Raw genomic sequence first — 124,734 nt, forward strand, 5'->3', positions numbered from 1 at the left:
CTCTTTGTATTTTTGTTCTAAGTATTCTGGCCAGGTATCGGCGTGAGGGACTGAATCAGGCTACCTTCTAGTTTTTGTTTGATTTCATAATTAACTTCCAGAACTCCGTTGTATCATTCACGCTAAATTTCTCCCGTATTTTTTGGCTCTCTTCCTCTTCAACACGTCTCTTCTTCAACTTAAGTAGCCTTTTATATCCCCTTCGCTTGTCCCTATAAACCCGCAAATTTTTTTCCAGATCAAATGTACTACTAGCCTTAAGCAATCTAAAAGCTACTAAAACCTCCATCTTCTTTCGCTCACAATCCTTATAAAAAAAAACTCATCAAACAAGTACTCCTACCATTTTTTTCTCTTATGTGCCATCTTAGTTCCTATTTCATACAAAACCCCCGACAAAAAAATCAACAGAACCTGGTATATCCCCTTCCCTTGCCAGATCCTCACTTTTCTGAATAAATGAATGCAGCCCTCTATCTTCAACTAGTACCTTTTTCAACTTCTCCTCACTATCATTATCAAACCTTAAATCCTCCCTCCATTCAAGCTCATTACCCATCTTTCCCTTAACCCCAAATTTTTTTCCAGCTCTCAGCCCATCCTCCCCCTCCTAATTCAACCCTAATAGGCGCGTGATCCGACCCAGCCAGCGCCATCACCTCAAAATCCACACAACAAGAAAGAAGCCCCAGAGTAACAACCCCATAATCTATAACACTTGGAGATTTACCCGAAAACATGTAAAATACCCCACTCATTTATCCTTCCCTTTCCTGCCATTCAAAATAACCCAATTCTGCTTACCAGAAAAATCCAATAATTTGTTACCCCAATTATGCTTTCTCCTATGACCATCTTAACTCGTCCAACTCACAACCGGCGGCTGAATCATATAAGATCCATTAATTTTTTCTAGTTAGAGATCCACCTCCTCCTTACGACCTCCTTCGTCCTCTCTTGTACATCCGTTAAAATCCCCTAGAAAAATAAAGTAATCGGACGGAAACTGCTCTGAAAAACGATCCATATCATTTTCTAATATCTCCCAGGTATCTTCATCACTAAAAGTGCTAGTTTCCGGCAGTAAATACACTGAACAAAAGATATACGAGTTACTACCTAGGGATACTCGCACCCATACTAGATTATATGAAAGTTCTACCTAGTTCTACCATTCTGTGATCGCTTTCTTTGTGATCCAAAATAAGAAAAACCTTCTATCCTCTCCTCTTTTCCCAGCCACGTTTCTACTAATGATACAACTGAAAAATCACGACATTTAAGAAGACCCTCTACTTTAAGATACAAAAAACCCTTAACATCCCAATGCGCTAAATGACACTCGTAATTTGCGCCATGGCCATGCTTATCCTATCCAGTATCTGAGCTAATGGGTTGTGACGGGTTAAATATTCGCCTAGGCTCCATGCTTTTAGGGTCGTCAGCTCTAACCGACTTGCTCTTCTGTATTAGGTGGTCATCTGGGCTAATAATTTGTTGGCTGTTACGTTTGGGAACCCCCACAGGCCCGACAAAAGTTGATGTGGAGTCTTTTTGAATAGCCGAAGTTTTACTGCTCACCCCATTTATTTTGTTATCACTACTTAGCTTCTCCACTACACTAAAGAAAGGTTTATGAGGATGAAGATCCTGAACGCGATTTTGAATTGCAAGGCTCTTCCAGGTTAAACCGATTATTTTCAGAAACCAAACTCTTTACTAAACTTTTTTTGTGGCACTGATAAAGACCCAGGTTCACGGTGAAACTTTTGTCCAAAATTTTCCTTAAAATGGGTCATGGTACTCGCTGATGACTCTATATTAGGGGCATTCGTAACCTCAACTACAGACTGCTTATCAAAGCTAGACGTAGAACACTGTTGACCAATATATGACTTTGTCCCTCTAAGTCTTGCTTCTCTATTTTCTCCTCTAGCCCGTTCAAGAAAAGTCTTTAGGCGGTTATGGATAGACAGTTCACGCTCTGTATAATTGGGACTAACACCAAGACTCGCCCTTTTCAGGAGCACACTTGAACGCAATATAGTATCACGAATGTAACCGCTTGTAAACTTAACCAACACCGGTCGCGTGCCTTGTTTAGCGTTTAGCCGAAAAATGTATCTGATGTCCATCATTTTCAGCCCTAAATTTGGCACATGTAAGTTTAGTGCTTTCATTACATCTTCTCGTAACGAAGAACCTTTGTTTGTAGGATCGAAATTATACAGGACCAAATTACACTTTTTAGACCCATTTTCTAGTCTTTGCAATTTTAGGTTAGTAGCCGACATTTCAGCTTGCAAACTTAGGTAATCTTTCTTCGACTGTGGCGTATCCTCCGAGAACTTCTCTACTGTCGAATCAATTCGTGAAGAAATAGCAGATAGGTCGCTTCTAAGTTCTTGAACCTGCGACGAAACTATTTCTATTCCGTTCAATTTTCGATTAATTTCTTGTAGTTTCAAATAAATTAACAGAAGTCATAATTAATCCGGAAATATGGTTATTACAATTAGAAAGATTGGTTTTCTTTATATGAGGGCCGAGACTCACAAATGCATCTGAGGGACTATTCCAGTGACTATAATTATTCTCAAAAAATTTCCGCTTAACATAGCAAGTCTTATAAAGTAAGATTTCCGCTTAACATGACAATTCTTGTCAAAAGGAACTGGTTTTTCAAGTTATTTCACTGCCTGTGTATTTAGATGTTAGCGGAATGAATGCTGATGAATAATCTTTTTATTCATCATTATATATCAAACATTCAGTTTGATTTTATTTGTACTTTTCAAGACGGTTCAAGACATATATAGTTTTCAGTAAAGCGCCAATGACGTAGCTGGGTTTAGACTTTTACAGTGAGAGAAGCAGGCAAAAACTAAACTCTTCTTTGTAGAGATTCTGGTTCGTTTTAGGCTTGATTTGCATACTCAACTTATGCTTTACTCGTTTCGAGATTTATTTATTCATTTATATTAGTACCTATTGTATGTTTTTTTTTGCTGTGATTGTTTATTTAATTTCTGTTCGTTTGGGTTTCATTTATTCTTTAATAATAATTTCTGGTTGTTTTCAGTTTGAGTTACCGTAGGTTTCTATTTCTTCTGATCTTAAGTTTAATACGGCCTTTACTTTTCTTTAGAAAACTCCTTTTTCGTAAAGGTTTTTTTTTAATTAATAAAAGAAAAAGGGTCATGTGTGTTAAGAGTGATTGATAGTACTAGTGTACGCTCCCCCATCAACAACAACAACGAGCAAGGTACAGTTTCATTGTGACTTCCATCTCCTTCCCATGCTTCTTCTTTTTTTTCCCAATAGTTTTAAATTTGGATGAGGAGTTATATGAGCCAGGATTACAAATCATAAGGAACATAACCCCCGTTTTTAGTAGAAATATTTTCAACTTCTTCCATAGAAGAACATCAATTCTCACATCTTCCAACAACGTTCAAATTAAGATTTCGTGTTCTTTCTCTTAAGGAATAGGATGATTTTGTCGAACTAAAGTAAATTATGACTTGGCTCATTCTACACTTTTTTCATGAAAGTTCATAAGCCTTTTTTATAAGACCTTGTAGCTTTATTTTTTGCTCTTCTCGGATTAAGCTACGGAAATCAGCTATATTTAACTGAAATGTATTTTTCACTTACAGCCGTTATTTCACGTTATAGGGAGAAAATGATCAATCAAACGGAATGAGTCGAACTTTCCGATTTATATCCCCTTTTGCAAAAAGAATCAAAATAGATGAGGCAGTGTTTTTGTTAAGCGCTTTTAAAAGCTAAGTGGTTATTAGTTTGCTAAGTATATTGCGGGGCTCCCACAGCGTCAATAAAGTTTTTCATAAAATTCCACTCCACAAAGTTTATCCCGGTCACACAAAAATTTCACCTTTTTGACTTGACAGCAATTTTTCATAGCTAATAATCAAATTAATCAGACGTGGACCTGAGAAAATCATCTTCTTAAGCATTTTTTTTCCTTTTAATAAGTAAGGCTTAGATGAAAATATTGTTTTTGTCAAACCCTTATTCTTTTATCAAGCCAAATATTTAAACAAGTATACACCATTATATATGTAGACACTTATTTGTGTGTTCTTTTTTGGAAATTTTCCACAAATCTTCTGCTATTGGCTGAACTTTGCGGACTTACCTAGGCGTTGAAAATTATATGCGTTATAAATTTTCAAACAAAATGCAAAAACAAAAGTCTGAATGCAGTTTTTATTTCTCAACAATTTCAAAACTTCATACGACTGGTATAAACACTCGAGCTTCCACACTCGTTCACAATAATAAAAAAGATGGAGTATGACCACAGAAAAAAAAACGGAATAGAAAAGTTATATAGACTACAGTTTAGCCAGCACCTTCAAAAACAAAAATAAATTTTTAAATTGAGTTTCAAATAACCCAGGAGTTCTGAGGCATTTTACTAATTAAGACTAGAATACTTACTCTAAAATAACATTTCATTAAGAGATGATTGGATTTGTAGGAGCACGCCACACTTGCATGGCAATAAAAGTAACAAATTAAGAATAAGCAATTCTAAATTCATTATCAATCAGCTGATGAACGAACTAACGCACAACTTTCTGGATATTAAAACCTAAAGTATATATTTTTTTTTATTTGATCAGAATCGTATATACCTGATTCAGGAAAAAAAAATGAAGACCAAACACTTTTACTACATAAAGGGTATAAGATACTGGCCAAAAGCGATCACTGTGGAATCAAGAGCTAAAAATATCCATGGCAGTAATTAAATACTAAGAACAGAGAGAGAAATTTAGTCAATTTATTTTCTTTCAAAGCTAGCGACAAATTAACCCACTCCAAAAAAGTTAACAACTTTAGTTTTACGTTTGTACAAGTTACAATTCAGGTTTTTTAAGCCGCCAGCTAATGTAATAATCGCCTAAAATCCAGTATAATCAAATGTTAAGTTTTCGTTTCCGGGGACGCTGCTGATACTTTCGGCGTTGCCAGAATTTGAATTTCATGTGCAACGTCATCTATAGACTGACAAAGAGTGGATGCTGAAGCTTTAAGATCACTGACTTCGGTATTAATCTTACCTATAACCCATTCCATTGCAAGGCGACCCTGAAAAAAGTAAAATCATTAATTTTTCGAGTATAGCAACAGCTATATTTTTCAAAAATAATTTTTTTTACGAAGAGTAAGAAAAATTCAGACAATACTTCGGCAACAAGTCATTTTTTGAAGCTGTTCAGAGACAATTCGTTGGCTGAACAAAAGAGGAAAGTCATTAGATAACAGAGGCATGTATCTGACCATAACTGAATTATTATTCTTTTATTTTAAGGGTTGTACAAAAAGACATGTGATTACCGCTTTCAATGATGCAGGGGAGGGAGAGGGGGGGATTGGGTACTTTTGGAAGAATATTTGAGCCTTTTCATCTTTCTTGGCAAATTGAGGTGGTAACAATAAGATCCACTATGAAGAACAATAAATTTAAAACGTAGACAAAGCAAGCATCACAGAGAGTGGGGGCTGGATTAAAAAAGAGAGCCAAGTAAAAAACAAAACAAGGGGGGGGGGGCAGTCCCAATCTTATTCATTGTAATATATTTTTAATTATTATTTTTTTGTGCAATCTTACTGTTCATTATAGTTTCTTCTTTTTAAGTTTTAAATTAGTTAGTCTGAGCGTCTTTAGAATTAAAATATTTCGTTGCTAATACTAGAGTTTTGTCACAAACCGAGGGCACAGGGTAAGAGACATGTTTTCTAGGAGCTACATTAGAAAGAGTTTATATACAATTATCTAATATAGTATATATCGTAACGCCCAAACAAAACAGCGTTTTAACTTAAAGATAAAAAATGAACAGAAAACAAGCTAGAAAGTGAGAAAGTCTCCATATTGGAACAAAAGTATTTTAGTAGGAATGGCTTCAAAGCTACCAAAACACTTTTATGCACTACATGCCCAAGTGAAGCCACATTATTCAGCTGAACACTGCAATTCCAACAGACTAGTTTTGTGCAATGGTTTCACACTTAAATCCTCGAGCAAACACCATTAGCATGGAACTGTTAAGAGCCATCTGATCACTTTACCGTAAAATTATAAAATTTGAAATAAACCCATTTATTTTGAGTCCAACAATAAATAAAATATTAATTCGGCAATACCTTATTAGTTAATTCAAATGTAATTCAAGATAATATTACGGGATTCAAAGGACGTGAGCCATGAAAGGGTTCAGAAGCCTTCATTTACATCAATAAAAAGGATAGGGGAAAAGATCCTCCAGAGCTATTGCTGGCACATATGGCATCCAGTAGACGTTTCAGTTGCTGGGTGTTTTACAGGGACAAGTAGCAAGCATGTCCCCCAGCCTTGCTACGGCAAGGATCGAACACTGGGCCTCGTATTGCCAAGCAGAGCATCAATCTACTATGCTACCACAGGTTACCTACATCAATACTACTAAAATTAGTCAGCTGTTCTGTTTCTACTTATCCCAAACTGTATCTTGTTTTTTGGAACAGTAGTATTTGATACAATCAAGTGCTGCCACCTCTTTTGCGTTTTATTCATGTTCAAACAAGATGCAGTATATCTAGTTTTAAATTAGAAAACAAAATTTCCAACAAAATTGAGATATGTCTTGAAACGAGAAATGTCTTGCAAAAGCTGAAAATTTGGAAAAATGCTGTTCAGAAAGCGTCAGGCCCCTCTTGGCAGTTTTACTATTAAGTTCAGCCCTCTCACATTTTTTTCATAAATTAAGCTAAAAAAAGATTTAAAAAAGAGAAGTAAAGAGCAACAATAAAGCCTAAAACAAGTAGATTTAGAGTTTATAATAATTCAAGCTTAAAACAAGCAGGGATTACTGTAAATGAATAATTAAAACTCTTGAATATCCAACGCTTCATTACGTGCTCAGAATCTGCAGATTAAAATATATAAGAAATAATATAAATACAGCAAATTCTGCAGAAAGGAGAAACTACCTTCAGAAAATATTCAGAAAAAAAGAGCAAAAACCTAACCCTTGTAAGCAGATTCAATCACGTTGATTTAAAGCTTCAAATTTTTTTCCACCAACCTACATTGAGGGTAGACACCTACTTCAGATAAAAATTCTGAAACTTGTAGCTCCAAGTTATAGTTCCACGGTTCATTTTTAAGTACTTTTTTTTCTAGATGCTACATCTTTTACATGCAGAAAAATTTTGAAAACAATAATTGTTAACTCAAGTGAGATTCCTCTTTTTGTTAACAAGTTTCATGGGACCATAATTTGATGGCATTCTACTATTTTTTCAAAAAAAAATTTCTACAATATGGCTGCAGCTTCTTTTTGGTGAATTTTTAATCTCAATAATTCGACCAAAGTACGGAAGAAGCAATTTTAGAAAAATAACTATGTAACATACAACAAGGCAGAAATTTTTGTAATGAATTTATTTAAACTTTGATTTCTCAGTATATTTTTCAATAAAAAAGCCTCAGAACCTTGCTATTAACAATTCATAAATACAAGAGCATATCCAGGATTTTGTTAGGGGGGGGGGGACTCTAATAAACGCACCAAAAACTTTTTAATGTGCATTTTTTTACGTTTTTACGAGTCAGACAAAAAGGCCATATCCCCCTGGATACGGAATATATATTTATTATTTTTTTTACAATAAAATTGACCTTTTTTAATGAATAAAATGAGATTTATAATAAAATAAGCTCACTTTTCGGGCATTGCTTGAAATAGTATTAGCCAGGAATGATTCCATGTATGAGGAGAGGGGAACACCCCGAACAGCTATTACAGCCTCTTGCTTCATATGTGTCTTCGTTGAGTTGGTTGGGTCAACACTATATGACAGTCGCTCATCTACTGAGAGAATGTTGCAAAAGGTCAACTAAAATAAAATGAAAAAAAAAGGTTATAACAAAGAAAGCAATAAGATTTGACAGACTAATCTTTCATTATTAAAATAAAACAAACCATTCATTCTAATAATAATTTACTTTTATTGTTAATTTTTCTATTATTAGGAGCAGTTTAGGGGACATATCAATGAACTCGATGTTTTAATACAGTGATTAGTTCTTCTTCTTCTATGGATTATTATGGAGACACTTTCACATAATTTCATCACTAGAATCAAATTCTGGATAACCATCAGTATTAATGTCCCTTCTGAAATCTGTTTTTTAAAGCATATAAAACAGATTTACCACAGCATATTTATTTGTAAGTATTATTAACAGATAATGATTTTATTTTACAGGATTTTAGTGCCTTTTGAGTTCACTGAGGAACAGTCATTTCGTTGACCTAAGATATGGGATTGTTTTTAATTAACCCTTGGTTTTTGAACATACAAATGACCTTGGTTTTTCACTAGCATGTGAAATTTTGTAAGTAAAAGAATACTCTGTTTTTGTCTCAAAAGCCAATCATAATTTTGTATATTAAGAAAGATAAGGAGAAAACTTATATGGCAACCTGTTAACAAAGAATAAATTTATTTATATCATACTTATTTCAAAACACTACAAGTTCAAATGCAAACATTCAAATAGTAGTTTATTTTAGCAAACGGTAAACATACATATCAAGGTGAATATTTTCGTTTCTAGCTATTCCTGGAGTATTTCATCAATGGACCTTCTTGCGTGATGCTCCAACAATAGTCAGCCATCCTTAGTGCGTTTAACCAAACCCAGATTACTTATCCGACACACCCGATTACATGTCCATAGGGTTTCACGAGAGGTAAATGATATCACAAGCTAGGAAGATTGCTACTTGAAAAAATCGGGATCAGTTATATCTGCTAACTCCAAAAAATGCAGAATAAGCAAGGATGAGTGACATTATGTGTAAATAAATAATTCAACCATTTAAAAATGGCAAAAAAGGCAGAAAAAGAAAAGGGGTAACAGTGGAAAGTGGCCAACTTTTAAGGGATATGTAAATAAGCTATATTTGCATTGGATACACGTGATTATTGTTGGTATTGGCCTAGTTGTAGTCAGGGGCGTCCCGAGACTCATTTCATTGGAGGGGCGATCTTCGTAAATTTTACCGAATTGCTACCTGATTTATGCCGAATTTTCTGCAGAAATCAAGAATGGAACTATATCTTTGAATAATGCCCTACACCCTTATAGTAGGGCAATAAACAGGAGTCCATGATTTACCTTCATCACCAATTTTAACTTTAAAAAATAAATAAAATAAGCCAGCCTGACAAACAATGATGTTTTTCCTATGACTATGAACCTGTAAAACTGCCAAATGCATAAGAAAAAGAATTAGGGCTATTTAAGCACTTACTACCCTACTTAGCAGACAGGTATAAGGGAATTTTCAGGTCATATTTATCATATTTAAGTAATAATTAAACAATGCCAATCTCAAGACCTAATGTTCCAAATCTTTTTTCTTCTAAAAAACAAACATCTCTTTTGTTATCCAGTTTTTGCACACTTATGAAAATATTATTAAAATAACAGTTTTTAAAGAATATTTTGTTCTGAATGGAAAAAAAATGTTTACACAGTAAAATACTTCATTTCTTCTATTGGTCCACGCACATTCCAATTGTGATATTATTTTGTTATGGTTAGTCTCATCACTTTTTAAGACAATATTAGAACTGAAATCACTATTTAACAGTTGATGTATGTCCATTATCTTAACAAAAACAACAAATAATTCAGTAAAGATAACTTACATTTGTTGTATACATTGTAATTTCCTTCTTTGTTGGATCTACAGTAGAGTGTTCCCTAGCATAGCAGAAGTCTGCAGCACCTACAATCCGTTTTGCCCAATCTGGCAGATGCCAGTTTGAACTAATCAATCGGTCAGATTGAAGAGTGCCATCTTCTTTTACTGTCCTATCTAAGACATCAATTGCCACAACTGCTTGATTGTGGGGATTTGGATATTTTCTCCACATTGCTTGGGCAACAGTTTCCCATGGATGGCTAAAACATAGAAAATAATCAAGAATTCTGCATCTAATTCTAAATATGCTGCAAGAATGTCTTAACGAAATCTCAAATTGTCTTTTTTTACAAACTCAAAATCAAATAACCTCTCACACCGATTCTGATGGCAATTAATTTGTCAAATGTATAGCTTCATAGAAGCAAAATGAGAAATATTGGGGTTTCAAAATTCTATGATAAAAAAAACAACTTCAGGGGATTTACTGTTTATTATAAATCATTTACTAGGCTTGGCTATAATGGTTTCTTGGAAAAATTGTAGCATCAATGAACCTTTTTAAGTACATTCTCAAGTTTCCTCCAATGGGCCTCAAAAGTCTTGGATATGTGTATACATAAGATGCATCAGTTTGGGGGAATTCTAGATATTTTTTTTTCTAGAGAGCTTAACATACCATAATCTATATCATAATATAAACACAAGAACTCAGAAAATTGTAACAATCCTTCAGTAATTTCCAAAAAACAACTTTCATTCTTTGCCCAGAATTGTAGATCTTTGTACATTTCTATGTTCTTTTTAGAAACATGTATCAGCTAAGGGACATGAAAAAGCATAGAGATCAATGATACCAAACAGCACACAAAGGGCCATAGGTTGAGCCAGAGTGCCTTGAAAAAACTTGTTTTTAAGCAGCTACCCCCCCCCCCCCAAGAGCCGGACCCGTTTCCACATTTGAGTGAAATCATAAGCATGTGCAGGAACACAACCCTTAGGGAAGGGGGGGGGGGAGGGGAACATTTTCAGGCACAGCTGTTCAGGAAGGAGTGTAACAGAAAAATTTAGTTCTTATCCACAACAAACAAAGGGTCAGCTATTTACCCACACTGGGCATATGCAATCATCTAGTGAATTGGCTTTGGTGTTTTCAGTTTGTCTTAACAAACTGTAAATAAAGACCAAAATGCACCAACACAATTCCAAATATGTAAAATTCATTAGATTTCAGGAAACCCTTCAAGGCCATTATCACATGTAAATTTGCATGATTCTGGAAAAAGAATTGCCCCTCCAAAAGTGCTAGAGTTTCAATAAAAATTGCACATTCAACTTCTGGATGCCAAAGAACCCTCTCATAGGATTTTCAAGTTCTTAACTAAAAAAAAACACAGAATCTCACATTTTTTGTGTCATAATATTTTGATCAGGAATTTCAGTTGTTTCAAAGAAAAAGAGGGGGAACAACTCCAAATTATGTAAATGGCTACTTTCAATGAAAAAGTTTATCAGTGAATTGAATTAGAAAAGTAAAAATATTATATCTTGTTAGAATTTCGATCACAGAGAAATTTATCTAAATGAACTTTAAGATCCCATAGCCCTTCCCTTTTCATGGAAGGTCTATGTAAATACCACATTGCAGACCCAAGTGCTAATTGCTAACCTTCAAAAGAAATATAAGTATATTGCAACATTTTGAATATAGCACTGAGAGCAAAAGTAGCCCTTCATGGTTGACAAACTGCATGCCTTCCTGCTCCCAGTATCTCCCCTAGTCAATGTTGCAGCCTAAACTAATGAGAGACCATTGTACCTACCATGTATCTTCTTCTTTGGGCCCCCATTATGAAGGGAGATTAGTACCAATTTGGAAGGGGTTGATTTGATCAGAAAATGAAAGTTCTAGCATCTTTTTAAAAGCTAGAATGTATTGAAGGGCAATACCCCCCCCTCCCCCTCTTTTATGTTTTGGCTTGGGTACCCCATGGGGTTCAACAAATCTCGTACACAGCCTCAAGGTCAAAGGCCACATGGCCCATTCTAAGAAATTACCTCATTTTAGTAGAGAACGTAGTCTACCATTAAAGGATTTGGCCTTGTACCATTAGGGCTTGCGCCACTTGTAGTGTTAAGTATTTTTCGCCAATAATGGCTTCATACAGAAAATTGTTGCATATTATAAAATTTTTCGGAAAAATCCTATTATCCCTTTTTACATCTAGGCGAATTGAACCTTTTGCATCAAAATTTATGCCCTGTTATGCTAGTTAAATTGGGATTATTAAAATACTTCTGTTACCTAATATGCGGAGGCAACTAATTAAATACACAGGATTTTATGATATTAACTGTTGCACCAGAGTCAACTAATGCCTTAGAGTAAACATTTGCCACACAAAAATCATTAAATATAGGTAACATATTATTACTATCACTACAAGATGGTACTACTATTGGGTTGGACCTATAAAATATTCTGGATCCCTTCTGGGTCCAATTTATTCTTCTGAGGGGCCTGACATGTTTCTCTGTGGATTTACTTCGTACTTTGGTGTCTGCAATAGAGATTCGGATATGTGAGATTCCATAAGCATATCTAATTAATTTACATTTGTCTGCCTACGCCATGTATTATTACAGTAGTTAGGGTTTCTTGCGACAGTTTGCTGTCAGCTTGAAAAATTTGCACTTCCCATCAGCAAATTTTCGTGATTTCTATATACCATTCTTGCATTATGTTGGCTTTGGCGAGTATTTGGGTTTTCAAATCGATTTTGTCTATTGGGGGGAGGGTTATACAAATTCTGTTGGTACGTATTGTAAGGTACTGGTGGGTGCAGTCTTCCTTGGCTATAGCCTTGTGCACCACCAACGCTAAGATTTGTTCTCCTGAACAAATGGTTGCCATAATATTGTGTATTACCAACACAGTTAATATAATTATCCAGTATGATCATTCCCTATCTCACTCATTATAAAAACCCAGCCCTGGGTGCAAGTGCTCCGGAGAGCGTTTTTGCAGATAGAAACATAAGTGGCATCAGATCTTTTCACGGGTAGACAAGTCAGTTGCGAAACAAGTGGAAACCCGCTATTACGAATAATGCACTTTGTAACCATTTCTCATTGATAGACACAAACACACTGATCCATAAGTGAAGAAAGAAGTGGGAGGAGCTTTTTGTTTGCACCGAGAATGAAGACCAGAAATGATCTGCAATAAGCTTTCTGGATAATTATATAAACTGTGATTACCGACAGCATTTCTTGGTGCCATTATGTTTCTATTCCTAAAGTGGCACTCTTTTGCGATATGCCCAACACGATTACAAATATAGCATCTTATTATTGTAGGGTTATTTTCAAAACTAATTGGTTTGACAGGCTGAAAACATACTGTTTTCTGCCTAGCGGGTTCTTGCATTTTATTTCTTTGTGGCACTGGGGAATAATCCCTTGAAAAGGAATTTGGAGAAGTCTGATTACCCTTGAAGGTCAGGCTTGCGTTTGATTTACCTAGGCTATTTATTTTTGTTTTACTGTGATTTGCCATGATCATGTCAACTTCAATCAGTCACCCTACTTCCTCAACCGTACGTTCCAATGTTTGGATGTTTTCGGATATTACCATTCAATATAATTTTGGGGGAAGCCCTTGCAAAAAGGTACGTAGTATGAGTTTGTCATACAAGTCTCCAGAAATTTTGCCGAATTTCGCTTCTACTGATATTCTTACGTTGTGTAGATATTCTTGTATATTCTGTGTATGGTCAAAGCATACTATTCCGTGTTTTAATTTGTTTGTTGAACTAGTTTTGATAAATCTATCTTTGAATGCTGTTATCAATTTCTGTGTACAGTAAGTAGTTAGCATACTTTAGGTCCCCCATGGTTCAGGGGAGGTCATACTGACTCAGGATACATATTTATCAGACATGGTCATGTTAGCATCAAAATACCTATTTATTTCTTTTGTTTACACAAAAAAAAACCTCAAAAAATGCATACAAAATTTGTTTATATTCATTTATATTATGTTTTTACAAGTCAAAAAAACATTTTGGGGGGAGGTTCAAACCCCTACCCCCTCCCCTCTGGGTACAGCCTTGGATACAATTGTCAAAAATTGCATTTTATTTTGGTTACTATGGCTATTCTTTACTATAAATGACAGCATCACAAATTACCAAATTAAAATTGGTAAGGCATTATGACTTGACACCCTTTCATATTGCCGACTAATATCATTACAACAAATGTCATCACAGTTTTTACATTTGATGCCATTTAAAATGAATACTTCTGACATTGTTCATCATCTTGTATAGGAAAATGTTTTTTTTTTAATTTTTGTTTTTAATGTTGTGTTTTGTTAACTAGCAAACAAAGCAGATAACCAATTTCCTTTAAAATGAGCCATTAAATAGCTCTCTATGATGTTCTAGAGCCCTGCTACCAGCAAATAAAATAAAGAGGACACATCAGTGCTTCCCATATTTTGATTTTTCTTGTTGTTCAAGCCAATGAACTGTAATTTATAAGGTTTACAGCAAAGGCAATCTTGGTAGTGTATTTTTATATTGATCCAATGCCATTTTATAGGGTTTCAAATCACTTTTTTGGTTACTATGAGCCATGGTAACTACATTGCTACTACAACCATGATGGTCTTATTCACAGCCAAAGGGAAACTCAGAAATAGGGGGGCAAACTTTCTCCTGAACATTATAACACAAAAACAAACATACCACTGGATTCTTATTTTTTATGCTCTTTTTAAATATCAAGGTACTTTTTCTTACAATGTACCCCACCCATCCCTCTGATGGTGCCAGAAATAGCCATAGGATATTTACAAAACTAAAAGAAAACACTGTTATTTCAGTGATAAAATTTTGTCAAGATCCTGGTGGGACAGGGACAAAGTTGGAGACAATTTTCCCAATTCAAACAAAAATGGCAATTGAAACTGAAAAATGAGCCATATAGTACCATAGAGGCAAAAATATACAAAAGAAAACTTACCCATTTCTGTGGATGATTGAATTATTAAGGCTTTTCATGGTTTTGACAAGATTTTTTAAGAAATTAAGTTTCAGCTGGGAGGGGGGGGGCAAACTGGAGTTGAGGGCAGTTTTTATGGATGGCTCTATAGACTAAAGTATGTCAATGAAGGTATTTTGCAGTATCTATCTCTACTCCTATCCCCTCTAGAGGGCACAGACCTTTGATGAACTTTAAAAATCTTTGTTTTATAAAAGTGAAATCTTGCAAAATAGATCTTCTTAAATAAAGTACAAAAAAAGGTAAAATTCTACTTTAGCTACTTTTAGCTATCTTGGAAAGGGGTTAGGTTAGGAAAATAAAACTTTCAGGGCTGGATCTACAGGCTAAAGTATGCCCTGGGAAGGTATTTTCAAGTACCTACCTCCACTTGTTCTCTCTCTAGAGGGTCCTGAAATTTGCCTACCTATTGAAAATTTCATAAAGCAACATTTTACCCTAATTTTCAGTTATCAGTTTCTTTTTCTCTGACTTTAGTTCTGAAAATACAATTCCTGATATTTTAGTAGAATTTTAGGTAAAATTCTGCTTTAGCTTCTTTTGGCTATCTTGGAAAGGGGTTAGGAAAATGAAACTTTCAGGGATGGGTCTATAGGCTTAAGTATGTCCAGGGAAGATATTTTGAAGTAACTATCTTACACTGCTTCTCTCTCAAGAGGATCCTAACCTATGATGACCTTCAAAATCTGTGTGTTATAAAAGTGAAAGCTTGTAAAAATTTACCACTTGGGTAAATTTTTACCAATTCATATTATCAACTTACAAATAAAGTGAATATACCACTTGATGCCTTTTTTATGCTCTTTCCAAATATAATGATCATTTTTGTCAGAAATGAATTTTACCTCACCCCTATTTATACCAATTCAGATCTTCTTAAATGGAATTGTTTTCAGCTTCACAACTTTGCTCAATCTCAAGTTAGAAGGTTTCAAAGACAGCCTAGGTCTATGTAAATACATTTCTTCAATTTTGAAAAAGAAAACATTGATATTGATATGGTTTAATGGAATGTGTTTTTAAACTGTTGGTTAGGCTACTATTGAACATTGGTAAAGTTCTACAAAATCATATTATTGAGTTAGGACTAAAGTGAATACACCATTTGATGCCTTTTTATATGCTGATTACAAATATAATATGCATTTCTATCTGAAATGAATGTCAGCCCCCCCCCCCCCTCCCCTATATATGCCAATTCAAGGTTAGGTTATGTATAGCCTATATAGGGGGGGGGGCTGAAATTCATTTACAATAGAAATGCTTATTATATTTGTAATCAGCATAAAAAAGGCATCAAATGGTGTATTCACTATAGTCCTAACTCAATAATATGATTTTGTAGAACTTTACTGGAACATCTTAGCTTTTGGGACCACCCCCCCCCCCCCCTGAGGGCCAAAACTATAATTTCCCCTCTGAAAATATTACTAAATTACAAAAGAGCAAAAAGGCATCAACTGACACATTCACTTTCCCCCTAGCTAATTTATGCTGTTAACTACAAATCTGCTCAGATAATAGCCTAGCTTGACAACATATTCCTTAGGCTGATTTTAGGTCCTGGCTTCAATAACTAATTTCCAAGGTAGCAAGTTCCTCAACTAAATCTTTGCAAAGGGTGTTACCATTTACTCAAAATCACTAAGCAATTCTTAAGAAATCAGTAGCCCAACCCTCGAAAAATAGATTACTAGCCTAGTGAGGCCTGAACCAAATCCTTTCGTGATTCCACGCTAGAATGACGGTTATCAAAAAGAAAAGTGCAGTTACTTGAAAGTGTGTTCTGAAGTCCATATTTTCATTTTTGTTGAGCTTTCAGGACAGAGTTCAACCAATCAAGAAAAATGTTATGTAAAGTTTTATAGCCGTTTTCGTTGTTAAAGTCTGATATAATTCAGAATTACTGCCATCTTTTTTTTAGCTTAAATATGTGCTCCTAACTATGACTACTGATGAAAAATGTATGATATAGATGACTCGCTGATCAATTATTTGGTAACTAATAAATTTTCCTTGTGTTTGTTTGCCTTCTTTTCCTTCCAAAAATCATTTCAAACTCCTTCTTCATTCCATACCTGTTAAAAGCTAGCATATTCCGAATATTTAATCTTAGAGAAATATTCAGGAAAATTACAAATAACGTGTGAACTAATCATAAATTATCTAGAGAAAGAAAAGAGAAAGAAGGGTTTTAATAAAAGAAATAAAAAACATTAACAACAAAACCCGAAGCTTATAAAACTTGTATGGGTAGACATCAACCTTTACAAAAACCTACATACACAATTTCTACCAGCCATCCTTAGCACCCCCCCCCCCACAAAAATGACAAAACTATAGATAATATATAAATAAATAAAAAATAAACGAAATAAATTAATTTTTAATAAATTTCACGACCTAACTGGATACCGAAGACCCGAAATTAAAAATTATTCTTCTATTCTATCTCCTCGTCGCCCTCCTAAAAAAAATTATGTCACAGTCACTCGAAAGAAAATTCGCTCAGCAGGGATTAAAGTTCATATGTAGACAAACACTGTCCTTTTAGTTTACTTCGAAATTCATTTAGATCACCAATTGTCGAAATAGCCTGAGGTAATGGTTCCAAGACCCGAGGACCAACATGTCTTTTAGAAAAAACGGATCGATTAGTAATAACCTGAGGTCGCCGATTAAGTGGCAATGCTCTAGTCTAGTAATTATGGAAATTAACACCACTTGTAAACATTTCCCTAAAACACTGAGGTAATAACGTGCTTGTACATTCAGACATAAAAGCTTGCACCTACTTACCACTCTTAATCTTATGATTTTTTAATAGAAATTGTTAACATAAACATGAATTTGCAATTTTGATAAATTAATCATTTAATAAACATTGCAACATTATTGTTCAACATACGGCACTATCATCAAAAAAATCTTCAAGACAAGCTTAACACCTGGACCCTCCTTTTAAAAATTAAGTTCTGATACTGACGTTTTATGACCACATTGGCCATGCATGCCGTTTGATAAATACGTATATAAGCCTGCCACGTACCATGTATTTTTTTTTCGAAAACTGCTCGATAATTTTACTGAAATTTGGCACACTAGCCTTTTTTGGCCAGAAAGAAAAAACGATCTAGATTGGTTACGACTTTTTTTGGGGGATTGACTATTCAAACTGAAGGTTTAAGGTAGATATTTATAAAATTAGAAGAGATGGAAGCCATGGGCGCCCATAAGGAGGGGGGCAAGGGGGCCCCGGCCCCCCCCCCCCTGGCTGAATGATGGTGTCATATATTTGTATTAATTTAAAAAGAAACTTGCCACAGAATAACCGCAGTTTAACACAATTCTCAAAGAAAAGTAAAGAGCTCTATTAATCCAAAAATGGGAAGAAATAAAGTCAAATAGCCTAATCTTCTAAGCGTAAAACTACCACAAATCAGTATCAACAATTAAATGAAACTCAAAACAAGAATTATAATAAATAGCCGAGTAAAACTCAAAACGAGCAAAAATTAACATTACTAGGGCTGACAACACTAATGCCTTCTCAAGACCAGAACATAACTTTTACTGAAAAAAAAAAATGACCGTGGATTGTCAGTTTAATATACATACCTATACTGATTATTATTCCTTAAAATAAAAATGGGCAAAAAAGTGAGTAAAAAAAGTTTTTTACTTATTTAAGTAAAAAATGAAAATATTTAAACATATTTTGTTTTCAGTAAAGCACAAATTATGTTTTGGTCTTGAGAAGGCATGGGGGTTATCAGCCCTACTAATGTTTATTTTTGCTTGTCTCAAGTTTGACTCGGCTGTTTATTCTAATTTCTGTTCATTTTGAGCTTCATTTATTTATTGATTAATTAAAAAAAACTTTCCGAAAAAGAAGTTTTTCAATGAAAAGTAAAGGCCATTTTAAACTTAAAATCAGGAGATAAAAATACCTGTTAAATTTCAAAATAAAAACGACCATAAACTACTATTAAATAATAAATGAAACCCAAAACGAACAGAAATTAAATAATCATTCGTAGCAAAAAACAATCAACATGTAATAATATAAATAAATAAATAGATCTTAAAGCGAGTAATGCTTCGATTGAATATGAAAATCAAGCTTAAAACGAAAACAAATGTTTTGCTATTAAAGTATAAATGAAACTTAAAACGAACAGAAATTAAATAAACAATCAATGCGAACAAACATACAATATATATTAATGTAAATGAATAAATAAATTTTAAAACGAGTGAAACTTAAAAAGAATATGCAAATCAAGTTTGAATCGAATAAAAATAACTACAAACAAGAGTTTGGGTATCGCCTCAATGCAGAAGCCTAAAACCTACTGCGTCATTCATTTACTCATTTATTTATTCATTTACATTAATATGTATTGTATGTTTGTTCGTATTGATTGTTTATTTAATTTCTGTTCGTTTTATGTTTCATTTATACTTTAATAGCAAAATATTTGTTTTCGTTTTAAGCTTGATTTTCATATTCAATCTAAGCATTATTCGCTTTAAGATCTATTTATTCATTTATATTATTACTTGTATGTTTTTTTATATGATTGTTTATTTAATTTCTGTTCGTTTTGGGTTTCATTTATTCTTTCATAGTAATTTCTAGTCGTTTTGATCTTGAACTTAAAAAGGTATTTTTAGCTCCTGAGCTTAATTTTAGAATGAACTGAACTTTTCTTTGAAAAACTTTTTTGTAGGAAAGTTTTTTTTAATTAATTTTTGTTCGTTTTTAATTACAAAAATATTCAAGTTTTTATGGCAGGGGGGGGGGCGTGTACTTACTGTCCGATTATTCTTGACTTCAAAAAACAGATCTAGAACTTTCAATTTAAATCGAATGAGGATTTTTTTTAAAGTATATACGATTACCTCTTTGATAAAAACCTTATATATGAAAAATAGACAGCTTGCATAACTTGTGGACAACTGTGGCAGGGCGTAAGATCCAGATCTATGGACAACGGCCTCTGCAAAGGGCTGCCTTGACCTTTTCGGGGTACCTGCAAGACTGGGGACCTTGCGGTCAACTCTATTCCCACTTGAGGAGTGGCGCCGCTCGAGGAAATTATAGCCTAGTAAACGACACAGCATTCGCACGGGATTCTGACTAATGGACAATTCTTCTGGGATTGGTATGTTTTGATGGGCGTATTTGGGCGGAAAAACATCTTCCTAGCTAATTTATCTATTACGGGTTGCCTCCCCATAGTAGCATAATATTTGTAGGCATGAATATATAATGAGTCGGAGGTAATAGGCTTGAGATTGTCTGTGCAGGATTTCGACTCCTGTTGATGGAAGAGCATCATCAAGTGTTGAAAACCATGTTGTGACCAAGATGGACCCAGGATTGCACAAAGCCTCCATTCATGGAGGTTCCAGGGACTTCTTGCTGTCCGGTTCTAAGCTGACTTAAGCACTTCGTTGTAGACTTGAGAAGATATGTGATTCCCGTCCTGCACTGGTATCCGGGATCATTGCTTTTCCTGAGGCGAAAAAAATTTCAATGATTTAAAGAACATGAAAATTGGAACTTGGAATGTTACGACATTAAAAAATGACTATCGTATCGACATTTTGACTGACGAATTCAGACGATTCGATATGGATATATTAGGAGTTTCAGAAACTCATGTCCCAGGGGTAGGAAGCATGAAATTAGGTGATATAGAATTTGTTTTCTCAGACAGGAAGGATGGGGTACATAGACAGGGAGTAGGGCTCATGATGAATAAGGGAGCTGCTATAGAAAGTTCAGGGTATCAGTTATAGTAGTATAAGCCCCTGTAGAACCGACCGACGGAGATACTAGTGACTCAGATGAATTTTACTTGCAGTTACAGGAGCAAATAGACAAGGTCCCAGGTAGAAATATGATATTATTACTGGGAGATTTTACCGCCCAGGTTGGTAGAAATAAGGATATATGGTATCCCAGCTTGGGTAAATTTGGTGTAGGAAAAGAAAACAGTAATGGATACAGACTTTTGCAATTTTGTAGGTATAACAATCTAGTTATAACCAATACGGTGTTAGGTCATAAAATGGCTCTTAAGTTAACATGATATACACGTGATGGTAAGACAGCAAACCTTATTGATTATGCTATATTAAAGCGAAGACTGGCAGAATCCATACAGGATACTAGGGTATATAGGATTGGTGTTATTCATGTTAAAAGTAAAGATCACCATCTAGTAGCGTCAAGGGTTAATCTAAAGCTGAAAAATCGGAAGGGTAATTACCTCCCGGGAATTTATGATGTTAGTAGACTCCAGGATGAGAATTTGAGAGAAACTTTCCAGGAACAGTTGAATGCTAAACTTGAGTTTAAAATTTGATAATGTGTAAGATAGTTGGAATAATTTTCGAAAAATAATTTGTGAAGTTGCTGAAGGTGTATTAGGGAAGAAAGCTAGAACTAGAGCTAAGAATATTAGTGAAAAAGCTTTATGTTTAATAGAAAGGAGAAAGGACTTGTACAAGAATTATCTGAGTGATAGATTGCATGAAAACAAAAGAAATGTAAAGAAAGTGGAGAAAGCATTGAAATATGAACTAAGGAGATGTGAAGTGGAGGCCATGGCTAAAATTGCCGAGGATTTAGAAGATGCAGCTAGACGGCATAATAGTAAAATATTGTACTGGCACGTTAACAAATTGAGAGGTAGTAGTCAATCCGGACTTGTCCCAGTTAAAGATAGGAATGCGGTGGCAATTAGCGATAAGGAAAAAGCTAAAGCGAGATAGGCCGAACATTTTGAGAACTTGCTTAACCGAGATAGAGTTGCAGGAAAAAATATAGAGGAAAACGAAAAAGTTTGTGATACCTTGGATGTGAAGGAAGATTTGTTTTGTGACGAGGAATTAGCAACAGTACTAAAAGGATTAAAGAATAACAAGGCTCCAGGTGCTGATAGGGTAGTAAATGAGTTTCTTAAATATGATGGCTCTGAGGTTAGAAATAATTTATTGAAGATTATGAATATGGTTTTTGAAAAGGGGGAAGTACCTAACGATTTTAGGAAAACATTAATTAAGCCACTTGATAAGAGAGGTAATAAAAGTGAGTGTGGTAATTATTGAGGCATTAGTCTGGTGTCTGTAGGTAGTAAATTGCTTAGTAATGTGATACGTTTTAGTCTGAGAGATGCCGTAGACAAAGTTTTAAGAGAAGAGCAGTGCGGTTTTAGAAAAGGTAGAGGATGTGTTGACCAAATTTTCACTCTTAGGTTAATAATTGAAAAGTGCCTAAGTTTTCAAACACCTTTGGTCCTTAGTTTTATATATTATGAGCAAGCGTTCAATTCTGTTGATAGAAGAGCTTTAGTAAAGGTTTTATCCTTGTATGGTATACCAGACAAATACATTAAAGTGATTAGTGATATGTACGAGAATAACACAACTGCGGTTAAGGTAGGAAATGAGGTTACTAGCTGGTTTTGTATTAATTCAAGAGTTAAGCAGGGTTGTGTTCTATCCCCCTTTAAACGGATTATTTTGATGGGCTTTGTCTTAAGGAGCACAGGAAAGGCAATGGGAGGCCACGGAATCAAATGGGAGGAATAACTCTCCTGGACTTAGATTATGCTGATGATTTAAGCATCCTAGATGAAAGTTTGAGCAAAATGAATGGACTTTTAGAGGTTTTTCAAGTTCAGGGTGCTTGAATTGGTTTGAAAATTAATGTTAAGAAGACTAAGTCATTAGGGCTAGGAATAAGTGAAGATGAAATGGTGACGTTGGGCAATGAAAAGATTGATCAGGTGGGCAGCTTCACTTACGTTGGGAGTATTATTAGTAAAGATAGTGGGAGCAGTGAAGATGTTAAAAGTAGAATAGCCAAGGCTCAGGGTGTGTTTTCACAGTTAAAAAAAAGTCTGGAAGAATAGGAAAATAAGTCTGCAAACCAAGATTAGAATCTTAGAAGCTACAGTGATGACAGTGGTAAAATATGGCTCTGAAGCATGGACGCTCCGAAAAGCGGATGAAGATTTGCTAGACGTTTTCCAGAGAAACTGCTTAAGGATTGTTCTGGGTATCCGGCTGACTGACCGTATTTCAAACAATAGGCTATACGAAAAATGTTGTTCAATACCGCTTTCTAGGTCTATAATGAAAGAAAGGTTGAGGTGGTTAGGGCATGTTGTGCGGATGAAGGATGACAGATTGCCGAAGATTGTTCTTTTCGGCCAACCATCTAGGGCTAAACGGAAAGCAGGTCGTCCCCGTCTGAGGTGGGAGGACGTCATAAAGAAAGATTAAAAGGAAATGGGAACTACGTGGGCGGGTGTAAATAGGGAGGCTTTGAATAGATTGGGGTGGAGGAGGAGCGTGCGTAGCTGTGTTGGCCTCAGGCGGCTTGGTGCTGCGATGAGTTGTTAGCAGTAGTAGTAGTAGTACTATCCCTTTGAATTTCTAATCGAATGAGCCTTTTTTGAAGTTTATACGACAACGCCTTCTATAAAAACCTTATAAGCCCCCAGGGCATAACTTAAAACCTTTGCCCTGAGGGTTTTGGGGGGTTGTCCTCCTCAAAAACATATTTTCTATCTGGAAATCAACTGCGCTGAACAAAATGGCTATCTCAATATTTTGATTTGATGTGTTTGGGGGAATGAAGGGCGTGGGGGGGGGGCTAGTCACCCTCCTATCATTTTCGACTATTAAAAAGGGCACTATCCCTTTGAATTTCCAATCGAATAAGCCTTTTTTGAGGTTTCTATGACAACGCCTTCTATAAAAACCTTATATGCCCCCAGGGCATAACTTAAAACCCTAGCCCTGAGGGTTGTGGGGGATTGTCCTCCTCAAAAACATGTTTTCTATGTGAAAATCAACTACGCTGAACAAAATGGCTTTCACAAAATTTTGATTGGATGTGTTTGGGGGAATGAGGGGCGTAAGGGGGGGGCTAGTTCCCCTCCATTCACTTTCGACTATTAGAAAGAGCACTATCCCTTTGAATTTCCAATCGAATGAGCATGTTTTGAAGTTTCTACGACAACGCCTTCTATAAAAACCTTATAAGCCCCTAAGGCATCTCTTAAAACCCTTGCCCTGAAGGTTCTGGGGGAGTGTCATCCTCAAAAACATATTTTCTATTTTGATTGGATGTGTTTGGGGAAATTATGGGCGTGGGGGGGCTTGTTGCACTCCAATCACTTTCGACTATTAAAAAGGGCACTAGCCCTTTAATTTCCAATCGATTGAGCCTGTTTTGAAGTTTCTACGACAACGCCTTCTATAAAAACCTTATATGCCGCCAGGGGATAACTTAAAACCCTTGCTCTGAGGGTTTTGGGGGAGTATCCTCCTCGAAAATATATTTTCTATCTGGAAATTAACTACGCTGAACAAAATGGCTATCTCAAAATTTTTATTGGATGTGTTTGGGGAAATAATGGGCGTGGGGGGCGGGGGGGATAGTTGCCCTCCAGTCACTTTCGACTATTAAAAAGGGCACTAGCTTTTTGAATTTCCAATCGAATGAGCCTTTTTTTAAGTTTCTACGACAGCGCCTTCTATAAAAACCTTATATGCCCCTAGGGTATAACTTAAAACCCTTGCCCTGAGGGTTGTGGGGGAGTATCCTCCTCAAAATATATTTTTATCTGGAAATCAACTACGCTGAACAAAGTGGCTATCTCAAAAATTTTGATTGGATGTGCTTGGGGAAATGATGGGCATGGGGGAAGGGGGGCTAGTTACACTCCAATCACTTTCGATTATTAAAAAGGGCACTAGCCCTTTAATTTCCAATCGATTGAGCCTGATTTGAAGTTTATACGACAACGCCTTCTATAAAAACCTTATGTGCCCCTAGGGCATAACTTAAATTCCTTGCCCTGAGGGCTGTGGGGAAGTGACCTCCTCAAAAATATATTTTCTATCTGGAAATCAACTATGCTGAACAAAATGGCTATTACGAAATTTTTATTGGAGGTGTGGTGGAAACGTAGGGGCGTAGGGGGGGGGCTAGCTGCCCTCCAATCATTTTCGAATATTAAAAAAGTCACTAGAACTCTCAATTTCCAATCGAATGAGCCCCCTTTGAAGTTTCTAAAACGACCCCTTCCATATGAAGTGCCTCTTGGGAAAAAAATAATAATAAATAATAAAACATTGGTGCCGTATGGCCTTTACTATAGGCAACGCTAGAGCGTTGCCTCTGATAGCGATTTGTGGTAGTTCTATGCTTGCATGCTTACTTAACTTCATTTCTGCCCATTTTTTGCTTAATGGAGCTCTTTACTTTTCTTTGAAAAGCTAGTTTTGTGGAAAGTTTTTTTAGATGAATTTCTGTTCGTTTTTTATTGACAAAGTCATTTTATTGAAAAAAAAATTATTTTATATCTTTTCGTTTTAAGATTTATAAGAATCCATAGTTTGGCATAATTGTGGGGGCTTGACATGCCCAACTAATATCCCTAAAGACATAGTTGCTGGACCGTTCTACTATGTGGGACAAAATAGTTGTCTAAAAATTTTGACTAGATGTGCTTGGGAAATAAATCGGCCTGAGAGACGGGCTTATTCCCCTACAATCTCTTTTTACTCTTAGAAAGGACCCCAGAACTTTTAATTTTGTACCAAATTAGCTTTTTAAATGTTTCAATGATATTTCTAGCTATAATAGAGAGGTGCTGCCTAGGATATTATATGTATTTTTGAAAACCTACATGTATAGGCCTACAGTTTTTTTGTTTAATTGGAACGCCCCCTAAACATCTCCTATAAGTTTCACCTTAATACTCTTAGCGTCATTAGTGTAACTGTAGTGTAGTACTAAAAGTATACACATAGTACCTTCTGGCTAATTCTGAATCCCCCACAACTTACCCTTAAAGATCTGACTTAATAATATAATTTGTTCTTGAGATATTGCTTTTCACTTTTTTGAAAGTCCATATGGTCATAGTTTGTTTTGATTTAGTTCAACATCCGTCTAAATATTTATTATATTTGATGGCCGTCTTATAATTTCTATCAGATGCGTTTCGGGAAAATACGACGTGTGTGTATGTGTGTGGGGGGGGGGGGGTTATTTGCCTTCTGATCAATTTGACTCTTAAAAAGAGCACTATAACTTCTGATTACCAATCCAATGAGCCCTCTTTGAAGTTTATACGACCACCATTTCTATAAAAAATCTTATTACGCCCCCAGGGCGTAAGTTATAACCTGAGGGCTATATGGAGGAGTGGGAGTTATCCTCAAAGACATAATTTCTGGACCTTTCAACTACACGGAACAAAATGGCTATCTAAAAAATTATGACTGAATGTGTTTGGAGAAATGATTGGTGTATGGGGGGGGGGGGGGACCTCCAATCACTTTTGACTTTTAAAAAGCCCAGTAGAACTTCTGATTACCAATCAAATGAGTCTCCTCTGAGGTTTATACGACCACCCTTTCTATAAAAAACTTTATATCCCCAGAAAGCGAAATTTCGGCCCTTTCGCCTAAATTGCTTCTTGCTGAATAGTCAAAAACTCGGATGAAATGTTCTCGATAGCAGGACCAGGAAAAAAGGTATCAGAATCTTGGAACCTCTCGAATAAAAGTATATTTAATTTATCAGCCAACCAAACCTTTGAAAGGTGAAAATCATGATTAAATGACTTGATAGCCATGTCCTTAATTTTCCAAAAAAGTTCCGATGGAAGATTATTGAATAACAAATTCTTGTGATAATTATTTTCTCTAACTAAATTGAAACGTCTCTGTTTTTGTTCGGCAATATTATTATTTGTTAAAAACGGCTGTTATTCTTAAAACCCCAAAAAGAAAAGTTACAGCCACACCTCCTTGAACAACAAGAAAAAAAATCACTTTTTTGCATGGGTAGAACTGATTTGTTCTCCTTTTTCACCGCTAGCAGTGCACAGGAAAATCATAGTGAGTTGTTACGGGGTTCATTTGAAACAGAATTGCTTTATATAGATGGTTTTTTAAGTAAAAAAAAAACAAAAAAAACAATGCACATACGAACCCGTGCTCCTCTAATCAGGGATCTCATCCCTTCGAAAAGTAGTTTGTGGCAATGACTAGTCGAGGATTCCAATTCTGATTGACAAAGGAGTACGTAGCAAGAGCTATGTACATGGGCACCGGCAGGGGTGAGGGGGGCATGGTCCCCCCTGGAAATTTGGGACTATTAATAAGGTGTTTGATAGAAAAAGGCGGGCTTTAAACACAGATTATTCTTCCCCCAGATGTAATCTATGAGTGGAGGAGATGCCACATAGTCTAGCAGGATGTCAATAGCTTTTTCACTAAAGAAGTAATTTTTCAAGGTGTAACGCTTGAGTACCAGGAGGTTCTGCGGACGACTTCAGACATGAAAATCTTTTGAGGTTTGTAAATATATTAATGGATTGCCAAAGAGAGGAGCTCAGTTCATGTTTTTTGTTTCCTCGGTTGTTGTTTTTTTTGGGAATTGGAAAGACTATTATATTTTTAAGTTATGATATCGTGATGAGTGCTTTAGAATATTGCTTAGTATGAATCTATTCAGTTTATAGTAAAACTTATAGCATTCATTGGACTTCGAAAACCAAGAAGCATAACTTAATTCCTGAAGCAGAGCTAGAAGGAATCGATAGAAAATCCACAATCAAAATCTTAGAAACGCTTTCCTCCATACGCTGAAAACAACTATTAAATAATAAGATGAATACAAATTTTAATATCCAATGTTGCAGGATAATATGGAATAGAATTTGAAAACGTAAAAAATAAGTTCATAGCAAAATATAGGAAATCAAATGCATTTTCGGATTTGTCATTTTTATGTGGAACACAACGGGGTTGTATATTTAAAAAAATACAAGCAAAACATTCAAATAATCGACATGTGACTCAAATAATGTTTAATTTATTCGTTTACTATTACCAATAGTAGCAAGCCTTATGAGTTGTCGTATAATTAAATTACATTTGACTGTCAAATTATTGACATTTACCAAACACTAAACAAATACCAAACAAATAGTGTTTGGTAATTACCAAGCACTAGTTTCTAAATTCTAGAAATGCAACACTATCCGATTTCTTGTTCTTCTGAATTTTATTTTTGGAAATTTTCCAATGATGTGTCAAAATCTATAGATAACATTACAAGACTAATTAGCTTTTCATAGCACATTGTCGATTGCTCATATGTCGAATTATTAATTGGTTAAGAGGAATGCAAATTATAATATTCAAGGTTTCATGATAATATTTAATAGAATTCGAAGACGTTACAAAGGAAAAAACAACTACACAGCAAATATAGGACATTAACTGCAAGAATATCGTACAAACAACACTATTTAGGTACACAGAATTACAGTTAAGCCCTTTAAAGGCCTAATCGCAAAAGTCTATAAAACATACAACGGAAAACTTCATAGAATATGCATTTCTAGCTATGATGCTCACCAAGCAATCCTCTAAATGGAAAATATCCAAGTTCCTTTGGTGTTTTCTGACGTGTTTGAGAAAAGAGAATGAATTTAAATACTATATTTTTAGTTTTTACTTATCAAACTGGTCTTTACAAACATGATTTGGTATTCAATAACCAAATTATTTTCTGTAATTTTTTGCTGTTAGTCCTTAGTTTTAAGGTTCCCTGTGAAGGTTCGACGCTCATTCATAGCCAGGGCAGAGCCTCGTGGGACAATTTGTCCATGCTCCCACCCCTCCACCCACTTGAAAAAAGAATAACACTTGTAATATATATCTCCAAATTGAAAATAAAACTCTTGCACTAGAACCCTTTGAGGCTCAGACTCAAAAGACTATCCTCGCCTCTCAATGGCACTGGTCGAGACTTTGCCAAATGTTTCGAGTCAAATATCTAAAAAAGAGTAAGAATTGGACTTGATCAATTTTCCAGTTTAGAGGATGAATTAATAAAGAATAATAAGCCACCCTGCAGAAAATTTAGTTCTCAATTTATAATATCTATAAATATTTAATACGTTTTTGCATCATATTTTCAGAGGCATATTTAGGGGAGGGGCGCCCAAGGGACATTTGTGATTAAATGAGGATATTTTTTAAAATCTCTATTTGAGTTGTTTTGTTTTGTTTAGTTAGGAGATTAATATATATTGTTGTTTTATAATCGCCAAAAACCGGTAATTTATGAATGTATTATTGACGAACTAAGAAAATGTTTTCAGGCGAGGTTTTCTAATTATGACCAACCCCTCAGTTTTCTCTCCATAAAATCATGTTCTTTGCTGGGAATCCAGTATCTATGGAAAATAAGTCATAGTTCGAAAAAAACAGGATATGTTTATTATGAAAGCGAACAAAAAGAGACAAAAAGGATGCTATGAGACCCTTTTGAGCAGCAAATCAAAAATAAATAAAACGAGCAAAAAAAAAATTAAACAAAACTCTTACATGCATCAAAATTAATTTCCATGTTTAATTTTACGAGCCAATTATATTCCTCATTAAAAAACAATTAAAAAGTACAATAAACACCGTAGCTTAGCCTCCCCACTCCTCCTCAGAAGAAAAACTGAGGGTCAATGACGAAAAAAAACGTGTCGAAGTTTCATACAGTCATGAATTAGAAGCTCAATGAGGCGGCTTGGTGCCGTAGTAAGCAGCTAGTAGTAGTATCAACGTTAAGTCCCAGATGTTGGACTTACTGTTTCAGGATTCAATGGAGCTTCGTCTCCTTTGTTTTGTCGGTCAGGCCCTTTAACTGAGTTTCAATGCAGTAATTTTATTTTTGCCGGGATTCGAATTTGCTATAAATTAGAGTTTGTTGTTTCCTTTTATCTATTTCTCCCCTTTTAGATAAGCCCGTTTTCACATAATTCTTTTTTTAGTCCCTGAATATCTATTCTTTTTTGTTTTGTTTACTATCATAACAATAGCATCTAATTATTTTTCTATATCTATATACGAAAAATAAATAAATAAATGAAACAAAAAATCAACATGATGGGTACATTCCGTGTCGAGCGATTATAATTAATGATGATTAGAGGCTGGGATTCCTGACATTTTTCTGTGTCGAATAATCATTAATTACCTTCTTGGCGTGGAACGTCCGATTCAGGCATATAATTTGAAAATTCAAAACATTGGTAACAATACACTGATCGGACAATGTCCATTGCAAGGACTTTTGCAGACAAAAAGCTAATCCAACTTCATTAACCATAACTTTTGGAGTATAAAATGCTCTGGAAGAACATATAAAAAATTGAATTTTCATACATTAAACACAAGATTCTCTTCTTCTTGTTTCATTTAGCATGGAGACGCTTTCGCATAATCTCATTACCGAAATCTAATTCCGAGCCCCGTAATGTGTTGCTGCAGCTGAGTTCGAAGTCCGGGTCCAATATTACCTAACAGAGATAAATCCCACCGTGCCACTACAGATTTCTTCTTGTTTGGGTAAATACTGAGACGCTTTGGAATAATATTACCACTGGAATCAAATTCCGGGCCGTATAGTGGGTTGCTGCTCCGAGTTCCAACTCTGGGCCCCGTATTACCGAGCAGAGATCAATCCTACTGCGTCACTATAATTGCAATATTCTATACATGGAATTTTATCAGCTTTCAATTCGGCTAAAATTTATTATGCCCCGCCCATTTTTAATGCAACCCCCGACTGGAATCAGAAATCTTCAGTTATTTTTGTAAAAGCTGAATGGAGATCTTTTAATGGGGCGGAACCTAATTTTTTAAAATTCGACGACGTGGAGCAGATATCAGTAGAAAAAATTAACATGATTAATTATGATCGCGACGTGGAAAGCACCCAATTCCGAAGGCGCTATTTATACAATTATTATTTTGTTTTTCTACATGACACAATAACTAAACATACTAATTTTTAAAATATCCTAATTCTACTAAATAGTCTTTTTACTAATTGGAAACCAGATTTTATTCTCGTTTCCATTATTACTAAATCACAGAGAAAGGGTTTAGGGTACCACTACATACATCATTTAAAACATATGAAGCAAAAACCTTAAAACAATTAACTTTACTTTTAATTTGAACTAAGCCGAAATGGTATACAATCACATCTTTCAGAAAATAGTACACTTTAACCTTGATAGCTCACACTTACGTCAGTCTCTTTTAATCTCGCAATGTTAAAAAAGAATGTAACACAAAAGCTTATATTCAGCACAGTCGTAATATTATGCAAGAGTTTCGCAAGGGCATCTTTTTTTGCGGATTTGAGGAAAGAAAATAGTGGCTTACCTAGTAGCTGAATCAGGGAGCATCATTTCTAACGGGAATATTTAAGTAATAGATTACGCTGCAGCATCTAGGTAGCAGTTCCAGCATTATTTTATATGCTGAGCAAGGCAACAAACACCAGGGACCGGTTTTGACTAGTATATATTGTAGACATTTATTCAAAGCAGATTTGAAGACATTTTTCAAAGCAGAATTATAGGTCAGACTTATGATGGAGTTGCTTATAAGTTGACGTTCAATAATAAAAATAAATGAGGAAAAGGAGATAAAAAGAGTAAACAAGAAAGCTTGTTGTATTTTAAGGTCTTCTCATTCGAAGCATGGTAAAGTTAAGATGGGGGTTAATTAATAGAAGAAACGCAAGACTTTGCTTCTAAGACAAGTAAAGATCCAATATTTCAAAATTTTGTAGAATCATAATCCTATAAATAATTTAATAATTTTAAGAAATTACTATAGAATTATTACATAAAATTTTATAGATCCAACTCGGGCGCAAAAATACAAGTTTAAGCTTTTCGAGGGGACATCTTTCTATAAGGATTTTAAGACGGCAAATAGGTTATAATTACCTAGTGGTTGATTAAAGCAGCTTGATTTAACAAAAAAATTGAGCAAATAGATTGTATCATTTTTCAAGGGTTTATTGAACCTCTGGTCCCAAATATTTATTGGATAAATGCCCTTCTGTTGATTTTACAATTAATTATTTCCCTTAAAGCTCATTCCTTATGTCTGCTCAGAATCTTTTACGTCTTTTTATGAGTAAGGTAATTAGCTAAAGTTAAAGAAAATAACATTTTGACCACGACTCATCCGCTAACCCAGACAAATTTTTCGTGTTTCTGTACATGTTCAAAACAGGTATTCTTTTCTTTGAGTTAGTATTATTTTGACTTTTGAAGGCAATATTTTTCCAGTTGGTTTTTGATTATACATTTTCCCCAAGCCCACGGTTATGAGAGTTATAGCAGCGATTTTGCTTGGGAGAATTAAGTTCCTACATTCTTACTAGCTAAGATATCCCGAAGTATGGCTTTGTAGATTAAGTAGCAAATTGAAACTACCCGTTCGTTTGTACCCGTTAGGTACCCTTTCTCCAAACCACCTCCAAGTGTGGCAGCCTGAGGTAGCGACCGAGTAATAGAAGCTCGGGTGTTTTTAAGTATTAGGCTTCTCTGGGACGGATTCCTTTAGGGTATAAGAAAATACCATTTAGTTGTAATTATTGTAAGTTATTTCTCATTGAGAGTGGAGTGTAAGCCTCAGTAATTATGTTGCCCCCCCAGTATTATTTTGCACCCAGAGTGAGGGAAAATAACCAGGAGTACGGGGGGGGGGTGGTGGTTGGGTAGCACATATCGATATTCTATATTTAAGACAATATTCAGAAACAAAAATTGGAGATTAAGTCCATGGTGGAATTCAATAAGTTGAAAATTTATGCCTTTTTCTAGGATAGTAAAAGTAACACTTCTCTTCAGATGTGCCAGGTGTACGTGTTTACTTATATACTAAAGACCTGAACATAAAAAGCTCTTCTTTTTTAATGAGATTCTAGGTATCGTGATCAGACTCAAATAAAACAGTTAACCGAATAGAAGTTAATCTTTGGCACTTAAAATCAGCGCAATTGAAATTTTAATCTACCTAAAAAAAATTATGCTCTTATGGTAATATATAAATTTTTGCTTTTGGCGGATAATTAAAATATAGACAACTAAATCTTTTACTTGTCTTTTAATGATTAGCTTATGATTTTCGGTGGAAAACATCAGATGGCGTTGGTTGCTTTTTTTTAAAGATCAATATGAGTTTTATTGTCTAGCCGTTTTTCTATACACTCTTTGACTAAATATACACCCGGCTCAATGACTGTATTTCAAACAGCAGGCTATACAAAAAGGGTGGTTCAATCCCGTTTTCTAGGGCTACAATAAGAGACAGGTTGAGATGGCTAGGGCACGTTCTGCGGATGAAGGATGACAGATTGCCAAAGATTGTTCTTTTGGGCCAACTGTCTATGGTTAAATGGAAAGTAGGTCATCCGTGCTGGGGTGGGAGGAAGTGCGAAGGTGTGCTGACCCCAGGCCGGTTGATGCTGTGGTGAGTCGTTAGTAGAAGGAGTAGTAGTATTCTATTTGGTCTTTGTCTTAGTAATTTCGTATCCAAAGGTTTTGCCATTAACAACTTGAACCTTGTTTAAGACATATGGAAAACTATATATAAATTGCACAAAAATATGATTATATTTCGGTTCTTTACTGGCTAGAAATAATTAAAAATATTTAGCTTTCCCAAGTTGACCCCCCCCCCCCCCCAAGTCAAAATTGTACGTACGGCTCTGGCCATGGTGTATCAGATTATTCTGTTACAAGAAAGTTCTTGTTATTCCCTCAAAATTATCAAGGTTCCACTATATATGAATGTCTCGCATACAATAAATTCTCCAATATTGCCAGAATATCAAGGAGAAAACCAATCAGTTTTTCTCGTCACGATTTCTTTTAACTATGTTTTTATCGAGGATTTTAATTTTCCCATTACATCTTTGGTCTTGGACCTTATCCATTTTTCAACAATCCGTTTTTCTATTGTTTTTGTTAAATATGAGATGCTTCTTTTTTGGTTTAATCTTAGAAACTTCGTATTCCGGGGTTTCGCCACTAACTTGAGCCTCAATTTAAACTATATGGAAATTTATATACAAAATTCCGCATCAATATGATTATTTTTCGGTTCTCTATTGGTTAGAAATAATTAAAAAATTTATTTTTCTCTGGTTGAACCCCCTTCAAGTCAAAATTGTACGTGAGGCTCTCGCCACAGTGCACCAAATTATTCTGCTACAAGAAGGTTTTTTTATAATTCCCAAAAAATTCAAATTATCAAGTTTCCACTGTGTACGAATTACTCACACAAAATAAAATTTTCAAATATTGCCAGAATGTCAATTATTACGAGCCAGTTCCATTAACTAAGAAACTATAGTCCCCACTTCTTTTCGCACTCTTTTCTACATTTTCCTTCCTTCTTTCTTGTAGTTCATATTCATCTGTGTCGCTTCTAAATAATTTTTTATTTGTATCAGTTTTTTTAGGTTTATTTTCATGATCCTTTTTCACTTCTTTAATTTCTCCTTTTTTCCCTTCACTTTCACTTTTTCTCGCTTCACGATTTCTTTTAACTATATTTATTTCTGGGATTTTAAATTTTTCCATTATTTCTTTGGTGCTGGACCTTATTGCATTTCCTCTTTTCATTGGCTCTTCTTCCTCTGAAATTGAGCCTAAAATCTTGTTTTCTTCAGGATCTTGGATTGGAATGTCTTCTGAAAAAAAAAAAGTTACCTATTTAAAGAGCTATACGAATTCACAAATTCGAACTCATTTCAAAACGAAAAGAATTGCTAAAAAAAAATATCCTTAAGAATTACAGTTGAAAATACTAGTTTGCACAGAAAAGAACAGGAAAAGACTAGACCTGTTTTTTAGTGCCCCGAGTTTTGGCCACACAAACTACATATAATATTTTCGTGTTTTGCACTTGAGGATAATGGCAAAATAAATGATTTTGGACTCAACATGACTCAACTCAGATTTGTAGTCAACATGGTTAAAACTAATAAAATACTGCCTTTGGTGGGAATCAGACGCCATTTGTGCATAGTTTGATTTGATTTAGGAGTCACACTGCAATTCGAATCATTTTTAATGAGCATGTGTATATGTGCAAATTGGGGGAGGGGAGTTGGATACCCAACCCAAGTGAATAATTTAGGCCCTCAGGTTCTACACACAGAAAATCCTTGTAGAACTCTAATCTCAGCAAGAACAATCTTCTTAGGGGGGAGGGGTTGATCTAATCTCAGAGTGGGTTGTTTCCTTTCAAAAAACTCCTAACATTGAAATGAACATATAAAGAAATGTTTTTTTTTCTTTTCCATCATGTCCAGCCCCCCCCCCTTCATGGGGGGCTGGAATATCCATGAAACTCTATCTACCAAGTCTTTGTTTTAAACGGACTGGTTGCATAATCTAAGACCCTTATCCTCTATCCTCCAGTGGTATATTTTTTCGGCATTTCGATTATCAAGATTAAAAGGGTTCTTCAAATATTCAATCTTCAGGCATTAATCTTGGAAACACAAAAAAAGACATACGTTTTCGGCCACTATTTTTCAATTTATCTAGGGGAAGGGGTCTCTCAAGCGGATCTTACAAGGGACTCCCTCCCATTCCTCCTCTCTATCCGCGTACAGTCATGTTCTGTAAAAGTGCAAATTCAGGCAAGTTAAGCTTATTAGGCCAAACAGCCGTTAGCAGAACATACAAAAAAAGTATTATTAGATGATTTAGGACTCTTTTGGAGCAGCTCACTTCAGAGTGCCAAGCTCAATGAAGAAAGTCTCGAGACAAACTATTGGTGTTAATCTGAAGTAGTACCAAACTCTGTCCCAAATCATTGAAAGGTCCAAAAGGCTTTATTGAGGTTTAGACGATGGACTGGCATATATTTAATAAACTAACATGGTTTCCATACAACAAAAACGCAGTGTTTTTCACATACTTTCGTGGTAAGTTACAGTTATTCTCTATGTTTTGTTCTCATACTATCTCCTATTGCTATGCAGTATCTCCTATTGTTATTTACGCTGGGTTTTGTGCTAATATATCTTTCTACCATGTCGCTCAAACAATATAGATATGACACAGTCTTAAAACATTTTAGAAAACCGCTCGCTTTAGGTATAACCACTCGATATGACCCAATTAGTGGCATTCCAAATAATTTGAGAATAGATAGATTGATTTATTAACGCGAAAGCCCTATTGGGCGGTGGTGACATACAAAAAACTAGCCCAAAAAAAGACGAACTTTCCAATATTATCAATATCTAAGTAACACCGATTTTTCCAAATTTCCAAAATCTAATCTTCCGACCTCCCTACCAAAAATTTCTACCCACAATTCCCTCAATTCTTAAATTTCCCTAAAAAATGATGCAAAGACTCATCCATCTCTCCACAAATAGAACAACTGTAGGGACCATCCCTTAATCTAGCCCTCCCTAAATATTTTCTTCGTTCTCCAAGAGGCATAAAATTCCCCCTTGCAGACATTACCCATTTAAAATCTTCCGGACTTAAACCCATTTTAGGATACATTTCTTCGCCCAAGTTCACCTTGACCTCCGCATATAGCCCCAGGGACGGCGAGGCAGCCTTCTCAGCTTGCCAAACCTAAAATTCCTGAGACTCTAGCTCTAGTGGCAACTAACCAAGATACAGTCCCTATCATCCCTTCTATCCCCTTTCCCTCATTCCAACAATGACCTAGCCCTGCACGGTCTAATATATTCTTCACCTAATTTAGTCATAAATCATTCCTCCTATCCTGAAACCTCATTAAAAATGCTTGTTTAACTAGCCTATTATCTTCTATCGATGACACCCTTTCTCAATATTTAACCATACTAATTAACCTCGTCTGTCTCATACACTTCTTTCGCAAGTTTATCGGATCAACCTATTTCTTCCCCCCCCCCCCAAATTTTTTTCAGATCAACTTATTTTGAGCCCCCCCCCCACCCCTAAGAAAATCCTGAACTCCCAATCAACAAGTATAAACAAATTGAAAATAACGTTCGTGATTTGTGCCCCTTTCAAAAACATGTGCATTTTACAACCGTGGATTTTGATTAACTAAATGCCATGTAGCTTAGAATTTCAGAAATTTTGCCGAGACTGACTCTTTCAGATTTGCCAATTCAATTTAAAAGAAGCTTACCAGCATGTTTTTTAGCCCTGAAAAGAAGCTTAAAAGAAGCTTACTTAAATTCAACTTAGACGAAGCTTAACAGCATGTTTCTTAGTCCTGAAAAGAAGCTTAAAAGAAGCTTACTTAAATTCAACTTAGAAGAAGCTTACCAGCATGTTTCTTAGTCCTGAATGATGCATTAGTGATGATTGTCTTATTGGTCATGTTTGAAACAGAAGGTTGAACATTGCCAGATTCTCGGGAACGTGGAATGGAATGTCTGACTGAAGTCGTCATAACTATCAGGTCGCTATTTAGATCACGAAGTGCTCGCGAACGAAGGGCTTCTAAAGCAAGTGTTGCACACCGAGTTAATTCACTGCCTCCTTGACTTCGACTAGGATTGAAACTGAGAAGAGAGAGAAAAAAAAAAAAAAATTACCCGAAACGCAAACCACATAGAGAGGATAGGGAAAAGGAGATCGACCCTGAAATAATTTTCAACTCCCCTCTCAGCCCACTAAAAGAAGCTTAAAGAATAAAACTAGCTTTTACTCAGAACGGACGAAAAAAAAATAGCCTTTTCCTGGATATTAAGAAGCTGTTTGACAAGTTTTTTATGAACAAGGAATAATATAAATGAATAAATAGATCTTAAAGCGAGTAATGCTTAGATTGAATATGAAAATCAAGCTTAAAAAGAAAAAAAGTATTTTCCTATTGAAATATAAATGAAACTTAAAAAGAACAGAAATTAAATAAACAATGAATACAAACAAACATTCAATAAATAATAATGTAAATTAATAAATAAATCTTAAAACGAGTGAAACTTAAATTGAATATACAAATCAAGCTTGAAACGAACAAAAATCACTACAAACAAGAGTTTGGGTATAACCTCCTTCTCTCACTGTAAAAATTTGAAACCTACTCCGTCATTGGCGCTTTACTGAAATCTATATGCGTTTTGAACAGTCCTGGAAAATATAAAGAACATCAAACTGAATATTTGATGTATAATGATATTAATTTTTCAAAGATCCATCAGTTAAAAAATTTATTTCACTGTAATTTTATTTTTATTTTCAATGCTGTAAGAACTGGAAAAGAAAATATTTGTAATATAATTCGTTTTCAGTTAAGCGCCAATGACGCAGTAGGCTTTTGGTTTTTATCAAACAGTTCGTGGTAACGAACTGTAAGGAGCGACCCGGCTCAATGGTAACCGAAACTCTAAAAAACGGAATTTTGATACCAATAGATATATCAAAAGAATCAGATTTTAATTCTGATTTCAAATATATAATTTTTATCAATTTTAATTGTACCCATCAAAAGTTACGCACCTGAGAAAATTTGGCTGATTTTCGAAAAAAGGGTATTACGCCCTAAAAGTTATAGAACCTTAATGAAAATCACACCATCATATTCAGAGTATCAGAGAACCCTACTGTAGAGGTTTCAAGCTCCTATCTACAAAAATGTGGAATTTTCCATTTTTTGCCAGAAGAAAGATCACGGATGCGTGTCTATTTGTTTTTTTTCCAGGGGTGATCGAATCGACCCCGTGGTCCTAGAATATTCTGGGAGGGCTCATTGGAACGGAAATTAAAAGTTCTAGTGCCTTTTTAAGTGACCATAAAAAATGGAGGGCAACTAGGCCCCCTCCCACGCTCATTTTTTCCCCAAAGTCCTCGGATCAAAATTTTGAGATAACCATTTTGTTCAGCATGGTCGAAAATATTATAACTATGTCTTTTAGGATGACTTAATCCCTCGAAGCCCCGAGGGGAGGGATGAAAGTTATGAACTTTACCCAATGTTAACATATAGTATTGGTTATTAGGAAGTATATAGACGTTTTCAGGGGGAATTTTTTCTGGTACTGGGGGGTGGGGGTGGGTTAGATTAAACTAAAAAATAACACGACTCAAAGAAGATTTTAAAATTTTGAAAACCATAATTTCCGCAAGGGGGGTATTTTCCAGGTGATGGGGTTTCTGTGGGTGAAGGAGGGGAAATTTTCCGCGGGGGAGGAGGGTAAACGCTTAGACCCGTAGAAAGTGACAGAGTGAAGGAACCCCTTTTAACAGACATAAAAAGAGAAATAAACCTGGATTTAAGAGTTTATGACGTCCGATTTTCTTTGTTTTTTTTTACAACAAAACAGAGCATTTTTATAAATCATCTTGACAGTGATCAAACAGTTCGTGGTAACGTAAGTAAGGAGCGACCCGGCTCAATGGTAACCGAAACTGTAGAAAACGGAATTTTGATACCAATAGATACATCAAAAGAATCAGATTTTAATGCTGATTTCAAATATATAAGTTTTATCAAATTTAGTTCTACCTATCAAAAGTTACGCGCCTGAGAACATTTGGCTGATTTTCGAAAAAAGGGGGAAAGACCCCCTAAAAGTTATAGAACCTTAATGAAAATCACACCATCATATTTAGGGTATCAGAGAACCCTACTGCAGATGTTTCAAGCTCCTATCTACAAAAAAGTGGAATTTTGCATTTTTTGCCAGAAGAAAGATCACTGATGCGTGTTTATTTGTTTTGTTTTTTTTTCCCAGGGGTGACCGTATCGACCCAGTGGTCCTAGAATATCGTGGGAGGGCTCATTCGAACGGAAATTAAAAGTTCTAGTGCCTTTTTAAGTGACCAAAAAAATGGAGGGCAACTAGGCCCCCTCCCACGCTCATTTTTCCCCGAAGTCCTCGGATCAAAATTTTGAGATAGCCATTTTGTTCAGCATGGTCGAAAATATTATAATTATGTCTTTTAGGATGACTTAATCCCTCGAAGCCCCGAGGGGAGGGATGAAAGTTATGAACTTTACCCAATGTTAACATATAGTATTGGTTATTCGGAAGTATATAGACGTTTCCAGGGGGAATTTTTTCTGGTACTGGGGGTGTGTTATATGGGAGGATCTTTTCATGAAGGATGTTTTCATGGGGTAAGGGACATTGCTATGAAGGGGGTGCCGGATTTCCCATCATTATTTAAAAAAAAATCAGAAATTAAATATAAAGAAACAAGTTTTTCAACTGAAAGTAAGGAGCGACATCAAAACTTAATACGAATAGAAATTATTCCGTATATGAAAGGGGCTGTCTCCTCCTCAGCGCCTCGCTCTTTATGCTAAAGTTTTTTATTGTTTTAAAAAATATAGTTATGAGACAGAGTCAAACTTTAGTTTTTTTTGTGTGGGGGTTTGCTGGAAGATCTTTCATGAGAAGGAAGTATTTGCACGGAGGGGGGGGGGGCCAAGATTTACCCATAAATTCCACTTTTCCCTTAGAACTTCTCAATTAAACTGAAAAAATAACACGACTCAAAGAAGATTTTAAAATTTTGAAAACCATAATTTCCGCAAGGGGGGTATTTTCTAGGTGATGGGGTTTCTGTGGGTGAAGGAGGGGAAATTTTCCGCGGGGGAGGGGGGTAAACGCTTAGACCCGTAGAAAGTGACAGAGTGAAGGAACCCCCATTAACAGACATAAAAAGAGAAATAAACCTGGATTTAAGAGTTTATGACGTCCGATTTTCTTTGTTTTGTTTTTTTACAACAAAACAGAGCATTTTTATAAATCATCTTGACAGTGATCAAACAGTTCGTGGTAACGAACTGTAAGTAAGGAGCGACCCGGCTCAATGGTAACCGAAACTGTAGAAAACGGAATTTTGATACCAATAGATACATCGAAAGAATCAGATTTTAATGCTGATTTCAAATATATAAGTTTCATCAAATTTAGTCCTACCTATCAAAAGTTACGCGTCTGAGAACATTTGGCTGATTTTCGAAAAAAAGGGGAAATACCCCCTAAAAGGTTTCAAGCTCCTATCTGCAAAAATGCGGAATTTTGCATTTTTTGCCAGAAGAAAGATCACGGATGCGTGTTTGTTTGTTTGTTTTTTTTTTCCCAGGGGTGATCGTATCGACCCAGTAGTCATAGAATATTGCGAGAGCGTTCATTGAAACAGAAATTAAAAGTTCTAGTGCCCTTTTTAAGTGACAAAAAAATGGAGGGCAACTAGGCCCCCTCCCACGCTCATTTTTTTCTCAAATTCACCCGATCAAAATTTTGAGATACCCATTTTGTTCAGCATGGTCAAAAATATGATAACTATGTCTTTTAGGATGACTTAATCTTCCGAAGTCCCCTGAGGAAGGGCTGAAATTATGAACTTTACCCAATTTTAACATTTAGTATTGGTTATTGGGAGGTATACAGAAGTTTTCAGGGTGGATTTTTTCTGGTAGTAGGGGTGGGGGGGGGGGGTCGGGGGTTATGCGGGATGATCTTTCCATGAAGGAAGTTTTCATGGGGGAAGGGACATTGCTATTAAGGGGGCCCCGGATTTCCCAGCATTATTTAAAAAAAGGCAGAAACTATATATATAAAAAAAAAGTTTCTTAACTGAAAGTAAGGAGCAACATCAAAACTTAAAACGACAGAAAACATTACGTATATGATTGCGTTCACCCCCTAGTCAATACTTCGCTCTTAAAGCCAAAGATTATTTAATACTTTCACAAGAACTATTTATTCTAATTAACGGCATTTGTGATTAATGGTTCATTTTTAAAGAATTGGAACACAATTCGAACTTTAGCTTAAAGAGCAAGGTATTGACTAGGGGGCGAACCCTCTAATATACGTATTAAAAATATATGAATATAGAAGTTCGTTACGTAATTTAATTCGTAAGTTACGTATATTTATTACTAATAAAAACGTTCGTAAATAAAATTAAACAGGTTTCGAGAAAGCCATTTAACCAAATAAAAGTAAAATTTTGCATATTGAAATTTTGTTTTAATCATTCATGTACGGCGAGCCAAAATCAAAACCTGCATTAATTTAAAAACGTTCATAAATTAAATAAAAAACAAGTTTTTTTAACTGAAAGTAAGGAACGACGTTAAAACTTAAAACGAACAGAAATTATTCCGTATATGAAAGGGGCTGTCCCCTCCTCAACACCTCGCTCTTTACGCTAAAGTTTGACTTCCTCACAACTCTATTTTTTTAAACAATAAAAACTTTAGCGTAAAGAGCGAGGCGTTGAAGAAGGAACAGCCCTTTTCATATACGGAATAATTTCTGTTCGTTTTAAGTTTTAACGTCGTTCCTTACTTTCAGTTAAAAAAACTTGTTTTTTTTTATTTAATTTATATAAAGACTTAAAAAAGCAAACAATTCCAACAAGATTGAACATGTTAAGATTCTAGCTTGTGTTTTACCCAATGTAAGTACGGTGGTTGAGTTGCACGCACGAGGGTTGAGTTGCACGAGGGTTTAGTTACACGAGGGTTCAGTTGCACGGTGGTTCAGTTGCACGGTGGTTCAGTTGTACGGTGGTTCACTTGCACGGGGGTTCAGTTACATGGTGGTTCAGTTACACGGGGGTTTAGTTAAATGGGGCTGAGTTGCACGGGGGTGCAGTTGCACGAGGGTTCAGTAGCACGAGGGGCTAGTTGCACGGGGGTTCAGTTGCACGGTGGTTCAATTGCATGGTGGTTCAGTTGTACGGTGGTTCAGTTGCACGGTGGTTCAGTTACAGGGGTTCAGTTGCTTGGAGTTAAGTTACACGGGGGGTGGTTCAGTTACAATGGAACCGTCAGTGCAATTAAACCGGGAAAAGCGGGAATTTTTCACGGGAAATAAATAGATTATTCAGGAAACGTGCAACTAATTCATTATTCATAAGCAGGGGCGTAATTTGCCATGGGGCAGGGGGGCAACTGACCCTCCCAGACCTCGGTTTGCCCCCTCAGACCTCAGTTTGCTCCCTCAGCTGAAATTTAATTCCTTCCAAAATCTTGTCAAAATTAAGATAAACCTACATAATTCAAGCATCAACAGAAACAGATCAGTTTTTTTAGTACATATTTACTATTATGGTACTATAAAGTACCTTTATAGTACTTTTATAGTACCTTTATGGTACCCAAATGTTTTTTTTTTAATTTGTACTGTCATTTTCACTTGATTTTGGAAAATTGTTTCCAACTTTGCCCCCCTCCCCCTCGGATTTTGACAAAATTACGCCAATGTTCATAAGCGTAACATAAATTCAAAAACGTAACAAAAGTGTAGCGTTCTCAGGACCGTAACGTAAAAAGTGACCTTTTACTTAAAACGTACCATAAATGGTACAAACGTAACCTCGGTGGCAACCCGCGATGTAACGATGTTTAATAAATATCATTAGCGGATGATATATTCAATTCAATTCGCACTGTTTCGGGTATAGAGGGAAACTTTAACATCCTCCAGAATGATTATAAGCAACTCGGATTAGAATTTAACGCAGAAAAGTCGGAAATCCTGCTTTTTAATTGGGAATCAGTCCCCGATGGTTTTACGATTGCTCTTGGAAATACAAACGTTAAGCCCCGTTCAGTTCATTACTTACCTTGTGCTTTTCTATCGGTTCAACTATAAAAACAACCCGCAGATTGCTTATCGCGCATCTACACAAGAGAATCGGTTTTGCATGTACTAAAATTGTTTCAAATGAGTTAATGTTCAACAGACAAGTTTTAGCTCGCCTTTATAATGTATCTGCCCTCCCCCATTTTTTGTATTTGAGTCCTTTTTGGAGAATTTTTCCTCAGTACGATAAACGTAAACTTCGATCTGTTTTCTTTAAGTATGCTAAGTTTCTACTCTGTCTCCCGCTTTGGTCCCGAAATTCTTTTCTTATTAGGAAATATAATTTAACAGACCCAGCTTCAGCCATCCTTAATCAGATCTCAAAGTTTAATAATAATAGGACCGTTCTTTTAGTCATCTTAGTGCTAAGATCTTACATCTTTTGACAAAGAACGCTTAAAAGTGAAATTTTAGCACTAAGATCTTACATCTTATAGCGTTCTTTTGCAAACGTCTTTCATCATTCTGCTCTGATCAACGGTCTAAGAACAATGATGAGTTTATCATCAAAGTTCTCTCATCATTGTTCTATATGGCAAAACAGTGGCGGTCTTCACACTTTTTGCTTACATCAGTGAGCTGCAAGATCTTAGAACAAAGATGAGTTAAAACAACGGAACTCTTTGCAAAAAGATGTGAGATCTTAGATGTAAGATCTTAGTGCAAAAGAACGGGCCTAATAGTAAAAGCCATCCGTGGTTTGAAATCAATAGAACTCGGTGTGTTTGTGTTTTCGCCATGGTTTAAACAGTCTTCGTAGAACTCGGTGTGTTTGTGTTTTCGCCATGGTTTAACCAGTCTTCGTAGAACTCGGTGTGTTTGTGTTTTCGCCATGGTTTAACCAGTCTTCGTAGAACTCGGTGTGTTTGTGTTTTTTCAATGGTTTAAACAGTCTTCGTAGAACTCGGTGTGTTTGTGTTTTCACCATGGTTTAACCAGTCTTCGTAGAACTCGGTGTGTTTGTGTTTTCGCCATGGTTTAAACAGTCTTCATATAACTCGGTGTGTTTGTGTTTTCGCCATGGTTTAACCAGTCTTCGCAGAACCCGGTGTGTTTGTGTTTTCGCCATGGTTTAAACAGTCTTCGTAGAACCCGGTGTGTTTGTGTTTTTACCATGGTTTAATGAGTCTTCGTAGAACTCGGTGTGTTTGTGTTTTCACCATGGTTTAACCGGTCTTCGTAGAACTCGGTGTGTTTGTGTTTTCGCCATGGTTTAACCAGTCTTCGCACTAGTGAGTATTAATTACGGATACATTGCGTCTAGGCCTACTCTTTTTTTCTTGTGTTTTTATGTACTCCGTCTCTTTTATTTGCCTTTGACATAAAATAATATCATCATTATTATTATTAAACAAAGAAAAAACCCTAAAATACGGGATGTTTGGAATAAATTCTAAAACACCCTAAAAGATTTGTGAACAAAATTTATCTCTAAAAATTCATAAATGTGCACTATAGGCTCAAAGTGAAGGTCGAAAATAATGAAACTGAGCCGAAAGCATGAAGTCAGTTTTATGCATGCTACAGAGACTCGGCAATCATATTTTCTTTTCATTCATCATCTTTATTAAATTGTTATACAGAAATGGAACCGCGAATAAGGGTAACACGGACTAATTTTAGTACGTTTATTGGGCGAATGCCTTTTTGTGACTTCCCAGATTCTTTTCATGTGCTTATACATAACTTGACCCGTTTGTATGACACTTCTGTACATTAAAGCGAATAAAAAAAAAAAAAAAAAATTAATCAGATAGATTTATGCATACATATAGATACACTCAGTCGCAAAGTTTCCATAACATTTAAGTTAGAATCAGCATATAAGCAAAAGAAGAGTAAATGAAAACTGAATTGAAGTCTGCTTTTGTGAATTGAGTAGCAAGTTTCTGAATTGCCAAAAAAGTATAGCAAAACTGATAAGAGAAAAAGGAATAGTAAAAGGCTAGATAGCAATTTTTAAAAAGATAGCAATAGGTTTAGCAAGTAAACATTATTAAGGGGTTGAGGAAACAACAGAAATACACCTTTTTCTCAAATTAAATAAAAAAAACAAGTTTTTTAAACTGAAAGTAAGGGGCGACATTAAAAATTAAAACTAAAAGAATTTTTTCCTTATTTTACAGTGGCGTGCACATCCTAACAGCATCGATCTTTACTATATAGTTTTAATATGTATAACAAATTTTTTTTTATAAAAATAAAAATTCTTTTGTTAAAAGAGCGAGGCGTTGAGGAGGGGACAGCCCCTTTCATATACGTAATAATTTCTGTTCGTTTTAAGTTTTAATGTCGCTCCTTGCTTTCATTTTAAAAAACTTGTTTTTTTATTTAATTTCTGATCGTTTTTTAAACAATAAAAACTTTAGCGTAAAGAGCGAGGCGCTGAGGAGGGGACAGTCCCTTTCATATACGGAATAATTTCTGTTCGTTTAAGCTTTAACGTCGCTCCTTACTTTCAGTTGAAAAACTTGTTTCTTTATATTTAGTTGCTGATTTTTTTTAAAATAATGATGGGAAATCCGGCACCCCCTTCATAGTAATATCCCTTCCCCCAAGAAAACTTCCTTCATGAAAACATCCTTCCATATAACCCCCGACCCACCCCCACCCCGCACTACCGGAAAAAATTCCCCCTGAAAACGTCTGTATACTTCCCAATAACCAATACGATATGTTAAGATTGGATAAAGTTCATAACTTTCAGCCCTACCCCCGGGGCTTCGAGGGATTAAGTCATCCTAAAAGACATAGTTATAATATATTCGACCATGCTGAACAAAATGGCTCTCTCAAAATTTTGATCGGGTGATTTTGGGAAAAAAATGAGCGTGGGAGGGGGCCTAAGTGCCCTCCATTTTTTTGGTCACTTAAAAAGAGCACTAAAACTTTTAATTTCCGTTCCAATGAGCCCTCCCACGATATTCTAGGACAACTGGATCGATATGATCATCCCTGAAAAAAAAAAAAAAAAAAAAGAAAAAAAAAAAAAACGCAACCGTGGTGATATTTCTTCTGGCAAAAAATGGAAAATTCCACATTTTTGTATATAGGAGCTTGAAACCTCTACATTAGGGTTATATGATACGCTGAATCTGATTGTGTGATTTTCATTAAGGTTCTATAGCTTTTAGGGGGTCTTTTTTAGGGGGTCTTTCCCCCCTTTTTTCTAAAATCAGCCAAATTTTCTTAGGCGCGTAACTTTTGATGGGCAACACTAAACTTCATGAAACTTATATATTTGAAATCAGAATTAAAATCTGATTCTTCTGATGTTTCTATTGGTACCAAAATTCCGTTTTTTAGAGTTTTGGCTACCATTGAGCCGGGTCATTCCTTACTTACAGTTCGTTACCACGAACTGTTTGATTCTATGATCAGTATGATCATATGATCAGTTTGAGTATGATCAGCTTCTCAAAGATCAGTCACCACCACTAGTGATTTACTAGATCACCACTAGATCTTTCGCAAAGATCACCACTAGTAATTTTCTTTGTTTCGCTTGAATTTTTTTCCCATTGCAATAATTGTTGCTTAATTTTGTACAAGTGATTCCGACATCTAGTTAAGACTTTTCTTAATAATCCAGTATTAACATTTGCTGTTTAGATCGATAAAGGCGCGCCAACAAATGTTTTTGCCCATGGAAAGCAAACATTAGCATATCCTATGTTGTTTTTTTTTTAAGTCTGGCTATATTTAGAGGATTTATCTATTTCTGGCTATATCAGTACTATATATGGCTTTATTCAAATCAAATCAAAATTTCCTTTATTTCAAAAGACTTACACGGTCGGGCCGATTCTTTTTTTTTTCGTCAAGACAAAAGTAAATAAATAAAAAATTCTAAAAATAAAAAATGCAATTTTCAAATTCATTGAAACGGTCAAAAAAAATAAAATTTCCACAACGCTTATACGGTCGACACAATTAAAAATACAAAAATTAAAATAACATACATCTTATATAAAATTAGACATCTAAGTTATAAAGGCGAATAAACCCAGGCAAAAAATTTGTTTCATATCTTGCATGGGTTTTAAATACTGGTTGTATTTTTGGTATACATTCCGCAACAGACCTTTGAACCTTCGTCTACAAGGGGAAAAATCCGGAGGAAGTATATCACGGAGGTTAGGATTTTTCAAGATACCCTTTCCCAATATGAGACTAAGTTGTTGCCTTCTTTTTTCAAAGGTAACAAGTTTAAATTCTTGGAGGAGCGATATAAAGGGGGCTTTAGGAGATTTAGACGCCACAAGCAGTGCACGGTACTGAATTCGCTCCAATGTCTCCAACTGGTCATGAGTAAGGGAGAAATGCCATACTTGACAACAATATTCTAAGATAGGTCTAATGAAAGAAAGATAGAACCTCAGAAAATGCTCAACAGAAATACCATAACGAGATAGCAGCTTCATATGAGAGATACCCATATTTCCACGTTTGACTCTGATGCCTACTTCTTTGTCCCATTTTATATCTGACGAAATATGGACGCCCAGCAGCTTAATTATGGTCACCATCTGCTGTAGGCGTAGCGGAGGATAATAGATTGGTTCGGTCTTTAGGAAAGAAATTGGAAGAGTACAACAGATTTGTCCATGTTCACTCCCGTGTCCCCAATGATACCATACGCGTTGCTTGGGGAGTCCTTGTGGTAAATTTCAGTTAATGATAGCTCATCGACGTACTTCCATCTTTCTGGACAGGACTCTGTCAGCTTGTTGACCATGACAAGAAACAAAAAAGGACCAAGGATTGTTCCTTGTGGCACTCTACAGTAGTTTTGAACCTCGGTTGAGTACGCGCTCTCATGTTTAATGCTTTGCTTTCGATCCGAAAGAAAGCTGGCAATGATTCGAACTTTACTGCCCTTTTTATTCATTAAGGTTTACATATGGCTCCTATGGCTTTTCGATATTCTGGCTATCTGGCTGGATATATGATGATTTCTTCACTGAACCATTGGGAATTTTGAACAAAAACCAGGCGAACTCTCGTAAAAAGCTATTCCCAGCTAATTTATTCATTTCTATAAAGTTATAATTTTAGTTAATATCCATCAATCTTAAAATAATTTTATCAAAATTCATAATCGTTATAATAATTTTTATAATATTTTATACGAACATTTATTTCTATAAAAATGTAATTTATAATTAATATTCAACAGTCTTAAAACAATTTTAGTACAGTTCATACAACAATTTAATATAATTTTTAATTTATTTTCAGTCTATTCAGAATAATTATATTTAGAGTAATTTTAGTATAATACTAATTAAATCTTGCTAATTTACTTCCAGCATTAAATAAAATCACTTATTTTACCACTTAGTTTAAAAGAATTCGAAAGCAAATCAAACTAACAAAGCAGATGCAAAATTATATTTTTATGAGAAAATGTGGAAGCATAAAAAGTCAGGTTAACGCAACAGATGCAAGTTCTTTCAAAAAAAAAAAATCTGCGTATCCTAAATTGTTTATTAAGAGAGAATCATTAACAGAACAAAGCCTACTTACGATGCAAAATAAAGCGTCCGGAGAAATTCCACTGAAATCTTAGAAAAGAAAGGTAATCGAGGCTCAAAATTTTCTTCATAACTAGCCTGAGATAAAAACCCTTGACCATATATCCTGAAAAGAAACACCACGGTTTATACTTTAATTCAAAATTAAGCCTCTCATATCCCTATTTGGTTTACTGCCCTTTTAATATATACATTTTTCACACATTTTCACACGTTCTTTATTATATATCCCGTAAAAACGGAAGAAACCACTTTGGCTATTCAAGGCCGTACCCATGATTTTTTCCGGAGGGGTTTTTACTAAATAAAAATTATGGGGGGGGGGGGGGGTTTACACAAAAACCCCTCAAAAAACGCATACAAAATTTGTTTATATCCATTTTTGTAATGTTTGTCTCGAGTCAGACAAACATTTCGGGGGGGGGGGCAAACTGGGTAGCCCCCCTGGATACGGCCCTGTAAGCCAATTTAACTCAGTCAGTGCTAGAATGTACTTCATCGCAATCTCCAAACAGACACATAATATAAACACGAGTTGAAAGAGAAATGTGTTTTTTTTAAAGCATACTCTGTCACTTGTTATAGGAATTTAATCAATTTTGACCATTAAAGGCTTACTAAATAGTTTTTAGACGCAACGCTTTCTCTTAACCACAGTATTACACTACCTTTCATGAGCCCTGTATATCTCAATACCTTCGACGAGCTAATCATAATTATCTCTGACTCAAATCTAGTAACTTCTTACTTTTAAGCAGCTAAAACTAAATTTTAAACATAAGAGAAAACTTCAGCCTTTTTGAAAGCAGCATTCTTTGCATGTAGAAAATAAACAAATTTTCTGCTAGGGAGGTTTTCCACGGGGAAGTTTTCCATAGGAAGGAAAGTTTCCAGGGGATAAACTTGCCAGGGGTAATCCTTGCTGCAAAGTCAATTATTATTTCACGGTACAATAATTACTTTCATTTAAGCCAATTTTGAAATAATGACACCAAACAATGGAGAGAAAATTTTCTTGTCCAATTTGGTAATATATTTACAGTTTCTTGTCGTCTGCGTGTTAAACCCACAGTTTATAGAATTAGCAGCATGATCATTCTCTATCTCACCCATTATAAAAACCTGGACCAAGGTGCAAGTGCTCTGAAGAATGTAAAAACATAAGTGGCAGGCATTATATCTTCTTACGGCTAGACAAGTCAGATTTCTCTTGAACGCGAAACTCGGCTTCAACGTTGGAACACTTATCTTTAAGAAACTAATTTTAAATTAATTTATTCCAATACATACATGAAAATCGGTAATTAGTAGTGCAATGTTATTAGTAGATGTTTTTAGGAATTAAAAATAGGTTTCGAAGTTTCAAATTGGTTTCAAAGGCATTTTGAGAAAGTTTCTGCCAAAATACGTGTTCCAGGGCAATTGGACCGCTGATGGCAGATCAAATGGGAGGAGCTGTTTGTACGCGCCGATATAAATATATACATACATATATATATATATATATATATATATATATATATATATATATATATATATATATATATATATATATATATATATATATATATATATAAATTAGTTCAGATGTTTATAGGATTTACAAGTAGGTTTCGAAGTCTCGAGTTGGTTTTGAAGGCATTTTGAGAAAGTTTCTGCCAAAATACGTGTTCCAGGGTAATTGGACCGCTAACGGCAGATCAAATGAGAGGAGCTGTTTGTACCCACCGATATATATATATATATATATATATATATATATATATATATATATATATATATATATATATATATATATATATATATATATATATATATATATATATATATATATATATATATATATATATATATATATATATATATATATATATATATATATATATATATATATATATTATTATATATATATATATATATATATATATATATATATATATAACACTGCATATAAATTTATATAAATGTATATGTAGCGGGCTGTAATAATGCAAAAGGTAAATATAACATTGGTTTAAGAATAGAAAGAAAGACAAAGAATGAATTTACAACGATAATTAAGTAAAAATAAGTTTTATTTGAACAATGCCATAAAACGATGAGATTTTATTATGATATTTGGTGCTTCGCATTGATATTTCAGTTTTAAAAGTTTTATCAATTTCTTCTCAGATGGAAATTACGTTAAAGGCATGAATTTAGCCATGAATCTATATTTAATATAGTCACTTCTACTTTTCACTCATCTTTTGTTATAGTGGATTGATTGTAACTGTCTGGAGTACTCATGAGCTCATTAATGAGATGATCAAACACAAGTTTTAAAAATTTTTGCCCCTTTGTTCAAAAAGAGATAATCAAATATTGAAACTACTAAAACTAAAATAATTACTTGCTAGTTTGTTTTCCTTGATAGGTACGTCTTTCGATTTCCCGATTCTTAAATTTTACTTCGTAATATGCACGTGTGCGCAAAAAATCGTATAAATTGTTCAAGGGGGAAGTTCTCGCAGCCAGTTTCCCAGTTCAGGTCTTTGCACTCAAGCCAAATTCGATTGGTTAGTCCAGATTTTTAGCAAGATTTTCTATAATGTTTGAGAAAAATGGAATCACAGTCTTGCAGAAACGAAACGACACCTAGCTAAGGAGCTGTAAGGCTGGATAAATTTAGGCCTGACTGCTCGTAGGCCTTTTCTACCATAAAAGAATAAATTTCGTCAAAAACTTTACTATCACCTTGAATAAACTTTGAAGCACACATCGGACACTTGTGCCAAGTCAGCAGCTTCTTAACAGAAAAACCAACGATATATGTAAACGTGTAAGTTTCTAGGCTGTCAGATACTTCATTGAAGTCTTCATTCTCTTCTTCCAACAGAAGCTTATTTCTTTGGTGAGCCGTGGTAAGCCCAGTCAGCTTCAACTGGGGTATGTCACTTTTTTTCTGTGAAAGGAAGTCGACCAAATTATTTCCTTGGTCAGGAATTGGCTCACAGTTGCCTGTATTTTTGCAGCTACTAACCAACAACTTGCATGTTGCCTGTCGATATAGATATGCAAACCTGTTGGATGTAGGTTTGTTGCAATACCCTTAACCTTGTCTTATTTGTCCATAGAAATGTTCCAAGTTGTCTTGGTTGAGCCGTCGTGGAAATACAAATTTTACACCTCTACCAAGAAGATCATCAGTTATGGAGAGGACTAAGTTGATAGTAAGGATCCACCCTCTCAAACAGTGAATTATATTGTCAACAGGCTTTCTTGTACTTCTGTTTACAAATTTAGGCTTTGTTAAAAAGTCAACTGAGTTTCTTAAAAAGTGGTATGATTGTGATTTTTCCGTAATACCTCGTCGATGAGATTTTGGATCTAGAAAAGAACTTCCATTGACACTGTCAAACAGTTTGTCAAAAAAGGTGCAAATCTGTGCAGTGCCTTTTGCCTTTGAAGGAATTGCATGTTTCTTGGCATAAAATCTAAGCGCAGAGCACACGGAATGGCTGAAAACCTGGGCTGCTAGTTTTACTTTCATTTTGTCAAAATTGTAAGGAAACAAATGACGCGAGCTTAGGCGCGGGGCAGCCCTGCTTCTATATCGGGAACCAATTTTAAAAAGATTGATATCATATACCCAAGACGCTTGGCCATCTTCAAACAAAATGTCGTTTTTAATTAGATTGTTTCTGACACTTTTCAATAAGTGGGGCGGATCATAAATATAATACACTTTTTCTCCACTGAAGTCAAAAAATGTTTTTTTCTCGCTGACACCAAGGCTCTTTACAAGTCCTCTGAAGTTCCCCCCCTGATCAGAGATCAAAGCCTTGACTTGTAATCCAATATTTTTACACTTCTGCACGCATTCTTTAACGATAGTCAGCAGCTGGTTATCTTTCGGCCCTTTCTCAGTAAGAAAGTAACCAACCGGCTGCTTCCATTTATCTGTAATACCTTGGAGCATGAAAACAGTTGCAAATTTTACCAGCTTTCCATCACTATCAAATCCTTAAACCGATCGTAAGTTAATCCAGGTTTCAGTGATATGTCATCCACAGCTAATGTGCAAAGTGTATGAGCTTGTTTCTCTAGTTTAGCTTCAAACAATTGAAATACGTCATCATGAATGCCATCTCACACTTCGAGCGTCCGGAAGTACCTGGGAATAGTAGGAAGCGGCGGCAACTCAAAAATACCAGCTTTCTTGATAGTTACATAAGAAGAGGGTGAGGTGAAGTAGAGCGACAGAGCAATTTCTTTCTCATCTTCTGTGTATGGTAGACGTTTTCTTCTTCTCCTAATTTCAGACTGGATCATCCTTAGTGTAAGACCACTAAGATGGGTGTTTACTACATCAAGAATCCTTTATTTTTTGCTAGTTTCAGAAAGTTGTTTCAGTTTTGCTTTCATTACACAATCTCTAGCACGGCATCTCGATATCATTTTTTCTTGGTTTTTGATGATCTGTCTAAACCTCTTTTTACGAGGAGTATACCTGACTTGACTTTGTATCATTTTCTTTTTCGAGCTTGGAAACTGCTCCGTGCCCTACATTTCTACCCTCTCCCCCATCCCTAATTTTCCACCTGTTGAGCTCGTCAGACAACCTTTTGACTTGTATAGGTAAGGGGGTGTTTTGTTCGTCACTGGGTCTTTTCTTTTTTGGCGTTGTCAAGACGGATTTTTCACGGATATCTTCATTTTCATATTGTGGAGACTTTACGTTTCCTAGGAGTTGCATCAAACTGGTTATATGAGGCAAGAGCGTTTCTCTTGTCATTACGAAAAAGTCTCCTTCTTTCCGGTCTAGCAAGGCCATCACTGATTTCGGGAGGTCTATCCCGTCCTGAAGAATGGCGTGCCCGGTTTGGTCCTTCGCGGAAACTTCTAGATTCAAATTACAAGTTACGACGAAGGAAAAGCTAGAAAGCATTAGCAAATATCTATTTTGTTTAGAAGAATCAGTTACCTCTGAAGAATGGGACACATTTTATTCTTCGTTAATGATTTTTAAGGCAGAGACGAAGGTGAAATTGATTTTATTCAGCTTGTGACTTTTCGGAATTACAACCATATCATCACTTAAGGTTGCTTTGACACCTTCTTTTATTGTCTTAGACTCCTTCCTCACAACACAGTCACTTGCAGAAAACAGTCTCTGGCCTTCAATAGTCTCTGGATTAGTGGGTAAGAGCAAATATGGTATAGCATTGAATTTTACATTCTGACGTGTACTGTGAAGACCCTCTTCCTTACAAACAAGGTCTTATCGGCCAAAATGGCGGTTGCATACATTGGCATACTTCCTTATATAAGTAGTAAAATCGGACTTTCTTAAAATATCCTTCCGGACAAAAACTCGTAGCCATTCTGTTGCCCTAGAAAATCCAACCTACTATTTAGCGATTAAAATATTTGAAATTTATTGCTAAAAATGTATTATTTCTTATAGTTCATCGTTAGAAAAAAGTTTTAGAAATATTTTGGAAACTGTGTCGTAAAAGGTCTAAGATTATACAGACTCAGCAGTAAGAAATGCATTTTATTTATTTTTTGGTAAACAAACTGGAAGAATATTCTATTATAGGAGCTTTTCTAGCGTAAAGCCCAGTAAAATTTTGGATCTGCCACTAAAATGTGTGATGTCCTTCAATTTTCTGAAAATTCCCTAAGAATTTTACGAAAAACACTTCTTAACAGACGTTTAGTATTTTTTTGGAAAGCGCTATTGTGCCAACTTTTACCAAAGTAACCAATAGTTAGAACCCCAGTCCCAAAATTAGTCTCAATCAGGAACCCTTATCGCTATCTAAATTCACAAAGTGCAAAGATTTTCAAACAAAGGTGTTAATTGTTTAAAGTTCAGGAAAGGTCTGCCCATTTCATACGAAAACATTAATTGAAAACGAAAGTAGTCTTATCTAGAAAATAAATATCGTAAACATCACGACGTGAAAAAAAAATTATAAACCATCCAGTGGCGGATCCAGAGGGGGGCGAGGGAGGGTGCCCTCTTAACGTAGTCTAAAGTAGTGTAATTTACCTAATTAACGCAAGTTTGCATTAATTAAACTTACTCCTAATGAAAATTTATCAGATCAACCTATTTTGCACCCCTCCCCCTAAAAAATCCTGGATCCGCCTCTGAAACAATCACACCTATTCCACCAGTTATTAGAAGAAGAAAAAATTTTTTATTTTCATAAATTTCATCAACTTTTTTTTTTAAATTCTACATAGGCCAATCAGTTGATTCCACTGTTTGTAAATAATAGATTAAGTCATAATTTGTACATAAATTAAGTCATACCTGTGAGATGGGACACTTGCGAACCACTTGGCTGGCTCACCAAGTTTTTTTCTGCTTTCACAATTACGAATAATACAATTTCGAACCATTTCTCATTGATTGACGCATACAGTCTAACCCGCTAATCGATGAATAAGTGGGAGGAGCTTTTTGTTCACACCGAGAATGAAGACCAGAAATGATCTGCGATAAACTTACTGGATAATTCTATTAACTGTGGTTAAACCCTTGCACATTTAATGGTCAGAATATCTCTGTTGTAGCGCTTAAAAAATCTCAGCATAAGATATAAACAGTGTTTATATAAACAGATTATATTAAACTTTTAAATCCCCTCTCCATTCCCCAAGAGAAATTTTGGCCCCTAGCTCATGGCAAAAAAAAAAAAAAAAAAAAAAAAAAGACTATCTCCCCTTTCCTAAAACATGGGAAACAGTAAACAAAAGAATACTTTCTGGTAATACCTAAAAAGAGAGGTTTCAAAAGTAAGCCATTATACTAACACTGGCTAAACCCCTAGATCCGTATCTTCATTAACTGTATCTTTTATTTACCGTATCTATAATTTACTGTCTTACCTTTGTATTACAGTACATATACTGTACAAACCCTTCTGCGTGATCAAGTTTAATTGTTGATTAAGCAATCGAAGTAACACAGCGATAACTTCTGGAAAATTTGACATTGTCAAAGCGTCTATATGCTCGTGAGGTCCCCAAGTTACAAGCTTTTGGGTCAAATGCTCAAGTCTCCGTAAAGTTGATTCGGTCAACGCTGGACTAGGACCAAGTCCTATCGGCTACAAATAATTATCATTTTAAGAACAATTCCCAAATGAAACCCTGTTTCGGGGAAAAACATAAACAGAACAGAGATTACAAATATTAAGAGAGAAGTAACATTTAGAATTACTCATAGTTTGCTTAGTTAGAATTAAAACATAATTCCTAAAAACACATTACCACTGCGCTCTCTCAATTAAAAAGAGAATAGTTTGGTTCAAATGCTGGAATTTTTTTTCGGTAAAAACTGCATAGTAAAACTTGGGAGAAAGTATTTATTTCTGAGTATTCACAGTGTAGAGTCACGCAATAAAAAGTATACAGCTTTCACACAGGGGAAAGCATTTGTCATGAACGTATAATCTATTTCGCTCTACTTTGCACCATCATCTTAACAATTATTAAGATTGTTGTTGGAAGTATTTTTCTCATTAGTATTTTAGGTACTTAGTAAATCCTGGAGCTTCATTTTCAACTAATTTTTGATATATGTATGCAAAGCGTTACTGGTTTCAAACAACCAGTGACTGGTAACACAATTCGGCTGTGATAATTAAAAGTGTGATATACACCATTTTTTTTAACTTTTCAGGAGAGCCCCCCCCCCAAAAAAAAAAGCAGAAAAAAGTTTGTCGGCTGTGGTCGCTCTGAAGGATGAGACTAATGAAGATAAAGGGAATATATTACAAACCAACTTTTTATGCTCTTTTCAGCGGTATAAATCAAATTTAAATATCCTGAGTGAGAGTTCAAAATTTGACAATTTGGAAGATGGTTGGAATAATTTTAGAAAAATAATCTGTGCAGTTGCTGAAGGTGTCTTAGGGAAGAAAGCTAGGACTGCAGCTAAGAATATTAGTGAAAAAGCTTTATGTTTAATAGAAAGGAGAATGGACTTGTAAAAGAATTATCTGAGTGATGAATCATATGAAAACAAAAGGAATGTAAAGAAGTGGAAAAAGCATTATAATATGAACTAAGGAGGTGTGAACTGGAGGCCATGGATAAAATTGCCAAGGATCTGGAAGATATAGCAAGACGGTATAACAATAAAATATTGTACTGGGATGTTAATAAATTGAGAGGGAGTAGTCAATCTGGACTTGGCCCAGTTAAAGATAGGAATGGGGCTACAATTAGCGATAAGGAAAGAGTTAAAGAGAAATGGGCAGAACATTTTGAGAATTTGTTAAACCGAGACAGAGTTGCAGGAAAAGATATAGAGGAAAATGAAAAAGTTTGTGATACCTTGGATATGAAGGAATATTTGTTTTGTGAGAAAGAATTAGCGACAGTGCTAAAAGCATTAAAAAACAATAAGGCTCCAGGTGCTGATAGGGTGGTAAATGAGTTTCTTAAACATGGTGGCTCTGAGGTTAGAAATAAGTTACTGAAGATTATGAATATGATTTTTGAAAAAAGGGAAGTACCTAACGATCTTAGGAAAACTTAATTAAGCCCCTTTTTATAATAAAGGTGATTAAAGTGAGTGTGGTAATTATCAAGGCATTCGTCTGGTCGCTGTAGGTAACGGTACAAGATAGGACAATTCTGACAGTGCCATTTGATTCATCGTGTTTAATTTACCCACGACAAATACACAGGTTATTTTCGACCAAAATAGCATATGTCGCCCTTTTAATTATCACAGCCGGATAATTGGTTTCAAAGATTTGTTGATCGTGATCAGCACTTTCTGTCAGCTCAACTACTGCAGCTTGATAACAGTACAAGATGAAATTAAAAAAAAAAACGTTTCTTGCATATGGATTGTTAAACAGAGAGGAAGAGTCCCTCTCAAATATACAAAATACCCAGTCATGTTAAAAAAAATCTAGCCTACTAAATAGCACAATGACGTTACAAAATAACACTCTCATAATCCAAAAAGCAAACCTCTTATGTATCATTTAACGTCCGAGTTATATAGAGCATATCATTTACACATCTTTCATAGGTGGCTTGCATGACATAACCAAGCCGTCAAGTGAGGAACAACAGCCATTTGAAGCTAATTCAGTAGTGGTAACTGTTATTTCGGCTAATTTTAATAATAAAAGTTTACTGCAAAAAACAATTTATGGGAATTCCGAAAGATAGCCTGAAACCTCTCAAAAACAGTGTAGGATCGAAATAATAACTAAAAAAAAAGAAAAAAGGGGAGAATTACAGTCCCCAATCTTGAACAACAAGAAGAACCCCTTCCGCATGGAGAGTAGTGGTGTATCTCATTCCCTCCCCCCCCCGGGTGATTGCACCTAACCAGTGGTCGTAGGATGTTGGGAGAGGTCTCATTCGAAAAGAAATCGCCATATCTAGTGCCGTTTTTAAGTAACAAAAGATAACATTAAAATAATCGCAATTTCTGACAAAAACTGCATCTTCATATAACACACGCATCTTTTGAACAGTTGCTTCCCTGAGGTATTTTGACTTGAGCAACTCCGTAGCCTAATTCCCTGAAACGTCGTCATATTCCTTGAAATATCATCATAAACTAGATTTCATATTATTCCTTGTATTACAAATTACGGGAAAAAAAAATTATTGACTTCACCATTCAACAAATATTGGAATAATGTTCTACTAAGCCAATTAATCTTCAACAACAACAAGAATTTAACTAACTAACGAGCTTTTTTTTATAATTTAACCTCTAATAAGACAGAATTCTTTTCAAAAAAGGAACTTTTTGACAGCACAGTCGTTATTGACAATGCAGTTGGTTCTTTACTAGGTTACAGCTAAGGAAAGACAAAGACTTGTTCATGTCTATGATACATTTTTAACATACTATACTAAAGTTTACGTACTACGCTCTATTTATAACATACTTTTAGTATATTTTTAACATACTACGCTCTTTACGCTAAAGTTTTCTATTGTTTAAAAACAATAGAGTTGAGAGAAAGTCAAACTTTAGCGTAAAGAGCGAGGCGTTGAGGAGGGGGGGCAGCCCCTTTCTTATACGGTATAATTTCTGTTCGTTTTAAGTTTTAATGTCGCTCCTTACTTTCAGTTAAAAAAAACTTGTTTTTTTAATTTAATTTTTGAACATCAATACAGGTTTTGATTTTGGCTCACCGTACATGAATAATTAAAACAAAATTTGCATATTCATTTTACTTTTATTTGGTTAAATGGCTTTTTCGAAACGTACTTAATTTTATTTACGAACGTTTTTATTAGTAATAAATATATACGTAACTTACGAGTTAACTTACGGAACGAACTTCTATATTCATTTATTTTTAATATGTATATTAGTCAATACCTCGCTCTTTAAGCTAAAGTTCAAATTTTATTCCAATTCTTTAAAAATGACCCCTTAATCACAAAGGCCGTTATTTAGAATAAATAGCTCTTATGAAAGTGCTAACAAATCTTTGGCTTAAAGAGCAAGGTATTGACTAGGGGGTGAACTCAATCATACACGTAATATTTTCTGTTTGTTTTAAATTTTGATGTTGCTCCTTACTTTCAGTTGAAAAACTTGTTTTTTTTAATATTTAATTTCTGATCTTTTTTTTAATAATGCTGGGAAATCCGGCGCCCTCTACTTAGCAATGTCCCTTCCCCTATGAAAAATACCTTCATGGAAAGATCCTCCGACATAACCCCCGACCCCCCCCCCACTACCATAAAAAATTCCCCCTGAAAACGTCTGTATACTCCCAATAACAAATACTATATGTTAACATTTGGTAAAGTTAATAACTTTCAGCCCTCCCCCGGGGACTTCGGGGGATTAAGTCTTCCTAAAAGACATAGTTATCATATTTTTGACCATGCTGAACAAAATGGCTATCTCAAAATTTTAATTGGGTGACTTCGGGGAAAAAAATGAGCGTGGGAGGGGGCATAGTTGCCCTCCATTTTTTTGGTCACTTAAAAAGGGCACTAGAAATTTTGAATTTCCGTTCCAATGAGCCCTCCCACGATATTCTAGGACCACTGGGTCAATACGATCACCCCTGGGGAAAAAACAAACAAATAAACACGCATCCGTGAACTTTCTTCTGGAAAAAAAATGCAAAATTCCACATTTTTGAAGATAGGAGCTTGAAATATCTACAGTAGGGTTCTCTGATACCCTGAATATGATGGTGTGATTTTCATCCAGGTTCTATAGCTTTTAGGGAGTCTTTCCCCCTTTTTTCAAAAATCAGCCAAATTTTCTCAGGCGCGTAACTTTTGATGGGTAGGACTAAAGTTGATCAGAAATCAGCATTAAAATCTCATTCTTTTGATGTATCTATTGGGATCAAAATCCCATTTTCTAGAGTTTCAGTTACCATTGAGCCGGGTCGCTCCTTACTTACAGTTAGTTATCACGAACTGTTTGAAACTAAAATAAAATAAAAAATTATTTTTTAATTTTTACGTAACGTCACTCATTACGTTATATATGATTATTAGTACACAATCGGTGTTAGATATTACGTCACGTCACTTATTACTTCATGTATGGTTGTGATAGCTTAAAAAATCAAATATCCTTGAAAAGACGGCATTATAAAAAGACATCAAAAATTCAGTTTTTTTTGTAAAAAGTGATTCTATCTTTAAATTTTTTTTGTTTTTTGATTAAGAAAGGCACTATAACTTTTAATTTCTGTTCAAATAAGGCCTCTCACAAAATTCTAGGACCTCTGGGCCGATACGATCACCCTTGGTAAAAAAAGGCAAACAAATAAACACGCATCCGTGATTTTTCTTCTGGCAAAAAATACAAAATTCCACATTTTTGCAAATAGGAGCTTGAAACGTCTACAGCAAGGTTCTCAGATACGCTGAATCAGATCGTGTGATTTTCATTAACATTCTATGACTTTTGGGGGGTGTTTTCCCCTTTTTTTGAAAATAAGGCAAATTTTCTCAGGCTCGTAACTTTTGATGGATATAAGTCAACTTGATGAAATTTATATATTTAAATTCAGTATAAAAATTCAATTATTTTGATGTACCTCGTAACGTCAAAATACTGTTTTTTAGAGTTTAGGTTACTATTGAGACAAGTCGCTCTTACTATACAGTTTGTTCCCACAAACTATTTGATTACTTTGCATCTTAGTAACCCATTCATAATCATCAAAATTGGTAGAAGATTGCGTTTCTGATCCTTCTACTAACCTTTTGAGAAAAGAAGGCACAAAATTAGGAAAGCTGTGCCCAGTTTCATTATCTTGCTGGTTTTGTGTTGTCCTCATACACAAGCGTCTATTACCAACTTCTACAGCTTGATTATTACCTTGGTAAAAAAATATGGCTTTTCCTTCCTCGTCAATCAGAATTGCAGCGTAAAGGTCACCACTGTGACCACATTTCAAGCAATGGTTGACACCAAAGACATTATACACGGATTCGAGATGATATGCTTCGTTATACACAAAATGTTCCCTGACATTTCCCATTGCAAGGGTGTATTCTTCAACATCAGGGATATAATCTGTTTTTGGTTGATACTCCAAAAACTTTGAACACTGCTTTTGGATGCTTGTATGTAGCTTTACTAGTGAATTTGAAGCCATGTAAATGACCGCGTTAGCTTTTTCTAGCAGTAGTTTCATTTCAATGGTTGAACACTTTCCAACCTTTTTTTTTTGTACATATCAAAGATAGTATTTAAGTTTTCTAAGTCTGAATTCATATTTGCCACAGTCCTGGACCTATATACCCATTTTTATCTATAATTTCTGACAAATAAACTTGATTGCCTGTTATTAGCCCTAGTCGAATTGTGCTTGGACTGGCTTATGAAACAAAACTGTGCTTTTTTCTTCAGCCTGCGGCTTCCGTAAAAATTCTTGTAGAATTTGAAGACTTTGCTTGATGTTTTCCTCATCTATTGCGTACAAGAAGAAAAATCAATTCTTTTGTATCTTTTCAAAAAATTGTAAACAGTAACTCTTCCAATGTGATTTCTGCGATATAAATCATCACTTGTGTATTTGTTTCTTGGTTTCCAAGAGACTGATTTGATGTAATTTGGACGATACTTTTTACTTATTTGCACTTTACTGAAAAAATACAAATGAATATGCATTGTTAGTTTAATATACATATATTGATATTTAGTAATCAAAATGTTAATATTATTTGATTTATTAAAGTTATAAAAGTAAAAACATTTATATTTCTTCAGTAAAGTACAAATCTTGTTCTGGCCATGGGAAGGCATAGGGGTTTTGCGCCCAACTTATGTTAATTTCTGCTCGTTTTGAGTTTGACTCGGTTATTTATTGTAATTTCTGTTCGTTTTGGGTTCATTTATTTATCGATGCTGATTTGTGGTAGTTTCACGCTTGGTAGATTATTTGATTTTATTTTTGCTCATTTTTTGTTTAATGGAGTTCTTTACTTTTCTTTGAAAAACTTATTTTGTTGAAAAAGTTTTTTTAATTAATTTTAATAATAGCAGGTATTGCCACTCCAATGGCGCTCTTTGAGAAAGAAATTACAACCAGAAAAAAACCTATGGCTTTTTCTTAATTGGAATAGTAAGAGACGACCGGGCTACAACCTATGATTATGACGTCATTGATCAATTTTTAACATGAAATATTCAGGTTTTGTAGAAAAATTTATTCTATTTTAAAAATTATTAGTTTTAATTACAAAAGATTTTTAACCCCATTAATTTCCTTTAAAATGGGCCATTGAACAATCCTCTACGATGTTCCATTGCCAAGCTATCTGTAGAAGAAAAAGAAAAAAAAGATATCGTTTAGGCAGAATGTTGTAGTAGCTGCCACTTTTCTTGATTTTCAAGCCAAAATATTTCCGTTGTTGTTCAAGTCAAGGGACAAAAATTTTCCCATATAGAGGCTTCAGACAAGGCAGTTCTAATCGTGTACTTTTTATTCTGATCTGATTCTATTTTTAGGAGTTATGGGTTATTGTGTTTCTTAACATTGGACGTGATCGTCTCTTACTAGGTTGCTAGCTACCGCTGTAACCCGGATTATTTAGCGTTATTGTGAGCTGTTTAAGGGTTTATTCGAAAAAAATCGCTATACCTAATGCCGTTTGTAAGAAAATCTTCACGTCTTGATTGACAGCGTCCTACATACAGATACGTCATACAACGCTCACCGGAAAAAGCCTTCGGCTTTTTCTTAGCTGTATATAGTAAAGAATGAATCCCAGAGAATTAGGCAGCAGAGTCACTCAAATATGATATCGTACCCAATATAATATCCTCTTGTACACGAAGATGCAGTTTTTTGTCAAAATCGTGTTTTCTTTTTAACATTACGTTTTATTAGTTACGGACGCACTAGATATAGCAATTTCCTTTCAATTGAGCCCTTAAACAGCTCTCTCTCTCTGAGGTTCCAGCGCCCTGCTAGCAATGGAGGAAAACAAAGGAAAAAGAGGACACATAAGTGCTTTCCATGCAAAAAAGTGATTCAAGCCAGGGGAACTGTAAGTTTTATGTATAGGGTTTTTGGCCATGGTGATTCCAATGGCATACTTTTGTTTCTATTCGAGGTTTTTTTAGGGGTTTCAGGCTATTTTTAGAAATTTCACAAATTCATTTTCAAAATAACGTTTTACAATTCAGACTAATCTAGATAATACCTTTCCTGAATCATCAACACATGGCAATTGTTTCTCACTACCTAGTCGTTGTTTTTAACACATTTTCTTATTTTTGGAAATAATGAGCCGTAGTTTGTTCTTTACTGGGTTGCAGCTACCGCTGCAACAACGATTAGGCTTCTTTTTGGCAATAAAAAAAATATATAGGACTTTTAAGGTAAGATAGGATTAAGATTGGATTTCTGAGATATCAGTTCATTTTGGAAAAGAGGTCTCTTGCCCAAAAAACTTCGAGAATTAGTGATTTAGAAGATAGGAAAACTGATTTTAGATTGCATCCATATATATATATTTCTAAAATTTTCTTCATATTTTTATTTCTTTTTTATATTGATATATAATATTGTCAACAGCTGTAGGACTCTCCTTGGGTGATCGGGGATTAAAGTAGTAATAATTAACTGAAGAAATGACTACACTGCTCTTTATTGTATTCTCCTACAGTAAGTCTCCTCTATCTTTCACTACAATCCTCTTCCTTTTGCTGATTTTGTCATGAAACTCTATCTACAGCATATTATAGACCCACTCTGGTTCCAGATTATCGAATGAATCAGCACAATCCGGTTTTCCGTCGACAAAAAAAAAAAAAAAAAAAAAAAAAAAAAAACGCAAATTTTACAAGGATTGCTAAATTTTCCAAAACCATTAACCTCAGTTCAAGTTGAAATTTTATCAGTATTCAAGAAATAGCTATACTTCAGATAAGTGCTATTCTACACTACTACAGATCCTCTTCAAATTATGTGTCCATAAATGAATGTTACTCACCTCATGATAATAAGAGGGATGACTCAGAGGCAGCACTCTAAAACTCTGCGTTTTCGGTTTGGCTTTTTCGTCTGATATTGAAAAGTTGTACACAGATGCTATCAAAGTTTTAAGCCAAGGCAGGGATCGAAAAGTCCCTCTAGAGTAGCCATCTAAAATAATGTATGTAAAGTTGGGTGTAAGTTGAAGACAAAATCTTTGCAGCTCTTCGTCTCTCGATTGGTAAAACAGAGAGAGGAATTGACAAACACATGCCTTTGCCTAAAAACAGAGAGTGCATTACAAGTCTTAAAAGCAACATTGTGCTAACTGAACTAATATAATTGATATTTGAAAAGCAAGCAAAAGTGCATGCAGTTCCAAGCTTCAGGGGGTTTCATAAGAATTGGGAGGGGGATCATACAGTCTCAAAAACAGATGTTCCAGTATATTGTTTTTTTTTATTCTTCTAGGAGGAGCTCTTGGGGCCTCTCCCCCAGCCAAAGCAACTCTATATCCTCCAAATAATAAAAGTTGTTAAAGGCCCACTTAATTTCCAAGCGTATATAGAGCCATAAGCGTCTACAAAGGAAGACGATCTTAAACAAACTTCTTTCCTTGTAGACACTATGAAAAGATTGTCTTTCCTGTGCAATGAATTAGATGATTGACAGACGAAAAACACTTGGTCGTAAAGAAGGATTTAAGGGAAATTGGAACTTTTTGGGAGAATTTAAAGAGGGAGGCTTTAAATAGATTAGGATGAAGGAGGAGCGTGCGTAGCTGTGTTGGCCTCAGGTGGCTTGATACGGAAGAGTTGTTAGAAGTAGTCGTTGTAGTAGTAATTCCAAGCTTAAGATGGTGTCACAGGACCTGAGAGGGAGGGAAGATTATATGGTACTGCTGTTACGCAATATTACTTTTCCAAATTCTTTTAGAAACAGACCTTCTAGCCCTTCCTTCTTGAATTAAATCTATTTCCTGAAAATAATATTATTTGCAAAAGCCACATTTAAAGTCAAGATTTTTCACGCAAATAAATTTTTACCATATAAGTAAGTATTCAGCATACACATTTAAGAATTTTACAAAAGATAACAGTCTTAAACAAACTCCTATCCTGGAAGGCACTATGAAACGATGGTCTTTCCTTGTGAACCCTACACAAAAAGGGCTGTTGATTGAAATTAATTAAAAAAACCTTCCGAAAAATAAGTGTTTCAAAGAAAAGTAAAGGCCATTTTAAACTTAAGCTCAGGAGATACAAATACCTGTCAAAATTCGAACTCAAAACGACCAGAAATTACTAATAAAGAATAAATGAAACCCAAAACGAACAGAAATTAAATAAACAATCATAGCAAAAAACATACAACAAGTAATAATATAAATGAATAAATAGATCTTAAAGCGACTAATGCTTAGATTGAATATAAAAATCAAGCTTAAAACGAAAAACAATAGTTTGCTATTAAAGTATAAATGAAACTTAAAACGAACAGAAATTATATAAACAATCAATGCGAACAAACATACAATATATATTAATGTAAATGAATAAATAAATCTTAAAACAAGTGAAACTTATATTGAATATACAAATCAAGTTTGAATCGAATAAAAATAACTAAAAACAAGAGTTTGGGTATCGCCTCACTGCAGAAGCCTAAAACCTACTGCGTCATTGGCGCCTTACTGAAAACTATATAAGTCTTGAACAGTCTTGGAAAGTATAAACAAAATCAAATTGAATATTAGATATATAATGATATTAGTTGTTGAAAGATCCATCAGTTCAAGTTTTTTTTTTCACTGTAATTTTTATTTTCATTTTCAATGCTGTAAGAACTGGAAAAGAATAAATTTGTAATATACGAGTAATGCGTTTTCAGTGAAGCGCCAACGACGCAGAAGGTTTTAGTTTTTTACAGTTAAAGAAGGGGGCAGTATCCAAATTTTGTTTGTAGTGAAACTATATTTGTCTTGACCAATCTTGGAAAGAACCAATAAATTAAACTGAATATTTTATGTATAATGATATTAATTGTTGAAAGCTCATCAGTTCAAAATTTAACTGTAATTTTAATATTTATCTTCAATATTAAGTACAAAAGAAAACATTTGTAATATAATTCGTTTTCAGTAAAGCCCTGTTTTGCTTTCTCAATATTGTATATACGCTATAAGTCTGACTTTTATTTTGCTGTAAACTACAAGCAAATTCAAGAAGGCTTTATGTTTGTGTTGGTGGGGGGGGGCTTCTACTTACTTTTTATAGCTTTCACTGATAAATTCCAAAAACTCAAGTCAGAATTCGCAAAAGTAGGACATATACACATTTTAGAGTAGCAAATTTTCCATTTGGACTATATCTTTTGTCGAAATAGCCAAATACAATTGGGAGATATATGTATTTAGGCTACTCTTTGTATTACAAAAGTCGAGCAGGGCTTCAGCTCCCAAGCCAGTTGTAAGCTAAAAAGGCTCTAAAGGTTTTGGAAGATCAAGTACCTCTGAGTAATAAAGAGAACTAATCACAATATAAATGCATAAGAATGAGACCTTTAGGAGCAGAGTATTTTCATAGGAAGAAATGAGATCATTTATATGCATATACAGGAGGTGGAAATCCCCACAAATCCTTCTGTGGGCTTTTATAATAATTACCTCTAATTCACCTGAAGCTTCAGAAAACTGGCAGATGACATCATAATATCTGTCCCAGTCAGCCTTGAGAAATATCTTGATTTTCTGTACAGAGTTTTGGTCCAAAACACTAGTTGTTGATAAGCCGATTATTTCCTTGATTCCATCAATAAATTTCTTAACTGAAGTGGCCATTGTGTGATTGCCACCTGTAAATAAACACATGCTATAAAATCTATAAAAAAGTTCTATTAGGAAAAAACATTCACAGTCCTTAACAGTATGCCCCAGAATAGTAACTTTTCGAAAGATACGTGTGCTATATCATCTCTTGTCTTGTCAAAAGATATGAAAAGATATGATATAATAATATAATATTTTGTAAATAAATGTAGTTTTTGTCTAATTTACATATATATGATATTTCACTGCCCCAATTGCAACGAAAAAAAAAAAAAAAAAAACAATAATAAAAAATGAAACAAATCATGTTCCCCATTCAAAAAGGTGGTGTTCCTTCTGACTCAAAATATATGGGATTTAATTTTCTTAAATACAGTTTTCAGCTATGGTATAGGCTAGCTTTTAATGCGATCCGAAACCATTTTCGAGGGGTTTCAGGTTATTGTTTGAAATTCCTAGAAATTTGTATTTGCAATATACTCTTACCATTAAGACTGATCAAAATAATAGTTACCATTCCTAAATCAACTTCAAATGGCTATTCTCCCTCACTCGACAATTTTCTTCAATATATGCTTTTAACTTTCCGGTTACTATGGGCTAGAGTTCGTTCTTTACTAGGTCACAGTTTGCTGCAACCATGATTGCAGAAGTATAGGTGCCCCAAGGTCTGACCCTCTGGGGGGGGGGAGGAGGAGGTGAGCCATAAGATACTCCTGTTAAGAGGAGAGTCATAATAAATAAAAACGCATCTTTAGTAGCAAATTTCTCTAAGGAAAGGGAGAGGAACTGATGGTACACCAATGACATACCAATCATGGAAGAGTAGTAGAATCACCTCCATTGTAGAATTCCTTAGTCAAAGTAAATAAACACAAAAATTTATACTTGAAAATTCTGATCTCATCACCCTTTCCAGTTTAAAACTTTGATATAAGAACAGTGGCCGGCGTTTACCCCCCCCCCCCAAAAAAAAAATACACCCCGGTAGACACCCCCCGTGGAAAATAAGGCTTTCCGAATTTGAGAATTTTATTTGAGTTTTATTTTTTTTTTTATTATGGGCCGCTCACTCAAGTTTACGTCGTGTAAAACTAAAGAACAGATCGGTTTCTTCGCTAGTTTTTTCCGCTTAGCGCGAGACAAGACAAAAGACAAGTGACAGAATATATGGGAAATATATAATTTGGGCTATATATTTGAACATAAGGAGGGGGGTAAATTATTTGGACAGTTTGAAGTCAGAAAACTATTCTTTCTAGGTATATAGCCACTAAAAATTACAGAAGAATAGCGAGGCATCTGGAAATTTTGTTAAGTAAAAAAAAAAAAAAAAAAAAAAAAAAAAAAAAAAAAAAAAAAACAACCAGTAAATGTAATGTTTCAAATTTTACACAGCATAAACCTTAGTGAGTGGCACATAATAGACAGGTACCAAAATTCTTTCCCCTACGGAAATTTAAAAAAAAATAAAACTCCGATAAAATTCTCAAATTTGGAAAGCCCTATTTTCCACGGGGGTGTATTTTCCGCAGGGGAGTATTTTTCGGTGGGGGTATTTTCTGGGCGGTAATCGCCGGGGGGGGGGGGATAAACGCCAAGAACTTATAAAAACCTGTGTAGATTGTAGTACCCAATACATTTTGGTTCAAAAAAAGTTTTTAATCCTACTTCTTTGTATTCTTGTTTCTCTAAAGGAATGGAATTCCCTACTGTCAAATACAATAGAGCATAGTAAGCTAGATACAATATAAAGTGAAAACTAGAAAACTAGGCTAAGTAGCATTACAGATTCTCAAAGAATAAGACGAAATAAAGAAACGCGCTCAATCATTGAAAACCAGAGATTGGGATTCATTAAAACATATTATCCGTAAATTGTTGGATGTGTAGCCTATATAAATATATATATATATACATATATATATATATATATATATATATATATATATATATATATATATATATATATATATATATATATATATATATATATATATATAATATATATATATATATATATATATATATATATATATATATATATATATATATATATATATATATATATATATATATATATATATATATATATATATATATATATATATATATATATATATATATATATATACGCCTCGCTCTTCACGCTAAAGTTTTTTATTGTTCTAAAAAATAAAGTTGTGAGACAGAGTCAAACTTTAGCGTAAAGAGCGAGGCGTTGAGGAGGGGACAACCCCTTTTCATATACAGAATAATTTCTGTTCGTTTTAAGTTGTAATGTCGCTCCTTACTTTCAGCTAAAAAAAACTTGTTTTTTTCAGTTAATTTCTGAACGTTTTTGAATTAATGCAGCTTTGATTTTGGACCACCGTACATGAATAATTAAAACAAAATTGGCATATTAATTTTCCTTTTTTTGACTAATTGGTTTTCTCGAAATTTTGTTCGGGCGTAACTTACGAATTAACTTACGTAACAAATTTCTATATTCGTTTATTTTTATTACGTATATTAGGGAGTTCGCCCCCTTGTCAATACCTCGCTCTTTACGCTAAAGTTCGAATTTTGTTCGAATCACAAACCCCTAGATCACAAAGGCCAGTTAATTAGAATAGATAGCTCTTTGGAAAGTACTAAAAAAATTTAGCGCAAAGAGCGAGGTATTACCTAGGGGGCGAACCCTCTCAAATACGTAGTAATTTCTGTTCGTTTGAAGTTTTAATGTTGCTCCTTATTTTCAGTTGAAAAAAACTCGTTTTTTTATTTAATTTCTGATCGTTTTTTTTAAATAATGCTGCGAAATCTGACGCCCCCTTCATGGAGATGTTCCTTCCCACAAGGAAATATCCTCCATGGAAAAATCCTTCCCCGTAACCCCTACTCCAACCCCAAATTCCCACTAGAAAAAAAATTCCTCCTGAAAACACCTGTATGCTTCCCAATAACCAATACTATATGTAAACAATGGGCAAAGTTTAAAACTTGTAGACCTTCCCCCGCGAACTGTGGGGGATTAAGTCATCCTCAAAGACATATTGATTAGATTTTCGACTATGCTAAAAAAAATGGCTATCTCAAAATTTTGATTGGGTGACTTTGGGAAAAAAATGAGCGTGGTAGGGGGCCAAGTTGCCCTCCAATTTTTTTGGTCACTTAAAAAGGGCACTAGAACTTTTAATTTCCGTTCGAATGAGCATTTCACGATATTATAGGAGTACTGGATCGATACGATCACCCCTGAAAAAAAAAAACAAAGAAAAAAAAACAAAAAAACACGCATCCGTGATCTTTCTTCTGGAAAAAATACAAAATTCCACATTTTTGCAGATAGGAGCTTGAAACCTCTTAACTAAGGCTCTCTGATACGGTGAATCTGATGGTGTGATTTTCATTAGTTCTATAACTTTTAGGGGTTGTTTCCCCCTTTTTACCAAAATAAGGCAAATATTCTCAGGCACGTAACTTTTGATGAGAAAGACTATACTTGATGAAACTTATATATTTGAAATCAGCAGAAATATCTGATTCTTCTTATGTATCTATTGGTATCAAAATTCCGTTTTTAAAGTTTCGGTTACTATTGAGCCGGGTCGCTCCTTACTTACAGTTCGTTACCACGAACTGTTTGATTATCGTTGAAAATTGTGAGGTTTTAATTAGAACCACCTTGTCCGAAAACCCTATAAAGGATAATAACAGTCCCTTGGCTTGAACAGCAGAGAAAATCTGCTGACTTCGAAAATAAGGAAAGTGGCTGCAGCCAGGATATTTTGTATCGACAGTATCTTTTTTTCTTTTCTGTTATATTAAAGAACGAATTATAGCCTATAGTAATTGAACTACAAAGTACACCATTAGAATCATAGGCAGCGCGCTAGCGCTGCCTAAGTAAAGAACGATGTGGGCACAACGTGTTTTTGGTTTTTTCTCCATACCCGGGCACTTCGTATCGAAGGAGTTGTCGTAGAAACTTCGAAAAGGGCTCATTCGATTGGAAATTTGACTGGCTATTGCCCTTTTTAATAGTCGAAAGTTATTGGAGGGCAACTAGCCCCCCCCCCACGCCCGTCATTCCCCCGAACACATCCATTCAAAATTTAGAGAAGACAATTTTTTTAAGCTTAGTTGATTTCCAGGTAGAAAATACTTTTTTGAGGGTCTTCATATAGAAGGAGTCGTCGTAGAGACTTCAAAAGGGGCTCATTCGATTAGAAATCGAGAGTTCTACTGCCCTTTTTAATAATCGAAAGTGGTTGGACGGCAACTAGCCCCCTCCTAACGCCAATCATTCCCCAAACACATACAATCGAAATTTTGAGATAGCCATTTTGTTCAGCGTAGTTGATTCCCAGATAGAAAATGTGTTTTTGAGGAGGACACTCCCCAACAACCCTTAGGGAAAGGGTTTTAAGTTATGCCCTGGGGGCATATAGGGTTTTTATTGAAGGCGTTGTCGTAGAAACTTCTAAACAGGCTCATTCGATTGGAAATTCAAAGGGCTAGTGCCCTTTTTAATAGTCGAAAGTGATTGAAGGGGAACTAGCCCCCCCCCCACGCCCATAAGTCCCCCAAACACATCCAATCAAAATTGTGAGATATCCATTTTGTTCAGAGTAGTTGATTTACATATAGAAAATATGTTTTTGAGGAGGAAACTACCCCACAACCCTCCGGGCAAGGGTTTTAAGTTATGCCCTAGGGGCATGTATGGTTTTTATAGAAGGCATTGTCGTAGAAACTTTAAAAAAGGCTCCTTCGATTGGAAATTTATAGGGCTATTGCCCTTTTTAATATTCAAAAATGTTTGGAGGGCAAATAGCCCCCCCCCCTCCCACGCCCATCAGTCCCCCAAACACATCCAATCAAAATTTTGAGATAGCCATTTTGTTCAGCGTAGTTGATTTCTAGATAGAAAATGTGTTTTTGAGGAGGACACTCCCCCACAACCCTCAGGGCAAGGGTTTTAAGTTATGCCCTGGGGGCATATAAGGTTTTTATAGAAGGCGTTGTCGTGAAAACTTCAAAAAATGCTCATTCGATTTGGAAACTCAAAGGGCTAGTGCCCTTTTTAATAGTCGAAAGGGATTGGAGGGCAACTGGCCCCCCCACGTAGAAACTTCAAAACAGGCTCATTCGATTGGAAATTCAAAGGGCGTTTGCCCTTTTTAATAGTCGAAAGTGATTGGAGGATTGGAGAACGATGTGAGCACAATGTGTTTATGGTTGTTGTTTTTTTCTCCATACCCGGGCACTTCGTATCGAAGGAGTTGTGATACAAAGTTCAAAAAGGGCTCATTCGATTGGAAATTGGAGTGGCTAGTGCCCTTTTTAATAGACAAAAGTGATTGAAGGGCAACTAGCCCCCTCCCCCACGCCCATCATTCCCTCAAACACATCCAATCAAAATTTTGAGATAGCCATTTTGTTCAGCGTAGTTGATTTCCAGATAGAATTAAATAAAAAAAAACAAGTTTTTTAAACTGAAAGTAAGGAGCGACATTAAAACTTAAAACGAACATAAATTATTCCGTATATGAAAGGGGCTGTCCCCTCCTCAACGCCTCGCTCTTCACGCTAAAGTTTGACTTTCTCACAACTCTTTCTTTTAAACAATAAAAACTTTAGCGTAAAGAGTGAGGTGTTGAGGAGGGCACAGCCCATTTCATATACGGAATAATTTCTGTTCGTTTTAAGTTTTAATGTTGCTCCTTACTTTCAGTTTAAAAAACTTGTTTTTTTTATTTAATTTCTGATCGTTTTTTAGTTAATGCAGCTTTTATTTTGGCTCGCCGGCATTGAATAAGAAAACAAAATTTTCATAAAAACTTTACTTTTCTTTTGCTAAATGGCTGTCTCTAAATTTGGTTCTGACGTAATTTACAAATTAACTTACGTAACGAACTTCTATATTCGTATATTTTTCTTCTGGCAAAAAATACACAGTCGCAGATTTTTGCAGATATGAGCTTGAAATCTATGTTATAGGGTTTTCTGATACGCTGAATCTGACGGTGTGATTTTCATTAAAATTCTTTCACTTTTAGGGGATGTTTCCCCCCTCTTAAAAAAATCAGGTAAATCTTCTCAGGCTCGTAGCCTTTGATGAGTAATACTAAACTTAATAAAATTAATATATTTAGAATCAGCATTAGAAGCCCATTCTTTTGATACATTTATTGACATCAAAATTCTGTTTTTAAAAGTTTCGATTAATATTGAGCCGTATCACTTGTTTTTTTTATTGTTTTTTTTTTATTAATTATATGTTATTACGTATATGATGGGGTTCTCCCCTTAGTCAATACCATGCTCTTTACGTTAAAAGTTAAAAAAAATTTAATTCACAAACCCCTGAATCACAAAGGCCGTTTAATTAGAATAGATAGCTCTTTTGAAAGCACTAAAAAAAACTGTTGCGTAACGAGCGAGGTTTTGACTTGGGGGAGACCCCCCTCATATACGTAATAATTTATGTTCATTTTAAGTTATTATGTTGCTTCTCACTTTCAGTTGAAAAAACTGGTTTTTTTAATTTAATTTCTGATCGTTTTTTAAATAATGCTTGGAAATCTGGCGCCCCCTTCATAGAAATGTACCTAGCCCCAAACAAACATACTCCTCGGAAAGATTCTCCCGAGTAACCCCCTCCCCCCGCCCCCCCCCCCACCAGAAAAAAATTCTTCCTTAAAATGTCTGTATACTTCCCAATAACCAATACAATATGTAAGCAATGGGCATAGTTCATAACTTTCAGCACGTACCTTGGGAACTTTGTGTGATTAAGTCATCGTAAAAGAGATATTTATTAGATTTTCGTCTATGCTGGACAAAATAGCTATCTCAAAATTTTAATTGGGTGACTTTGAGAAAAAATATGATCGTGGGAGGGGGCCTAGTTGCCCTCCATTTTTTTGGTCACTTAAAAAGGGCACTAGAACTTTTAATTTCCGTTCCAATGAGCCCTCCTACGATATTCTAGGACCACTTGGTCAATACAATTACCCCTGGGAAAAAAAAACAAACAAATAAACACGCACCCGTGATCTTTCTTCTGGCAAAAAATGCAAAATTCCACATTTTTGAAGATAGGAGCTTGAAACCTCTACAGTAGGGTTCTCTGATACGCTTAATATGATGGTGTGATTTTCATTACGGTTCTATAGCTATTAGGGGGTCTTTCCCCCTTTTTTTTGAAAATCAGCCAAGTTTTCTCAGGTGTGTAACTTTTGATAGGTAACACTAAAGTTGATGAAACTTATATATTTGAAATTAGCATTAAAATTTAATTCTTTTTATTCATCTGTTGGTATCAAAATTCCGGTTTCTAGAGTTTCGGTTACCATTGAGCCGGGTCGCTCCTTACTTACAGTTCGTTACCACGAACTGTTTGAAAAGTTAAAAAAATTTTTTATTCACAAACCCCTGAATCACAAAGGCCGTTTAATTAGAATAGATAGCTCTTTTGAAAGCACTAAAAAAAAATGTAGCGTAAAGAGCGAGATATTGACTTGGGGGTGAACCACCTCACATACGTTATAATTTCTGTTCGTTTTAAGTTCTAATATTCCTTCTTACATTTCAGTTGAAAAAATTTGTTTTTTTTTATTTAATTTCTGATCGTTTTTTAAATAATGCTTGGAAATCCGGCGCCCCCTTCATAGAAATGTCCCTTGCCCCAAAGAAACATCCTCTACGGAAATATTCTCCAGAGTAACCCCCTCCTCTAGCCCCCCCCTCCAGAAAAAATCCTTCCTGAAAATGGTTGTATACTTCCCAATAAGCAATAAATAATGCTGGCTAGTCCGGCACCCCCTTCATGGCAATTTCCTTTCCCCCATTAAAACTTCCTTCATGGACAGATCCTACAACATACCCCCCGACCCACCCTTCCCTCCCACTACCAGAAAAAAAACCTCCTGAAAACTTCTGTATACTTCCGAATAACCAATACTATATGTTAACATTGGGTAAAGTTCATAACCTTTGGCCCTCCCTCTGGGTACTTCGGATGATTAAGTCATCCTAAAAGACATATTTATCATATTTTCGAACATGTTGAACAAAATGGCTATCTCAAAATTTTGATCGGGTGACTTTGGGAAAAAAATAAGCGTGGGAGGTGGCCCATTTGGCCTCCATTTTTTTGGGTCACTTAAAAAGGGCACTAGAACTTTTATTTTATCTTCCCATGAGCCCTCCTAAGATATTCTAGGACCACTGGGTCGATACGATCACCCATGGGGAAAAAAAAAACAAACAAATGAACACGCATCCGTGATCTTTCTTCTGGCAAAAAAATGTAAAATTCCAAATTTTTGTAGATAGGAGCTTAAAACCTTTACATTAGGGTTCTCTGATACTCTGAATATGATGGTGTGATTTTCATTAAGGTTCTATAATTTTTAGGGGGTCTTTCCCCCTTTTTTTGAAAATCAGCCAAATTTTCTTAGGCGGGTAACTTTTGATGAGTTGCACTAAACTTGATGAAAGTTATATATTTGAAATCAGCATTGAAATCTGATTCTTTTAATGTATCCTTTGGTATCAAAAACCCGTTTTCTAGAGTTTCGGTTACCATTGAGCCGGGTCGCTCCTTACTTACAGTTCGTTACCACGAACTGTTTGATACCAAACACATTCGAGAAGTTAAATTAGGTTAATTGTAAAGCAATATACCAAAATATGATGAAATTATTATATTTTAGCAACAAAATTAGGGAAACAACAACAAAAAAACCTAACCAAAATACAAACTCTATATATTAAGTATTTAATTAAAATATACCTACATCTTACTTCATGTCACTGAGCCGAGTTAATTGCCCCGAATCCAGAAAGGTTAGGCTGTTTTTCGCAGATTCAAGTAAGTAAACTTCTCGACTGTATTTGGTTTAATACATAACTACCTATTTAGCTTTAAGTTTTTTATAATATAATTTTTTTTATCTTTTCCTTTATAATCTTATTGTTGTAAATCTTTAACTGGCCAACCCCCTCCACCTTCACAAAAAAAATCAAATATTCTAAATTTATCTGTTGTCAATAGAAAATTGTAGTAAATACAGAAAATAATTATCTAAAATAAAACTAGTTTCTGAACTGTTTTTGTATTGTTCATATTTTCTGTTTATTTTGTTATTCAAGGAAATTTTTTTTTTATTGTTTTAAAAAATAAAGTTGTGAGACAGAGTCAAACTTTAGCGTAAAGAGCGAGGCGTTGTGGAGGGGACAGCCCCTCTCATATACGGAATAATTTCTGTTCGTTTTAAGTTTTAATGTCGCTCCTTACTTTCAGTTTAAAAAACTTGTTTTTTTTTATTTAATTTCTGATCGTTTTTTAGTTAATGCAGCTTTTATTTGCATAAAAATTTTACTTTTCTTTTGATAAATGGATGTCTTTACAAATTAACTTACGTAACTAACTTCTATATTCGTATATTTTTCTTCTGGCAAAAAATACAAAGTTGCAGATTTTTGCAGATATGAGCTTGAAACCTATAAAATAGGGTTTTCTGATACGCTGAATCTGACGATGTGATTTTCATTAAAATTCTTTCACTTGTAGGGGATGTTTCCCCCCTCTTTAAAAAATCGAGTAAATTTTCTCAGGCTCGTAGCCTTTGATGAGTAATACTAAACTTAATAAAATTTATATATTTAGAATCAGCATTATAAACACATTCTTTTGATACATTTATTGACATCAAAATTCCGTTTTTAAAAGTTTCGATTACTATTGAGCCGTATCGCTTGTTTTTTTATTGTTTTTTTTTGTTACGTATATGTTATTACGTATATGTGGGGGTTCTCCCCTTAGTCAATAACACGTCCAATAAGTTAAAACTTTAAAAAAAATTAATTCACAAAGCCCTGAATCACAAAGGCCGTTTAATTAGAATAGATAACTCTTTTGAAAGCACTAAAAAAAAACTGTAGCGTAAAGAGCGAGGTATTGACTGGGGGGAGAACCCCCTCACATACGTTATAATTTCTGTTAGTTTTAAGTTCTAATATTACTTCTTACATTTCAGTTGAAAAAACTTGTTTTTTTTTTTTATTTAATTTCTGATCGTTTTTTAAATAATACTTGGAAATCCTGCGCCCCCTTCATAGAAATTTACCTTACCCCCCAGAAACATCCTCCACGGAAAGATTCTCCAGAATAACCCCCTCCTCTAGCCCCCCCCCTACAGAAAAAATCCTTCCTGAAAATGGTTGTATACTTCAAAATAACCAATAAATAATGCTGGCAAGTCCGGCACCCCCTTCATGGCAATTTCCCTTCCCCCATGAAAACTTCCTTCATGAACAGATCCTCCAACATAACCCCCGACCCAAACTTCCCTCCCGCTACCAGAAAAAAAACCTCCTGAAAACTTCTGTATACTTCCGAATAACCAATACTATATGTTAACATTGGGTAAAGTTCATATCTTTTAGCCCTCCCTCTGGGTACTTCGAGGGATTAAGTCATCCTAAAAGACATATTTATCATATTTTCAACCATGCTGAACAAAATGGCTATCAAAATTTTGATCTGGTGACTTTGGGAAAAAAAATAGCGTGGGAGGGGGCCTATTTGCCCTCCATTTTTTTTTGTCATTTAAAAAGAGAATTGGAACTTTTAATTTACGTTCGACTAAGCCTTCTTAAAATATTCTAGGAATATATGGTCCTTATTATCACCCCTGGGGAAAAAAAAAACAAAAAACAAAAGAACACGTCTCAAGGATGTTTCTCAAGGCAAAAAATGTAAAATTTCACATTTTTGCAAATCAGAGCCTTGACATTATGCATGGAGGTTCTCTCAGGTGTTAAATATGAGGTTGTGATTTGCTTATCGGTACGATGACTGTCAAGGGGTGTTTCCCCCTCTTTTCGAAAACAAGGAACATCGTCCCAGACACTTAGCTTTTGATGGGTAGCTCAAAACTTGATGAAACTTATATATTTGAAATCAGCATTAAAATCTGATTCTTTTCTAGAGTTTCGTTATCCCGTTTTCTAGAGTTTCGGTTACCATTGAGCCGGGTCGCTCCTTACCTACAGTTCGTTACCACGAACTGTTTGAAATATGTTTTTGAGGAGGACACTCCCCCAAAACCCTCAGGGCAAGGGTTTTAAGTTATGCCCTGGGGGCATATAAGGTTTTTATAGAAGGACACTCCCCCAAAACCCTCAGGGCAAGGGTTTTAAGTTATGCCCTGGGGGCATATAAGGTTTTTTATAGAAGGCGTAGTCGTAGAAACTTCAAAAAATTCAAACTTCAAATCAGGCTCATTCGATTGGAAATTATACCTTTGAGCAGGAAACTCTCCCCACAGTCTTAGGGCAAGGATTATAAGTTATTCCCTGGGGTTCTATAAGGTTTTCATTGAAATCTTTGTCGTAGAAACTTGAAAAAGGGCTCATTCGATTGGAAATTCAAAGGGATATTGCACTTTTTAATAGTCGAAAGTGATTTGAGGGCAACTAACCCCCCTCTCACGCCCATCTTTTCTCCAAACGCATCCACTCAATATTTTATATAGCCATTTTGTTCAGCATAGTTGATTTCCAGATAGAAAATATGATTTTGAGGAGGACACTCCCCCGCAACCCTCAGGGCCAGGGTTTTAAGTTATGCCCTGGGGGCATATAAGGTTTTTATAAAAGGCGTTGTCGTAGAAACTTCAAATCAGGCTCATTCGTTTGGAAATTCAAAGGGCTAGTACCCTTTTTAATAGTCGAAAGTGATTGGAGGGCAGCTAGCCCCCCCCCCCACACCCATCATTCCCTCACACACATCCAATCAAAATTTAGAGATAGCTATTTTGTTCAGCGTAGTTGATTTCCTGATAGAAAATATGTTTTTGAGGAGGACACTCCCCCAGAGCCCTCAGGGCAAGGGCTTTAAGTTATGCCCTGGGGGCATATAAGGTTTTTTATTGAAGGCGTAGTCGTAGAAACTTCAAAAAATGATCATTCGATTGGAAATTCCAAGAGTTAGTGCCCTTTCTAATAGTCAAAAGTGATTGGAACGCAACTAGCCCCCCCCCCTCACGCCCATCATTTTCCCAAACACCTCCATTCAAAATTATGAGATGTCGATTTTGTTCAGCATTGCTCAAGACCATATGGAAAATATGTTTTTGATGAGAATACTCCCCAAACAATCATCGGGGAAAGAGTTTAATGTTATTACTTGGGAGCGCTTATGGTTTTTGAAAAACTCGTTGTCTTAAAAACTTTAAAAAAAGCTCATTCGATTTTAAATTCAAAGGGCGAGTGCAATTTTTAATAGTCGAAAGTGATTAGAGGTCAACTAGCCCCTCCCCAAAACCCATCATTCCCCAAACATATCCAATAATAGTTTTAAGTTCTGAAAAATTAGGTCTTTGAGGATGACAACCCCCCCACAGCCCTCAGGGCAAGGGTTGTAAATTATGCCCAGGGGGCATATAAGGTTTTTATATAACGCGTTGTTGTCGAAACTTCAAAAAAGGCTCATTCGATTGGAAATTGAAATGGCTAGTGCCTTTTTTAAAAGTCAATAGTGACTGGAAAGCAACTAACACCCCTTCCACGCCCACCATTTCCCCAAACACATCCAATAAAGATTTTGAGATAGCCATTTTGTTCCACGCAGTTCAGGAAATTATACCTTTGAGCAGGAAACTCTCCCCACAGTCTTAGGGCAAGGATTATAAGTTATTCCCTGGGGTTCTATAAGGTTTTCATTGAAATCTTTGTCGTAGAAACTTGAAAAAGGGCTCATTCGATTGGAAATTCAAAGGGATAGTGCCCTTTTTAATAGTCAAAAGTTATTTGAAGGCAACTAACCCCCCTTTCACGCACATTTTTTCTCAAAAGACATCCAATCAATATTTTAGATAGCCATTTTGTTCAGCGTAGTTGATTTCCAGATAGAAAATATGATTTTGAGGAGGACACTCCCCCACAAACCTCAGGGCAAAGGTTTTAAGTTATGCCATGGGTGCATATGACGTTTTTCTAGAGATCGTTGTTGTAGAAACTTAAAAACCGGCTCAATCGATCGGAAATTCGCGGGGCTAGTGCTCTTTTTAATAGTCGAGAGTGATTGGAGGGCAGCTAGCCCCCCCCACACCCATCATTCCCTCAAACGCATCCAATCAAAATTTTGAGATAGCTATTTTGTTCAGCGTAGTTGATTTCCTGATAGAAAATGTGTTTTTGAGGAGGACTCTCCCCCACAACCGTCAGGGCAAGGGTTTTAAGTTATGCCCTGGGGCATATATGGTTTTTATTGAAATCTTTGTAGTAGAAACTTGAAATAGGACTCATCCGATTTGAAATTCAAAGGGCTAGTACTCTTTTTAATAGTCGAAAGTGCTTTGAGGGCAACTAACCCCCCTCTCACTCCCACCTTTTCCCCAAACACATCCAATCAAAATTTTTAGATAGCAATTTTATTCAACGTAGTTGAAAGTTTTGAAAATTAGGTCTTTAAGGATGACAACCCCTCCCCCACAGCCCTCAATGCAAGGGTTGATAGTTATGCCCTGGGGGCATATAAAGTTTTTGTTGAAAGCTTTGTCGTAGAAACTTCAAAAGGGCTCATTCAATTGGAAATCGAAAGGGCTAATGTCTTTTTTAATAGTTGAAAGTGATTGGATAGCGACTAACGCCCCTCTCACGTCCACTATTTTCCCAAACACGTCGAATTAAAATTTTGAGATATCCATTTGGTTCAACGTAGTTGAAAGTTCTGGAAATTAGGTCTTTTAGGATGATAACCCCCTCAGAGCCCTCAGTGCAAGGGTTGTAACTTATGCTCTGGGGCATATAAAGTTTTTATTTAAAGCGCTGTCGTAGAAACTCCATAAGAGCTCATTCAATTGGAAATTGAAAGGGCTAGTGCCTGTTTGAGATATCCATTTTATTCAACGTAGTTGAACGTTCTGGAAATTAGGCCTTTTAGGATGATAACCCCCTCAGAGCCCTCAGTGCAAGAGTTGTGAATAATATCTTGGGTGCATACATAGTTTATAGAGAAAGTTACTGCGCAAATCTTAGTCTGCGGGAACACACTATCTAAGTAAATAACGGCGGCACTCGAAAACGAGACAAGAAACGGGGACTAAGTAAAGAGGAGGACACTCCCCAAAGTCCTCAGGGCAAGGGTTTTAATAATAATAATATAATATAATGCAGAAACGTAGGCCAGAGCCTCTTACAAAACAGGAAAAAGGCAATACAAAAATTTAGATAAATACTTTTTTATGCCCTGGGGGCACAAAAAAACGATGTTGGCACAATGTATTATTTATTAATTTTTTCCTTTAGGGCAGGGCATTTCGTATCGAAGTAGTTTTCGTAGGAGTTTTGAAAAAAGCTCATTCAATTGGAAATTGGAGTGGCTTGTGCCTTTTTTATGAGCCAAATGTGATTGAAAGTTGACTAGCCCCCCTGACATGCCAACCATGTCCAAACAAAAGATCAATCACGGTTTCGAAATGGCCCCTTTTTCTAGTAGAATTGAATTACAGATTGAAATTATGTTTTTGAGGACAGTCCCCCGTAGAGCAAGCCCTTAGGGCCAGGGTTGTAATTTATGCCCTGGGGCATATACGTTTTTTTTATAGAAGGCGTTGTCATAGAAACTTTAAAAAAGGCTCATTCGATTGGAAATTCAAAGGGCTAGTGCCCTTTTAAATAGTCATAAGTGGTTAGAGGGCAACTAACCCGCCTCTCCCGCCCACCTTTTCCCCAAACACATCTAATCAAAACGTTGAGATAGCCATTTTACTCAACATACTTTTAAGTTCTGGAAATTAGGTCTTTGAGGATGACAGCCCTACCACAGCCCTCAGGGCAAGGGTTGTAAATTATGCCCAGGGGGCATATAACGTTTTTATATAACGCGTTGTTGTAGAAACTTCAAAAAGGGCTCATTCGATTGGAAATTGAAATGGCTAGTGCCTTTTTAAAAGTCAATAGTGACTGGAAAGCAACTAACACCCCTTCCACGCCCACCATTTCCCCAAACACATCCAATAAAGATTTTGAGATAGCCATTTTGTTCCACGCAGTTCAGGAAATTATACCTTTGAGCAGGAAACTCTCCCCACAGTCTTAGGGCAAGGATTATAAGTTATTCCCTGGGGTTCTATAAGGTTTTCATTGAAATCTTTGTCGTAGAAACTTGAAAAAGGGCTCATTCGATTGGAAATTCAAAGGGATAGTGCCCTTTTTAATAGTCGAAAGTGATTTGAAGGCAACTAACCCCCCTCTCACGCCCATCTTTTCTCCAAACACATCCAATCAATATTTTATATAGCCATTTTGTTCAGCGTAGTTGATTTCCAGATAGAAAATATGATTTTGAGGAGGACACTCCCCCGCAACCCTCAGGGCAAGGGTTTTAAGTTATGCCCTGGGGGCATATAAGGTTTTTATAAAAGGAGTTGTCGTAGAAACTTCAAATCAGGCTCATTCGATAGGAAATTCAAAGGGCTATTAAGGCTTAAGGTAAGGGTTGTAATTTATGGCCTGGGGCCATATAAGGTGTTTATAGAAAGCGTTGTCGTTTCCAAAAGGGCCCATTCGATTGGAAATCGAAAGGCCTAGTGCCCATTTTAATAGTCGAAAGTGACTGAAAGGCTTGATATTTTTATAGTAAAGATCAAAGTGGGTATAATGTATTATTTGTTGTTGTTGTTGTTGTTGTTTAGACCAGGACACTTCGTATCGAAGGAGTTGTCATAGGAACTTCGAAAAGGGCACCTTCGATTGAAAATAGAAAGGGCTGATTCCTTTTTAATAGTCGAAAGTGATTTGAGGGCAACTAATACCCGTTCCACCCCCACCTTCCCACGCCCACCCTCCCGCGCCTATCCTCCCATTTCTCCTCTTAAAATTTAACCAAATCAAAATAGCGTAAGTGTATCCAAGCTATCAAAGAAAGTAAACAGATTTTTTTGCGAATGATATCAAGTTTTCCATTTCAGGTCAACTAGAGGAGGAGGTATGAAACTAAATTAAACAGTACTATTTGTGTCCAGATTTTTAAAAGGGTGTATTTTGTTAAAAATTGCTGAAAACTTTTCTCCAGCATACAAATAGCAGGCCCAACCACCAAGTCTTAAAAAACGAAAAGATTTAAAGTATTATTTTCTTTTTGCCTGAAAATACTATGTCAATATAAAACGAACAGAAATTAATTAAAAAAAAATTCCATAAAATAAGTTTTTCAAAGAAAAGTAAAGAAATCCATTAAACAAAAAATTAGCAAAAATAAAATCAAATAATCTACCAAGCGTAAAATTACCACAAGTCAGCATCGATAAATAAATCAAACTCAAAACGCACAGAAATTACAAAAAATGACCGAGTGAAACTCAAAACGAGCAGAAATTAACATAAGTTGTGCGGAAAACCCCTATGCGTTCCCAAGGTCAGAAAAAAATCTACACTTTACTGAAAAATACAAATGAATGTGAGTGCATTGTCAGTTTAATATACATATACTGATATTTAGTAATCAAAATGTTAATATTATTTGATTTATTAAAGTTATAAAAGTAAAAACATTTATATTTTTTCAGTAAAGTGCAGATTTTGTTCTGGCAAATCTTAGTACAAATCTTATGTAAATCTTATGTACAATCAAATGAGCATCCTTTTGAACAAGAAAAACGGCGATTAAAAGAACAAGATACAATATAATACTTAAAAGGAATACAGCAAATGAAAAAAATAAAACAGAAAACTATGTTGAAAAATTAAAATCAAGGCAAACGAACATAAAGTATTGTATGTAGAATACTATATTTAATAAAACAGATAAATTATGGTGAAACAAAGAACTATTGCAGCAGTGATATTTACTAATCTGAAACATTACATACAAATATACTGCATTTTTAATCTAATATCAAGAAAGACCCACTAAACCGGATCAAGGCTCAGGCCTCAAAGGCTCATTGCCTGAACATCCCCAAAACACTAAGCTTAATTTGCAGTTGAGGGGACCATTGATGGATTGGGCCACCCCACCCTTACCACATATTTCACCAGCTGTCAGACCTCTCCTTCCTTTGCTATATCCTCCAACTTGGCATTAATATTCTAGATTCTAGAGTATTTCAAGTTGGTACCTTATCCTGGCTCAACATTCTTCTATTATATGCATTCTTGTTTCAAAAGTGACCATCTTACACATTTGGCAAATTGGAGACTCAGTCCTCCTTGTCCAGGATATAAGCTTTCTAAAACTTCAATTTCCTGTTATGCCTTCTGTGACCACTCTTATATCAGACCTTTTCAACTGTAGGGTGTATTTAGTTAGGGCAATATTAACTATAGGGAGTAATTCCTTTGTTTCATGACATCCAACCTTTCAGCAGCCTTGAGTAATTAAGGTTCCAGCGGTAGTTGGCAACCTAGTAAGAGACGATTACGTCCAATGTTAAGAACTATAAAAACCCATAACTCCTAAAAAAAGAGTCAGATCAAAACAAAAAGTACACCATTAGAATTAGGATAAAGGATCTGGTCCATAACATGTCAATGATCTTTCAGACTTACCTGATTCATCTGCCACTTCATTATCCTCATTGCCAGAGCTTCTTGGCACCCATATGATAGTAATTTAATTTCCGTTGCATGCTAAACAATTCAGAGTGTCATAGCAGTCTCTCTTTTGCCGACTCTGTATATTCTGCAGAGTCCTGAAGCATGCTTGATCGTTAGTTAGGATACAGATATATTTTCCTATAGCTTCCATTTGTGCAAGTCTTATAGTTGCCTGCTCTATTCTAAACATTTCAGCCTGAAGAAAACTGTAAAAAAATCTCCCTGGTGATAACTCGTTGCAAAATTCAGAAGTCGTTTTTTATTACCAGTGTAGTGCCTGATTTTCTATCAAATCATGAACCATATGTATAACAGACTATTGCATTGCTTTCAAGGAGCAGCTCAATCTCCTTCCTAATTTCATTGTTATCTCTCATGACAATCTGGAACTACCTTTCAGGCGTTAGAGATGGGGTAATATTATCCTCTGACATCTGCAGCTCCCTAGACTTAAGCATCAATGAGCCGCAGATGTCCACAAGGCTTTTCTTTTTCCAGTTTTGTATCTGCTGTCTCTGGATCCATTGACTATCAATTTGTAATATATCAGCATTTATTATTGCTTCTTTCTTAAGAAATTTTTCTATAGGTTGATGTCCTAAGAGGAGCTCCATGGCTGCCATAGCAATTAGATGGTATGCTGATATTATAATTAGGCATAAAAGCTTTTGTACCCCAATTAAGAGGGTCATGTGGTTCATAATCCAAGTTGAATCAGCCCAAACCACAACTCTTTATAACCACATCAGTGTTATTACATAATCAATTAATAACCTTAATTTGAACTTCAGAGCAAAACTAAGGTTCATACTGGTTCTGTTGTGCTCCGTATTGAGGATGACAAAATTTCGTCAGTGTGTTGGGGTCCAGTGAGACGCCGTAATAGAGGTCTGTTGGAGAGATGCAAAGTAAGCCCACTTGATGACGGTGACCACAAGATATGTATGACCGGTGATGACCATTATTCAGTGATATAAAGCTGACACCACCGCACAACAGCAATTTCGGATAGTATATGCAAGATAATTGGGTGTGACAAGCAGCATCAGCCTCCCAGCATGACCCTCTTAAGATGAGTTGGCACCAGTGGGTAATTGAATGGGATATTTCCACAACTTGGGATTCTATTCCTTGCCAAGTCTAGACTCAAAGGATGCAGCTGTGGGTGCAGTCACCGTTTCAACTTGAAGACTATTCCAGTTGTTGACAGTACGCTCAGAGAAGAAATGTTGCCTCATTCGTGCATTAGCTAAATGTTTTGACAGCTTATGTGATTGGTCCCTTGTATGTTACTGGCTTGAATGTTTCGTAAAGAGGGGGTTATTTGGTTGAGTATTTTACTTGTATACCAGCTCACCACGGCGTCATCTGAAAACGAATGTTGGCAGCTGCAGATGCTCCAGTCTCTTATTGTAAGGGAGATCACGTAGGCCAGCTATGCACTTTATGACACGCCTCTAAACTCTCTCAATTAGGCTAGTATCATTCTTTTAGGAAGGGGAGATGAGACAGGCACAAAAATCCGATACAGGTTTGACTACAGCCTTATAGAGCCTTAGAAAGACTATGGAGAAGCGTCTAGTAACAATTCGTTTCAGGAGACCAAGGCTTGAATTTGCTCTGAAGACTGCCGGTGGTCATGGAACTTCAGTTGTTCATATATCAGTTCTTCTAGATCTCTTTCTTCAAAACTAGTCTTAAGCACTGAGTTTGACAATTAATTGGGATCAGACATGTTGTACTGGAAACGAGGGTTATTGCTACCAAAGTAGAGGGCACTGCACTTTAATATATTAAACTCAAGTAGTCAATCTTGTGCCCATGTTTGGATTTTAAGAGGGTTTCGACCTTTGTGGATTAGCGGGTCCAAACTGCTTGGAGTCATCAGCATAGAGAGTAATGTTGTTTTCTTTATTCCACTCGCCGTACCGTTGATATATATATGAGGAATATAATAGGGGCCAAAACAGTGCCTTGGGGGACTCCGTTTACAACATCACAGGCTCTGGAGGAAACCTTCTCACCATTGGCTGAAAAAGTCGAACCGACTTATATTAATAATAGGCCGAGGTTGGTTTATTACTAGGTTCTGCTACTGCTGTATCCACGATAATCTTATTTGGAGCCAAGCCAAACTCTTCCTCACCACATACTGGCAATTGGCATAGGGAAGCTGTGGTTTTTTGTGCTCTTTCTGTACAGTGAGCTTTCCAGTTTAATTGGCAATCAATTATGAGCCCCAGGTACTTCGTCTGTCTTTTTTTTTTTTTTTTTTTTTTAGGGAAACAGGGCAATCATGTATTCTGAGAGTGAAAGGAGCTTGCCATTTCCTCTTTCTTTGTAAAAACAGTTACTTCACTCTTTTCCGGTGCTAGTCACAGTTTGTGATTCTGTGACTAAATTTGGGTTTCATCCAATATAGGTTTTCCAATTCAAATAAGTTTCAAAATATTCCCATCTCAAAAGGAATACTAGGTTATCAGCATATACCTGGGCATATCTCGGTTGTTGTTTCAGTAGCTTCAAGATTATTTATGACAAGGTTCTGCAAATAAGAGGAGCCAACATCTCCTTAAGGAGAGCCTTTCAAGCAGCTTTTACTTCTTAACTCCCTTTAACTCTACAAAAACCTGTCTATTCCTGAGTATATGGGAGTTACAATTTCTGACAGATTTATCAAATCTTGGTTCTTTCATTGCAAATTCCTAAGATTTAAAAGTGGCAGGTCAAATACAATTAAAAGGTCAAATGCTCCTTCTATGTCAAGAAATATTTCATGGTCCATAGCTTGTTCTATCCACCAAACCATTTGGTGAATTACTATGTCCGAAGAGTTTCTTGTTTTAAGTCCCTTTTGATTATCAGATATCACATTCTTGGTATTTGGATTACTTCATACATACCAACAAATCAATTGTTCCGAATGTTTCAGTTGAAAGGCTGTTAGCACAATAATTCTTTAAGACAATGGGTTAGAATAACCCTCTTTCCCTTGTTTCAAGTATGGAGGCACCTCTAGCTTCAAGCCATGTAGAGGGGACATGGCTTAAAGTGAGGCTTTCTTTAGCAATCGCAATATAAATATTTTTGCCATTGCAGTAACCATTATATTTGGAGAACGTTGATTGGCGAACTGAACAGTATTGCCTGTTTGCTATCATAGTCTTTCCTTCAGAAAAGCTCATAGATTTAAATGTTCACACACTGTATTTTTTTATGATCTTTATAAATATACAAATTAATAATACTACTAACAACTCACTGCAAAATAAAGGCAGTTGAGCCCAACACCGCTAAGCCCGTCCTCCTCCATCCCAACCCTTAAAGTGAAACCTTGGCCTTTATTATTTGCCAGTAGAAATAAGTTAATCAAAATTCTGAATAGTACTTGAATACCTACTTGTCTCGTTCCTAAAAGCATATTTCATCACTGTATCTCCCCCCTTGCCCATTAGTTCACCAACATCCAGGGGGGATATTTACCACCGCCCCCTATTGGATGGGGTAAGATACCCAGTAGTCAGGCAGCTTATCACCACTTCAACTGTTAAATCACAGTAAAATCTTTAATATACCACCTTGAAAATGGATTGTTTCACCATCAGACTCGTCTAAATTTTTTTAATAAAAATTTGATTAATCTGAATATTTTAGCTATATAAGACACAAACAATTTTAAACGGAGTAATAGTCAAAAGTAGAGCCTATTCATAGACACACTTTAAGTTTGAGAAACTTGAAAAATGCTGGCCAATCTTAAACATGGGGTCTTAAAGTTTGAACAAAATATCTAAATCATAGAAAGACTCTATCATGGGTAGGCCTATATTCAATAAACGTTAAGTATTGTAAAAATAATTGTATTTAAATATGCTAAAATGCAAGGGAAACTTTTGTTTAAGTTACATGTTTAAAAAAAGGTAATTCTAGATTGTAGTCAGCCAACCACAACTACTACTACTACTAGTAACAACTCATCGCAGCACCAAGCCGACTGAGGCCAACATAGCTACGCACGATCCTCCTCCACCCCAATCGATTCAAAGCCTCCCTTTTTACACCCGCCCACGAGGTTGTTATTTCCTGTAAATCTTCCTTTATGACGTCATCTCACCTCATAGGGGGACGACTTGCTTTCCGTTTAGCCCTAGACGGTTGGCCAAAAAGAATAATCTTCGGCAATCTGTCATCCTTCATCCGCACAACATGCCCTAACCACCTCAACCTTTCTTTCATTATAGACCTAGAAAGCGGTATTGAACCACATTTTTCGTATAGCCTATTGTTTGAAATACGGTCAGTCAGCCGGGTAACCAGAACAATCCTTAAGCAATTTCTCTGGAAAACATCTAGCAAATCTTCATCCGCTTTTCGGAGCGTCCATGCTTCAGAGCCATATTTGACCACTGTCATCACTGTAGCTTCTAAGATTCTAATTTTGGTTTGTAGACTTTTCTTCCTATTCTTCTAGACTTTTTTTAACTGTGAAAAAACACCCTGTGCCTTGGCTATTCTATTTTTAACATCTTCACTGATCCAACCATCTTTACTAATAATACTAACAAGGTAAGTGAAGCTGTCTACATGATCGATTCTTTCATCACCGAATGCACCATTTTCATCTTCACTTATTCCCAGCCTTAACGACTTAGTGTTCTTAACATTAATTTTTCAAAGCAATACTAGCACCCTGAACTCGCAAAACCTCTAAAACTTCATTCATTTTGCTCACACTTTCATCTAGGATGCTTAAATCATCAGCATAATCGAAGTCCAGGAGACTTTTACCTCCCCATTTGATTCCTTGGTCTCCCATTGCCTTTCCTGTGCTCCTTGAGACAAAGTCCAAAATAATCCATATAAAGTGGGATAGATCACACCCCCGCTTAACTCCTGATTTAATGCAAAACCAGCTACGAACCTCATTTCATTCCTTGACTGCATCAGTATTATTCTCGTACATAGCACCAATCACTTTGATATGTTTGTCTGGTATACCATACAAAGATAAAACCTTTACTAAAGCACCTCTATCAACAGAATCGAACGCTTGCTCATAATCTATAAAACTGAGGACCAAAGGTGTTTGAAAACTTAGGCACTTCTCAATTATTAACCTAAGAGTGAAAATTTGGTCAAGACATCCTCTACCTTTTCTAAAACCGCACTGCTCTTCTCTTAAAACTTTGTCTACGGCATCTCTCAGTCTAAAAAGTATCATATTATTAAGCAATTTGCTACCTACAGAGACCAGACTAATGCCTCGATAATTACCACAGTCATTTTTATCACCTCTCTTATAAAGTGGCTTAATTAAGGTTTTCCTAAAATCGTTAGGTACTTCCCCTTTTCCAAAAATCATATTCATAATCTTCAATAACTTATTTCTAACCTCAGAGCCACCATATTTAAGAAACTCGTTTACCACACTATCTGCACCTGGAGCTTTATTATTTTTTAATCCTTTTGGTACTATTGCTAATTCTTCCTCACAAAACAAATTTTCCTTCACATCCAAGGTATCACAAACTTTTTCATTTTCCTCTATATCTTTTCCTGTAACTGTATCTCAGTTAAGCAATTTCTCAAAATTTTCGGCCCATCTCGCTTTAGCTTTATCCTTATCGCTAATTGCCACCCCATTCCTATCTTTAAATGGGACAAGTCAGGAGTGACTATTACCTCTCAATTTGTTAACGTGCCAGTACAATATTTTACTATTATGCCGTCTAGCTGCATCTTCTAAATCCTCGGCAATTTTATCCGTGGCCTCCTCTTCACACCTCCTTAGTTCATAATTCAATGCTTTCTCCACTTTCTTTACATTTCTTTTTTTTTCATGTGATCTATCACTCAGATAATTCTTGTACAAGTCCTTTCTCCTTTCTATTAAACATAAAACTTTTTCAATAATATTCTTAGCTGCAGTTCTAGATTTCTTCGCTAAGACACCTTCAGCAACTTCACAAATTATTTTTCTGAAATTATTCAAACCATCGTCCACATCATAAAATTTTAAACTCTCAAGTTTAGTATTCAACTGTTCCTGGAAAGTTTCTCTCAAATTCTCATCCTGGAGTCTACTAACATCATAACTTCCCGGGAGGTAATAACCCTTCCGATATTTCAGCTTTAAATTAACCCTTGACACTACTAGATGGTGATCTTTACTTTTAACATCAATAACAGCACTTCTATATACCCTAGTATCTTGTAATGATCCTGCCAGTCTTCGGTTTACTATAACATAATCAATAAGGTTTGCTGTCTTACAATTGGTTATAACTAGATTGTTATACCTACAAAATTGCAAAAGTCTGTATCCATTACTGTTTTCTTTTCCTACACCAAATTTACCTAGGCTGGGATACCATCTATCCTTATTTCTACCAACCTGGGCGTTAAAATCTCCCAGTAATAACATCATATTTCTACCTGGGACCTTGTCTATTTGCTCCTGTAACTGTAAGTAAAATTCATCTGAGTCACTAGTATCTCCATCAGTCGGTTCTACACGGGCGTATACTACTATAACTGATACATGGGCGCCCATAAGCTGAATTCCAGGGGGGGGGCAAACTTCGTCTAATTGCTACTTTTAATGCTATATAATAGAAATCTCAGGACAAAAAATATAAAAATAAGGCAGCCTCATTCAGCCAGGGGGGGGGGCAAGAGCCCCCCCCCCTGCCCCCCCATATGGGCGCCCATGAACTGATACCCTGAACTTTCTAGTCATAAAATAAGCAATTAGTATTCTATTAATAATATCTTCCCAGCCTAAACAAGACTTAGTAGCTTCCTTATTCATCATCAACCCTACTCCCTGTCTATGTGCCCCATCCTTACTGCCTGAGTAAGCAAATTCTATATCACCTAATTTCATGCTTCCTACACCTGGGATATGAGTTTCTGAAACTCCTAATAAATCCAGTTCGAATCGTCTGAATTCGTCACAACTAGCCCAGTCTGAACCATCAGCCAACCCCAACTATCTAAAACTATCCAGATTATATTCAACAAGAGGAACCTATTAGTGGACTGTAGCCTATATTTATCCATCAAGTGTGTGGGGTAAGATGAAGCAGAGAGCTTTTGATGAATGAAATAAACCGCTTTCAAGGAAATGAGTTTTTGGCCACTTATTTTAGACCATTTCTATTGGCAACTAATGAGGGACAAGGCGTCACAGTAACACTATAGAGTTAGGGCTCCACTGAAGGAAACATGTTAATAAAATACAAACTATCACATTAAATTCCTTATTTTATTTTTTTCCAAAATATCATTTTTTTTTGACAATGCACCCCTTCCCATTACGGTCCTTTATATAGCCCTTATAATATATTTCTTCATAGCTTTTAATTGTATGATGTGTTGTATAATATGTTGCCTCCTTTTTGACTTGATAAAATATCGCATCAACGTGTTAAGAAATTGAAAGGAAGTCGTCAGTCTAGACTTAGTCCCATTTAAGAACAGAAATGGTGCCTATATTAGTGATAAGGAACAAGTTAAAGATAAATGGGAAGAGGTTTATTTTGGGAAGAGAGATTAGAAACGGTACTATAAAAATTTAAAATAATAGGGCTTCAGAGGTAAATGAATTTTTGAAATATGGTGGTACGAGGTTAGAGACAAATTACTGGATATTTTGAATATGATTTTTGAAATAGGGGAAGTATCTAGCAATGGAAGCTTTAACTAACTCCTTTATGAGAAAGGTGATAAGAGTGAGTGTGGTAATTATAAAGACATTAGCTTAGTTTTTGTAGGAAGAAAATTACTTATTGTGATGATTCTCTTTAGACTTAGAAATATTGTAGATGAGATAATTATTTTTTTAAATCACTATCGCAAGCCCTAAAGGGCCGAATCGGACTCCTGAGTTAAAAAAAATACAAAAACACGAAAACTGGAAAACTGACAAAGACTGCCAAAACGACACAAAAAAAAAGAAAAATCAGAATGAATAATCATAAGTAAATAATTTATCTGTAAGATGTAAATTAAAAAGTTAAAAAGATAAAACTGGTCAAACTAAAATAAAAAAATAAAATGCATGTTAAAAAAAATTAAAAGGAACACTAAAAAATGGGGGGGGGCCAAACAAGCGAATAAACACAAAAACTAAAAAAAGAGAAAAAAAACATATAAAAAAGTTAAAAGGGACACAAAAAAGAGAGGGAGGGCACCAAAACAAGCAAATAGATGCAACCTCCAAAGACCACAGCTAATGACCTCAATAAGTTTCTGGCTTCTATTGTCCAGAGTCTCCCACCATTATCTTATGCATTTCCAGATATTCCTGATCCTTTTTCATTCCCACATATTTCTCTATTTGATGTTGTAAAAAACAAATTGAAAAACTAAAACGATCAAGCATTTGCCCTTTAGATATTCCTGTTCCTCTGATTGAAGCTTTCAGTGATTACCTCTCAAAACCCCCATCCACCCTGTTTAATGAAATTACCGAATCTGGACAATTCCCTCAATATTGGAAACAAGGCTTTATTACCCAAGTCAAAAAGAAAAATGGGAAGCCAGGCTTTTATGGCATTCGTCCTATTACCCTCCCCTCAATTTTATCAAAATTTTATCAAAGTTTTCTCGCAGACTGGCTTAAGGTGAAAGTCCTTCCCCTCATGGATCTTAGACAGTTTGGTAATCTCAATTCCGTGTCAATCTCTCATTGCTTGATCCATTTTACTGATGCCATGGGTAAATTACTTGAAAAACCTAACACTACGCTTAATCTGATCTCTATTGATCTTCAAAAAGCTTTCAATATGATTATCCACAAATTACTAACAGATAAACTTATAAATGAATTCCACATTGAAACTTTCCTTGTTAAGCTCGTTGCCTCTTTTCTCTCTAATATATCTCAAGCAGTTAAACATCTAAATTGTTTCTCAGATCATCTCCCCATATTTAATGGCATTCCTCAAGGGACTATTCTAGGCCCTCTCCTTTTTTCTCTTATGATTAACAGCCTTTCAACCCTTTATGACAATAGGTGGAAATTAGTCAATGACTTGACACTTTTAGAGATATGTCACAAAAACATTGTTAGCAACCCAATGGGCATACTCCAAGATATTGCCTGTGAGGCCTCTTCCCTTGAAATGACAGTTAATCCTTCTAAATCCGCAATACTCTCAGTAACTTTCCTTAAATTCCCTCCCTTTTTTCTTCCTCCTATTCCTCCTCAAACCTCTGTCACATCTCTTAAACTAATTGGTGTTACAATTTCTTCCAGTTTAAAATGGGATACCCATATAAATTATATCCAACGACAAGCAAACTCCTCGCTTTCCCTCCTTAAACTTTCAAAGAAATTCAGTTGCACCCAATGACATTTACTACAAGTATACATTTCTTTTATGCGTCCCATATTAGAGTATGTTTGTCCTGTGTGACACCCTGGCCTCTCAACTGAAGCAACACAAAAAACTGAAAATGTCCAAAAGAGAGCTCTAAGAATTAATTTTAAAGAGGGCAAGATACCATATTTGCATTTGTTAAATATTTCAAAACTGGAGACCCTTGAGAGACGAAGAAATAATTTCTGCCTCCGTTTTGCAAAAAATGCCATAACAAAACCTCGGACGGCAAGTATTTTCCCCAAACGTCACTCCCCATCCAGATTAAGGCCGCCTTGAGCTGTTTCTGAGCCCATCCCTGTTTTGTCCCCCATTTGCTGCATTACTTCGAGATACGAAAGAACTTGTGTCCCCTTTATTACAGAAAAAATGAATAAAATGTCCCAATAGTTTCTTTTTTTTCCCTCTTTTTTGTCCCCCCCCCCTCATGACCAGTTTTTATTTCTTAACTCTTTTATTGACTTACTGTAGTTGGATTATTGACACTTTCTTAGTGTCCCTTTTAATTTATATGCATTTATGTCTCGCTCTTTTTTTTGTGTATATTCGCTTAGTCCCCCCTTCCTTTTTTTATGTACGTTCTAATTCTTTTTCCGATTCGGATTTGTGTAAGTTTAGTTTGACCAGTTTTTATCTTTTTAACTTTTTAATTGACTTTTTACAGTTTTAATTATTGACTGTTAAATGATTGTTCATAATGATTTTTCTATTTTGTTGTTGTTTTTTGCATTTTTGCCAGTTTTAGTGCAACCATTTATAATGTCCTTTGTGGGCAAATTCGGCCCTTTGTGGGCTTGTGATAGTGATCTTTTTGAAAAAAAATCTTATCCTATCTTAGTTTCCAGAGGAATTGTCTACAGATAGTTTTGGTTACCTGTTTGACTGAGCATATACCAAACAACAAGTTGTATGAAAATTGTGGTTCTATCCCACTTTTTAGGATTAAAGGTTGAGATGGCTATGGAAGTAGGATGATAGACTGCCAAATATAATTCTTTCTGCCATCAATCTAGGCCCAAACAAAAACCAGGTCATCTCCAAATGGGGCAAGAAGAGGTCATAAGGAAAGATTTGATGTAAATCCTAACTTCTTGGGAGGGGGATAAAGGAGTGAAACTTTGAACAGATTGAGGTGGAGGAAAAGCCTCTGTAGCGGTGTTGGCCTTAGGTAGCTTGGTGCTGCAGTAAGTTAATAGTAGTAATAGTACTAAGGGGGGGGGGGGGTGCATTGTCAGAAAAATGACCATGGTATTTAGAAAGAGGATAAAAAGGAACCAGTATCAGTTTAGCAGGTCTACCCCATATAAAGAACCATGATAAAAAAAAGAAAATTCTTATTTCATAATATGCCTAAATGTAGTCAACAGATTCTGTATGGATAAGCCACTTTCATCACCCCCACCCTCCTAGCATGCAAATATACAGCCCAAATTATATATGTTCAATGTGTTTTGCCATATGTCACTATTTTATTCAAATAAATTTAACAGCAAAGAGGGTAAAGGTCTATTACAGCAGCTCTCCAGAACAAGACATACTAGGAGAAAATCAAGAAATTATTTTAGATTGCTAATTTTATGTTCACTTTTATGGGTTTTTTTGTGTTTCTAACTTTTCATCACCAGCCCCCCCCCCCTGCCTGAAAAAATTATGAGGGTGTTCTTGCATTGTTTGAAATTGTGAAGTGCCAATTGAGCTGTCAAGTTGCACAGATACTGTCCAGTAGAAGCCGAATATAAACAAATCACTTCTCACTGTATATTCTGGTTCTATTGGGCAGTATATCTGCACCCTACAGTACATGGGTAGCTACTCTGCATCTTTACCACTTTGGGCTTGGGTCTCATATGGTCTCACCTTTCATTTTTTGATTCCTTTTCTAGTTGCCAGCTTGGCCATAATTCATCTTTTATTTCTTCACCAAAGAGGCTCTAATAATCCTCTAGGGATTAACGCCAATGTGGATAAGCTCTCCCCTTTCATCCCGACTTTACTCTGAAATAGACCGTGTGACGTATAAGTAGATTAGGTCTCTTGGTAGTTCGGACCCCCATTAGCCAAGCTCTAACCGGGAACAAAGTATATTTGCGGTAAACAACAACGCTGGGTGATAACTAAAACAGTATACATGAGTTATCTTTAATCGTTGAGTCTTAGCTCATCCGATCAGGTAGGACGCCATTCGGAGTTGTCCGTGCACTAGCGGAGGCTCGTCTCATTCTTATTCCTAGCAAAGGTACATTTCATAAAACGATTAGAGGCCTTGCGTTTTACTCTGTAGCTCAGCCCCTGTTTTGATCGTGGGTTTCAATTTTTTTACTCCTTACCTGAATCGGAGCACGACCTGTAGAGGAACCTTATATTATCTTAGGTAAAATCCTCACATATCTCTATTTTCTATTTACCCCTGTTATTATTAATATAAAGGATAAAATCATCTAATTTGGTCCCTTAGCTCACTACAGCATCTGTTTTGAAAGCAGAATGGGGTAGATCGTAAAACCAGGGATCTTTGGTATTAACCACCTTGACAAAGGCCTCAGTAGAAGCAGAGAAACATTAAAGATACCGGTAGGAGACTTTTTCAACATAGATATATTAAATTATCATATCGATAGCGAGGATAAGACCCCCGTCTTCAGAGATAGAAGTATACGATAACAGAAAACATTAAAAAGCTTATCCCCCCGAAAACCACACTGAATAATCAAGATATAAAAAGAATACAAGCGTACTCAGGTAATATAATAAGCGCAAGTTTTGTATTAAATCAGGAGTTAAGCAGGGTTGTGTTCTATCCCCCTTTATATGGATTATTTTGATGGACTTTGTTTTAAGGAGCACAGGAAAGGCAATGGGAGACCACGGAATCAAATGGGGAGGAAAAAGTCTCCCGGACTTGGATTATGCTGATGATTTAAGCATCCTAGATGAAAGTGTGAGCAAAATGAATGAAGTTTTAGAGGTTTTGCGAGTTTAGGGTGCTAGTATTGGTTTGAAAATTAATGTTAGGAAGACTAAGTCACTAAGGCTAGGAATAAGTGAAGATGAAATGGTGACGTTGGGTAATGAAAAGATTGATCAGGTGGGCAGCTTCACTTACCTTGGTAGTATTATTAGTAAAGATGGTGGGAGCAGTGAAGATGTTAAAAATAGAATAGCCAAGGCTCAGGGTGTTTTTTCAGTTAAAAAAAGTCTGGAAGAACAGGAAGTAAGTCTGTAAACCAAGATTGGAATATTAGAAGCTACAGTGATAACAATGGTCAAATATGGCTCTGAAGCATGGACGCTCCGAAAAGCGGATGAAGATTTGCTAGATGTTTTCCAGAGAAATTGCTTAAGGATTGTTCTGGGTACCCGGCTAACTGACCGTATTTCAAACAATAGGCTGTACGAATAATGAGGTTCAATACCGCTTTGTAGGTCTATAATGAAAGAAAGGTTGAGGTGGTTAGGGCATGTTGTGCAGATGAAGGATGACAGATTTGCCGAAGATTGTTCTTTTCGGGCAACCATCTAGGGCTAAACGGAAAGCAGGTCGCCCCCGTCTGAGGTGGGAGGACGTCATAAAGAAAGATTTAAAGGAAATGGGAGATTCATGGGTGAGTGTAAAAAGCGAAGCTTTGAATAGATTGGGGTGGAAGAGGAGCGTCCTTATCTGTGTTAGCCCCAGGGGGCATGGTGCGGAGGTGAGTTGTTAGTAGTAGTAGTAGTATAATAAGCGCAAACCCAGCCCCCATATATATTCTGTATTAAACCCCAACACTAACTCAGACTCTCCTTTGGCTAAATCAAAGGGAGTCCAGTTAGTTTCTGCCAAGATTGTAATGAATCAGCAGACACCCAAGGGAAAACACAAGTATAGAGAACATCCTAAGTAAAAAGACTTAACTAGGTACCCCCCTAAATCGAGGTTTTTAAACAATATTAGCGGGGAGAGAATAATGATAATCAAAGACACTTCATAAGAAATGGTTTGAGCTTCTGCCCGAATTCTTCCCAGCAGAGAATATTTGGAATTAGAAGATCAACCGGCCACTATAATGCTGTAAACTCCCACTCTTATAGCACAAATAACCATGAGAAATGATAAGCTAAATTTCGCGCCGCAAGATATGAATGGGGTTAATGTCCATAAGAAGAAGGAAAGAAATAGGCTAAACACAGGAGCCACGAGATAGGGTATGAAGTTAGAAACTAACGGGAGTGAAACTTCCCTACAGAAAAGTTTGATTCCATCCGAGAACGGCTGAAGTAACCCCGCGAACCCCACCTTATTAGGACCCTTACGTAATTGAATGTACCCTAATACCTTTTGTTCTAGTAGTGTTAAAAAAGCAACTGAGTCTAAGACCATAATTATTTGGAAAAAATAAGATAAATCATCTATTCTCGTGCTGTTAACTACGGTATCCTTATAAATAGATCCTAAATCTAATGCATTTGTCTGCCAAATTGATATAAAACCCCAGGAGGTCCTTTCGTACTGTCCTAAATGAATTTGTCTTGGTGGTAGAAACTAACCTGGCTTGCGCCAGTCTGAACTCAGATCACGTATGGGTTTAATAGTCGAACAGACTGCCTAACTAAGCTGCTGCACCGAGGATGATCACTGAACCAACATCGAGGTCGCAAACTCTTTTGTTGATTTGGACTCTCAAAAAGAATTACGATGATATCCCTATGGTAACTTACTCCGTATTCATCTAAGGATCTGATGTAAGTATGATGTATGTATGTATATTGATGTATGTATGTTCTCGAGTTAAATTAAATCGAGACGGGTTAAATTTTATTGTTTTCGCACCATTACAGGCTTATAGTAATATTTTTTTTTTTTTTTTTTTTTTTTTTTTTTTTTTGAGTCTATTTAATATAATTAATTAATTTAGTTTATGTATTCTAATTTTTTCTATAGTTTCCATTTTATCTATATTTTCTTTTCTTCTCCTTCATATGTGAGTAGGTGATCATTTTAAATTTTCTTTTGTTTTTTTATCTCTGTGTTTGTAATTCATATGTCTTCCCTCTTTGTACAGGCCAATGAGCCTTTGAGGGATTAATAAAATTTAATACTGTATGTGTATTTAATGAAGAATAAAACTTATCTTATCTTATCTTATCTTATCTTAGTGTTTATTCTCCTCTCGACGTCGCCCCAACCAAACATCCTTTTCTTCCACCCAATTACCCGCCGTTAGATAAAAGACTCGGATGTAAAGATCAATAGGGTCTAATCGTCCTCCAAGAATATTTAAGCTTTTTCACTTAAAGATTAAATTCGAGTTAATTAAGGAGACAGGTTGCCTCTCGTCAGACCATTCATTCCAGCCATAAATCAAAAGGCTAATGATTATGCTACCTTCGCATGGTCAATATACCACGGCCCTTTAATTAATCAGGGGGCAGGCCCGACCTCCTAAAATTAGGAGGCGATGTTTTTTGTTAAACAGGCGGAGGCAAGTTTTGCCGAATTCCTTCCACAAATTTTTAGAATAAATTCTATTACATTTTTGTACTTATACTAGTTTTATCATTATGACTGCTGGTTTTTAATAATAAGCACCGGCTAGTTTGGATTAATCAACTTTAAATTATTATTTAAGTGAGCATGGTTATTACACCCTGGCAACTTTTAAGCCTATTCATATCACTGATGATGATTTGATGTAATTTTTTCTAGAGCTCGTCCCCTAGAAAATCTTCCTTATAGAGTACCCTAAAGGAGTCTTCTGCCAACCAGATATCAGGTAGGAAATATTTTTTACAAAGACATAAATCATAAAGAGAATTATGAAACAATCATCTTTGATTAATACAGATCACCTTATTTCTGGATTTGACAATAATGGTCAAGATCAGATAAACCCTGATACAAAAGGTATAATAAATAACTTCTTTGAAATTGATGAAATTTTCCTTCTCGGTACTTGTTTGTAAATAAAGTTCAATTCTTTTACTTATATAATATTTTTTTCAATAATGATATAAACCGAAGTTTGAGGAGTACTGTAGAGTATCTTCTTAGTGTAAATAAGATGTTTATTCAAACTCCCTCCCCTCTTTCAAGATGGACCTTCCGGTTCACCTACTTTGTTACGACTTATCTCTTCGGACAAGAGAGCGATGGGCGATGTGTACATTTCTAAGAGCCTTTTTCAGTACGTTAGGTCTTACTTCTAAATCCACCTTCTTTGCTATCATAAAATAGAAATTCCGTATGAGTTTTCATTGTAACCCACCCTCTCCCGGGCATAAGCTACACCTTGATCTGATTTATTAGCCTAGGCTTTTAAGATTATCTATTTATCTAGTCCTCTGAACAATGGTATATAAGCTGCATAACTAGCCCAGGTGATTTTTTTGTGGATTGTTGTTTATGGGGCAAGTTCCTCTAGTAGGTTTAGAAACCGCCAAATTCTTTAGGTTTTGATGCTACTACCCAGGTTAATTAAGAGTGGACTAATAGGGTATCTAATCCTAGTCGTTTGACCATCTAAAAGATACTTCAACCAAAAAAGAGATGATAAATACAGATTTCACCCCTGGTAAAGTGAAACGCTCTTGGTTCAAAGTCCCCTTTTTACAGTAAAATATTTACTTTAGGAAACTCGATGCCCGCGGATGCTAGTGCAGGATGATCTCCCTATCTTATCAGTTGCTATCCCTATAAAATAGATAATAATACCAGTCATTGCACCACTGATCTAAACGAATACTCTGCATATGACTCGAAGAAAAAGTAAACAGCCCAGATAGAATCAAACTTTCACACACACCTGTGGACTGAGAGGATGAACGGCCGAGCTAGGGGTATAAAGGAAGGTGCTCAAACGATCAGAAAAAAAAGGATAATTGTACCCTATGCTGACTACTGGCTGGTAAAATGCTAAGGTTAAATTGTATGGAGCCGGTAACACAAGTAGAATATAGAGGGCTGCGAAAGCAGTCTAGCCTGCAAGCAACCGAAACCCATTCTCTGGCCGCCGTATTAAGTGGACCCACCACAATATAATCTTGTTTAACAGAGGAAATCAGCCCCAAGTTCCAAAGAACGTTAAATAAATGAGTCTAACTCAACAAAAAGTTTAATCGACAGTAAGATTCATTATATTATTTTTAAGTACTTACTTAATACAAGAGTCAAGTGAATATCATCTAATACCCGGAAATGACCACTAAATGAGACTGGCACCCAGCATGCTATTGAGCGAAGTTAAATGCTCTGTGCGAAATCAATAATAAATGATTCACGGGAGTTTACTTGAGTACTAGATTTGATCTATTTATATTTAGAGCAAAACAAAACTTAAAGTAAATTAGGGAACTACCCTACCCCTATGAACGTCAAATCTTCGGTGAAAAATAAACTAATTGGCCCGCATTTAATCTTGTGTGAACCAAAATGACATCCAGTTAACATTAAACTGTGCACGTAATGGAATGATGTATACGCATATCAAATGTGTATCTATCTATGCATTTACTAATTTATATCTTTGTATGTTTGTATATTTGTACATTTATGCGCATATATATTTGTATACAGGCTGACTCCGCAGTGCCCCCCCTTCTCTTGGACATGTGGGTATAACCCCACATATCCGAGAGGGGTCTTACTTAAGGAGCTAAGCCTGCATACATATATATATTATTATAATATATACCGTCCTGTATATTGCATTCACCGCTCTTTTATTAGTATAATAAAAGAGTGGTGAATGTAAATTATTTAGATCATTTATATATGTATTAAATTTTATTTAAACCCTCCTAAGAGGGTTTCTATAATAATACAGAGATATTGATTTATATTTACCCTGGAAGATTTGTTGTTCCAGGGTAAATAAAATCATTATCTCATTTAATACAACCCTCTTAAGAGGATTTAAAATTTAATAAAGACATAAATATACTAGAAGTATATTTATCCTAACACTGCGTGTTAGGATCAAACATACTACTAGTATATTTATATATGTTCTTATATATACATTTCATTAAGTTACTTTTCCTATTTAATATGATTTAAATGACGTTCTATATACATAAATTAATTTAAAATTGTAGGTCCAAAAACCCTTAAAATCACTAAAAATCAGCTTAAACATTACGTTTAGAGAATTTTGTACGTCACTTTTTCAATATTAGTGGGGGGTTCATTGAGTTTATTCCGAAAAATGGCCCTGTTCAACATGCTGCCTTAAAGTCTTAAAAATGTAAATTTTAATTCAACCCAATTTTGGCTCCCAAAAACTTCTAAAATGAGAATTCCGACCCCCCCCACCCACGAAATCACTTAAAATGACTGGTGAATTAATCTTACTCGGTACCGCAGTTTTCATGGTGATTGACATGGAAGTTTGGTTTTTCATGATACAGATTTTACATACTGTTTGAATAACGCAATATATTAATCTTTGACTTGTCCTCCGAGAAAAACTCCTCCCTCAAACTGATTAATTTATGAAGCGTTCTTGGGGGGGGGAGTCTTTCTCCCCCTGCTGAATTAAAGAGTAAGCTAAGTGAAGCTACTGGGCTCAGACCCCAGTGATAAAGAAATCCCTCTCCAAATAACTAAATGATTATGCTTATTTTTTTCCTGCGTCCTTATGGTATCTGCCCACTCCTGATTAGGTTTGTGGATTAGAATGGAAATAAACTCTTTAAGATTTATCCCCATTATAATTGAAAAAAGAAAGGAAAATAGACTAAAATATTTTTTAATTCAATCGGTAGCCTCAGTGATCTTTTTAGCAAGTACACTAAATCAATCATTTTCATTTTTAATCCCCCTTGCCTTATTAATTAAGATCGGGGCAGCCCCGTTTCACATATGACTAGTGAGTATTTCTAAGTCTATGTCATGAAAGATCTTAGCCCTCTTAATAACTTTTCAAAAATTTGGACCTCTTCTAGGGCTAATTATAACCCAATTTACAAGCTCCTTTTTTATCCTTGTCAGAGCAATTGTTGGAGGGCTAGGGGGTGTTAGCCAATCCAATCTCCGCCTAATTATAGCTTTTTTCTCTATTAGACATTTATCCTGGCTTATGATTAATACAACCAGATTTTTTTTAGTATCAACTTATTATGCCACTTACTTAATTATTCTTTATCTTGTAGTAGCCCTATTACAGCAGAGGGGGCTATTCTCTCTAACTCAGATAAGCGATAACACCAGACTAACCTATAAGACTTCAATTTCATTCGGCCTCCTCTCTTTAGCCGGGCTCCTCCTTTTCCTGGGGTTTTTCATCAAATGAATATCTCTAGAAATAAATATTTTACCCCCCTTTATTATCTTGGCTCTTGTTTCATCTTCATGTCTCTCAGTCTATTTTTATTTCAAGATTGCTATAAGTTCTCTTCTGTTTCCCTCAGAAATAAAGTCTAGAAACATAGAAGTTCTGGCGGTTTTATCGATAAGATTTAATGTCTTACTTCCCCTGTTATTTTTGTAAAGCTTTAAGTTAACTAAACTACCAGCCTTCAAAGCCGGAAATAAGATATTCTTAAGCTTTAATTCGTTTGCGTCTTGCTCAGACGAGGGTATTATCTACATAAATACAGTATCAACGTAATCCTTTTATCAGGCACTTCGTCCCTGTATATTATATATGAAATGTAAATTTCTCTTTAGGAATCAAAATCCTACTTGCACAAAACACCTATATATATATATATATATATATGTATTTATATCCTACTGTTTAATGAGGATTGAAAAAAAAAAATCAGAACCATTAAGCCTAGGGATTGACCATCTTAAGATTTGCAATCTTACATTTTTTAAACTACTAAGCCTGGAAATAATTTTAGTAAAGGTTAGTTAAGTTTCCTTAACTAGATTTACAACTTAGCACCTATTCACTTCACTTACGCAACGTTGATTTTACTCTACAAATCACAAAGATATTGGAACTTTATACTTTATTTTCGGAGCTTGAGCAGGGATAGTCGGAACTTCTTTAAGCATACTTATTCGGGCGGAACTGGGTCAACCCGGCTCCCTAACTGGTGATGAGCAAGTGTATAATGTGATTGTAACGGCTCATGCATTTATTATGATCTTTTTCATAGTTATACCTATCCTGATTGGAGGATTTGGTAGTTGGCTAGTACCTATTATACTAGGGGCCCCTGATATAGCTTTCCCCCGTCTAAACAACTTGAGATTTTGAATACTCCCACCTTCTCTAACTCTCCTTTTAGCTAGATCTATGGTTGAAAGAGGGGCAGGAACCGGATGACCGGTCTACCCCCTTCTATCCTCCGCCATTGCCCATGCCGGACCTTCGGTAGATTTAGCTCTCTTCTCCCTACACTTAGCTGGGACCTCCTCAATTTTAGGGGCCGTAAATTGCATTACCACTATTATTAATATACGACCTCAGTCAATATCCATTGACCGTATGCCACTCTTGGTATGGGCCGTAGGAATAACAGCCGTCCTCTTACTTTTGTCCCTACCTGTGCTGGCAGGAGCTATGACCATATTGTTGACTGATCGTAATTTAAATACTTCTTTCTGTGATCCTGCAGGTGGTGGAGACCCCATTCTTTATCAAAACCTAGTTCGGTTCTTTGGTCACCCTGAAGTACATATTCTAATCTAACACGGAGGTGGTATGGTCTCTCATATTATTAGTCAAGTAAGAGGGAAAAAGGAAGCATTTGGCACGTTAGGTATAATTTATGCTATACTTGCTATTGGGATTTTTGGGTTTGTTGTCTGAACCCACCATATATTCACTATAAGTATAGACGTAGATACTCGAGCTTATTTCACTGCTGCAACTATAATTATTGCAATCCCCACTGGAATTAAGATTTTTAGATGGATCGGGACTCTTCGCGGGACACGACTTACTATAACCCCATCTATATTATGAGCCCTGGGGTTTGTCTTCTTGTTCACTGTAGGGGGTCTTACTGGAGTTGTCCTTTCGAACTCTAGAATTGATATCGTACTTCATGATACTTACTACGTTGTTGCTCACTTCCACTACGTCTTGTCGATAGGAGCTGTATTTGCTATTATGGGGGGATTCGTACACTGATTCCCCCTTATGACTGGGCTAAGAATGAATCAGTTTCTTCTTAAGGTTCATTTTTTTATTATATTTTTAGGGGTAAACTTAACCTTTTTCCCACAACATTTTTTAGGTCTTGCAGGGATACCGCGCCGCTATGCAGATTACCCCGACACATATGCCTCATGGAATGTAATTTCTTCGTTAGGAAGAATTATATCTATAGTTGCCACACTTATATTTATTTTTTTGCATCTGGGAAGCTATGATTACCAAACGAGTTAATGTTTTTTCATTAAACTTAAGATCGAGTGTAGAGTGGAATCACCCTCATCCACCTGCTGACCACTCTTACGAAGAGATTACTATAATTTCTACATTTTAAAGTGGCAGAAACGTATATGTGTTGGATTTAAGCTCCAAAGATGGAGGGCTCCTTTAAAAATATCTCAAAGGTTTCAACTGGGTCTGCAAAATAGGCCTTCACCTCTCATAGAACAACTCATTTTTTTTCATGATTATGCCCTATTAGTACTAAGCCTTGTCACCTCGCTCGTTAGGTTCTTCCCCGCTACATTGTTTTCCAACAAGTTTCTACATCGTTACCTCCTTGATGGGCAAGCAATCGAAACAGTATGAACTGTTATTCCTGCTGTTATTCTAGTAGCTATCGCCCTCCCCTCTATTCGCCTTCTTTACTTAATTGATGAAATTCATAACCCCGCCCTAACAATTAAGGTAACGGGACACCAATGGTATTGATCTTATGAGTACTCTGATTTTGATGATATTCAATTTGACTCCTACATGATCTCTTCAAATGATCCCTTCTTTACTGGTATATATCGTCTACTTGATGTGGATAACCGCCTACACATGTTCCCTCAATTACTCAAGCTATCCGTATAATGACTTACCTCAGATGATGTCCGTTCACTCATGGTGCCGTACCTATTGCCCTAGGTACTTGATAAATGAATGCAAGATCCAAACGGGCCAACTTAACTCAGTCCAGACTATAAGCTTAAAATATACCCGGAGTGATTTTACGGGCAATGTTCTGAAATTTGTGGCTCCGGACAGGTCAGTTTTAAGCACGTTCTATGGCGTAATTGAGGCGAAATGTACTAGAGATTAAGAGATTATAAGACCTGAAAGTGACTTGTAGTATACAATTTTCTATACATGGTGGTTGTGAATTTAAGCGGTAGCCTCTGAATATTAGGACTTTGATTATGGTAATTAGGCCATCCTAGCGATAGTAGAGACTTTAAGTACTTCAATAATAAAGTTATAAGAGTGAGTGTGTCAACTTTAAGAACCCAATGGCAGTCTCTTATCCCCCAAATACTACCGCTTCCTTGAATTATAGTCTTTTTTGCCTCTATACTCCTCCTATGAACTCTTATAACTCTGGTCTTTTTCTTCTATCAGCCGCAACCGATATCTCCTACTAGGACGCTATTTAATCAAGTTGTTTACCCGAATTGAAAATGATAACGAATCTATTTTCAGTGTTTGATCCGACTTCCTCTTTTTTATCTAATTGATTAAGAATGCTCACCCCACTTTTATTTATAGCAGTGGCCTTTTGACTAGTCCCCTCACGAGCTCAACTTTTAACTAGAGGAATCTTGAGTGGGTTAAACCGAGAAATGTCCCTGCTTATAGGGACAGCTAGAATCGGGGCCAACATTCTAGTAATTGCTCTTTTTTTGTTTATTCTATTTAAATAATTTTGTCGGCTTATTTCCGTATATTTTTACTGCTACCAGATATTTAGCGGTTACCTTAAGATTGGCAGTACCCCTGTGGGCCTCTTTTGTTATTTACGCTTGGGTTAAGTAGACTCTGAGTGCCTTGGCCCACCTCGTCCCACTAGGAACACCAGCACCCCTCATACCCTTTATGGTACTAATTGAAATTATTAGAAACCTTATTCGGCCTATTACTCTCTCAGTGCGACTCGCAGCTAATATAATTGCCGGTCACCTCCTTCTAACTCTTCTAGGAAGCCAAGGCACCATAGAAAATATTTATGTCGCTATAGTCGTAGTATTTGTGTAAATTGTTCTTTTAGTGATAAAATTCTCTGTCGCTGTCATCCAATCCTATGTCTTTATAACTTTAATAACTCTCTATGCAAGAGAATAATGAATCAATTAAACCACCCCTATCATTTAGTTAACGTCAGACCCTGGCCCTTAGCCACAGGTATAGGGGCCTTTGTGATAACTTCAGGTCTTGTCAAATGATTTCACTCTTTTGACAGAGTATTATTTCTCACGGGACTAATTACAGTTATAATCGTTTCCTATCAATGATGACGCAATGTCTCAGAAGAAGCTACTTTCCAAGGAATACATTCAAGTAAAGTTGGCTTCGGCCTACAATGGGGAATAATCCTCTTTATCATTTCTGAGGTTTTCTTTTTTGTATCCTTCTTTTGAGCGTTTTTTCATAGAAGTTTATCTATTGAAGTTGGAGCTTAATGGCCAACAATCAGGGTTGAGAGATTTAACCCGTTCCAAGTGCCTTTGCTTAATACGAGAATTCTTCTGGCTTCAGGAGTAACAGTGACTTGAGCCCACCATGCACTTATAGAGAATAATTTTGATTCTTCTTCTTATTTAGTATCGATATTCATGATACTGAGGCTCATGAAACATGAGATTCGTATTGATACTATTTAGCCCATTTCTTTTTGCTTCACTCTGTGGGCAACAGAGCTACTGGCTTGGTTGTCTCTTACTTATTAGATATTCTCAGATATCTTTCAGTAGATCTTTCGACTATAGGAGTTCAAATATAAGATGATAGATATCAATTTCTGTGCTCTGTGTGCAGGTATAGTTGGCTAGGCTCTTGGCTGAGAGTGAGATTTTGTGGTGTTTGAAGCATTTGAACAGTTTACAAAGCAAGGTATGTTGTGAAGACGTCAGCATATTACATTCAAATAGGTAATAGTTAATTGTTTCATTATTCTTATTACACTGCCTGCAAAGAGGGGACAGGAGGATTGAACCACTTGAATTCGAAACCTTGTATGAGAATACAAAGAAATTTAGTCCATTTGTTCCAGAACCAATTCTATGAAAAATTTTAGAAAGATACTTATTGGGAAAGGGGGAAAGGATAGGATTAATCTTATTAAAATTAATATCTGATAGCCTCCATCGGTAAATATCTCTAATTGGGATTGGTCTCCCACTTGGTTGGTCAATATTTATAGCATTTTTTGCTATTTCATCAACCTGATGATTACCACTTATGCCAGAGTGGCTAGGAATATTCTGAAAATAAGTTTTTATGCCACTTGAAGCAAGATTATCTATAATACTGAGACAATGATAAGTGTCAATGTCCAACTTATATTGAGGAGCTGAGGCCAGCAACTCAAGGCTGGATAGAGAGTCGGAATATATGATAATATTATTTGAATTTGCAATCAAAGGTTGGTTTTCCTTAAGGTGTTCTAATGCCATGATTATGGCATTTAACTCAGCAGACATTATAGATAAATTATTATATAAACTCTTACCCATTGCAATTTTCAGGTGATGAAGGAAAGCATCACTTGCAACCTTCTCATTCATTTTTGACCCATCAACAAATATTTGGAAGTGATTTTTTATAGGTGATTGTATTAACTTCTGCAATTTTTTTCTGGACGAAAGCAATGGGTGTTAAATCTTTGTTCCACTTTGAGAATTCAGTATTTATTATGGGACTTGACCAACTCCATGGAGGGGATTGGGGGAACGTGGGTGCAATAGACTTTGCTGGTATGGGGAACTTCTTCTGAATATTGGCATACTCATCTGCAATGCAGAGATGCAATGCATCTCTATACATGGCTGGATTTCTTAACCAATTATGTAGTGTGTGTGAGCTATTTGATTCAATTTTTGTAAGATGTTTTGTCAAGAGAAAGCTACGTCTCTCCCTTATTGTTGCTAATCCACTCTCCATAAGCAGAAACTTGTTGCTTTTGGGTTTCCTAAGACCAAATATGAGACGTATTATATCATTTTGTGTTGTTTCAATTTTTTGCATCTGGGTCTTTGCACATGCACCATAGACGATGAGCCCATAGTCAATATGGGGTCTTATATGTGATCTATAAAACTAGAGTAAGGTTTTCTCCTTACAGCCCCAGGGTGTGGAAAGAAGTCTTTTAGTATAATTGTTTTTCCATAGCAGTTTTTTATTGTGTTTGAAATGTGGAGGTGGAAATTAAGTTTTTGGTCGAGCATGAGACCTAGGGAATTAATATGATTATCTTCCGGAATAGTTGTTTTATTTAGAGTTAGTTTTGCATTAACATGGTTTCGCTTTCGGTGAAATTGGATTATTTTTGACTTGGTAGGTGCAATGGGTAAGTCTGAATGTTGAGAGAATTTTTCAAATTGGAAAAGTGACTTTGGCAGATTTGACTGTGCTATCTCAAAGGTGTTGCCAGATGACCATAGCACCAGATCGTCAGCATATTGTAGATTTGTGTGGGGTAGGTTCATGTCCCAGAGATATAAGGCAAACAGGAGGCAACTGAGGACTGCTCCCTGAGGTAGGCCTTTGGTTATTGTCTTTTGGGGTGAAGAGGCTGAACAAACACAAACGATGAAACGTCGCACTTCTATGAACGATTTAATAAAAGATACTACCTTAGGGGGTACTCCAAGGTTTGCAAGTTTATTTAAAAGGATTTGGTGGTTCACATTGTCATATGCCCCTTCAAAATCTAGGAAAGCTGCAACTAGGACATTATTCTTTGAGAAAGATTCATTTATTGCATTTGTTAGCAAAATCAAAGCATCTGTTGAGGAGTGGTGTTTCTGGAATCCAGTTTGAGTGTGAGGGATCATATTATCTTTTTCAACAAACCAGAGGAGTCTGTGGTAGATCATTTTCTCCATCATTTTCCTCATCACAGGAGTAATCATTATGGGCCTATGGGACTGAGGGTTGTCTTTGGGTTTATTTTTCTTTAGGATTGGTAGGAGGGACGAACATTTCCATATATTGGGGAACATAGAAGATGCCCAAACGTGATTATAACAATTGAGCAGTTCCTGTCTGTATGAAGGGGTGAGATTCTTTATCCATGTAGGGTGTATATTTTCATAGCTGCCTCTAGTTTTGGTCCTAATATGATGTATTGCATTATTCATTTCCTGGATTGAAAATGGGCTAGTTATATACTCGGATCCTGGGCGTGGTTGGTAACTTGGGTTCATAAGGATTGGGGACATTTTGCTTTGATTATTTGATGTTAGCTTATTAACAAAAAGACTTGCAAATAGCTTAGCTTTTTCATTATCATTGTCATAATGGGTATTATTATGTATAAGCTCATACAGGAGTGGGTTGGGGGAAGTTTTTTTCCCACAGATGTGGCTTATGACTTTATGTATAATTGGCTCATGTGTTTCTCTGGAGAGATTATTTGCAAAATTATTCCAGTATTTATATTTAGCATCTATTACAGTCTTTTTTGGATTAGATTCTGCTTGTATTTTTTTTAAATATGTAGTAGGTGATGTTTTTTTTCATGATTTCTGTCCTAGCTGCCTTTTTATTCTCCATTTATTTAGGCACTCATTTATCCACCATGCTTTAGGAATCTGTTTAGGGAATGTTTTCCTAGGTGTTGTCCTAGGGATAGCATGATTAGCTGTATTTATTAGTAAATATGTCAAGACTTCAGCATGTGTGTCTACTGTTGTGTTTGAAATGCATGAATTTTGGGTGAAATTTATAATTTCATCATTTAGTTTATTTTGGAACATGACCAATATGCTTTAGTGTTGATATATTTGGAGGTGTGTGATAGAGTTTCAGCAGGTTCATATAGGGAGCAAACTATAGAAAAGTGGTCAGTACATTGACTGTCATTTTTGTTTATATAAATTTTATTCAAAATATTTAAAGACACAATTTGTTGGTCAATTGTGGAGAATCTGCCACTTTTTGGGTTGAAATATGTATTCAGGTTTGGAGGGTAGCAACAGCTAATTCATTATTATTTGAAGTCATAAGCTCAATGAATTTACCTGCTTTATTTGCTTGTTTATTCCCCCACAAAAGGCTGTGGTCATTGAAATCCCCACAAATAATGATATTTTTTAACATATTAGAATTATTTATATAATTAAAGAAATCCATGGTATCTGTAGTTTGGCCATTAGGGTTATAAAAGTTTATTATGTAGGTTTTTATATTATTCAGCCAAACACTGATACCAATTGCATCAACATCATTTGCAAAATCTGGAAAATTGATGCCACAGAATTTTATATTATTTTTAACTAATAAAGCTACCCCACCTCCTTTTCTCTCTGATGATCTATCCTTTCTAAGGATAATATATCCCAGAGACTTAATTTGTTGATTTTGGGTTAAATGAGTTTCCTGGAGGCAAGCAATATTAATGGAATTATTATTCATAGAAGATATTAGTTCATTTAACCTATTTTCTGTGAGTCATCTTACAGTCCACTGGAGTATTGTTATGTGTTGTGTAGTTGATTTATTTTTCATATGACTGTGTATCAATGTTCAGCTTTGTTAAAACTAAAGCAAGATCTTTTTTTTGCTTGACTGAGCATATCATCAGGGATGTAGATTTTTGCCAATTCTGCAATGATTTTGTTTTCTGTAGTTGATGTATGTTCATGCCCTGAACTGCATTACATTTTAGAATGAAAAAGCATATATGTGAGAAATATATGTTTAGTTTTGCATCCTTTCTGTCAGTTAAGGGTATAATTCATGGTAGTTTTTCTGGCGTGTTCCTCCTTGGGAGGGGGGGGGCAGGCTGACCTCATATCTTCGGACAAGGACGCTTGTTGACTTGGTGATTCCTTCTGATAGGGATGTGAGCTAGGGGGCTTAGAAGATGGTGTTTTATACGGGGTACTTGATGCATTGGGGGCGTTTGACTTGGGGTTTTTGGTTGTTTTCATTACAGGCTTTATTTGGTATTGTTGGGCAGCATTTGCTTCCATTGCTGCAAAGGGGTATGGGATGGCCTTTTCTGTTGCTATTTGGAGTGTTAGAGCTCTTTTCTTATATGCAGGGCATAGGGATTTATTTGTAGATTCGTATGGGCCTTTGCAATTGATGTATGTAGGCTGAGTGTTGTGGCAAGTTGTCAACTCTTTAGGATGGAATGCTTTACAATTACTACACTCTAGGAGAATTTCATTGCATCTGTTTGTTGTGTGTCCCAGTTTGAGACACTTCTGACACTGGATAGGCTTAGGTTTGTATTCCTTGTGTGGTTTGATTTGCCCAAATAGGAATAATTTTTCTGGGATATTAATTTTTTCCTTCAGTGTAAATAAGAAGGATCTACTTGTTTTTAGGCCATTAGAGTTAGGTTTGCCGAGTTTGGTAACATCTTCAACTGGAATTGTGTTGCCAGCCCTATCTGAGAGCCCTTCTTTTAACTCCTGAATGGATATTTCTGGGGGAACATTATAAACTACTTTTATTGTTGGTGATTGTTTTGGGTTCCATTTAGATGCATTAATTGGGGTATTCAGAAGGGATTTTAGGTTAATTACTGTGTCTGCTGAATTCTGATCTTGGAGAGATATTAGCGGAGATCCATCCCAGTAAATATTAAGAGAGAACATTGATTTTAGCAATTTGAAAATTGCAACTCTTATTGCAGTAATCTTTTTTTATTTCAAAGGGGGTAGTAGGAGTAATTTTAAGGTAAATTCCTAAGTTTTGGGATCTTGGATCTTGGGCAGGGAGAGGGGAAATGCTTTTGATTGGGGAGATTTTTTTCTTTTTTTAGAGCTTCTAGAAAGGACCTCTTGAAACCCATTATCATTATTTATGGTGACATTAGCCCCTACACTTATCATTGTCCTATTCTCAAAATTTGAGCTATCATTTGAACTTTGAGAAAGTGAGCTTGACCCGCCAAGATGGGTATGAGTTTCATTGTTATTTGAGGTGGGATCTGGGGGGATTTTTTTTTGGAGGACTTCTAATCATTGCCTATTGGAAAAAACTTTACACAAAAACAAACTAAAACAAGAAGGGATAATAGAATGATATCAAACCGTCTGCACTATACTATGGGGAGGAGAAACACCACAGTATAGCCCTGAGGATGAATTGAACAGGATTGGTTTGGTACAATTGCTGATTAATTGAGATAAATTTCACAAGAAAATTTATTTTAAATTTCTTAAAATGTTGCTGTTGCTGTGTTGCTGTTTGATCAATGTCTAAAAGGACTTTTACTGACTGTTCTTCTAGGGGTGTACTTCTCATTACTGCAAGAATTAGAATATATAGAAGCCTCTTTCACTATCGCAGATAGAATTTACGGATCTACGTTTTTCTAGCGACAGGCTTTCATGGCCTTCATGTACTTATTGGTACTATTTTTCTTATAGTTTGTGCAATACGTCATGCTAAGTGCTATTTCTCCCCTCAACATCACTTCGGGTTTGAAGCTGTCGCTTGATACTGACACTTTGTAGACGTTGTTTGGTTATTTCTCTATCTCTCTATTTATTGATGGAGGGAATAAAATCTTTCTAGTATAGATATTATACTTGACTTCCAATCAAGAGAACCTGCTAGGGAAAGGTAATTCTTTTAGTTTGATTAAGAATTTTAATTATTGTTTTTGACATGTTAGCCCTAGGGGTCCTAGGAAATAAAAAAACTTCTCTTGATCGTGAAAAGAGTTCTCCTTTTGAATGCGGCTTTGACCCGTCAAAATCTTCTTGCAGCCACTTTTCCATTCGATTCTTCATAAATAACTTAGTTTTTCTTATTTTTGATGTAGAGATTACTCTTCTTCTACCTGTAGTATTTCTAAATGTCTCAATAATAAGAACCTACCTAGTTGTTTTCTTTTCTTTTGTTCTTATCATTGGACTGCTTTATGAATGGAAAGAAGGCGCCCTTAGATGAATTAAGTAAATAATGACCCTATGAGACTACCCTATAAGGAGAATAGTTTAAATAGAACATTGGGTTTGCATCCTAAAAGAGGATATTCCTTCTCTCGGAGTAAGAATTGATATATCAAATCCAGTTTCGACCTGAATTTAGGCCTATTGGCCCTCACTCTTTAGCAGAAGCTAATAAATAGCACTTCATTGTTACTGAAGAGCAAGGGATACCCCCTGCTAAGAGGCAGGAAGAAGGAAGGGGGCTGCTAACTCTCCAACCGGGTAGTTAAATTCTACTCGTTGCCTATTTATGTAGTATATATAATACAACACATTTTCAATGTAAAGACAGAAATATGTCTTTTAATATTTCCAGGAAAAATCCGCCCCAACATCTTCAGTGTTGTGCTCTTGCTAAGCTATGGAAATAAATGACTAGTAAAGACAGCAAAGAACCTAAAATAATTACCCTATATAAAGAGGATGACAAGAGTGAAAATAGAGATGACCCCCACAATCTCTTTTCATAATCCAGGTCTGGTCCTCTTTCTTCTACCCCCCCCGGAGCCCCGGGAGAGAGGAGACGGGCCCCCACGCGTCCGGGAGGTGAACTGCTATATCCTGTTATGAATGGCAAAAAAATATACTCCCTAGACAGTGTCTTAAATTAAAACTATATAATTTAATAAAGTAAGGTAATATAAGCCCCACCCCTACGCAAGATAAAAGTATAATTTTTTCAAATCCCCCTAAAATAGGTCTTATATATCCTAGAAAACCTCAGTAAAACAAATAACCCCCTATAACGGCCCCCCAATAAAGAATAGAGAGGGGGATTAGATAGTCCCCCTCTTCATCCCTATATTGACAACTCAGATTGTAATTATATGGACAAAGGCATATTAGGGCAATTCGAGATGAGTAAATTCTCGTCTAGAGACATGAAATTAATATAATGATGCTGGGAATAACTATGAATAATTCTTCTTAAGATTCAATTATTAAGTCCTTTGAGAAAAGGCTCGATAAAAATGGGAATTCTATTAATCTTTAGGAACATACCAGAATGATATTACTTGTATATGGAAGTATTTTAGAACCCCCCCCTCTCCGACGCATATCCTGTACACCTAACGAATGATTCACTACCCCAAACATATAAAAAGGAGAGCCTTGAAAAGTGCGTGAGCAAATAAATGTTAATAACAGAATAGTGTTAACCCCAACCCTAGAGAGAATATCATCACCCCCAATTGACTCAGCATAGATAATGCAATTACTCGTTTTAAATCATTCTCCCCAAATACAGCCAGTCCCGAAAAAAATGAAGTCATGGCTCCTACGGCAATGAGCAAGACACCCCCCTCTCTCGAACAAAGGTGATAGACAAATTATTAAGTAAATCCCAGCGGTTACTAATGTAGAAGAATGAACCAACGAAGAAACAGGTGTAGGTGCTGCCGTAGCAGCAGGTAATCATGCGGAAAAGTGACTCTGATCTCTATTATTAAAGTAAGACAAAATAAATAAAACTATGACTGATGAATAAAATTATCTTAAAAATACATAATCATAAATTTTTGAATAAAATATTAGCCCCAATGATCATAAAACCAATACGTCTCCTACCCGATTTCTTAGAACTGTGATTATTCCTCTAGAAGAGGAAGCATAGTTTTTGTAAAATATAATTAAAAGGTAAGAAGTAATCCCGAGCCCGTCCCAATCTAGTATTAATCTCAATCCGTCTGATGAGACAATTAGCAAAATCATGGATAAAATAAGTCCTAACAATATATGTATGAAACGACCTATAAAAACCTCCTCGCTCATATAATAAGAGGAATAGATTACCACTTGAGAAGAAATAAGGAGCACTAAAAAGATGAATGATATACCTAGTCAGTCTGAACACATTTGATAATCTAAATATAAGAAAGATATCTTTAATAGATAAACCTCATCTAATGTGAATAATATAAATGAACAACACATAGCTGCCGCTCTAATGGCCAGTAACATGTAACCTAATACAAAATATAACAATACTGTCAGAAATGCTTTCCTTTAGCTCCACAAACTAACGTACTTTTAAACTATAAGAGTAAAGAAAAATCATTCCCAATAAGGGAATGAAGTGAGCTCTTCTGATTAAATATTCTCTCTAACTGTAGTCTAACAAGCTTGAAATATAAAGACTCTCTCGGTGGCTGATACTAGAGTAAAGGTAAATGCAATAACAAGATGAAAGAAAACATAGAATTCCGGATAAAGCCACTATCAACCAATCTAAACTGAAAACGCCAATAAAGAAATATATCTCAGAAAAAAAATTGGCTGATGGAGGGAGTCCCATGTTGAAGAATCTGAGACCAAGCCACCAAAAACATAAATACGGGAGAAGTGAAATTGTTCTGCGAGTCAACAAGAAACTACAACTTCAAATGCGTGTATAGAATAAGTAGCTCAAATAAAATAACCCAGAAGAGCAGATCCCATGAGAAACCATCATTAAAATTGATCTAATATTAAGATGGTACCCAGGTGCTAGTATAGCTAAAATAACAAATGACATATGAGCTACAGAAGAAAAAGCAATTAAGGATTTGACATCAGATTGTCGGAGACAGATTAAACAGCTATAAATTCCCCCTAATATACAAATTCTTATTACTACAGTTTCACTGTATATATTTAACCTTGAACTAAGTACAGGCCATAGTCACCTAGTTTCAAAAGAATGGCAGCTAGTACCATGGAGCCAGTGACGGGTGCCTCCACATGGGCCCTAGGAAGTCAAATGTGAGTAAAATAAATAGGGAGCTTGACCAAGAATGACAGAATTACTAACGAGAAAATTGTGCTATCTCTAAAATCCCCTCAAAATTGCAGAATAGATGATGAATAAATACTTGTGTGAGTAACAATTACAAAGAGAAGGGGTAAAGAGGAGATAAGAGTATAAAACAGAAAGTAATAAGAAGCAGGGAGCCGTTCCGGTTGGTAGCCGCAACCGAGAATTAAGATAGCCGTAGGAATTAAAGAGCATTCAAAAAACACATAAAATCCGATAAATGACTGAGTAGTAAAATTCAACCATAAAAGAATAAATAGGCTTAATAAAATAATTCTGTAGAGGCCAATTTGGCTTAAGTCCGATGACTATAAAAAAAAAAACACCCCGAACTCAACGTCAGGACAATAATTACCCACCCTAAATGGAATTCAAATATCAATCTGTATATGAGTGTTAAATATAATAAACCTGAGGTAAAAAATCGCTTACTCGTTTAGAAATTGTACTTGATCTGAACCAGACGATCGCACTAAAGACACTAGAACCAACAGCCCTAGAGCTCCTTCACAGACTGTAATTCTAAGAAAAGTAAATGCATTCATTATTCTTATATGATTTGAATATATGAGAAGTCTGAATAATAAAAGGATAAGGAATTCTAATCTAAGTAAATTCACTAGGAGATGCTTGCTTCTTAAAGAAAAGATTAGTAATCCTAAGAAAAGAGATAGATAAATTATTAAAATTGACTGTGTAATTAAAAAATAATGTTGGTCTTGTAAACCAGATTTAGAGAAATCTCTCAGTCTTCAAAAGAGTAATGAACATCTTTAACTTCCAAAGTTAATATTTTTGTTAAACTACCTTTTGATGTGCTAAGATTTATCATTGTTATCTCTATACTGATACTCCTACTCAACCACCTGCTTGCCTTTATTATATCCCTCTTTGTCCAAACTCTTCTAGTTTGTATCCCCTTAAAAAATGTTTCTCTATGAATGTCTTTATTTCTTTTTTAATTTTCTTAGGGGGAATCTTAGTAATATTTATTTACGTCTCCTCCCTGAGTGCTAATGAAAAATTTACTCTTTTAAAAATGACAGATTCTGTATGGATAAGCCACTTTCATCACCCCCACCCTCCTAGCATGCAAATATATAGCCCAAATTATATATGTTCAATGTGTTTTGCCATATGTCACTATTTTATTCAAATAAATTTAACAGCAAAGAGGGTAAAGGTCTATTACAGCAGCTCTCCAGAACAAGACATACTAGAAGAAAATCAAGAAATTATTTTAGATTGCTAATTTTATGTTCACTTTTATGGTTTTTTTTGTGTTTCTGACTTTTCATCACCAGCCCCCCCCCCCTGCCTGAAAAAATTATGAGGGTGTTCTTGCATTGTTTGAAATTGTGAAGTGCCAATTGAGCTGTCAAGTTGCACAGATACTGTCCAGTAGAAGCCAAATATAAACAAATCACTTCTCACTGTATATTCTGGTTCTATTGGGCAGTATATCTACACCCTACAGTACATGGGTAGCTACTCTGCATCTTTACCACTTTGGGCTTGGGTCTCATATGGTGGTCTTACTACAACATCTAATAGGCAGAAAGACTAAATCCAAAGGTTAGCCAAAGCTGTTCTTGAGGACTTTGCCTGATGGCCTTTAAACTGCTTGACTTGCTTATAAGCTGTTTTGCTCAGGGATTCATAGGCCTGGTAAATTTGGAATATACGACTATAATGAGAAAGCAAGGAAATAAATGTACCATTCTATACAGAATTCAGTTCTATATCCAAATATAACATCATTTCCCAAGGAAATTCCTCTTAGATGTTTAGAAAATCATAGAATTTCCAGAATCCAGAACTTGAAAAACCCAATTTTGGTTTGGACTTCAGCTCATTCAGGATTCTGAGTTCAGACCAAAAATAGGTAAATTTGGAATATGGGACTATAATGAGATAGCAAAGAAAAAAATGTACCATTCTATACAGAATGCAATTCTATATCCAAATATAACAATCATTTCCCAAGGAAATTCATCTTAGAGATTTAGAAAATTCTAGAATTTCCAGAATCTGGAACTTGAAAACCCCAGTTTTGGTTTAGTTTTCAGCTCACTTGGGATTCTGATTTCAGGCTATCCCATCAACAACCTGAAGCCTACCCTACAATTCCTTGATCTCCCCCTAAATAGCTTAAATTATAGAATCTAAGGGATGTATGGAATTCTAGCAGTGGTGAATTTTCTAAATTTTTGAAAGAAATTTCTACAGGAAATGATTGTTATATTTGGATACAGCATTTAATTCTGAACTGACTGGTGTTTTTACCACTTAGTTATCCTAGCCTATTTCATTACAGTCCTATATCCCAATCTATTCCTAAAATATCTGCTTGGCTGTGCCCTTTTAACCAATACCAATGGCGACTAATAAGGGAACTTTCATCAACTTACTGATGGTTGAATTAATTAAAAGTTATTAGCCTAAATATTTTTGAACAGCCACTGACATCCAGCCCTGTAGATAAAATTCTCATGAAGTAACCTAAAACATAGTTGTAGATATGTGGTAAAAAGAACTAATTGCCTAATTGTGTTAGAGCTTAGGCTATAAAAGCAAAAATAGTGAATACTAACACTTACCTATTTCTTTGCTACAATTTTCATTTCTAGCAACCGAATTTTTTCTATCTTAACAGAGACCGAACTGACTTCAGAAGTCAGTATCAGTAGGCACATGTAGCTGATTTCGGGAACCGATTTCAGCAAGGATGTATTCCAGGTCAAGTGATTGTAAATAATGATGCTAAGAGGCGAGGCTTAGTGACGTTTTTGGGTGATAAATCACCATTAATTATGTTCTAGACAAGGAATGTACTAGGGCTTTAGAGCTTAAGGCATGTAATTAATCGTATTTAATGATTATCGCAAATTAATGATGATTAATCACCGAAAAACATCACTAAGCCCCGCCTCTTAGCTTCATATAATTATAATCACTCGTGGCGGAATACGCCCTTCCTGAAATCGGTTCCCGAAATCATGGTTCGTTTACACATTGCGGAACACCATGCGGAAATCCGTCCGTTTCTGTTCGAACTATGGCTAAAATAACACTGCGTTTTAAGGCAAAGATTTCAAATTATTGCAAGAGCATGACCTTTGTTCTTACCCTCTTCTGAAAGCTGTTGAGCAATGGAGCCAAATGAAACCGTTTTTCTTAGTTTTCTTATAGGCTGGGTGCGCAGGATCATAGAAGCCGGGTGTAGCCTTGAACCAAAGTTACAAGATCGTGTAGTTTTTGATAATCCCTACTCATGATTTTATTCATTTAAAAATCTTGCCAAGATTCCGTCCTGATTTCATCAAAACGTTGCAGAAAGCTAGAGATTTTTTCTAGCACAAAAACGGACGGAATTTCCGCACGGATTGCTAAATCCGCATGAATTTCCGCAATGTGTAAACGAACCATCAGTTACGTGTGCCTAGCCCAGGGCTTCCACTATCCCCGAATTTTCGGGGATTTCCCTGAAAATGTATGTGTCTCCCCGAAGAAAATTATTTTTCCCCGAAATTTCCCGGAAAATCACTCAACCACGGTTTGACCCTTAGTGGCTATACCTAGCAAACATTACTTTACATACCATAATTTTTTCACTACTCTCTTGTTCGTTAATGTTCGTCTCCTGTGTTGCTTTGCATAAGAACCAGACCGATACAATTTAATTATAGACGGTTCTTTACATTTTCACAAAAGTATTACTTTCTTTTATTTAGATTTAATAATTTCGAATGCAGTATTCTAAATGGTAAAAAATTCTTACATTCACATCATTCGTGGTCAAGTATCTTGACAAAATTAACCAAGAATTATATTTAAAGTTGTTTAACGGAACGCTCAGTTAGATTCTGGATTTTGAAATTGAACTTCTAAAGAAAGAGAATTGTTTTGAAAACCGAATCATAAGTTTAAAGTTGGTTTTCTTTTGCTGTTTTCGGTTTTGGACATACTGTATTAATGTTTAATACTTAATTGTTGACCGCATAATATATTGAAGAAATTGATCTTTTTGCCAGGAATTCTTACCATTTAAATTTTTGTTTCATTCGGTGGGTAAAATTTAAATTCTTTTTCTTTTATCTGAGAATGGTATTTGTCATACCACCCTTTATCCTCAAACGTATTCACCCAGCACTCCCCTCACAATTCTTATTCTGGTCCCTTCACCCGTGTAATATTTTCAGTGACGTAAAATTTTAAACTGCAGTTTTAGGAACCTTTTTACGGTCTTGCAAACCTGTTAGTTAGGCAAAGGAAATTTTACGGAAAATATATTCTGCTCAAATTCGGAATAGCCAAGTAAATTTGTTTAAATTATATAAGGCCTACCTTTACAACTTCCAATGCTTTAACAATTAATAACCCTGTATGAAGGCTTATTCTGAAATAAAATATTTTTTTAAAGAAAATGTGGTATAATTAATTTCTTCCTCCCTAAACACGATCTTCTTACCATAAAAATGCACAACTCCCTCCTCCTCCTAATGAGGCAAAATTTAGCTACAGACTATGAAAAAGGTCGGTGAATAGAGGATTCAAACGGAAGTAACCCCAAAAATATTATCCATAAAAAGTTACAATAAAGCTTAAAGTAAAAATTTGGGTATTAGGCTCATATTGTTTTCTTGTCAAGTTTTAAATATTTTCGAACTTATTTATCACGAACAGTTTGTTAATAATGCCAAATAATGTTAGTGCGAAGTAATAGAATTAGTAAATTCTATAGGATTTGTAGCCTACAGCTATCATGTCCAGGCATTAGATGGGCTGATATAAAAATGAGACTGCAATAAGTATTATCTTTGGAATATGGATGGTCACAGGGTTGGTGGGAGGGTTGGGGGTTAATCGATGACTATATAGTAATTATGAGGTAACCAAAAGAAAGAAAAGCATAGTAGAGACAAACAATGAAAAACATTTATGTTCGGAGGGGGTATTTTCCGCACGGAGGTGGGTATTTTCCGAGGGTATTTTTCGCGGCGGATATTTTCCGCAGGGGTACTTTCCGTGGGGAGTATTTTCAGCAGGGGAGCATTTTCTGCGGGGTATGTTTTTGTGAGGGGGGGGGGTTCGTTTTTCCGTGGGAGGATTTTTTCTGAGGGGGGGGGGTAAACACCTAAGTCCTTGGAAGCAGCATGATAAACCAATAATGTCTCAATTTTCGTAAAAATCCCCTTTTTAATTTAAGTTTAAATTTACTTGTTTAGTTTAGTTCTTGTTTGTTTTAAGTTTTAATATTACCCCGTACTTATAGGTTGAATTTGTCTATTTAATTTACTTAACTAGAAACCGCAAACAATATTTGTTTTTGTTTTTAAATATTATAATGAATTTCTGAGATTAATGACTTAATAAAAAATTGCTACTGGTATTTACAGTTCACACGTGTTCACTATTCTTCTTTTTTTTTTAAAAGCAATTTTGAAGTTTTTGCCGCAATATCAGCAATGAGTGTTTTCAGCTATGGGTTCCAATCCCGCGCTCTGACTCTTAAACCTATTTTGTAAAAGGCTTGATTTACTACGCAGATACAAGCCCTACTTGAGCCTGAAAACGAAGCTAGAACCAATTTTGGCTCCCAAATCTTCGGAACGAAATTCCATTTTGTTTTTTCCCCGAAACTTGAAGACTTGTCCCCGAAAACTTCCCGAATTTTTAAGATTTGTCCCCGAATTTTAATTTTCGAGAGTGGAAGCCCACAGTTCACTGTTCTCGATTAGCCGGCCAACGAAAACATCAGATAAGACGAATCCGGAACAGAGAACTGAGACACCAACAGAGATCGAAACAACTATTAGTATTAGATATATATATACTTATAGGCAGCGTTGCCACAGAACATAAAAGTTTGTAATGACCTAAGGCATAAAAGCGTAACTTTGCTAGAAAAATCTTTTTTCAGAGCAGGGTGCAGTTATTTCACTCTCAAGAGAGGCACTCAGAGGAGGGATGGGGAACTGACTGCATTGTATTTCAAAAATATCTTCAAATTGAAATGCCCTTCGTCCTTTCTAAATTTTAAATAAATTGAGAGAACTCTTTTTCAGTTTTGCAGCAGAAACAGCTATGCACAAAAATCCGATCTGATTCGGATGCGATTTGGTCTTTTTCCCTCAAAGAATGTTAAATAGCTGTTTTTTTACCTGCCCAAGAGAAATAGAATAAATAGCCCTTAAAAATCAATCTTCATTCGCCTTCTTTAAGCAAAAATTCTCGAGAATGTGAATAAATCAAGCGCATATACGTTAAGGGCATTTGATCAAGCTCTGTCAAGATCCTTTAAGTTTGTTATTAGTTTTGACGTAATTAAGCAAATTTATCAAAAAAAAACTAAATAAAGATTTTTTCATTTGGCAAAATCTAGATAAACATCTGAAAGAGATAATTATTCCAGATATAACTTAAAATTAGCTTCCATCTGAGATACAAGACAAAACTTATTAAGCAGTTCGTGGTAACTAACTGTAAGTAAGGAGTGACCCGGCTCAATCGTAACCGACACTCTAAAAAACGGAATTTTGCTACCAATAGATAGATCAAAAGAATCAGCTTATTATACTGATTTTAAATATATAAGATTCATTCAGTTTAGTCTTACCGATTAAAGGCTACGAGCTTGAGAATGTTTTGCCTGATTTCTGAAAAAAGGCAAAACATCCTCTAAGAGTTTTTACAATCTTAATGAAAATCACACCCTCAGATTCAGCAAATCAGGAAACTCTACTGTAGTGGTTTCCAGCTCCTATCTGCAAAAATGTGGAATTTTGTTTTTTTGCCAGAAGTAAGATCACGGATGCGTTTTTATTTGTTTGTTTTTCCCAGGGGTAATCGTATCGACCCATTGGTCCTAAAATATCGGGAGAGCGCTCATTCGAACGGAAACTAAAAGTTCTAGCGCCCAAGCGACCCAAAAGATTGGAGGGCAACCTGGCCCCCTCCCCCACCCCTTTTTACCAAAGTCGTCCGATCAAAATTTAGAGACAGCCATTTTGCTCATCATAGTTGAAAGACCCAATAGCTATGCCTTTGGATATAACAAGACCCCCCACAGTCCCAGGGAAAAGGTATTTAAGTCTTAAAATTTGACCATTTTTTACTCATAGTATCTGTTATTGTGAAGTATGTATACAATCACACATTTTCGGGTAGGGGGCGAATTTTTTGCTGTGGGTTTTTCCAAGGGAGGATTTTCTATCGGGAGGGAAGTTTCCAGGGGTTGAACTTGTCAGGTGAAATTATACACTGGGGGAATTTTGCCAGAATTCCTATACATTTTTTTTTTTAAATGTCTTGCTTTCTCTTTTGCAACTCAATTTTACGCGTTGGGTTGTTAAGGGTAATTGTCCGGAGTAAATTTTCACTGGGACTGAATTATCTAGAGAATATTTCCGTGGGGAGGTGGATTGCTCCGTGGAGGTGGGGCCAGATTTCCTGGCATTACTTAAAAACGATCAGAAATTAAATTTAAAAAAACAAATTTTTTCAGCTGAAAGTAAGGATCAACATTAAAACTTAAAACGAACAAAAATTATTACTTGTATGAAGGGGATTGCCCCTTCTTCAACACCTTGCTGTTTACGCTAAAGTTTGAATTCTGTCCAAAGTCGTTAAAAACGACTCCTGAAACAGAAGCGTCGTTTAATTAGAACAATAAGAAGCTTTTTTTTAAGTACTAAAAAGCTTTAGCGTAAAGAGCGAGGTGGTGAGGAGGGGGCAATCCCCTTCATACACGTAATATTTTTGGTCGTTTTAAGTTTTAGTGTTGCTCCTTATTCTGTGTTGAAAATTTTTTTTTTTTTA

At 35.7% G+C, this 124,734-nt stretch overlaps 2 protein-coding genes across 7 annotated transcripts; both read right to left on the minus strand.

Moving 5' to 3' along the window:
- Positions 1 to 4,219: 4,219 nt before the first annotated feature.
- On the minus strand, positions 4,220 to 16,688 carry LOC148947633 (PRELI domain containing protein 3B-like). The gene is made up of 4 exons (XM_089096177.1): positions 16,578 to 16,688; positions 9,739 to 9,994; positions 7,741 to 7,914; positions 4,220 to 5,121 (listed from the first exon to the last, which is right to left on the minus strand). The coding sequence occupies exons 1-4, from the start codon at positions 16,607 to 16,609 to the stop codon at positions 4,957 to 4,959; spliced, it is 627 nt and encodes a 208-aa protein (XP_088952303.1). The 5' UTR covers positions 16,610 to 16,688; the 3' UTR covers positions 4,220 to 4,956.
- A 10,930-nt stretch (positions 16,689 to 27,618) lies between these two features.
- Hyccin (PI4KA lipid kinase complex subunit hyccin) lies at positions 27,619 to 120,122 on the minus strand. 6 transcript variants are annotated; one of them, XM_089095329.1, is made up of 8 exons: positions 120,043 to 120,122; positions 66,951 to 67,138; positions 64,305 to 64,565; positions 55,725 to 55,945; positions 48,832 to 48,945; positions 37,013 to 37,251; positions 34,001 to 34,413; positions 27,619 to 28,689 (listed from the first exon to the last, which is right to left on the minus strand). In XM_089095329.1, exons 2-7 carry the CDS (start codon positions 67,122 to 67,124, stop codon positions 34,040 to 34,042), a joined length of 1,383 nt encoding a protein of 460 aa, XP_088951455.1. In that variant the 5' UTR covers positions 67,125 to 67,138; positions 120,043 to 120,122; the 3' UTR covers positions 27,619 to 28,689; positions 34,001 to 34,039. The 6 variants fall into 6 exon arrangements, with proteins under 6 accessions (XP_088951455.1, XP_088951454.1, XP_088951456.1 ...); XM_089095328.1 differs by lacking the exon at positions 27,619 to 28,689 and having other exon boundaries at positions 29,095 to 34,413; XM_089095330.1 differs by lacking the exons at positions 27,619 to 28,689; positions 120,043 to 120,122 and adding an exon at positions 119,514 to 119,630 and having other exon boundaries at positions 29,095 to 34,413.
- Between the last annotated feature and the right edge of the window lie 4,612 nt (positions 120,123 to 124,734).

This window comes from Artemia sp. Qi Xiang Cuo, chromosome 10 (genome assembly GCF_049724085.1).
Source record: "Artemia sp. Qi Xiang Cuo chromosome 10, ASM4972408v1, whole genome shotgun sequence".
Taxonomy (NCBI): domain Eukaryota; kingdom Metazoa; phylum Arthropoda; class Branchiopoda; order Anostraca; family Artemiidae; genus Artemia; species Artemia sp. Qi Xiang Cuo.

Bases quoted from the DNA above. Each gene is read 5' to 3' on its own strand.
- Hyccin (XM_089095329.1), bottom strand. From the start codon at position 67,124: ATGGCCACTTCAGTTAAGAAATTTATTGATGGAATCAAGGAAATAATC. The intron at 64,566-66,950 runs GTAATTATTATA...CTCTGTTTTTAG, and splicing joins AAGCTTCAGGTGAATTAGAG to GCAAAGGCATGTGTTTGTCA. The intron at 37,252-48,831 runs GTAAGTAGGCTT...CTCTCTTCTCAG, and splicing joins CGGACGCTTTATTTTGCATC to TTTCAATCCTAGTCGAAGTC.
- LOC148947633 (XM_089096177.1), bottom strand. From the start codon at position 16,609: ATGAAAATATGGACTTCAGAACACACTTTCAA. The intron at 7,915-9,738 runs GTAAGTTATCTT...ATTTTATTTTAG, and splicing joins TTACAATGTATACAACAAAT to TTGACCTTTTGCAACATTCT. The intron at 5,122-7,740 runs GTGAGCTTATTT...TACTTTTTTCAG, and splicing joins TTTCAAGCAATGCCCGAAAA to GGTCGCCTTGCAATGGAATG.